The sequence below is a fragment of the Salvelinus alpinus genome, chromosome 8 (genome assembly GCF_045679555.1).
Source record: "Salvelinus alpinus chromosome 8, SLU_Salpinus.1, whole genome shotgun sequence".
In the NCBI taxonomy this organism is placed as follows: domain Eukaryota; kingdom Metazoa; phylum Chordata; class Actinopteri; order Salmoniformes; family Salmonidae; genus Salvelinus; species Salvelinus alpinus.
Window position 1 is genome coordinate 69,712,195 of NC_092093.1, and position 144,179 is coordinate 69,856,373.

Here is a 144,179-nt window from a genome sequence, read left to right on the forward strand (position 1 = left end):
CTTTAATTACTTGTTACTTTTATCTCTTATTCTTGTCCGTATTTTCTGAAACTGCACTGTTGGTTAGGGGCTCGTAAGTAAGCATTTTACTGTACGGTGTATTGTTGTATTCGGCGCATGTGACTAATACAATTTGATTTGATATCTGATCCAACAGAAGTTTCCACATGGTGGAACTCTTCTCAGACCATGTTAGAGCGTCTGCTAGAACAGAGATGGCCCCTAACCCCAATCCTCTCTGACCCCAACTACACTGGGAAAAATGATGCATCCTTGGCAGAGGATATTTCGAATGTGCTGAAGCCTATGGTCACCCGGATTGAGCTGCATGCCGAGGAGGACCACGCATCCTTATCTGCAACCATGCCCATGCTGGCCAACCTCAAACGCCGTCACTTGGCCTCAGTGGAGGATGACAGCCCCACCACTAAGTCTTAAAACAAAGCTGGTGGAGGAAACTGACAAAAGATGGCAGCTCACCGCCGACTATTTTAGAATAGTCTATATGTCCAAGCAGCAGACGGAGACCCCCGCTTTTATGCTGCTTTCGTTCTTTGACGATGCAAAACGGTAGAAGCCCACATCAATGTTGACGCTGGACTGCTTGATGGGGGGAAATTAGGACAGGTATCCGAAGCTGGCCAGAGCAGCAAGATACCTCCTCTCCATCCCGCCACCTCCACTCCATCAGAGCGGATCTTTTCCAAGGCAGCGTTTATAGTCAATAAAACGAGGAGCTGTCTTCTGCCGAAAATGTTGACAAGCTGATAATCCTGTCTCGTAACTTGAAAAGATTGGGGAAGTAGGTGGCAGCCCAGGTCTATGTGAGTAAGCAGGCCAGTCCGATACAGTTGGCAGATAGAGAGAACATTAAGCTATAATGCAGGCTGCTGCTAAATGTTTGGAATGGTGCAATATGCATCGTTTCTTTTTGCCGAGGCCTATACAATACATTTTATGTTCAGCATTAGATTTCATAAGCTTCTTTAAATAGCCTAGTCTACTGTTGTCATAGGCTAAATCAAATAAAATGTATTTATATAGCCCTTCTTACATCAGCTGATATCTCAAAGTGCTGTACAGAAACCCAGCCTAAAACCCCAAACAGCAAGCAATGCAGGTGTAGAAGCACGGTGGCTAGGAAAAACTCCCAAGAAAGGCCAAAACCTAGAGAGGAACCAGGCTATGAGGGGTGGCCAGTCCTCTTTTGGCTGTGCCAGGTGGAGATTATAACAGAACATGGCCAAGATGTTCAAATGTTCATAAATTACCAGCATGGTCAAATAATAATAATCACAATAGTTGTCGAGGGTGCAGCAAGTCAGCACCTCAGGAGTAAATGTCAGTTGGCTTTTCATAGCCGATCATTAAGAGTATATCTACCGCTCCTGCTGTCTCTAGAGAGTTGAAAACAGCAGGTCTGGGACAGGTAGCACATCCGGTGAACAGGTCAGGGTTCCATAGCCGTAGGCAGAACAGTTAACTGGAGCAGCAGCACGGCCAGGTGGACTGGGGACAGCAAGGAGTCATCATGCCAGGTAGTCCTGAGGCATGGTCCTAGGGCTCAGGTCCTCCGAGAGAGAGAAAGAAAGAGAGAATTAGAGAGCATACTTAAATTCACACAGGACACCAGATAAGACAGGAGAAGTACTCCAGATATAACAGACTGACCCTAGACCCCCGACACATAAACTACTGCAGCATAAATACTGGAGGCTGAGACAGGAGGGGTCAGGAGACACTGTGGCCCCATCCGATGATACCCCCGGACAAGGCCAAACAGGAAGGATATAACCCCACCCACTTTGCCAAAGCACAGCCCCCACACCACTAGAGGGATATCTTTAACCACCAACTTACCATCCTGAGACAAGGCCGAGTATAGCCCACAAAGATCTCAGCCACGGCACAACCCAAGGGGGGGCGCCAACCCAGACAGGAAGGTCACGTCAGTGACTCAACACACTCAAGTGACGCACCCCTCCTAGGGACGGCATGAAAGAGCACCAGTAAGCCAGTGACTCAGCACCTGTAATAGGGTTAGAGGCAGAGAATCCCAGTGGAGAGAGGGGAACCGGCCAGGCAGAGACAGCAAGGGCGGTTCGTTGCTCCAGAGCCTTTCCGTTCACCTTCACACTCCTGGGCCAGACTACACTCAATCATATGACCCACTGAAGAGATGAGTCTTCAGTAAAGACTTAAAAGTTGAGACCGAGTCTGCGTCTCTCACATAGGTAGGCAGACCATTCCATAAAAATGGAGCTCTATAGGAGAAAGCCCTGCCTCTAGCTGTTTGCTTAGAAATTCTAGGGACAATTAGGAGGCCTGCATCTTGTGACCGTAGCGTACGTGTAGGTATGTACGGCAGGACCAAATCGTAAAGATAGGTAGGAGCAAGCCCATGTAATGCTTTGTAGGTTAGCAGTAAAACCTTGAAATCAGCCCTTGCCTTACCAGGAAGGCAGTGTAGGGAGGCTAGCACTGGAGTAATATGATCACATTTTTTGGTTCTAGTCAGGATTCTAGCAGCTGTATTTAGCACTAACTGAAGTTTATTTAGTGCTTTATCCGGGTAGCCGGAAAGTAGAGCATTGCAGTAGTCTAACCTAGAAGTAACAAAAGCATGGATTAATTTTTCTGCATCATTTTTGGACAGAAAGTTTCTGATTTTTGCAATGTTACGTAGATGGAAAAAAACTGTCCTTGAAACAACTTATTTCTTTTGTTATTCATTTATCCATTATTAAACACAATATATTTACTGTAATACTGTTCAACTATGTTGATTGAATACAAGGCCTACTGGCTGTAAGCCTACTGGCTGTAAATGCTATGTTCTTAATAAAAAAAAAGTTTTTGTTGAAACTGCTCTTTATTTTTTAGCATATTGGATTTTTCCCATTCAGCAATATATCATATTTGAGAGACATTCGTGCTCGGGGTCAGTGATAAGCTTCGGCTGTTTTAGTTTAGGCTACTGTAGGTCTAATTCAGATTAACTACCACGATAAAGCGATTAGAAAGTTGTTACCTGGTTGTTGTCAAATACAAGTATAGGCCTGTGGTGTATAATCAGCAGACTAGAAGCAAGATTGTGATGACAAAGTTTCGGGTTTATTCCCTATACATTTCCAATTACAACGTTTTGTGGAAATGGGAAGGGAACAAATCAGATGGCATTCTCTTGTCCGTCAGCCATCTCCTGCCACGCCAAACATTTCTGTCTCTGTAGCACACAGTTCCCCACTCTGCCACAGGTGTGTAGAACTGGCTCATTATGAGCGCTGCTGTAGGTGCGGAGTGCTGCCGCTGCAGTGGCGCTCTCCAAGGTGCTAAACTGAATCTTGTGAGCACTTTCTCCCGCACTGGTTGCTGTCAGCGATTCTGAAACAATCTTCAGTGGTGCACTCTGCTGGTTTGCAGGTTAAACAACAATTCTTCATTTTTACTTAACCTTCTCAAATATAGTTACAAATATAATTACAACACTATTGTGAAGCCTATTACTGGCAACTTCAGGAGGTAATGGCAATCTGTGAAGGCCAGCCTGCAACGGGAGGAGGAGGGTCCGGTGGGGAAAAAAATGACTACAAAGTGTACATTGGATAATTATGGTTATAAAGTCAGTCACGCCCAAACTGAGTTTGTAAGTGAGTTGTTCACGACTTAGCCTACTGGGGGGTTGGGTATGGATTACTTACAGTACATGCCCACTTTTGGCAAAGATGCCCAATTACACAGAGACAACACATTGTGATCTGCCATGTGGACATTTGTTGTCAAGTCTGCATATCGGGCAATGCACATTTTGCTCGGCAAATGGAAGTGAAAATGGGCTTTCATAAAGTTGGTGCAAACTTCCAATGCATTTCAACAATTTTGCCAGGTGGCCAGGAATGTAACATCTGACCATAGAAATCCTAGAATTGACATGAACCTTCTTATGATGGTCGAAAGAACAGCCATATTGGTCAGGGAGTTGGTCAACCATGGTTTGCCAGTGCTGTAATAAATTCATTGTTTTACACAATGTCTAATCTGCACTGTGTGTTAGCTATATAGCCAGACAGTTTAGGAAAGAATGAGTCCATTAAATTGTCAGATTAACTGCCAATTCAAACAATGCCATCAATCCACATCCATGCACTGGCTGAAATCATTTGATGACAGGACAGACAAGTGTAAATGCAACAAATACTGATGTATTGTATCACATAATGGCACTCACAGCTTTCCAAGAAAACAAAATCTGAGACATTTATTGTCTGTTTCCATATATTTTAGAGACTATTTATACAGAACATTGGCATAAAACCCGTATAAACTGTATTTATAATTATATGACATTATTTTAGGTCGACTATAATTCGATGACAAAATTTGTTACATCACATGCCTTACTTTTATTTTCCTGCATAAGTAAAAGCAGGAAATCTATCACCTATGCCTCTACTACCATTCATTCCAAATAGACTAATTTTGAATTTCTCCCTGACCAAGATGGCAGCCATTTTCTTCCCATTATGGAACTGAGGGTTTATGACAAAGTCCCCTTTAGTAATTTCATAGGAGCTCTATGCATCTGACATGGTCACTCCTGCTGTATGTCAACCATCAAACCACTGGTGTTGGTGAGTATATTAGCTAAGTAGATAGCTGGTACTAGCTAGCTACTAGCTACTTTTGGTTATACAACATAATATCATAATGCTAGCTAGCCAGGCTAGTTATGATAACACAGATGAAAGGGAAATAATACTGTAGCTAGCTTAATCAGGGAGAGTTCAAGATTGATGTAGGGAAATGCCTTAAACCATCCATTGGGGCAACTGTGTGCATTATGTAGTGGAAATGTTTGTGTCCTCTGTGTCTCTGCAGATGCGTGACTACATGTAGCGTATTGTTTCTTGTAATTGTGTTCTGTGACTTTGCTCTTAAGAAGGGAACTGATAGAAAGAGAACAGAAAGAAGGGAACACATTTTTACTTTGGCCCAACGCCTAGAAACTGTGTGTGCAAGGTCATGATCAGCCTATTGCACAATGAGAGCAGAGATGCCTAGTTTGTGCATGAGTATAAAGAGTGCTAAAAATGAAGCACCCCTTCAGAGCTTCTGACAGACTTGTACTTTGAGTATTAAGTTTGTTGTAACCTCTCCGGCCGTGATAAAACAGATTTGTTAATTTAACTTTGACTTGAAGTCCTTAGTGGTAATTTCCACTACAATTTGGCGTCACAAAACAGGATGATTTATTCTACCTGTGAAGCTTGGCAGTGAGGGTCTGCAAGGGAACACCGGTGGCGCATTCCATGTGAAGGCGTGCAAGAGAAATTCCTGTCTGACCAAAGACGACGAGGACCCGCCCACACCAGACACTCACTGTGGGCTGCACGGGAGAAAACACATAATCTACGAAACCTGGAAGGACTGACTGAAATACAGTAAGTCAATATAAATGAATTTTTAACTGTTTTGAGAAGCTTAGAAAAGGATCCAGAGTCCCAAGAGGGGACTAGGCGGGGGTAGAGAGACAACGTTGTCTGTAAGTATTCAGGGAATATTTACGTAGTTCTGGGAATTCCATTTTCCAATTCCATTCCATTCACAGTGCCATCCGTTTTGTCACCAAAGCCCCATATACTACCCACCACTGCGACCTGTACGCTCTCGTTGGCTGGCCCTCACTTCATACTCGTCGCCAAACCCACTGGCTCCAGGTCATCTACAAGTCTTTGCTAGGTAAAGCCCCGCCTTATCTCAGTTCACTGGTCACCATAGCAGTACCCACCCGCAGCATGCGCTCCAGCAGGTATATTTCACTGGTCACCCCCAAAGCCAATTCTTCCTTTGGCCGCCTTTCCTTCCAGTTCTCTGCTGCCAATGACTGGAACGAACTGCAAAAATCACTGAAGCTGGAGACTCATATCTCCCTCACTAACTTCAAGCACCAGCTGTCAGAGCAGCTCACAGATCATTGCACCTGTACATAACCCATCTGTAAATAGCCCATCCAACTACCTCATCCCCATACTGTATTTATTTATTTTGCTCCTTTGCACCCCAGTATCTCAACTTGCACATTCATCTTCTGCACATCTATCACTCCAGTGTTTAATTGCTATATCGTAATTACCTCGCCACTATGGCCTATTTTATTGCCTTACCTCCCTTATCTTACCTCATTTGTACACACTGTATATATACTTTTTTCCCTACTGTATTATTGACTGTATGTTTGTTTATTCCATGTAACAACTGTGTTGTTATGTGTCGAACTGCTTTGCTTTATCTTGGCCAGGTCGCAGTTGTAAAGCTAGCCTACCTGGTTAATTAAATAACGGCGAAATAAAATACAAAATAAAAAAGTAGTTCTGGGAACTACATGGAAGTTTTTGGAACTCTATGTTAAGGAATTTAAGAATATTAAGTGAGTGCAACGATTTTTGTATGATTGACAAATTTACTGAAAAGGGGAAATTAGTTCCTAGAATGATTGTGGTATGAGTGTGATAATTGTTAGAGCAAAGTAGATTGACAGGGTATAATCAAAATTTAATCATGGGGAAAGGGAACAGTAAAAGTAGATATGAAGACCCATATTGGACAACAAAGGGACCCAGTAAAGTGATGAAAAAAAGGTTTGTAAGGGTGTACTGTGCTAGACAGAAGATTGGACAGCATGAACTGGTGGTGATTTCCCTGAGGATGGCACCCTGAGCTCTGACAAACTGGATGGACTGATGGTGGTTTCCCTGAGGATGGCACCCTGAGCTCTGACAAACTGGATGGACTGATGGTATCACGTTTCAGGTATGACCCAGATTTAGACAGTGTCGAAGAAACAAAAGTTTATTTCTAATACAGGGGCAGGCAAACGGCAGGTCAAAGGCAGGCAGGGATTAGTAATCAAGAGAGGGTGCAAAAGGTCCAGAAGGCAGGCAGTCTCAGAATCAGGGCAGGCAAGGGTCAATAATCCAGTAAGGTGGGGCAAGGTATAGAACGGCAGGCCGGTTCAGGGTCAGGGCAGGCAGAAGGGTCAAAACCGGGAAGGACTAGGAAACAGACAGGAGCAGGGGAACAAACGCTGGTAGGTTTCACAAACAAAATGAACTGGCAACAGACAGAGAACACAGGTATAAATACACAGGGGATAATGGTGAAGTTGTCTGTCGATGAGATGGGTGGGTCTGGAAACAGGAGACAAAGGGATGTGAGACATGGTTTTAACTCTGGACACATGAAAGGTGGGATGTATACGGAGGGTACGGGGCAACAGAAGACAAACAGCAGAGGAGCTAATGACTTCGTAGATGGGAAAAGGGCCGATAAACTGGGGGGAGAGTTTGCGGGACTCCACCCGGGTGGACAGCCATACCTTCTGCCCAAGACGATACCAGGGGAGCCGGGGTCCGGTGGCGATCCTCTTGTCCTCGATATGTGGAGGTGGTCTTGAGGAGGGCCAACCGGGCTCTCCAGGTACGAAGACAGCAGCGGACAAATATCTGGGCCGAAGGTATGCTGACCTCTTCTTGCTCAGGGAAGAGTGGGGGCTGATACCACAGGAAATACTCAAAGAGTGATAGGCCCGTGGCAGAGCAGGGAAGGGTAAAAAAATGTCTACTGGTAGTCCATGGATCTGGAAGACGTGCTGCACCCTGAGCTGGGCCGTCTCTTTGGCAGAGGGTAGCTTGGGGAGAGGAATGAAGTGGGCGGCTTTGGAAAACCGATACACCACGGTCAGGATGGCGGTGTTGCCATCAGACGGGGGGTGACCCATGACAAAGTCCAGGGAGATATGAGACCAGGGACGGTGAGTGACAGGCAAAGGTTGGAGGAGATCAGCCGGAGCTTGCCGAGGAGTCTTGTTCTGTGCACAGACCATGCAAGCGGCGACAAATTCGGAGATGTCAGGAACCATGGTAGGCCACCAAAAGCGTTGTCGCACAAAAGCCAGGGTCCAACGGGAGCCTGGCAAGCCTGCCACAGGCAAGCCTGCCACTCCAGGACCGAGGAGCGAACCGCGTCAGGAACAAATATCCAGTTATCTGGGCCCCCGCATCAGGAACAAATATACGGTTATCTTCCCCCACACCCCGGGGTTCGGCTGGGAACGCTGCGCCTCACGAACATGCTTCCCTATCCCAGCTGAGTGCCATCGCCAGGCACGAGGTGCGTAGGATGGTCTCAGGTTCCGGGGTAGTAGCCATGGGGCTTTAGTGGCATGACAGCGCATCCGGCTTGACATTCTTGGATCCCGGCCGGTATGAGAGGGAGAAGTTGAACCGGGTGAACAGTAGGGCCCACCTAGCTTGCCTGGAATTGAGGCGCTTGGCGGTGCAGAGATATTCCAGGTTCTTGTGGTCGGTCCACACAATGAAAGGATGTTCCGCTCCCTCCAGCCAGTGACTCCACTCCTCCAACGCTATCTTCACCGTGAGGAGCTCACGAATCCCCATATCGTAGTTCTCTCCGTGGCGTTGAGGCGGTGGGAGAAGAAGGCGCAGGGATGTAACTTGAGGTCGAGGGCAGACCGCTGGGACAGGACAGCCCCCACTCCGACATCCGAAGCGCCGGCCTCCACCACGAACTGGGGGGATGGGTCAGGATGAACCAAGATGAGAGCTGTGGTGAAGCGGTGTTTGAGATCCCAGAACGCCTGGTCAGCTGCTGGGGACCACGTAAACGGACCTTGGGAGAGGTGAGTGCTGACAGGGGGGAAGCCAGGGTGGTGTAGCCCCGGATAAAGCGGCAATAAAAGTTGGCGAATCCCAGGAAACGTTGCAGCTGTACTCTGGACGTAGGCTGGGGCCAATCCCACCACCGCTGTCACCTTCTCGGGATCAATCTGTACACTCCCTGCAGCGATGATGTAACCCAGAAGAGGGATGTGGAGAGATGGAATTCGCACTTCTCGGCTTTTACAAAAAGCTGGTTCTCCAGGAGGAGTTGGAGAACCTGTCGGACGTGGAGCACGTGTTCTTGGGTGGAGTGGGAGAAGACGAGGATGTCATTGAGGTAGACGAACCGGTTCAACAAGTCACGGAGAACATCATTAACCAGAGCCTGCCTGGAACACAGCTGGGGCATTGGTAAGGGGTCAGTAATCCAGAGAGGGTGCAAAAGGTCCAAAACGGCAGGCAGTTTCAGGGTCAGGGCAGGCAGGGGTCAATAATCCAGTGAGGTGAGGCAAGGTATAGAACGGTAGGCAGGCTCAGGGTCAGGGCAGGCAGAAGGGTCAAACCGGGAAGGACTAGGAAACAGGAGCAAGAAACAGACAGGAGCAGGGGAACAAACACTGGTAGGTGTCACTAACAAAACGAAATGGCAACAGACAAACAGAGAACACAGGTATCAATACACAGGGGATAATGGGGAAGATGGGTGACACCTGGAGGGGGGTGGAGACAAGCAAAGACAGGTGAAACAGATCAGGGTGTGACAGATGGTGGTTTCCCTGAGGATGGCACCCTGAGTTCTGACAAATTGGTGGAAATAATAAAGCAGCTGGAAAAGCAAGAGAAAAGTAATAAGAAGATTAAAGTGAAGTGGGATGATTTTATAAAGCGGGAGAGAGAAGATTCTCTGAAGGAGAAAACAGTAAAATGACTGATGGTAAAGCAAGTGGAAGACGAGAGAAGTAGAAGACTGACCTCTTGGTAATGATAACCATCAGTCCGCCCCCGCCATCACCCCCTCCGGTTAACTCTGGGAAGACCTCATGGTGGGGGTGACCAACATTCAGGCCAAGAGGACCTCTTGGTGGTGGTAACCAACAGCCAGGTCCCCGCCATCACCTCCTCTGGTTAACTCTGGGAAGACCTCTTGGAGGGGATGACCAACAGGCAGGCCAAAACCAACCCCTGGCTGCCGGACAAGTGAACCCCGGGTACGGGCCAGTTCCAGAACCATGGAACCTGCCGCACCGCAGCCACCCCCAGCCTATTATGGGCAGGGGGCGAGAGCCAAACTAGACCCAAGATAAGGCCAAAACCAAAGACTGACTTCGACCTTAGACAAAGATGAAGGGACAAAGCCGACATCCCTCCAGAATCCAGCTCTGATGATGATGATCAATACCGCAAAGGAGATGAGCGGACCCCACTCAAGAAGCTCTTCCTCCTGATATCATAACTAAACCCTCAGGGGGGAGCTACTATGACTGTGGATTGACCCTGGGACGTGGATGAGATGAAAGCCATTGTAAAGGACGTGACTGACCCGCGAAAGATGCTGTGAAGTTTGAAGAAGAGGTGAGAGCAATCATTGCCATGTATAACCCCATCACCTGTGAAATTTAGGAAATACTCGTCAGTGTTTAAAGTTCAAGTGGAACCAGTGTAAGGGAGTTTGGAACAGTGATGCAACCAGAGCCAACCGTGCTGACCAACTCACTGCTGTGTTTGATAATGTAAAGACAACGTACCCAAAACACACAGACCGGCAGAAAATACATTCCACCATGAAGGCCGATGAGAGCTTTGAGGTCTATCAGGAACGAATGGAGAAGATCTTCCTCCAGCACCCTGGTCTGACCCCTGACCAAGATCATATGGCAGCCTGCTGTGCCATGCTGTGGTTACTGGCCTGCGACAAGACCTGAAGACAGCTGTGACCACCACATGCATTGGGTGGGAGACAAAGACCCTTGCTGATGTCAAACCTCACATCACCCATGCAGAAAGACAGATCAGGTTGAAGAACTCCAAGACTGGTGCTAAACTACAAGGTGCACAGTTGATGTTTTTCGCTGGAGGAGGAGGATACCATGGAGGTGGAGGACGAGACCGAGGAGGAGGTAGAGGAAGAGGCAGAGGGCGAGGAGCGCAATGCACCTTTGGAGAAGGAGACTGTAGCCGCTACAACTGTGGCAAGCCAGGACATTTTGCAAGGGACTGTCCTGGTGATGGAGATGACAAGGGTGAATGGCCAGGGCCACCTGAAGATGTAAGGGTTGGAAATCCCTTTGGTGGGCAAAGACCATAGGATGAGGTGGAAACAGAAGAAGACTCTGAAGAGGAAGACTATTTTATTTAATCATATTTAATCATTTAATCAAAAGTAATCGTACTTTTTCATCATAATCGTACTGAAAGCCGTGGTATATTTAAGCAATAAGGCACCTAGGGGGTTTGTGATATATGGCCAATATACCACGGCTAAGGACTGTGTCCTAAGCACTCCGCGTTGTGTCATGCTTAAGAACAGCCCTTAGCTGTGGTATATTGGCCATATACCACACCCCCTCGGGCATTATTGCTTAAATATACCACGGCTTTCAGCCAATCAGCATTCAGGGCTCGAACCACCCAGTTTATAATCTCCCTAAACATGTGTTGCATGTATGTTCCTTTTCTTGTTTAAAAAATATATGTATCATGCAGTTCAGAGTTAATTTGTATTCTGCCATGTGAATTAATTAAATTAATTGAATTTGACAAAGCACTAGTCATGTCTAATAGATACAGTATGTCACTTTGTAATTTTAGACATGAATTTGCCACAAGACACAGCATCCCGATAAGTTTTCTAGATTGATTGTCATCCGCACGCGGCGGACAAGGCACCCTTGCTATCACATTATGATAGGGACAACAATGTTAGGAGAATGGTCTTTATCTTCTTCCAATGTATTTACAGCTATCGTACACACAGAAGGAAAGCCTCTTCCTTCCTTCTATCGAGTGTAAACAATCGTCTTGTGAAATCACCCAGTGTACAGGCTACTATCAGGCCATGTTGTGTAGTGTGCTAACAATTTGAAGTGGAGATCTAATTGCATAGTGTGAGATGCTGCCACCATTTCATGCTGGTGAAATTGTACTTTTGTATTTTTTATTTATGTATTAATTGTATTTATGAAAGAACAAATCTTTCTCTCCACGGTCCTCCTCTCCACGCGCATCCTCTCTCCTTGGCTCCTGAACTAGAACTAGAGAACATAGTTATCTCTCTATCAATCAATCAAATGTATTTATAAAGCCCTTTTTACATCAGCAGATGTCACAAAGTGCTTACATAGGAACTCAGCCTTAAACCCCAAACAGCAAGCAATGCAGATGTAGAAGAACATGTTATTAGATACATACACATAATTGATCAGATACATCATGCAACATATTTACAAATAAACATTTCAGGTTTTAATGCAGTTATTAATGCTAACACACACTGAGGAATCAGTCTTACCTTACGATGACGTTGCAAGTGCAGATATTGCCCTTCCCTTAAAGCAAAGGTAATTTATGACCTGCCCTGTGGGTGCTAAGTGGACATCATCCAACCCTGCCTATAATAAGTAGGCCTAGTCTACTTACCATAGCTGCTCTTAAACCTGTAGCTAGGTTTTAGAGTAATTATATAGCATGCCTACCTGCAACAGGACAGTAGACACTATTCAACAATGTGGAGTCAAGCCCAACACTTACAAACCCTCCAGTGTATTAGTCCTCATAGTGTTAGCTGGGACAGAAGCCTGCACACCCCGTGGCTCTCCAGGAACAGGGTTGGTGACCAATGCCCTACATGCCATGACAGGTCAGGAAATCCTGATCCCTACTAACCCTAGAATAGGTGTAACGGATGTGAAATGGCTAGCTAGTTAGTTAGCGGTGGTGCACGCTAATAGCCTTTCAATCGGTTACGTCACTTGCTCTGAGACCTTGAAGTAGGGTTTCCCCTTGCTCTGCAAGGACCGAGGCTTTTGTGGAGCGATGGGTAACGATGCTTCGTGGGTGACTGTTGTTGATGTGTGCAGAGGGTCCCTGGTTCGCGCCCGTGTCGGGGCGAGGGGACGGTCTAAAGTTATACTGTTACATAGGCAGACCTACTATACTATTGCTAAGTAGCTATATGCTGTATCTACCTATCTATCTACCCATTTCTAATATCTATTGATCTCTGGACGGCGGTGTCGGAAGCTACATGCAACAAAAAATTAACAAATCGTTAGGACCAATGAGAGTATTTCGCTACACTCGCATTAACATCTGCTAACCATGTGTATGTGACAAATAAAATTTGATTTGATTTGAGTAGAGCTACTGAGTTCGGACGTGACACATGTACATATATGGCATTGCGTTGGTAGCCATATTGGATGGCGCAGGATAGTTGCTTGGCTTTGGAACGTTCTCAGCACATTTAATTAAGGAACTTGACAACAACAACAAAAATTATATTTTAAAAGTTCAAACATGGTTACATTTTATTTAAATGTTGGTAATGTTCAAATCAACACACATGTATTTTATAGTAGGCTAAGACTAATGAAAATAACAGAATAAAATACAAAATAATATTTTCCCCAAACAACTTGCGTCAAGGCAACGTGTGGAACTACTGTCATAAAAAAATGATAGGCTTAATTTGAAACTTTTTTTGATCCACATTTCATCTCTTGTTAGGGAGCAGGGCCGGGGATTTTGGTAGTTTGAAGGCATGTATGGCAGAAAGAGTCCCTGGTTACCATGGAGATGACCTAATTCACTGACAAAGTGTCAAAGAGATCGCATTTATTTTGTTAGATCAAACTACAATTTCTACATTCAAGATAGGATAAACAAAAGGATTCAGAAGATAATAAACCACGTTTCTTTTAGTTACGTTTGTTCTCAACTTGTTTCTATTACTTTCTAGCACGTCATATTAACTTACAGAGTAGGTAGCTATCTAGACCGCTAGCTAGCTTTGTAGCCATGGATTGTGCAGCTATTTATACACTTAGCTAACTGGTTGATGTTTTCCTTTTGCAACCAGAGGAAAGCAACATTCAACTCCACAAATGCTGTTTACATTGATATCCATACTGAATGAAGCACTTAAGGGAACTCATGGGGACCCTTAACTTTAAAATGTTTTGTGCAACTGACTTAAAGTTAAGGAAACTTTAAGGGAAAGATGCGGGGAAAATTGACTTAATATGTTTTATGCAACCAGGCCCAGGCTATAGTAACCAGGCGCTGCCTAGCAACAATCAATAGCCTATCCTATATTTGTATAGGTCACATTTTGAATGCATTTGGATTTTGGATTGCATGTTACACAACTTGCAATTGTGGTCTGGGTAGGAGTGTTGAAATTTGTGAGCAAAATGTTGCTGTGACTTTTCCATTGTGTTTAGATTTGTTCTCCTTTTCTTCAAGGAACATTATTTTGACCCACGAACTGGAGATGGTTACTTGTCGTGGGAAATCAAAACCATCCAGAGGAATTCTGCTTCATCTGAGAAACAACCATCTAGCCAGTCATTCATTGGCGGTCCAACAACTGAGAGAGACTCCATCCAGTCCAGAGGTTACCCTGAGTAATGAACAGTGCAGGGAGGCCATTTTCCTAATGACGCCTTCTTTTGATCTGAGGTGGTAGGTGTTGTGAAGTTCTCGGAGCCAGAGACTTGCACCGAGGGTCAGGATAAAGATGGGTCTGTGACGGTAGGAGTGACATTTTGGGGAAATGTGGACTTTTGCCTTTTGGCTGATCCATTTGTGGTTTCAGGGTGGAAAAAAAGTTGAGTGCTGTGGAATCAGTGAAGGTAACCAGAAGTGGTCTGGTGATAATAGTTTGTGTTTCTGCTGGTTAGAGGGAGCAGGAGCTCCGCGTTAAATGAATGGGGACAGGAGAGGTGAATTGTTTTGCTCTCAAGAAAAGGGCTTCATTGAAAGGAATCATTACTGGGGTAGCAGTAAATGTGAAAGTTGACCAACTGAAGGGGAATATTTCTCGTGTTTGTGATGCTCGTCATTTGGTGCGATGCAGACAGGGTGGCATGAGTGCTGAAACAAAAGAGTTGTTCTGTTCTTTTGAGTCTTTGCCTGACAAAGTCATGTTAGGAGCTTTTGTGCCGTATACATTACGTTGTTACAGGTGTCAAGCTTATGGGCATGTGGCAGCAGTGTGTAGGAGGGAGATTCTTATGTCGGAGAAGTGTGCAGAAGGGCATGAGACAAAGGAATGTGTAGGATTGGGGAAAGTAGGGGTATAATGTTAATTGTAGGGGTGCCCATGGGGCTGGGGATTAGAAATGCCCGGTGCGAGAGAGACAGGTTGAGGTTTCCAGGGTTAGAGTAGTGCAGAAGTTGTCATATGCTGAGGCAGTGAAGAAAGTAGAGGACAATGGGTCAAGGGGGAGGGATCCTGAAAGGAGTGGTGTGAGTAGTAGATCTTTACTAGTGCAGAGGGATAGACCAACAAGTGATATATGCTTCAGTAAGATTGGATTTTTAGCAATGGTTATTAACTGTACTGCAGGGATGGAACATAAGTCGCAGAAAATTGAGGCTGTGGTGGCAGCTGCAGAGGTATTTGGGTGTACGAGACTTGATGTCAGAAGAGGTACAGGGTGTGTTGAGTGGTGGTGTTGAGTGGGATATCATATTCCAGAATCGATGTGTCTCTTGACATGACAGAATTCCTTATGTTTTGAAATCTCAGCACATATACAAAACAATCTAATTTGATGTTTGAAGCATAGCACTGAATAAATCATTTTTGGACATGATGCAACCGTTCTGTTTGAATTCATTGTAATTTTGTAATTCCAGGTGGCACTACATTTATACACCTGACAGAGTAACCAGAAATGTGAATGTTAAATGTTTTGTTTAACACTAGGAGTTAACTCTAGATGAACACTAGTGTTGAATAGAAATAATTGTTAATCATCCCATAGTGTTAAATTTGAGTAACTCTGGCAAGTGTAATGCAGTGTTAATATATATATTAATATACACTCAAAATGTAACACTATAATCAGAGTACTTCTTACACTCTAGAGTGGGACCATATGTTTTCTGAGGTAGTGCTAAAATGAACTCTAAGTATTTATTTAACACAAAATGTACTCTGTATCATGCCCTGAATATCTTGAAACAAAACTCTCACGCCCTAAATATCTAAACTCTCAAGTAGCCATAGGCAAGATAAAATGTGCCACACCTCAGCTCTCTGACCATCTGTCCCTCATGAAAAAGTACTACTGAATTACTACACAAAACCTATTTGTGCAGTAGTGACTATGTAGAGATGTGTAGGGGTTGTGTATTGAATGTGTAGTTTATGCACTACTCAAGATAAACAAGTAGAGTTTTGTAGTGTTCAGTAGGAAAACAGTGTTTCCAGTACTAATCAGGTAGAGCTTTTTACTACTTGATGTTGGTAGTAAATAAGTAGTCAAAACACTACAGCTTTACTGCACAGGCTTTTTGCAAGTGCAGAAGACAAAACAGGAAGTAGTTGGTTGTTGTTTGCTAGCTACTGTATTTGACAATACCGAATGTAATCATCTTCAATCCTTCGTCATCCTGTCTTTCATAGCCCTTATGCTGGCACCATCTGTAAGTTTAACTTGCCTTTATTGCTAGCCAAAAATTGTATTATGTTTAGCCTAACTGTTAAAATGTGGCAATGTAGCCTCTGTTTTTGTCATGCTAGCTAGCTAATGCTAGCTAATGTTTGTTTGTATGCAAATGTACAGTAGCCTATGTTCATATTGGTATACTTACCCATTCTACTTACCTATTTTGACCTGTTGCCAAAGAGGCCCTCGACATAAGAAAACTTGAGGCCACTGTTGGTAAGATTAACATTGTTTATCAAATGTTTTTGTCTTATGTGACCTCTGTTAGCAGATGATTGATAATGGCTTATAATTGGTTGTCACTTAAATGTTACATGGTGAAGAAATGTGGATCCAACAAAAAAAGAGGATCTGAAGATGGTTAAGTCAAAGCTGAATGAAGACCAGGCCTAAAAGAGATTTAAAAAATAATTTAAAAAAAGTATAAATATGTAATTTTATAGGAGCAGATAGTGTGCTATAGGCTATTATTTTATTTTCTCAAGCTCAGATGGCCAGAAAGTGTCATCCTGGACCTGGACTTTGTTCTATAGAATAGGCCTAGGTGGCCCTATCAAACTTCTACAACTTTGTCTGTGTTACTTCCTTCAATAAGCCAAAAATAAGAACAAAGCTGGGCAGTAGAGTCTTGCATGGGCTACAATGGCACTTTTGTAGGATTGGTGGTTGAACGCACTGTAGTGTCACTGTGCCAATAATATTATGCGTTTGCGTGTCCCCCACGCCCGAGCACACTTTCATCCTCCAATTTGGGACAGGAGAATCTTTGTGCGTGCCCAAGAGTCCAGCTAAGGTCACCCTGGAAACAAGCTTCATTGCTATAAAAAGGGGATACTTTCCGCAGTCAAATTATCTTTAGATAGGTTGTGACTAGAGGGAGTACAGATACGAGCTCAGTCAGAACCCTTTAGATAGGACTCGGTTCTCTTTTAGAAATGTGTCAGTAGCTCGCAGAGGTGGGACTAGTGGTCATGAACGGAGGTTGGACAGTGTGTGAATGAGTAATCTCCTGACAAATGTATGACCATATTAGAGACATAATTCCCTCAGATTACACAGACCCACAAAGAATTCAAAAATAAATACAATTTTGATTAACTCCCATATAGAGGTCGACCGATTATGATTTTAACAACGATACGATTATTGGAGGACCAAAAAAGCCGATACCGATTAATCAGCCGATGTATATATATATATATATATATATATGTTTCATTATTTATTTGAGACTAAATTGATTTTATTGATGTATTATATTAAGCTAAAATAAGTGTTCATTCAGTATTGTTGTAATTGTTATTATTACAAACATATATATTTGTAATAATAACAATTACAACAATACTGAATTAACACTTAATCTAGCTTAATATAATACATCAATAAAATCAATTTAGTCTCAAATAAATAATGAAACATGTTCAATTTGGTTTAAATAATGCAAAAACAAAGTGTTGGAGAAGAAAGTAAAAGTGCCATGTAAAAAAGCTAACGTTTAAGTTCCTTGCTCAGAACATGAGAATATATGAAAGCTGGTGGTTCCTTTTAACACGAGTCTTCAATATTCCCAGGTAAGAAGTTTTAGGTTGTAGTTATTATAGGACTATTTCTCTCTATACCATTTGTATTTCATATACCTTTGACTATTGGATGTTCTAATAGGTACTTTAGTATTGCCAGCCTAATCTCGGGAGTTGATAGGCTTGAAGTCATAAACAGCGCAATGCTTGAAGCACAGCGAAGAGCTGCTGGCAAATGCAGGAAAGTGCTGTTTGAATGAATGCTTACGAGCCTGCTGCTGCCTTCCACCGCTCAGTCAGACTGCTCTATCAAATCATAGACTTAATTATAATATAATAACACACAGAAATACGAGCCGTAGGTCATTAATATGGTCAAATCCGGAAACTATCATTTCGAAAACAAAACGTTTATTCTTTCAGGGAAATACGGAACCGTTCCGTATTTTATCTAACGGGTGGCATCCATAAGTCTAAATATTGCTGTTACATTGCACAACCTTCAATGTTAAGTCCTAATTACCTAGAATTCTGGCAAATTAGTTCGCAACGAGCCAGGCGGCCCAAACTATTGCATATACCCTGACTCTGCATGCAATGGACGCAAGAGAAGTGACACAATTTCCCTAGTTTAATATTGCCTGCTAACATGAATTTCTTTGAACTAAATATGCAGGTTTAAAAATATATACTTCTGTGTATTGATTTTAAGAAAGGCATTGATGTTTATGGTTAGGTACATTCGTGCAACATTTGTGCTTTTTTCGCAAATGTGCTTTTGTTAAATCATCACCCGTTTGGCGAAGTTGGCTTTCTTTGTTAGGAAGAAATAGTCTTCACACAGTTCGCAACGAGCCAGGCGGCCCAAACTGCTGCATATACCCTGACTCCGCTTGCACAGAACGCAAGAGAAGTGACACAATTTCCCTAGTTAAAAGAAATGCATGATAGCAGGCAATATTAACTAAATATGCAGGTTTAAAAATATATACTTGTGTATTGATTTTAAGAAAGGTGTTGATGTTTATGGTTAGGTACACATTGGTGCAACGACAGTGCTTTTTTCACGAATGTGCTTGTTAAATCGCCCGTTTGGCGAAGTAGACTGTGATTCAATGACAAATTAACAGGCACCGCATCGATTATATACAACGCAGGACAAGCTAGTTAACCTAGTAATATCATCAACCATGTGTAGTTAACTAGTGATTATGTTAAGATTGATTGTTTTTTATAAGATACGTTTAATGCTAGCTAGCACCTTACCTTAGCTCCTTGCTGCACTCGCATAACAGGTAGTCAGCCTGCCACGCAGTCTCCTCGTGGAGTGCAATGTAATCGGCCATGATCGGTGTCCAAAAATGCAGATTACCGATTGTTATGAAAACTTGAAAGTGGCCCTAATTAAATTGGCCATTCCGATTAATCAGTCAACCTCTACTCCCATATCTATTGGGTGAAATACCAGTGTGCCATCACAGCAGCAATATTTGTGACCTGTTGCCACAAGAAAAGGGCAACCAGTTTTGTACTTTAACTATTTGCACATCGTTACAACACTGTATATAGTCATAATATGACATCTGTAATGTCTCCATTCCTTTGGAACTTTTGTGAGTGTAATGTTTACTGTTCATTTATTGTTTAATTCACTTTTGTTTATATATTTTATTTGCTTTGCCAATGTAAACATGTTTCCATGCCAATAAAGCCCTTTGAACTGAATTGAGAGAGACCGAGAGCAGGAGTGTTCTTGATGAAGCAAGCAATAAACAAACTCACCATGAACAACATTCATTGGTGTAAAGTACTTAAGTAAACATACTTTAAAGTACTACTTAAGTCATTTCTAGGGGTATCTGTACCTTACATTGCTATTTATATTTTTGCGAACTTTTACTTCACTACATTCTATTATGTACTTTTTACTCCATACATTTTTCATGACACCCAAAAGTACTCGTTACATTTTGACAGAACAATGGTACAATTCACTCACTTATCAAGAGCACATCCCTGGTCATCCCTACTGCCTCTGAACTGGCGGACTCACTAAACACTTTGTTTGTAAATTATGTTGGAGAGTGCCCCTGGCTATCTATTTTATAAATTTGTGCCTTCTGGTTTGCTTAATATAAGGAATTTGAAATGATTTCTACTTTTGATACTTAAAAGCAAACACTTTTAGACTTTTACTCAAGTAGTATTTTACTGGTTGACGTTCACTTTTACTTGAGTCATTTTCTATTAAGGTATCTTTACTTTTACTCAAGTATGACAATTGAGAACTTTTCCCACCATTGCTTATAGTCCCGACCCCAGCCCAGACTAATAACGTGATGAAGACATTGCAAACATTACTGTAGGCTACATGGACTATGAAACAACATCGCCATCAAGCGGACACTGAACCACATTTCCATGCCAAGAATCGAAACTCCGGCGATATTCTGATTGGCTAATTTCTTTTTGCGTCATTTCCTGCATATGACTTCCAACGGGAAGGAGCTTTGGCGCGAAATCTTCTGTTGTGTTGAACTGTGAAGCTAGCTACCAAAAGAGAGCTGAAGGTTATCAATACATTTGGAATAAATAGCAATGTCTCCGGTTTCTAAACCAGAGAAGGACGTGGACAACCCGGACGGCGGTGAGTCTGACCGGAATATAACTGCAAACAAGCTAGCTAGATAAACTAACTATCGCGCGCTAACAAAGCAAGCAACTAACGTTAATAGAATGACTGAATGTAGCTAGCTACGTGCCATTAAATTAACACCGAATGTTCATAAATTGCATAATTACCCACAGTTAACTGGCCATTTAGCTACTGTGATGTTGACATTTCATACTTTAAGACATACTCCGCTGGTACTTTGGCGACTAAAAGTATTTTTTAAACCTCCCGCTTTGGGCTAAACGTGTCTCTGTAGTTCATACATGTATAATATATGCGCAGAACTACTGTTTTACCTCAATTAGCCACGAAATCCCTAGTTTGAGAGGAACTTTCCTTGGAGCTGTGTTGGACGCCATTTTCCCTTAATTCCCCACCCAGGTCAGCCCGTCCTCAGCAATTAAGAGTTCTAGCCAATGAGCTTCAGCCCCTCGCGTTTGACATCTAGCAAGAGGCCTACCCAGAGTAATCCAATGAGGTTGCAGAGCGGTCCCAACAGCTCAGTGGAAACAGCAGAGAGAGCGCAATGATGTGGTGTTCTTACTTTATCTGCAAATATGTGAAGTAGTACACCATTTTCAGCGACCACTCCTGAGTACTACTTTCTACTGGCAAAAAATATATACAACAGTACTAGAGAATCTCTTTAAAAGCTGTCAGTCGCTTGCCTGAAATGCCTGTAGGAGATCAAGGAGAACAACTGGGTTTTGAACTCTCTTCTTTCTCTTTTTCGGCTTTCTCTCTCCCCCTTTCTTCCCCCAACTTTTATGCTCCCTCCATGTCAATCTCTCCCCTCACTCCATCTCTCTCTCACCCCTCACTCTCTTCCTGTTTTCTCTTTCCAGAGAATGACTGCGGCCTGGCAGTGGGTCGCTCCAGGAGGGAGAAGAAGGAGAAGACAGGGAGGAAGTCAGCTCTGGAACAGCTCAAGAGAGCCAAGAAGGGAGAGAAAGTCAAATATGAGGTGAGAGTTGTGTGTGTGTGTTGTCCAAGTCCTGATCTTACAGAGGTGTGTTTGTGTCCGCCCCTTTTAATCTGTGTGTTAAGTGAACAAGTTGTATAGTGTACGTTATAGTGTGGATGTTATAGCCAAGCCTTGTTTTAACTTGTGTGTTGAATCTGTGTGTGCTGTGTGTAGGTGGAGGATTTGACCAGTGTTTATGAGGAAGTGGACGAAGAGCAGTACTCTCGGATGGTGAGAGAAAGGCAGGATGATGACTGGATCATTGATGATGGTGAGTTGGTCTGAAATACCTTCAGAACCTTTCTGCTTCTCAGTCGCAAGTTATAGCAAGTTCTCTCTCTCTCTCTCTCTCTCTCTCTCTCTCTCAGATGGCACAGGGTATGTGGAGGATGGGAGAGAAATCTTTGATGAGGATTTGGCGGATGATGTGTTAGAGAAAGGTGCCAAAGGTAGGAACCCTGTGTGTGTCTGTGTGAAGCCTGTGTGTGTCTGTGTGAAAACAAGCCTGTGTGTGTCTCCAGCCTAATTATTGTTTGTGTGTAGGTAAAGCGGGCGCTAAGGGAGCAGACTCTAAGAATAACATTAAGAAGGCAGCGGTGGCCAAACCCAACAGCATCAAAAATCTCTTCATGAACAGCAACGTCAAGAAACCTGCTGAGGTGAGTGTTTGTATTTGTGCACCTGTTTATCAAGAGTCGCTTCGCTAATCATGGTTGTGTGTTTCTCACCCTCTGTGACCCTATACATGCAATCCAAAACACTCAATAGTTAGTGTTCTAGTCCATTTGTTTTTATTTTGTAATTGAACCAGGATTGTGTGTTTTGTGTCTCTTACAGAAAGATGTGGACCTGTCCAAAGATGACATACTAGGGGACATTCTACAGGACCTGCACTCTGAGGTCAGTCTCTCCTGTCCTGTCAACCTTCTCACAGCGGTGAAAAAATAGTGCATGTCGGCTCACTCACACATGAAGTTTACTCCGCAAGTGGTTCAACAACGCTTCAGCCTTAATGTTTTTTTGTCAGGTTGCTGTGTATGGTTTAGTCCAGCTCCTGTAATTCCCCTCTCTTAAACCAAATTCAGCTAGATTATTTGGGAGATGCTTAGATTTCAGCTTGTTGTTTGATTCTTTTTCACAAAGACATGAACTCACTGGGGGAGAATACGCTATCAGTGTGTCTGAGTGTCTCCATCTGCCCCCTCTTTCAGAGGCCGTCTCCCCTGACTCCTCCGGTCGTCACTCTGAAGAAGAAGAAGGCCCTCAGAACTACCATGAACCCCTTCTCCATCAAAACCCAACCCCCTAAGGTACACTTCTTCTCTCTCTCCATTGATCCCTGCCCCCTCTTATATTCCATTAAGGCCAAAAGTTACTGAGTACACCCCTGGTCTTCTTCCTGTTGTAATGTGTCACTTCCCTCCATCGCAGGAGTCTCCCTCTGCCCAGGGTTCAAAGGTGAAACACCCTCCTCCTGGTGAGCTGACTCCCCGGGTGCCCTCCCGCCTCCCCACCTCCAGGCCCTCTGTCCTCGTGGAGAAGAAGAGAGTGAAGGTGGAAGAAATTGAGGAGGGTAAGAAATCAGACTAGGAGTTATTCTAGCACTCGCTGGGCTGGTTTCCTGGACCCAGATTAAGCTTAGTTCTAGACTAAAAATATAAATTGAAAGTGCTTTTTAATCTAGCATTAGGCTTAAAGTGGCAATCAAATTATATTTTATTTGTCACGTGCCGAATACAACAGGTGTAGACCTTTCCGTGAAATGCTTACTTACAAGCCCTTAACCAACAATGCAGTTTAAGAAATAAAGTTCAGAAAATATTTACTAAATAAAATAGGTGGTGGTTGTCAATGTAAATAGTCCGGGTGGCCATTTGATTAATTGTTCAGCAGTCTTATGACTTGGGTGTAGTAGCTGTTAAGAAGCCTTTTGGACCAAGACTTGGCGCTCCGGTACCGCTTTCCGTGCGGTAACAGAGAGAACAGTCTATGACTTGGGTGATTGGAGTCGGACAATTTTTTGGGCCTTCCTCTGACACCGCCTCGTATATAGATCCTTCGATTTTTGAAGCTTGGCCCCAGTGACGTACTAGGCTGTACGCAGTACCCTCTGTAGGGCCTTACGGTCGGTCGTATGCCGAGCAGTTGCCATACCAGGCGGTGATGCAACCGGTCAGGATGCTCTCGATGGTGCAGCTGTAGAACTGTTGAGGATCTGGGGACCCATGCCAAATCTTTTCAGTCTCCTGAGGGGTAATGATAGTTTGTTGGTGATGTGGACACCAAGGAACTTGCAACTCTCGACCCGCTCCACTACAGCCCGTCGATGTGAATGGGGTTGTGTTCGGCCCTCCTTTTCCTGATCTCCTCCTGTGTCTTGCTCACGTTGAGCGAGAGGTTGATGTCCTGGCACCACACTGCCAGGTCTGTGATCTCCTCCCTATAGGCTGTCTCATCGTTGTCGGTGATCAGGCCTACCACTGTTGTCATCAGCAAGCTTAATGATGGTGTTGGCATCGTGCTTGGCCGTGCAGTCGTGGGCGAATAGGGAGTACATGAGGGGACTAAGCACGCACCACTGAGGGGTCCCCGTGTTGAGGATCAGCATGGCAGATGTGTTGTTGCCTACCCTTATCACCTGGGGACGGCCCGTCAGGAAGTCCAGGATCCAGTTGCAGAGGGAGGTGTTTAGCCCCAGGGTCCTTAACTTAGTGATGAGCTTTGCGGGCACTATGGTGTTGAACGCTGAGCTGTAGTCAATGAACAGCATTCTCACGTAAGTGTTCCTTTTGTTCAGGTGGGAAAGGGTAGTGTGGAGTGTGATTTGAGATTGTGTCATCTGTGGATATGTTGGGGCGGTATTGGAGGGGGTCTAGGGTTTCTGGGATGATGGTGTTGTGAGCCATGACCAGCCTTTCAAAGCACTTCATGTTTAACGACGTGGGTGCTACGGGGCGGTAGTCATTTAGGCAGGTTACCTTCGCTTTCTTGGCACAGGGACTATGGAGGTCTGCTTGAAATATGTAGGTATTCCAGACTCGGTCAGGGAGAGGTTGAAATTGTCAGTGAAGTCACTTGCCAGTTGGTCCGCCCATGCTCTGAGTACACGTCCTGGTAATCTGTCTGGCCCTGCAGCCTTGTGAATGTTGACCTGTTTAAAGGTCTTGCTCACATCGGCTACGGAGAGCTTGATCACACAGTTGTCCGGAACAGCTGGTCCTCTCATGCATGCTTCAGTGTTGCTTGCCTCGAAGCGAGTATAAAAGGCATTTCGCTCGTCTGGTAGGGTCACGTCACTGGGCAGCTCGCAACTGGGTTTCCCTTTAGTCTAATAGTTTTTAAGCCCTGCTACATCTGACGAGCGTCGGAGCCGGTGTAGTAGGAGTCAATCTTAGTCCTGCATTGATGCTTTGCCTGTTTGATGGTTCGTCTGAGGGCATAGCGTGTTTAAAAAAAAAAAAAAAAAGTGTCCTGAATAGTGTCCCACTCCTTGAAAGCGGCAGCTCTAGCCTTTAGCTCGATGCGTATGTTGCCTGTAATCCATGGCTTCTGGTTGGGATATGTACGTACGGTCACTGTGGGGACAACGTCGGTGATGCACTTATTGATGAGGCCTGTGACTGAGGTGGTGTACTCCTCAATGCCATTGGATGAATCCCCGAACATATTCCAGTCTGTTAGCAAACAGTCCTGTGTAGCATCCGTGTCATCTGACCACTTCCGTATTGAGCAAGTCACTGGTACTTCCTGCTTTAGTTTTTGTTTGTAAGCAGGAATCAGGAGGATAGAATTATGTTCAGATTTTCCAAATGGGGGGCAAGGGAGCATTTTCTTGTTTGCTTATGGCCTTATAGAGTAAGTTGAGTGCGGTCTTAGTGCCAGCATCGGTCTGTGGTGGTAAATAGACGGCTACAAATAATGTAGATGAGAACTCTCTTGGTAGATAGTGTGGTCTACAGCTTATCATGAGGTACTCTCCCTCAGGCGAGCAATACCTAGAGACTTCCTTTATGTTAGGCATTGCACACCAGCTGTTATTGACAAATAGACACACACCCCCACCCCTCGTTTTACCAGACGTAGTTGATCTGTCCTGCCCATGCACGGAAAACCCAGCTAACTGTTTATTATCCGTGTCGTCGTTCAGCCACGACTCTGTGAAACATAAGATATTACATGTCTTGTTGGTAGGATACTCTCGAACGGAGATCATCCAGTTTATTCTCCAGTGATTGCATGTTGGCCAATAGAATGGATGGTAGAGGTGGATTGACCACTCGCCAACAAATTCTCACAAGGCACCCCGATCTCCGCCCCCTGTAGACAACATTTGGTGGATGCAGATGCTTCTGAAGCTTAGAGAAATTAGTTGGCGTGTGGGATGAGTCTGACTTTCAGGAAATGTCAGTTAAAGATAAGTACACTGAATTAACACTACCAAAAGCCTATTTAGACCCAATCACCGGCCCTTCAAAGGAAGTTACTAAATGTAGTCCAGTTTGTAACATTCTCTTTGAAATGGCCTTTGAAATTATGTAATTCAATGTAGTTAGCTTTGAAATGTTTGTATGTCCATTTTAAAGTGGTAAAAATTCATAATGTTGACAGTAGTATGGTAAACTAAAGTTTAAAATGAAATACTAATGTTAATGTACCAAAAATTGATAGGTAGATGCAACACATTTGGACTGTATTAAGACCGGGCACCCCAGGCTGAAATTGCATTTTTGCATGTCAGTGAAATTTTCAAGAAGCAAGGTGTCGCTTGCCACATCATGATGCATCTTTGACGTGGCATGTGACACATTTTTGCTTCTTGAAAGTCCAATATCTTGAACACTTCACTGCTGACATGCAAAACATTTGGGACTGTATTAACAGTTTTCTAAGCAAGTAACTACTAAAATATAGTTTGGGTTTTTCCTTCAATCTCTTTGGTAAACCAGCTCTCGGCTAACCCTTTCAGTGTTTCCGCTATATTCTGCTAAATCGTGGATGCTACTCCAAAAGATATGATGTAAAAACATTTTCGGTGTAAACTTAAACGACTAAAACCCAGATATAAAGTATGTAGAAAAGATAATGGAGCTATATATTTTTAAATAATATCACGTTTGAGAACTAACAACCATCAGAATAAAAACTTGACAGTCAGGAAAAATCGCAAATAAAAAAAATGGCATGGGGCCGCCATTGATTTTATGTTTGAAACACTTGGATAGCATAGGAAAACGGCATAAGCAATGGAAAAATGTGTAGATTTGTAGTAAATTAGTTTAAAGTAACTTTCCAGTGTTTCCAGGTTCCTATAAAATATGACCTATAATTACTTGCAATATGAGTGAAATAGTTTTCCTTCCAAAAAATTGTACACTGAACAAAAATATAAACGCAACGTGTAAATTGTTGGTCCCATGTTTCATGAGCTCAAATAAAAGATCCCAGAAATGTTCCATACCAGCCACCCTACCCTGACAGCTGATGAAACTGTGGGTTTGCACAACAGAAGAATTTCTGCACAAACTTTCAGAAACCGTATCAGGGAAGCTCATCGACGTGTTCGTCGTCCTCACCAGGGTCTTGACCTGACTGCAGTTCTGTGTCGAAATCGGCTTCAGTGGGCAAATGCTCACCTTCGATGGCCACTGGCACGTTGGAGAAGTGTGCTGTTCACGGATGAATCCGGTTTTCAACTGTACCGGGCAGATGGCAGACAACCTGTAAAGCGTTGTTGGTGAGCGGTTTGCTGATGTCAACGTTGTGAACAGAGTGCTTCGTGGTGGTGGGGTTATAGTGTGGGTAGGCAAAAGCTACGGACAACAAAGACAATTGCATTCAAATCTGTCAATTTTAAGGCACAGAGATAACGTGACGAGATCCTGAGGCCCATTGTCGTGCCATTCATCCGTCGCCATCCCCTCATGTTTCAGCATGATAATGCACGGCCCCATGTCGCAAGGATCTATACACAATTCTTGGACGCAGAAACTGTCCCAGTTCTTCCATGGCCTGCATACTCACCAGACATGTCACTCATTGAGCATGTTTGGGATGCTCTGGATTGACGTGTAAGACAGCGTGTTCCAGTTCCCGCCAATATTCAGCAACTTCGCACAGCCATTGAAGAGGAGTGGGACAACATTCCACGGGCAACAATCAACTGACTGATCAACTCTATACGAAGGAGATGTTGCGCTGCGTGAGGCAAATGGTGATCAATCAAATTTATTTATAAAGCCCTTTTTTACATCAGCCGATGTCACCAAAGTGCTGTACAGAAACCCAGCCTAAAACTCCAAACAGCAAGCAAATCCAGGGGGCTGGGAAAAACTCAGTAGAAAGGCAGGAACCTAGGAAGAAACCTAGAGGAACCAGGCTCTGAGGGGTGGCCAGTCCTATTCTGGCTGTGCCGGGTTGAGATTATAACAGTACATGGCCAAGATGTTCAAACGTTCATAGATGACCAGCAGGGTCAAATAATAATAATAATAATAATCACAATGGTTGTAGAGGGTGCAACAGCTCAGCACCTCAGTAGTAATTGTCAGTTGGCTTTTCATAGTCGAGCATTCAGAGTTAGAGATAGCAGGTGCAGTAGAGAGTGATCACACCAGATACTGACTTGTTTTCTGATCCACGCCCTACTTGAATTTTTTTAATTTTTATGTGACCAACCAATGCGTGTCTGTATTCCCAGTTGTGTGAAATCCATAGATTAGGGCCTGATTCATTTTTCTAAATTGAGGGATTTCCTTATAAAATCTTAAAAATTGTTGCATGTTGTGTTTATTTTTGTAAAGTATAATTATATTAAAAAGCAGCCTTTTTTGTTTGAATGGTGTGGGCGTACCCCTACAACAGAATATTGATATGAGTATACCGTTTATTGGCCAGCTCATCGTCTTCTAGACTGAAGATTTGCCAGCTCATCCTCCTCAGGAATTCTGTAAGGAAATAGCAAGTATTGAGATGGTCTGTTTTAAGATACAAGTTTGTGGGGTTTTTAAGTGCTTTTTATTTTTTTTCTCCCAATTTATGCATTGGCCACATACGAGTATAGGACAAAAACATTATTTGGGTTTGAGTTAACAGAATGTTAACTTTTAAAAGGGAAATTTTCACTGGACAGTTAATTTAAAACTTCACATTTTCTCTAAGCCCCATGGCCAAATGTGTAGAATTGTGGGAAATTAGCTTTAAAACAGCCAAATTGTTTCCACAGCCAAGAAGAGGGCCTCTCAAATGTTCAGTCGGAGAGTGCACCATTGGCCACACCAACGATCCAAGGGGAAACACTGCCTTTTCCCCAATGGCTGTCAGTCTGTCATCTCTCAATCAATCTCTCTCTCCCTTCCCCTCTCTCCCAGAGGACAACTCTTTGCAGTTTGACGGGGTGGACTTTGACGAACCCATGGAGGTGGGGCTTGATCGGGAAAAGGAGGGGCCTGTAAATGAAGATGAGGAGCCAGAGACCAAACCAGCTGTTAAAGTGGAACCCAAAGCAGAACCACAGGACCTGGTCCTACTGTGAGTGTGTGTCTGCTTGCTTTTCTTCTGTTAGTGGTTCTACCATAGACTTTGCTAGACATGGCATCATTGTATCTGTCCCAATATGGTGTCTGTGAGAGCACAGGCAGTGCCATTGAGGCCATATTCATATTGAAGTAGTCAATTTTCTTCTCATACTTTATGAGTTGGCAAACAAACTGAAAGGCTGCATACTGTTTGAACAGGTATAAAGTCATCGTTGGTGATTTACTGCCACCTGCATTTATGGAATGTTTGCTCACGTATAATTAATTGGCTGATCCCTCATGGTGAATTGAGTAGGAATTGTGGTCCTTCCTTAACCCATATGAAGTCCCACCAAGTTGACTACTTCAGAAATGGTGAAAGTCCACAGTGGTGCTGCCAATGCTGAAATAGGCTTTTGGGCACTAGTCTTCTATCTCTATGGGTTATACAATGAGTCAAGGCCAAATAACTTTGTGTGTTTACGTCAGTGGTGGAAAAAGTACTCGATTGTCATACTTGAGTCATTTTCTATTAAGGTATCTTTACTTTTACTCAAGTAAAAAGTCAACCAGTGAAATACTACTTGAGTAAAAGTATTTGGTTTTAAATATACTTAAGTATCAAAAGTAAATGTAATTTCTAAAATAAGTAAAAGTATAAATAATTTCAAAATACTTATATTAGGCAAACCAGACTTTCTTTTATATTATGGATAGTCAGGGGAACACTCCAACACTCAGACGTAATTGACCAATGAAGCATTTGTGTTTAGTGAGTCCGCTAGATCAGAGGCAGTAGGGATGACCATTTTCCTGTCCTGTTAAGCATTCAAAAATTAACGAGTACTTTTGGGTATCAGGGGAAATTAATGGAGTAAAAAGTACATTATTTTCTTTAGGAATGTAGTGGAGTAAAAGTTGTCAAATATAAATAGTAAAGTACAGATGCCCCAAAAAACTACTTAAGTAGTACTTTCAAGTATTTTTAGTACCACTGATTTACAGTAGGAACCATTGGATCATGAGAACCTTTTTAGCCCCTCTATCCTGTTCGTCCAGGAGGGGCAAGCTGGGGGGGTCTTGGGGTCAGGAGGAGGGGGACAGTGAGGCCCCCGTGGAGGTGCAAGTCGACCCCAGCCGTCTCCCATTGGCCGAGGGGCCAGAGGGAGAACTCATGTTCCGCTTCTATTGGCTGGATGCCTTCGAGGACCAATACAGCCAACCAGGTGAGTTCTTACCAAACCCATGGACTAGAACAGCCAACCGAGTTCATATTACCAATCAGATGTTCAGGAATCCTCACTAAAACAACCAAGAAAGTGAGCCCTTCCTAAACAAAATGTGGCTAAACATGTTAAGATGTGGTCATTTTATGGTTATATAATGTGTTTTCTAGGTGTGGTGTACCTATTTGGTAAGGTGTGGATCGAGTCAGCCAAGGCCCATGTCAGCTGCTGTGTGTCAGTGAAGAACATCGAGAGGACCATGCACTTCCTGCCCCGCGAACGCGTGAGTCCTGTTTCCTGTCACATGATCATCTACTCCAGAATATCCACGTTTTCACACCATGTTAGACTACTATTGGAATCAACTGTGACCCAAACTGTCTCTGAGCTTTATTATGGAAGGTTGACGTTTCCACTTAATACTGTCTTGTGTGTTTTGTGATTGCTCTTCTGGTAGGTTGTGTGTTTTATAATGGGTCTCCTTATTGGTTGTGTGTTATTGACAGAAGGTGAACCCAAAGACAGGCGAGGAGACAGACACTCCGGTGGGGATGATGGACGTCTACCAGGAGGTCAATGACCTCTCTGAGAAGTTTAAGATCATGAAGTTCAAGTCCAAGGTTTGTGCCGTCTCCCCTAGGACCAGATAGAGAAGGATTAGACTTACAGAATGATGTCAGAGGGGTTGGGTTAAATGCAGAAGACACATTTCAGTTGAAGGCATTCAGTTGTACAACTGACTAGGTATCCCCATTTCCCTTTCTTAGCAGAGACCAGGAATTAGCCTACACATGGGAACCAATGTTCATTTCATGACTTCCTGAGCATGTTTATTATAGACATGTTGTCTGATTTGGTTGAATGATTAGTTAATAGACTGTGCTCTCTGTTTCCTTCTGTAGAAAGTGGAGAAGAGCTACGCCTTTGAGATCGCTGACGTCCCTACAAAGTCAGAGTACCTGGAAGTCAGATACTCTGTGAGTATTCTCGCTCACGCTCTCTCACCTCTCTCTCGCTCTCTTATACATATATATATCTTATTGTTATTGTATTTTTTTTGTGCAGGCTGAGTATCCGTCTCTGCCCTCGGACCTCAAGGGGGCGACTTTCTCCAAGGTGTTTGGAACCAACACCTCCAGCATGGAACACTTCCTCCTCAGCAGGAAGATCAAAGGACCCTGCTGGCTGGACATCAAGACCCCACGTAAGACTACACATGTTCTGAGACACATAGAAGTTCACACGCACTCTCTCATAGTCACACACTCACACAAACAAGCAACACACACCTCTAACACTCTAACCCTCTCTCCTATCTCCCTGTAGAGTTGAGCAGCGTGCCTGTGAGCTGGTGTAAGGTGGAAGCAGTGGCGATGCGTAGTGACCTGGTCACCGTGGTCAAAGACCTGCCTCCTCCACCTCTCACTGTCATGTCCATCAGCCTGAAGACTGTACAGAACCCCAAGACACACCACAACGAGGTCTGTCTCTCTGTCATATGTTAAGATCAGGGGTTTTCAACCTTCTCTTGCCCAGGGACCCCCTCCCAGGCAAACCAGCGAGCCATAGACCCCCATCATACCTAAACGGGGGGGGTGTAACGTCTTATCAGGTGAATGATAATGGCAAGGAGAAGTAATCAACATTTTTTAAATGAATAGATTTGGTAGATAGTTTTTCATTATTTTGACCCCTCCCACATTATAATTGGAAGAGGAAGTGTACACTCTAACATAGTCTTTTAGCTAGATAGGTAACTCCAAACACATTTTTGCAAAGAGCAGCTGTTTAGCTGGTAAACAAAGGTCAGACGTGTTGAATTTTTTTTTCTTTCTGACAGTCCAAGTCAAGAAAGCTTACTTGCTGCACTGGTAGCCTATTCTCCTACTGTCGGTATGTCATTAAAAATGTATTTATTCTGTTCTTGTTGTATATATATTTTTGCGGACCCCCTGCAGTACCTCAGGGCCGCCAACCCCCGGTTGAACACCCCTGGTTTAGATAGGTTAATGGCTGCACATCAAATCAAATCAAGTTTATTTTATATAGCCCTTCGTACATCAGCTAATATCTCGAAGTGCTGTACAGAAACCCAGCCTAAAACCCCAAACAGCAAGCAATGCAGGTGTAGAAGCACGGTGGCTAGGAAAAACTCCCTAGAAAGGATAGTCAGGGGATACAGTCCCCACATACAGTCCCCAACCTCAGCACTCTGGATGTGGCATCACAGCAGTTTTTAGTCTAGGTGGAACTAGCAAGTGGAACAAGTACCCTTTAACTAACCCATAGAATTAGAATTCCGAGAACACATTCCCATTCAGACACTAGAACAGATATTCCCATTCTATGGCATTGACATGGTCTGAGGAGACAATGTTCCCATTCTATGAGTTATATTGCTACACTCTCACTGTGAGTAATCTAGTAAATGACTAATTCTGTCATTCACTTGAACAATGGGCCCATCTCTTATCAACTCAATCAGCCCATAGATAGATAATGCACATTCCAATCAAAATGGATAGTGGATGTTATTGCATGTAGTGTAACACTTGTCTTAACAAGGTCACCTTTTTACTTTCCTTTTTATTGTAGGTAGGTAAATATGAAAGGATATGGCTTCAAATACGATAAGATACATTTTTATTTTTCAGATAGCAAATAATCCCTTTATTAGGATGCGACAACCCTGATGGTCTCCATTGGAATCCTGTTACGGCTAGTGTAGGGATGGTTTGTTATGGTAGAAACCGTATGTTACTGTAATCTTTATATGTTTTCGGTGATCTGATGGCCTGTTAGGTTAGCTTTGGTTAGATCCTCTCCGTGGCACCACAGCCGTTACCTCTGTGTTTGCATGTTATTGTTCAAATTTTCCAGCCACTGAGCAGCAAAAGGGCTGAAAAGCCATGGTTACACATTAACCCTACATGTCTGGAGTTTTCTGAAACCATCCACCTTCTCTCTCTTTCCAGGGTTTGCACAAGGTGCTTAAAGTACTTCAATATGGCACTGTGAAATTCAAGTACTGGAATACCCTGAAAATCAGACATTTTCTCAAGTTGGTACTTCAAAAGTACTTGAATTAAATTGAGAGGAGAACAGATTATGAACAAATATGTTTATCAAAAATATTAGAAAAATGTATTGGTCTTGCAAATAAATTTCCAGGCAGACTACCGAGTTTTATTTCTTCATGTGTTTCGCGCTGTGGTTGCCAGGTGAGCTCGCTCATTCCACCCACACTCGCACTCAGCCAGGCAGGTACAGAACTGAATGATTCTCCGCCACCTAACGTCACATTGAGAGCTAAAATGCTTGACAAATGTAGATTCAATCCTTCCTTTTGTGCGTATGGAAAATGTTGGATATTAGAATATTCGTGTTTAAGTCCTTAAATTTAACATGCCACTGTCTGTACGAACCCTGTTTCTCGCTCTCTCTCTCTCACTCTCTCTGTGTGGTGTGATTGCGTGTGATACTGACTCTGACTAATTAGACTTATGCATAATAATAATTAGAATAATTAGTGATGCAACTGGCCTGAACCTTACCTATTATTTCCTGCTTCTTGTCCATCCCTAGATTGTGTCCCTGGCTGCCCTGGTCCACCACAGGTTCCACCTGGACAAGGCCCCCCCTCAACCCCCCTACCAGACACACTTCTGTGGTGAGTTGGCGTCACAACCTGCAAGGGAGGGAGGGATGGGAAGAGAGAGGAAGGATGTTGTGGCTTTTTTCACTGTCTCAAATGTTTGCTGACTCAGTGTTGTGTGTTTTAGTGGTCAGTAAACCCAACGACTGTATCTTCCCCTATGACTTCATGGATGCCGTAAAGAAGAAGGTGAGTTATGACAGAACAACACCACACTGGTTTCTCTGAAATCCTGTCCGTTAGCAGGTGAACAGTCAGAGCCCTGTTCAAATACTTAAAAATGCGTCCCTCTCCTCCTTTGACTTGATCACTGACCCCCCCCCCAACCCTCTCATTTCTCTCTCGCCCTCTCTGTCAGAATGGTAAGGTGGAGATAGCGGCCACTGAGAGAACTCTACTGGGATTCTTCCTGGCCAAGATGCACAAGCTTGACCCTGACATCGTGGTGGTGAGTAGGACGGGAAACTACATACCAGCTTCTTATGAGCTACATAGCAGAACCATAAAGATACAGACCAGCTTCATATGAGATACTTATGAGTGACGTAATAAGCTAATTGAGAATATGCGCTGCATAGGAGCTACTTTGATATGTCATTTTCATACATTGCATTCGGAAAGTATTCAGACCCCTTGACTTTTTCAAAATGTTACGTTACAGCCTTATTCTAAAATTGATTAAATCGTTTTTTCTCCCCCCTCATCAATCCACACACAATACCCCATAATGAGAAAGCAAAAACAAGTTTTGCAAAATTTATACAGAAATTTCACATAAGAATTCAGACCCTTGACTCAGTACTTTGTTTTTTTAATATATTTTTTATTATTTAAATTTTTAATTTTACCCCCTTTTCTCCCCAATTTCGTGGTATCCAATTGTTAGTAGTTACTATCTTGTCTCATCGCTACAACTCCCGTACGGGCTCGGGAGAAAGCCATGGAGGGTACTATGGTGTTAAATGCTGAGCTGTAGTTGATGAACAGCATTCTTACATAAGTATTCCTCTTGTCCAGATGGGTTAGGGCAGTGTGATTGCGATTGTGTTGTCTGTGGACCTATTGGAGTGGGTCTAGGGTGTCAGGTAGGGTGGAGGTGATATGATCCTTGACTAGTCTCTCAAAGCACTTCATGATGATGGCAGTGAGTGCTATGGGGTGATAGTCGTTTAGCTCAGTTACCTTAGCTTTCTTGGGAACAGGAACAATGGTGGCCCTCTTGAAGCATGTGGGAACAGCAGACTGGGATAGGGATTGATTATGTCCATAAACACACCAGCCAGCTGGTCTGCGCATGCTCTGAGGACAATGCTAGGGATGCCGTCTGGGCCGGCAGCCTTGCGAGGGATAACACATTTAAATGTTTTACTCACGTTGGCTGCGGTGAAAGAGAGCCCGCAGGTTTTGGTAGCGGGCCGTGTTGGTGGCACTGTATTGTTCTCAAAGCGAGCAAATAAGTTGTTTAGTTTGTCTGGGAGCAAGACATCGGGGTCCGCGACGGGGCTAGTTTTCTTTTTGTAGTCCGTGATTGACTGTAGACCCTGCCACATACCTCTCGTGTCTGAGCCGTTGAATTGCGACTCTACTTTGTCTCTATACTGACGCTTATCTTGTTTGATTGCCTTGCCGAGGGAATAGCTACACTGTTTGTTTGTATTCGGTCATGTTTCCGGTCGCCTTGCACTGATTAAAAGCAGGGGTTCGCGCTTTCAGTTTCGTGCGAATGCTGCCATCAATCCACGGTTTCTGTTTGTGGAAGGTTTTAATATTCGCCGTGGATACAACATCACCGATGCACTTGCTAATAAACTCGCTCACTGAATCAGCGTATGCATCAATGTTGTTGTTCGACGCTATCCGGAACATATCCCAGTCCACGTGATCGACGCATTCTTGAAGCGTAGAATCAGATTGGTCGGACCAGCGTTGAACAGACCTGACGGGCGTTTCCTGTTTTAGTTTCTGTCTATCGGCTGGGAGCCACAAAATGGAGTCGTGGTCAGATTTGCTAAAAGGAGGGCGAGGGAGGGTTTTGTATGCGTCGCGGAAGTTAGAGTAACAATGACCCTGGATTTTGCCAGCTCGGGGTCGCGCATTTGATGTGCTGATAAAATTTAGGGAGCCTTGTTTTCAGATTAGCCTTGTTAAAATCCCCAGCTACAATAAATGCAGCCTCAGGATATGTGGTTTCCAGTTTACATAGAGTCCAATGAAGTTCTTTCAGGGCTGTCGAGGTGTCTGCTTGGGGGGGGGGGGGTATACACGACTGTGATTCTAATTGAAGAGAATTCTCTTGGTAGATCATGTGGTCGGCATTTGATTGTAAGGAATTCTAGGTCAGGTGAACAAAAGGACTTGACTTCCTGTATGTTGTTATGATCACACCACGACTCGTTAATCATAAGGCACACACCCCCTTCTTCTTCTTACCCTTGGATTTAATAACTGGTTGACCCTCCTTTGGCAGCAATAACCTCAACCAAATGTTTTCCGTAGTTGCGGATCAGACCCGCACAGTCAGGAAGAATTTTGGACCTCTTTACAAAACTGTTTCAGTTCAGCAATATTCTTGGGATGTCTGGTGTGAACTGCTCTCTTGAGGTCATGCCACAGCATCTCAATCGGGTTGAGGTCAGGAGTCTGACTGGGCCTCTCCAGAAGGTGTATTTTCTTTTGTTGAAGCCATTCTGTTGTTGATTTACTTCTGTTTTGGGTCGTTGTCCTGTTGCATCACCCAACTTCTGTTGAGCTTCAATTGGGGGACAGATGGCCTAACATTCTCCTGCAAAATGTCTTGATAAACTTGGGAATTGATTTTTCCATCAATGATAGCAAGCTGTCCAGGCCCTGAGGCAGCAAAGCAGCCCCAAACCATGATGCTCCCTCCACCATACTTTACAGTTGGGATGAGGTTTTGATGTTGGTGTGCTGTGCCTTTTTTTTCTCCATACATAGTGTTGTGTGTTCCTTCCAAACAACTCAACTGTAGTTTCATCTGTCCACAGAATATTGTGTCAATAGCGCTGTGGAACATCCAGGTGCACTTTTGCAAACTTCAGATGTGCAGCAATGTTTTTTTTAGACAGCAGTGGCTTCTTCCGTGGAGTGCTCCCATGAACACCATTCTTGTTTAGTGTTTTACGTATCGTAGACTGGTCAACAGAGATGTTAGCATGTTCCAGAGATTTCAGTAAGTCTTTAGCTGACACTCAAGGATTCTTCTTAACCTCATTGAGCATTCTGCGCTGTACTCTTGCAGTCATCTTTGCAGGACGGCCACTCTTAGGGAGAATAGCAACAGTGTTGAACTTCTCTCTATTTTATAGACAATTGGTTTTAATGTGGACTGATGAACAGAGATACTTTTGTAACCCTTTCCAGCTTTATGCAAGTCAACCATTCTTAATCTTCGGTCTTCTGAGATCTCTTTTGTTCGAGGCATGGTTCACATCAGGCAATGCTTCTTGTGAATAGCAAACTCAAATTGTGTTAGTTTTTTTTATAGGGCAGGGCAGCTCTAACCAACATCTCTTATCTCGTCTCATTGATTGGACTCCAGGTGAGCTGACTCCTGACTCCAATTGGCTTTTGGAAAAGTCATAAGCCTTGGGGTTCACATACTTTTCCCAACCTACACTGTGAATGTTTAAATGATGTATTCAGTATAGACAAGAAAAATACAATAGTTTATGTGTTATTAGTTTAAGCACACTATATTGTCTATTGCTGTGACTTAGATGAAGATCAGATCAAATTTGATGACCAATTTATGCAGCAATCCAGGTAAGTCCAAACGGTTCACATACTGTTGACACTGTAGGGGTACAGAGGCCCATTATCAGCAACCATCACTTCTGTGTTCCAATGGCACATTGTTAGCTAATCCAAGTTTATCATTTTAAAAGGCTAATTGATCATTAGAAAACCCTTTTGCAATTGTTGGCACAGCTGAAAACTGTTGTACTGCTTAAAGAATTAATAAAACTGGCCTTTGGACTTGTTTCGTATCTGGCACATCAGCATTTGTGAGTTTGATTACAGGCTTAAAATGTCCAGAAACAAAGAACTTTCTTCTGAAACTCGTCAGCCTATTCTTGTTCTGAGAAATGAAGGCTATTCCATTCGAGAAATTGCCAAGAAGCTGAAGATCTGGTACAACGCTGTGTACTACTCCCTTCACAGAACAGCGCAAATTGGCTCTAACCAGAATAGAAAGAGGAGTGGGAGGCCCCGGTGCACAACTAAGCAAGAGGTCAAGTACATTGGAGTGTCTAGTTTGAGAAACAGATGCCTCACAAGTCCTCAACTGGCAGCTTCATTAAATAGTACCCGCAAAACACCAGTCTCAATGTCAACAGTGAAGAGGCGACTCCGGGATTCTGGCCTTCTAGGCAGAGTTGCAAAGAAAAGCCATATCTCAGACTGGTCAATAAAAAGAAAAGATTAAGATGGGAAAAAGAACACAGACCCTGGACAGAGGAAAATTGGAAAAGGGTGTTATGGACAGACGAATCTAATTTTGAGGTGTTCGGTTCACAAAGAACGTTTGTGAGACGCAGAAAAGTGAAAGGTGCTTGATGCCATCTGTCAAGCATGGTGGAGGCAATGTGATGGTCTGGGGGTGCTTTGGTGGTGTAAAGTGGGAGATTTGTAAAAGGGATCTTGAAGAAGGAAGGCCATCACTCCATTTTGCAACGCCATGCCATACCCTGTGGACGGCGCTTAATTTGAGCCAATTTCCTCCTTCAACAGGACAATGACCCAAAGCACAGCTCCAAACTATGCAATAACTATTTAGGGAAGAAGCAGTCAGCTGGTATTCTGTCTATAATTGAGTGGCCAGCACAGTCACTGGATCTCAACCCTATTGAGTTGTTGTGGGAGCAGCTTGACTGTATGGAACGTAAGTGCCCATCAAGCCAATCCAACTTGTGGAAGGTGCTTCAGGAAGCATGGAGTGAAATCTCTTCAGATTAGAATGCCAAAGGTCTGCAAGGCTGTAATTGCTGAAAATTCTTTGACGAAAGCAAAGTTTGAAGGACACAATTTCAATTAAAAATCATTATTTCTAACCTTGTCAGTGTCTTGACTATATTTCCTATTCATTTTGCAACTCATTTAATGTATGTGTTGGAAATGTCTAAGTGACCCCAAACTTTTGTATGTAAATAAGGTATTTTTATTTTATTTATTTAAAAAAAAAAAACGTCTTTTCACTTTGTTATTATTGGGTATTGTGTGTGTAGATTGAGTGAAAAATAATGTAATACATTTTTGAATAAGGCTGTAACTTAAGAAAATGTGGAAGGGAAGGGGTCTAAATACTTTCAGAATCCACTGTGTATTACAGCTGTCTATGTTTACACCCCAGCTGACCTCTCTTCTCATTAAATGTAAAATGTAAATGTAAATCTATTTCCTGTAGGGTCATGATATATTTGGCTTTGACCTGGAAGTGCTCCTTCAGAGAATCACTGTGTGTAAGGTCCCCCACTGGTCCAAGATCGGACGCCTCAAGAGGTCCAACATGCCCAAACTAGGGGTGAGTATCAGGGACTCGAACCTGGGTCCTCAGAGCAACTCAATATCATGTTAGCCCACTGAGCTAAAGTCTCCTTCATTATGCTTGCACATGTCACACTCCTTTGCAGTGGCTTTGGTCCATATCTAGGCCTTACAGCAAAGGATAGTGGAGGTTAGAGTGGGTGTTAATGGTCTTCCTCTCTGGTGCCTGTGCTGCGTAGGGTCGCAGTGGCTTTGCAGAGAAGAGCGCCACCTGTGGCCGTCTGGTGTGTGACGTTGAGATCTCAGCCAAGGAGCTGATTCGCTGTAAGAGTTACCACCTGACTGAGCTGGCTGCTCAGGTGCTGAAGACTGAGCGAGCCACTATACCTGCTGAGAACATCAAAAACCTCTACAGGTGTGTGTGCCTCTACATATGAGTGCTTGGTCCCACAATAAAAATCTAAAGTTCAGCTGTAAAGGTCCTGGTGTGTGTCTGTCCCTCTATCAGTGACTCCCCCCACCTGTTGTACCTGTTGGAGTTGACATGGACGGATGCCAAGCTGATCCTCCAGATCATGTGTGAGCTCAACGTGCTGCCTCTCGCCCTGCAGATCACAAACATAGCAGGCAACGTACTGGTGAGAGAGACACACACACGCACCGTTGAGTGAAATGCTGAGTAATTCTTAACACATGCACCCGCCCTCTCTTTTTCTCTCTCTCTCATCTCGTTCTCTCGCTCTAGTCTCGTACTCTGATGGGGGGTCGTTCTGAAAGGAATGAGTATCTACTGCTCCATGCCTTCCATGACAAGAACTACATCGTACCTGACAAACCCTCCTTCAAGAAGGCCCAACAAGAACTGGTATACACACTTGCATGAGGCCAATACTAGACACCTACTAGACACCTGATTGTATTTCCTTTGTGTCGTAGCCAGAGGTAGAGAACTGCACTAAACTAAAGTCTAAACACACACATGTTTTTAGGGATTTTGAGGTCTGGCTTATTTAGGTTTTGACACTGAAAGGAACAGGAAGCCCACCAATGTAATAAAACATTTTAGATTTGTCTCATCGCTCACTCACCGTATGGACCTACTGCAAGACGGACTTTCTTCCTTTCTCTCTTACGTTCACCTCTCCTTTTCTCACTTTCTCTGTTTCTCTCTACTTTTTTCTCGCTCCATCTCACTTTCTCCATTTTCCTCTCTCACGTTCCCTCACTCAGGGAGAGGAGGAGGGGGATTCTGGGAAAGGGAAGAGTAGAAGAAAGAAAGCAGCATATGCAGGTGGACTGGTACTGGACCCCAAAGTGGGTGAGTCGGGGTAGGGGGGGTCAATATGTGCATTATGAAGTCTCTGAAGTTTCTATTATGTTTTTGTAACATTCTGTGTGAAGTTCGCCCCAAAATGTCCATGCTGTAACAAAGTAATATGTGGAGACGTTCTCCTATCTTTACCTTAAGTGTTGTCTACACACCTCATCAATAGTACTGTAGGATGGATTGAATTGTTTTGAAGTGTTTTTAATCATTCCCGGAAATGTAATCCCCCTCCAAATAAAATGGTCTTTGTTTGAGGCTACTGTACTCGCTTCCTGCATACTGTCAGAAAAAGGTTTGTGTGTTCCATAAAACTGATAGTTCTGTTATGTTTCATATTGAACAAGGTGTGTGTAGTAACTATTGTTTTGTTACAGACTTATTAGTATGATTCATATAAAACAATGTAAAAAAACATATTTACGCCATCAAAATGACAGACGTGTGTTTCTATGAAGTGCCCTGCTAGTCAGAATGCACCCTAGAGTGTGACATTCACCGGAGCAAAGATTTCTGAGTGGCACCGAGATGTATTTTATTTTGATGAAATGGTCTGTGAGGTGTAACTCCTATTCACTCCCCATAGGTTTCTATGATAAGTTTGTGTTGCTGCTGGACTTCAACAGTCTGTACCCGTCCATCATTCAAGAGTTCAACATCTGCTTCACCACCGTACAGAGAGAGGCCCACAGCACACACAAGAAGACTGAGGTGTGTGTATGTGTGTCTTAGTCGGAGAGAGACTCACTGTGTGTGTGTGTGTTATTTGAACAGTGCCATTTCTGGTTTCTGTACCAAAAGGAGCATGACCCTGATGAGATTCCAGAGGTTCCGGACGCCGACCTGGAGATGGGAATTCTGCCCAAAGAGATTCGCAAGCTGGTGGAACGACGTAAACAAGTGAAACAGCTGATGAAAGCACAAGACATCAACCCTGACCTTTACCTGCAGGTACATGCATAATGACTTCTGCTGTCAGGTTTCTTTCTGTTGTGATTTTCAGTTTCAGAAACTGATTTGTTACTCATAACCCAGACCACACTTGCTTGAAGCTGAAATGCATAGGTGGTGGTTTTTCTTGAATAACACAGGACTATTTGAACTTATTTGCTTTTCTCTAAATCTCTCTGTCTCTTTGTGCAGTATGACATCCGTCAGAAGGCTCTGAAGCTGACGGCTAACAGTATGTACGGCTGTCTGGGCTTTAGTTTCAGCCGCTTCTACGCCAAGCCACTGGCCGCGCTCGTCACACACAAGGGCAGAGAGGTGAGTTACATCCTGCTGGGTATACTGTAGATGTGAACGACTGGTCAAGTATGAATGCTGGAGCAAATCCCACTAGAGGGCAGTCCAAGACCAGCCTCTCACACACCACTACTTTTACTTCTGTTGATATTGATAATCCCTTTTCATTTTTTGCATTGACAAATGTAATGTCTGATTCTGAATACATTTCGTCCATCTCGTTTCATCGTCTGTGGTTGGACTGTGAGGTAGCAACAGTGTGTACTTTTTCCTCTTAGCCTTAGGGACAGCAGGGGATGTTGAAGGGTGACATAAAGTTCTGATTTTAGTCAGGGGTTTACCTGTAGCTGGTCACCACACACACCACGCCTGTATTAATTTAATGAGCTCTAACAATACCCACACCTACCTCTGGTGTTCCAGTGATCCTCAGGGAGCTGTTTATTGGGATTCCCTTACAGCGCCATTGTGTTCCCTAATAGAGGTCAGGGCGTGTGCTTGTGTGTTTGGTTCAGCTCTGTGAGAGTGAGTGACTGATATCAACATTAACAGGTGTGCCATATCTGTATCTGTGTAGCCCTGAGCCTTGGGTTTGGTCTTAGCCCAGCTTAATTTCACACCTCATTCTGTGACAGTAGAATAGATAGGACCAGCATTAGCCCAGGGCTATCCTCCTGTATAGTTCTGCTTCAGAGCTGAACTGCGACTTAGTAAGTTATCAGTGATGTACACAGGATTCTCCCCTTCTATAAAATTAGAGGAAGTTCTAATTCTATGGTTAATTCCATCCCTACTCAACGGTATAAACTCTGGAATAGAACACCTAAAATAAGCAGTTCTAAGAAGTCACTTTGAAAAGGAAAGACCTTGACTCAGATTAGACTTCTGACAGTTGAAAGCCAAGTAGCTCCAAGTTAGTTTCCAGTGATTGGGAGCCAAAAAGGGCAGCTGGGTGTTTGTAGTGTTTTTTCTAGTGTATTTATACTTGTCTAAAACGGCATAGCTGTCCTGTATCACCATACACACTCACCGTACACGCACCTATCATCAATGGAATCTTCCCGTTTATGCTTTCCTTTTATGATCTGATTTTAGGGCTGTTATAAATTAACATTACACGACACCACCACTGACCCAGAATGCTTTGCTTATAAAGGCCTTTTTGCGACTCCCTTTGTGGTCCCCTCTTTGTTTGTGTGTGGGATCTCCTCTTTCTCTCACTCTTGTCTAAGCTGAGGCCTAACCCCTCTGGGAATAGCAGGTCAGGCCTGGGCCCACGGTGAGTTCTCAGTCCAGGGAGGGGTTAAGATGCCTGGACTTAGGAGGTGATGACAGCCCCCTGGCTCTGGATGTTCTTGTCTGATTTACCAGGTTGGAAGGGAAATCTCCCTCCTTTATCTCCAGCCTTCTGCCAAGTTGCACCTGCATTAGTGTACACGTTTGTGAAGCAGAGAGACAACTCTACTGTTTGAACTCTGGCCTTTGTAGGGAAATATTTGTTGTGCCCCTGTCTCCCCATCCCTGGTATGTGGGGGTATTAGGGGATCGGGAGCATTAAGTGGAGGGTTTAGGGTTACACGGCTCAGGGTTCGGCACACATGAACCCAATGTGTTATTTTTGGTTCCTTTGTGTGGGAGCCAGGGGTAGAGGGGAGGGCATACACAGATGTAATGTACAATCACATTTGACACAATGGTTATTTTGGATAGGTTAGTGTTAAGGGGGTAACAAGGTGTGGTAGTGAGGAGATAACAGGCGCATGGTGTTATGTGAGTGCGCGTGTGCACTAATCGAGTGATGTTAATCACTTTAGTCTATGGGAGCTGTTGATGGTTGTGGAACGCTACTTAGTTTGAACTCTGACCCGTGTGTGTCAGGGTTTCCGGTAGTAGCTGGCTTTTGACCGGGAGAAGATGAAAAAATTCCATTGCAAAATAATGTTTTTTAGCCTATTCATTGATGGAAATACATTTGACCGATCATGCTTATCGGTCTGTAGGATAATTTGCATAATTTAGTAGAATTAAATTGGCACGTGTATATTTTCCGTTAGTTATGTTTAGCACATGCATACAGATATAGAGCCTATGAGTGAAAATCGTTCAGACGGCACAAGAGCTGCTGCTACAACTTCTCAAACATCCGCTCATTCGTTGCTGCTGGAGTGAAACGTGCGTTTATAAGCCCAATCGTTGCCTAACAATTCTACATGCAATCCTGTGCTAACAGTTTTATGGCCACGATTTAAAAAGTGCTTCTATTTTTATTTCTCAACTGGTAGGCTAATTGAAGTGCTCTTCCCATTCGCCATTCAAGTGCATATGGGCAAAGGTCGGCAAGCTTCAGCGCGTCACACACCACTTTGCAATGAGCTGGAGGCAGTATGCATTTTGAAAACATATACTTAATTGTTTGAAACTTGTTGCATTTATATTTTTGTTCAATGTAAAATGTTCATGTAAAGTGTTGGTCCCATGTTTCATGAGCTGAAATAAAAGATCCCAGAAATGTATCATATACAGTGAGGGAAAAAAGTATTTGATCCCCTGCTGATTTTGTACGTTTGCCCACTGACAAAGAAATGATCAGTCTATAATTTTAATGGTAGGTTTATTTGAACAGTGAGAGACAGAATATCAACAAAAAAATCCAGAAAAACGCATGTCAAAAATGTTATGAATTGATTTGCATTTTAATGAGGGAAATAAGTATTTGACCCCTCTGCAAAACATGACTTAGTACTTGGTGGCAAAACCCTTGTTGGCAATCACAGAGGTCAGACGTTTCTTGTAGTTGGCCACCAGGTTTGCACACATCTCAGGAGGGATTTTGTCCCACTCCTCTTTGCAGATCTTCTTCAAGTCATTAAGGTTTTGAGGCTGACGTTTGGCAACTCGAACCTTCAGCTCCCTCCACAGATTTTCTATGGGATTAAGGTCTGGAGACTGGCTAGGCCACTCCAGGACCTTAATGTGCTTCTTCTTGAGCCACTCCTTTGTTGCCTTGGCCGTGTGTTTTGGGTCATTGTCATGCTGGAATACCCATCCACGACCCGTTTTCAATACCCTGGCTGAGGGAAGGAGGTTTTCACCCAAGATTTGACGGTACATGGGCCCGTCCATCGTCCCTTTGATGCGGTGAAGTTGTCCTGTCCCTTTAGCAGAAAAACACCCCCAAAGCATAATGTTTCCACCTCCATGTTTGACGGTGGGGATGGTTTCTTGGGGTCATAGGCAGCATTCCTCCTCCTCCAAACACGGCAAGTTGGGTTGATGCCAAAGAACTCCATTTTGGTCTCATCTGACCACAACACGTTCACCCAGTTGTCCTCTGAATCATTCAGATGTTCATTGGCAAACTTCAGACGGGCATGTATATGTGCTTTCTTGAGCAGGGGGACCTTGCGGGCGCTGCAGGATTTCAGTCCTTCACGGCATAGTGTGTTACCAATTGTTTTCTTGATGACTATGGTCCCAGCTGCCTTGAGATCATTGACAAGATCCTCCTGTGTAGTTCTGGGCTGATTCCTCACCGTTCTCATGATCATTGCAACTCCACGAGGTGAGATCTTGCATGGAGCCCCAGGCTGAGGGAGATTGACAGTTCTTTTGTGTTTCTTCCATTTGCGAATAATCACAGAAAATGTTGTCACCTTCTCACCAAGCTGCTTGGCGATGGTCTTGTAGCCCATTCCAGCCTTGTGTAGGTCTACAATCTTGTCCCTGACATCCTTGGAGAGCTCTTTGGTCTTGGCCATGGTGGAGAGTTTGGAATCTGATTGATTGATTGCTTCTGTGGACAGGTATCTTTTATACAGGTAAGAAACTGAGATTAGGAGCACTCCCTTTAAGAGTGTGCTCCTAATCTCCGTTCGTTACCTGTATGAAAGACACCTGGGAGCCAGAAATCTTTTTGATTGAGAAGGGGTCAAATACTTATTTCCCTCATTAAAATGCAAATCAATTTATAACATTTTTGACATGCATTTTTCTGGATATTTTTGTTGTTATTCTGTCTCTCACTGTTCAAATAAACCTACCATTAAAATTATAGACTGATCATTTCTTTGTCAGTGGGCAAACGTACAAAATCAGCAGGGGATCAAATACTTTTTTCCCTCACTGTACACAAAAAGCTTCTTTATCTTATTACATCCCTGTTACACGGAACCCAAACCGGCTGCGCGCGTGCGCTATCGTGCATACAATTATTTTGACCCCCTACACCAAACGCGATCACGGCACGCAGGTTAAAATATCAAAAAAAACTCTGAACCAATGACATTAATTTGGGGACAGGTCGAAAAGCATTAAACATGTATGGCAATTTAGCTAGTTAGATTGCACTTGCTAGCTAACGTTAATTTGTCCTATTTAGCTAGCATTGAGTTGTTATTTTACCTGAAATGCACAAGGACCTTTACTCCGACAATTAATCCACACATAAAACGGCGGCCAACCGAATCGTTTCTAGTCATCTCTGCTCCTTCCAGGCCTTTTCATCGTTTAACTTATATGGTGATCGCATCTAAACTTTCATTGTATTACCACGACTACCGGCAAAACAGTTAGTCTTTCAATCACCCACGTTGGTATAACCAATGAGGAGATGGCACGTGGGTACCTGCTTCTATAAAACAATGAGGAGATGGGAGAGGCAGGACTTGCAGTGTGATCTGCGTCAGAAATAGGAATGAGTTCTATTTTAGCCCTTGGAGTCACAGACACTTTTTCGCCCGCACGAGCTGTGTGGGTGCAAAATTGAATAACATGGACTCCTAAATGTATTTTGCGACGCTCGTGCACGCGACGTGTCTGGTCTGGTCAGCATGTTAGTGAGCATTTCTCCTTTGCCAAGATATAATCCATCCTGCTGACAGGTGTAGCATATCAAGAAACTGGGGACAATAAAAGGCCACTCTAAAATGTGCAGTTTTGTCACAACACGATGCCACAGATGTCAAGTTTTGAGGGAGTGTGCAGTTGGCATGCAGACTGCAGGAATGTCCTCTAGAGCTGTTGCCTGATAATTTAATGTTAATTTCTCTACCATAAGCCGCCTCCCAAGGTTGTTTTAGAGAATTTAGCAGTACGTCCAACCGGCCTCACAACCGCAGACCACTTGTGTGGGTGAGCGGTTTGTTGATGTCAACGTTGTAAACAGAATGCCCCATGGTGACGGTATGGTATGGCTAAGCATAAGCTACGGACAACGAACACAGTTTCATTTTATCGATGTTAATTTAAATGCACCGAGATACCCATTGTTGTTCCAATCATCATGGTTCAGCATGATAATGCACGACCCCATGTCGCAAGGATCTGTACACAATTCCTGGAAGCTGAAAATGTCCCAATTCTTCCATGGTCTGCATTCTTATCGACGTGTACGACTGCGTGTTCCAGTTCCCGACAATATCCAGTTCCCGCCAATACCCACACAGCAGACATTGTGGGCTAGGATGGGAATGCTATGTTGCACGTGTAGCGCAAAATTTTATGTGGCGTCATTACGTAATTTACCTATGTTATATTGGTATGCACGTCAGCTTTGACATCGGTTTATCACATCGGCATTAAACTAGACATCGGGCCAATACCAACGTTGGCATTTTTAGCTAATATCGGCCGATTCCGATATGTTCACCGATTTATATCGTCCATCCCTAGTTAGAACTCAACCCTGCACCCACACTGGTCCTCTGGATAAGAAGCAATGTAACGATGACCATAACACACACACAACTTTTAATGAATTATCTGAAATGTAATTTACATTTGCTGTACTGCTATTCTTGTTAATCTACTTGTCTCCCTAAAGCCGATCTGTAGACAGTTTTTAATCTCTATGTATTAAAAAGATACCGGTAGTGGACCAAAAAAACAGAATCACCTGGATGAATGAAAGACAACAATAAGCCCCCACCCAAAAAGTGCATGAGTAGTCGCCCAATAGTCATCTTCTTGTCCCTCCATTTTGTTTGCATTTTTATCCACCACTTTATAGGTCTTTTGTCCCTGATATCCCTCAACCCTGATCTAATTCTTCTCTCTCTGCATCAACGACTACTTGTTCACTCCAAACGTCTTGGAGAGGGTACAAATGTTTAATTGATTCTAATCTTGGTAAAGGCACCATAGCTAGATGCACAATATGCATGACTAGTTTGTGTGTGTGTTTTAATCAGTTTAAATCTGAAAAAATATATATATATTTTTGCTCATGTTCATTGATTATTAGGCATATCAACACACCTATCCCCATGTGTTTCAATGCCAACCGGGCTTAATAGGATCATACTGGCCTTAATTGTAACAAAAGTGATTTATGGTGAGAAAGATGGAATAGCAAAGTCTACTCATAACATATTGAAAAACCAATGGTTTGGGGTATAAATATACTTTATAAACTACAATATTGTGATAAGTTAGTATTGAGGATATTGAACAATAATGCTTCATTGTCATTTACATTATGTACAGAGGGAGTGCTTTTTGTGCTACTGTACCCTTTAAGCCCACCTGAGATGAATGTCAAATTTACGAAAATGGAATCTACACTACATTACCAAAAGAATGTGGACACCTGCTCCTCAAACATCTCTGGTCTGAATACTTAGGTAAATAAGATATTTCTGTTTTTCATTTTTAATACATTTGCGAACATTTCTAAACCGGTTTTCGCTTTGTCATTATGGGGTATTGTGTGTACATTGATGAAAAAAATAATTGAATCAATTTTAGAATAAGGCTGGAACGTATCAAAATGTGAAAAGGGAAGGGGTCTAAGCATTTTCCGAATGCACTGTAAAACAATGCACGGTTCATTTAACTGCAAAATAAGACAAAATGCATTGAACAATGTAAGCTGTGAATACTTGGAAGTCTACCTTGTAGTTAGTTAATCAAGTTATGTTGCTACAGTGAGACTGACATACAGGCACAACTGCTAGCATGAAAAACCCATATATTCAATTGGTAAGAAATGGCAATGAATGCTCATGAAATAGGCTATCATGTGCATATATCAGCACATTAGTCTCAATTTTAGATAAAGTATGATCACTTTTCTGAAAACGTACTAAAAACATATATTTTAAGTGTTTATCTGAGGGTAGCCTCAAAGCCAATGTTTTTTTTTTTTTTCACCTTTGAGACTGGCCACGATTAGGAACTTACACATTGTCAATAACTTAATAATAAAACATGTGAATTGGTTTATATTAAAATAATGAATATAACAACCAGATGAATTAGTTGAAACATTAAATAACAAAACATTTTTGATTTCAATCCACAGATGCAAGTTGGCTTAACGAGTATGCTTACCCTAAACTTTTTTACTATGGGGGATTTTAGATTGACATAGGCTAGTGATTTTGCTGTTTGTTACTCGTCTTCTTGGCTTCTTCTGAAGATGTGCTTTGGAATTTGGTTAGAAGGACGCACGCAGTTGCATGTTCTGTTAAGACAAAGAACCATAATATAAATGTGTTTCCTGTCGTTCTGAGCACCGTGGGTGGACACCCCAATCATGCACCCAATGCATATGGGTCCATTAAATTAAAATGCTGCTGGTCAAATGTCCGGTGCTGCGTGTGTGTGCGTGGTGAGGGTAGGGCCATATTTCAGGACTGCGCAGGACACCTAAAACACTTTGTTGTTATTGAGTCTCTGACTGTCCTTGTGTTTAAAAACCGACAGACGCCTGTAACTAGATGATAGGCTATAAAGGCCTGGGTGAAGTTGTGCAATTTTAAATAAAACCTGAGAAAAATGTGAACTTTAGGCTACTTTCGTGAATTTGCGAGTCAAGACATTGAGAGATTCAGATGACCGAGACACGTGCGCATCATGTTTTTTTGTTGTTGCCTGCCCCCTCGCTCTGGCTCGCCTGGGGGCATATTCATATGTGACCGACCGGCTCGATTCGGTCTTATGTAGCAAAATTTCAAATTGTGTTTTTTACTTTTGATAAAAGTCGAGACTTAGACATAGAAAATGGTACAGTGCTTTTTGGAAAGTATTCAGACCCCTTAACTTTTACGACATTTAGTTACGTTGCAGCCTTATTCTGAAATTATTATTCTGATTTTTTTCCCCTCAGCTATCTACACACAATACCCCATCATGACAAATCGAAAACAGGTTTTAAAGAACATTTTTCAAATGTATTAAAAATAAAAAACACACCTTATTTATAAGTATTCAGACCCTTTGCTATGAGACTTGAAATTGAGGTCAGGTGCATCCTGTTTCCATTGATCATCATTAAAATGTTATTACAACTAGATTGGAGTCCACCTGTGGTAAATTCAATTGATTGGACATGATTTGGGAAGGCACACACCTGTCTATATAAAATCCGACAGTTGACAGTGCATGTCAGAGCAAAAACCAAGCCGTGAGGTTGGAGGAATTCCCCGTAGAACTCCGAGACAGGATTATGTCGAGGCACAGATCTGGGGAAGGGTACCAAAACATTTCTGCAGCATTGAAGGTCCCCAAGAACACAGTGGCTTCTATCGTTTTTAAATGGATGAAGTTTGGAACCACCAAGACTCTTCCGAGATCGAGAGAAAGATGAACGGCGCAAATTACAGAGATCCTTGAAGGATCCTTGATGAAAACCTGCTTCGGAAAGTATTCAGACCCCTTGACTTTTTCCACATTTTGTTAAGTTACAGCCTTATTCTAAAACTGATTAAATGTTTTTTTCCCTCATCAATCTACTCTCAATACCCCATAATGACAGAGCGCAAAAAAAAGAAGGAAAATCACATTTACGTAAGTATTCAGACCCTTTACGCAGTACTTTGTTGAAGCACCTTTGGAAGCGATTACAGCGTCGAGTCTTCTTGGTATGATGCTACAAGCTTGGCACACCTGTATTTGGAGTTTCTCCCATTATTCTCTGCAGATCCTCTCAAGCTCTGTCAGGTTGAATGGGGAGCGTCACTGCACAGCTACTTTCAGGTCTCTCCAGAGATGTTAGATCGGGTTCAAGTCCGGGCTCTGGCTGGGCCACTCAAGGACATTCAGAGACTTGTCTCGAAGCTACTTCTGCTTTGTCTTGGCTGTGGGCTTAGGGTCGTTGTCCTGTTGGAAGGTGAGCCTTCGCCCCAGCCTAAGGTCCTAAGCACTCTGGAGCAGGTTTTCATCAAGGATCTCTCTAATTTGTTCCGTTCATCTTTTCCTCCATCCTGACTAGTCTCCCAGTCCCTGCCTATGAAAAACATTCCCACAGCATGATGCTGCCACCATCATGCTACACTGTAGGGATGGTGCCAGATTTTCCTCAAAACGTGATGCTTAGCATTCACACCCGCTAATAACGTGGGTGTGCGTTCAGTCTTCAGTCTGTTGCATGTTGAAGGGCCCTGCTTTACTGAAGTTGCTAGACATTGTATGCCAAGAAATTGCCAGATACAGCATTCCATTGCGAGATACAGCTTTGATTGCCGATAGATTAATTTATGTAGCCAGGCATAAAATTAACAGCTGAACCTAGATCCTTTACGAGAATGAAAGAAAAAAAACTGTTGGAGGTTGTCTTCTGCAGTGTTCAACCAATCCAGTAAAATTTGAGGAGTTAAGATGGAGTGTCTCCTTCGTAACCCTTTAGACCCCAATAGAATTCTATAGGTTACTGAGAATTTTCAAGATAAAGTACATTTTCTCACACATTTTCAAACAGACACAGCTCAAAACAATGAATAAATGACTATTACAAGGTAACTTAAATTTAAAGAGCACAACCTCTTCTTTAACCCCCTAGAGTCGATGTCTGCTCCCCTGCGGAAATCAAATTAGCATAATAAAAAAATCCCCATTAAAAAAATCTCAGTTTAAGCCAGATGCATCTGTTTTTTTTGTGTTGGATGCGTCACAATGCACCGCATCCGCCGATGTCGCACTTCCGCATCTGCGGTGAAAGGTGGCAGAGCTAGAGCGGTGTTTGTCAGACCATGAGACATCCAGAAAATCGTTCTTCTCATACAATCATCTGTAGTGTTCGAACGGTTTGGCCTGCAAACTAGTATGACCCCTCTATGGAAAGAGACTCTCACGAACACGATGGTGTTATCTGGTTTGCTCTACGACCCCCACAAGCGTCTTGGGACTCGGCACAGCCAATCTGCCAACTTCTGACTGTAGCATCCAAACAGTTTGGGCTACACACTAATATGACCCCTCTGTGGAAAGGTGAAAACGTACAGTACCAGTCAAAAGTTTGGACACACCTGCTCATTCAAAGGTTTTTCTTTATTTTTACTTTTTTATACATTGTAGAATAATAGTGAAGACATCAAAACTATGAAATAACACATATGGAATCATGAAGTAACCAAAGAAAGTGTTAAACAAATCAAAATATATTTTGTGTTTGAGATTCTTCAAAGTAGCCACCCTTTGCCTTGACTAGAGGTCGACCGATTATGATTTTTCAATGCCGATACCGATTATTGGGGGACCAAAAATGCCGATACTGATTTAATCGGCCGGTTTTTATTTTTTATGACAATTACAACAATACTGAATGAACACTTATTTTAACTTAATATAATACATCAATAAAATCAATTTAGCCTCAAATAAATAATGAAACATGTTCAATTTGGTTTAAATAATGCAAAAACAAAGTGTTGGAGAAGAAAGTAAAAGTGCAATATGTGCCATGTAAGAAAGCTAACGTTTAAGTTCCTTGCTCAGAACATGAGAACATATGAAAGAAGATGGTGGTTCCTTTTAACATGAGTCTTCAATAGTCCCAGGTAAGAAGTTTTAGGTTGTAGTTATTATAGGAATTATAGGACTATTTCTCTCTATACCATTTGTATTTCATTAACCTTTGACTATTGGATGTTCTTATAGGCACTTTAGTATTGCCAGTGTCACAGTATAGCTTCAGTCCCTCTCCTCGCGCCTATCTGGGCTCGAACCAGGAACACAACGACAACAGCCACCCTCGAAGCAGCGTTACCCATCGCTCCACAAAAGCCGCGGCCCTTGCAGAGCAAGTGGAACAACTACTCCAAGTCTCAGAGCGAGTGACGTTTGAAACGCTATTAGCGCGCACCCCGCTAACTAACTAGCCATTTTCACATCGGTTACACCAGCCTAATCTCGGGAGTTGATAGGCTTGAATTCATAATCAGCAGAGCTGCTGGCAAAACGCACAAAAGTGCTGTTTGAATGAATGCTTACGAGCTTGCTGCTGCCTACCATCGCTCAGTCAGACTGCTCTATCAAATCATAGACTTAATTATAACATAATAACACACAGAAATAGGAGCCTTAGGTCATTAATATGGTCGAATCCGGAAACTATCATCTCGAAAACAAGACGTTTATTCTTTCAGTGAAATACGGAAACGTTACGTATTTTATCTAACGAGTGGCATCCCTAAGTCTAAATATTCCTGTTACATTGCACAACCTTCAATGTTATGTCATAATTACGTAAATTTCTGGCATATTAGGCGGCCCAAACTGTTGCATATACACTGACTCTGCGTGCAATGAACGCAAGAGAAGTGACACAATTTCACCTGGTTAATATTGCCTGCTAACCTGGATTTCCTTTAGCTAAATATGCAGGTTTAAAAATATATACTTCTGTGCATTGATGTTTATGGTTAGGTACACATTGGAGCAACGATACGCACTGCATCGATTATATGCAACGCAGGACACGCTAGATAAACTAGTAATATCATCAACCATGTGTAGTTAACTAGTGATTATGATTGATTGTTTTTTATAAGATAAGTTTAATGCTAGCTAGCAACTTACCGTGGCTTACTGCATTCGCGTAACAGGCAGGCTCCTCTTGGAGTGCAATGTAATCAGGTGGTTAGAGCTTTGGACTAGTTAACTGTAAGGTTGCAAGATTGAATCCCCCGAGCTGACAAGGTAAAAATCTGTCGTTCTGCCCCTGAAAGAGGAAGTTAACCCACCGTTCCTAGGCCGTCATTGAAAATAAGAATGTGTTCTTAACTGACTTGCCTAGTTAAATAAAGATTAAATAAAGGTGTAAAAAAGTGTTTAAAAATACAGATTGTTATGAAAACCTGAAATCGGCCCTAATAATCGGCCATTCCGATTAATCGGTCGACCTCTAGCCTTGACAGCTTTGCACATGCTTGGAACTATAGACTCCCCTCTGGTGTGCTCTCCCTCTCAATGTGCCTCTTCCTTTCCATGTTCCTTTCCCTCCACTCCTCCCTCTTCCTACTCACTCCACATCTCTATCCCTCCAATCATCTTAACTCTTCCTCCCTGCCTTCTGCTGCTGAGCCCTGACTCTCCACATCTCTTCCCTTGCTTTCACTGAACTAGAGGAACAGTAACAGAGGGGGGAACAGAGGAACAAATAGTGTTCCATTGTGGTAGGGTTGGGTGATATCCAGATTTTCATATCGTCATACTGTCCTCTCACCCCTGGAATTACGTTATTACCGGCTTAGTACACAAGGGAGCGCCAGAAAACGCAAGAAAGCCCATTGGGCGTCTAGTACCAGAATGCTAACACAATTTGCACAAGTAATTGCGAATTTCCATGTAGGCTACTAATTAAATATGCTAACGAGCCAAACGGAAATAAACAAATTACAAAGACGGGCAATCGTGCCCATAAAGTTATACATACAGTGGGGAGAAGAAGTATTTGATACACTGCCGATTTTGCAATAAAATGCAAATTAATTACTTAAAAATCATACAATGTGATTTTCAGGATTTTTGTTTTAGATTCCGTCTCTCAGTTGAAGTGTACCTATGATAAAAAATTACAGACCTCTACATGCTTTGTAAGTAGGAAAACCTGCAAAATTGGCAGTGTATCAAATACTTGTTCTCCCCACTGTATATAGGTAGGAGCTACCGAATGTCATTTTTGGTGAGTTTCGACATTTACAAGCAGATGTGAACGAGAGACATTGTGCAAATGAACAGTTTTGAGGCATGCTTGTCTGAAAAAAGAACGGTACTGGCTCTCTAGCTGCTTATCTACAGCTATGTCTGTGTGGAGTCCTGAAGTCGCTAGGGCAACAGGCCTGCCTACTCTGCTCAGAGAATAGGGGGAGGAGCAGACAGGCCTTAGAACTGAGAGGAGAAAAAATGCAAGGAAATCAAAATAGCAGCTGTACAAATAACTAATCCAAGGGGGCTTTGATTTCTCAAACACAGCAGAAAGCTAACACAATATGATGCCCCGTCACCTTATCAATTCAGCCGCTTACTTAGATTACACAAACCCCTCAGTTTAACTTGCTAACGCAGAATTCTGCATTTTTCATGCAGGGAAAAACATAAAACGCATAAGAAATATCTTGCTGCGTTTTGTAAACGCAGATCTAAAATTCTTATTGTAATTTCTGCTCTGCATCAGAATAATTTTGTGCTTCAGTTGCCCTTCTAAACTCGGATGAGATTTCAAAAATGGCATTCTATCATCACCATCAGGCATTCTATCAGCAGACAGCACTCTGACTGATGTGTAGCTACTTTTCCCCGGTACTTTTCTAAGTGTAGCCAGCCTATTTTTCTCTGGTAAAATGCAAGATCAACTTTAAGCAAAACATTAGGAAAGGTAGCTGACTACATTCTTTCTATGATAGGCCTAAACATTAAAATATGGTGGCCATGCATCGTTTTTGAAAAAGATACTTGGCTTTTTCATTGTGTGGCTCCCAGCCAAGTAGTGTTGGACTTCTGTCATCTGATGAAAATGAAGCTATTTACTGCCAAATGTGTTGCACTAATGTATTTCCTGTGAAGGAAAACTATAGTTGCATCTCCCTGATCACTTGATTGAACCAAAAAAAAACACGGACTTTCAATATAAAACGCGACCCCCGTCAATACACAGCTGGACTCACCTGCTCCCGCGTTTACAAACAAACACGTGACTGGCTCAACTGTTCTGGGGAACTACTTGAGCTTCATAATGTAAAATAGTGTGACCTGTGAAATGAAGAACGCGATCTGCTTCATCTCCTAACGCATTGCACAAGTTGACTGCAGATATTTACCAAAAAAAATAGATACAAATATGAAAATGTTTTGAAAAACTTCAAAGAAATTGTTTCGAAGGTATTGAAACACCCTCCTTTGGCTATTTCCAAATACCCCGGTATATACGGAATACCGCCCAAGCCTAAATTGTGGTCAGGGTGATAATATCTCTCTTTCACTAACACACACACACTCTCCCTTCCTCACTTTTCCTCAGCAATACACATACTATTCTAACAATCACCTCAGGGGTTTCCATAATAAATTGTCATAGTTACAACACGCCTCCCATTTTACACACACACACACACACACAGTATAATCATGTGGTACCCCAGGAAGAGTAGCAGCTGCATGAGAAACATTTAATGAGAATTCTAATAAACTAAATCATGATGCTATACAGCACTTTCAATCAATCACATTACACACACACACACACATACAGTATCGTCATAAAGCTTAATAGCACTTGTATTCAATCAGTCATCAATCAAAATTATTTTATAAAGCACTTAGTGGCCAGATTGTTTTTGTTCGTTTGTGTGCATATACAGAGTGCACAAAAGATTAAGGACACCTGCTCTTTCCATGACATAGCTTTCACCTGGTCAGTCTATGATCCCTTATTGATGTCACTTGTTAAATCCACTTTAATCAGTGTAGATTATTGGGAGGATGTTTAAGCCTTGAGACAATTGAGACCTAACTAGATTGTTTGTGTGCCATTCAGAGGGTGAATGGGCAAGACAAAATATTGCCTTTGAATGTGGTATGGTAGTAGGTGCCAGCCGCACCAGTTTGTCAAGAACTGCAACGCTGCTAGGTTTTTCACACTCAACAATTTCCTATGTGTATCAAGAATGGTCCACCATCCAAAGGACATCCAGCCATCTTGACACAACTGTGGGAAGCATTCGAGTCAACATGGGCCGGCATCCCTGTGGAATGCTTTCGACACCTTGTGGAGTCCATGTCCTGACGAATTGAGGCTGTTCTGAGGGCAAAAGGGTGGGTGCGCAACTCAACATTAAGGACACCTTCCTAATATTTTGTATGTTTGTCAGACTGATGGCTAATCAAACAGGATAGATCTATGGCTCGGTGCTATAGACAAATTTAATCACTTTTTGATGGTATGGCGTTGATGGTATTTTATGTTTTTATATGAAAGTTCAAAATATGCTTTGAGTAGTTCATGACACTAGGGTGGCAACACAAATAAGTGATTTCAATGGGGCATTCTCCGTTCATACTGTTTAATCCTACTCCAAACAATAAATATTTTCTGCATTTTGATAAATTTCTAAATTTACTGCACGCTTACTGTATTGTCATTTCCACACTGCCACGCAGTATGATATGGGCAACAAAATATAGGCCTAGTTAATTGGTGAACTGTTGGAATCATGGAAATATAATGATTATTCTAAATCTGTAGTTGCAATATAGTGGCCAGCACCTTGAATATATTCTTTGACATGACAACGAATGGATAAACCAGGGAGAAATTGACAGGGTAGGAACCAAAGTGTTGGTCAGTGTTCCCAACCTAATTAGATGTTAGAGCTTACTTCATCTAGCTAGCCAACATTATTCATGCTTTGCCTATTCCTCTCTGATAAAATCTCGTCGTATAAACTCATCTAGGCCTAAATCAGCACTCGTACCAGGTAATAATAGCTAGCTAGCTACGTTTGCTCTGACTCAAGCTAGCTACGAGCAATTATCATTAGCGGCTAACACTAAGTATTTTAGCAACACCTTGCTAAGACAAAACAAACTAGCAGACACTAGTTTGCAGACAGTAAGAGTCACAAACTAATAGTATATAGAATGCTTGCTTAAAGCAGCATGTCACAAACATTGTTGCATCCATCTGACAATGCAGAGTGAATGGCAAGACGGTACTCGTGACTCCATGGTCGAGCAACTGCTCTCTCCTTGAGTGACGGGCAGGGCTTGGTGTGGTTAGAGACATGCAGCAGCAGGGGAGGGCGAGAGCGAGAGAACTCAAGTAGCAAACTGAGTGAACTATAAGAATGTACGTACGCGCTGGAGTTGTGGATCACATTTAACAAACCAAACATTGAAATATTGATATAGAAGGTAAAGTAAAAACTCAAACCGGTCTGTGCATCAATACCAGTATATAGTCAAATACGGTATACCGTCCAGCCCTAGATAGAGCACACAAAAATACCTTCATAAAAATGTTCATAGATGGGTTAGATTATAAGCTTAACGGCTATATATGGTACACACACTTCAAGACCCAGGTTCATATGACTTAGTTAGCTGGTTGTCTTTGTAGGGTGGGAGTGAGACGATCAAGTGGCAGCGTCCAGAGCAAAGCACAATGTTCCCACTCAACTCTTGATTTCTTGCCTAACAGACAACTATAGTTAGATAATGTAAGCTGATTAGTTACAAAGCTGGGACTATCTATAGCAAACAACTTGGGTCGTTTCCACATGAATTACTTAGGTAGAAACAAAACAATCAACTATATAGTTATGACTATACAGGACCTATAGCTAAACAGGGCTTCACCGATGATGTGCTCGCCTATATCAACTCGGTGATCATGACAGGACTGGCTTATCTGAGAGCTATTCCCCAAGTTTCCTCAAAGCCACACAAATAAGACAACAGGTTGTTAGCAAGTTAATTTTACGATATAAAGGCCGCTATGGTAATTTAAAGAACGGCCGTTGACGTCCGCTATTGTTTCTAAAGGGTTAACGTCCAAAAGTGGAAGCTGCGTCACAGGCTCTCTATCATTTCCCCTGAAAACCGTAACTTCCGGTTGTTGGCTACTCTGCTAATGCCACTGATAGATAGTTCTAGTGCACGGTTCTGTCTGTCTGCCTGGTGGCCGATCTGCCAATACTGTGCCCCTCCCCTCTCTCTGTCCCTCACTAGTTCACTATGAAAGATGCGAGTATTCTTTGAGAGGTGGAATTGAGGTACAGAAATTAGAGGTCGACCAATTAATCGGCATGGCCGATTTAATTAGGGCCGATTTCAAGTTTTCATAACAATCGGTAATCGGCCTTTATGGAAGCCGATTACATTGCAATCCACGAGGAGACTGCGTGGCAGGCTAACCACCTGTTACGCGATTGCAGCATCAAAAGGACCTTGTGGCTGCAAGGTCAAAGGTGAGTTGCTAGCTAGCATTAAACTTATCTTATAAAAAACAATCAATCTTCACATAATCACTAGTTAACTACACATGGTTGATGGTATTACTAGTTTAACTAGCTTGTTCTGCGTTGCATATAATCAATCCGGTGCCTGTTAATTTATCATCGAATCACAGCCTACTTCAACTTGATGATTTAACAAAAGCGCATTCGCGAAAAAAGCACAATCGTTGCAATAATGTACCTAACCATAAACATCAATGCCTTTCTTAAAATCAATACACAAGTATTAAACCTGGATATGTAGTTAAAAGAAATTCATGTTAGCAGGCAATATTAACTAGGGAAATTGTGTCACTTCTCTTGCGTTCAGTGCAAGCAGAGTCAGGGTATATGCAGCAGTTTGGGCTGCCTGGCTCGTTGCGAACTGTTGAAAGGCCATTTATCCCTATCAAAGACCGTCATTAATTTGTCAGAATTTTACATTTACATTTAAGTCATTTAGCAGACGCTCTTATCCAGAGCGACTTACAAATTGGTGCATTCACCTTATGACATCCAGTGGAACAGCCACTTTACAACAGTGCATCTAAATCTTTTAAGGGGTGACAACATTGATGACAACATTGAAGGTTGTGCAATGTAACAACGCACTAGATGACCAGTTTTGATGGCCTTTAGCCGTACCCTCATCCTACTCCTCCTCTGTTCCTCGGGTGATTTGGAGGTTAACCCAGGCCCTGCGTGTCCCCAGGCACTCTCATTTGTTGACTTCTGTAACCGAAAAAGCCTTGGTTTCATGCATGTTAACATCAGAAGCCTCCTCCCTAAGTTTGTTTTACTCACTGCTTTAGCACACTCCGCCAACCCTGATGTCCTTGCCGTGTCCCCAACTACAACATTTTCCGTCAAGATAGAACTGCCAAAGGGGGAGGAGTTGCAATCTACTGCAGAGATAGCCTGCAAAGTTCTGTCATACTTTCCAGGTCTATGCCCAAAATAGTTTGAGCTTCTAATTTTAAAATTAATCTCTCCAGTCTCACTGTTGCCGCCTGTTATAGACCCCCTTCAGCTCCCAGCTGTGCCCTGGACACCATATGTGAATTGATTGCCCCCCATCTATCTTCAGAGTCCGTTCTGTTAGGTGACCTAAACTGGGATATGCTTAACACCCCGGCAGTCCTAAAATCTAAGCTAGATGCCCTCAATCTCACAATTATCAACGAACCTACCAGGTACATCACCAAGTCTGTAAACATTGGCACCCTCATAGATATTATCCTGACCAACTTGCCCTCCAAATACACCTCTGCTGTTTTCAATCAGGATCACTGACTCATAGCCTGCATCCGCTATGGGTCCGAGGTCAAATGACCACCCCTCATCACTGTCAAACGCTCCCTAAAACACTTCTGCGAGCAGGCCTTTCTAATTGACCTGGCCCGGGTATCCTGGAAGGATATTGACATCATCCCGTCAGTCGAGGATGCCTGGTCGTTCTTTAAAAGTAATTTCCTCACCATCTTAAATAAGCATGCCCTTTTTAAAAAATGTAGAACTAAGAACAGATATAGCCCTTGGTTCACTCTAGACCTGACTGCTCTCGGCCAGCACAAAAACAACCTGTGGAGGACTGCACTAGCATCGAATAGTCCCCGCGATATGCAACTTTTCAGGGAAGTCAGGAACCAATACACGCAGTCAGTCAGGAAAGCAAAGGATAGCTTTTTCAAACAGAAATGTGCATCCTGTAGCTCCAACTCCAAAAAGTGTTGGGACACTGTGTAAAGCCCATGGAGAATAAGAGCACCTCCTCCCAACTGCCCACTGCACTGAGGCTAGGTAACACTGATTAACACCGATAAATCCACGTTAATCAAGAATTTCAATAAGCATTTCTCTACGGCTGGCCATGCTTTCCTTCTGGCTACCCCAACCCCGGCCAACAGCTCCGCACCCCCTGCAGCTACTTGCCCAAGCCTCCCCAGCTTCTCCTTCACCCAAATCCAGATAGCAGATGTTCTGAAAGAGCTGCAAAACCTGGACCTGTACAAATCAGCTGGGCTAGACAACCTGGACCCTCTCTTTCTAAAATTATCCACCGCCCTTGTTGCAACCCCTATTACCAGTCTGTTCAACCTCTCTTTCGTATAGTCCGAGATCCCTAAAGATTGGAAAGCTGCCGCTGGCATCCCCCTCTTCAAAAGGGGTGACACTCTAGACCCAAACTGTTATAGACCTATATCCATCCTGCCCTGCCTTTCTAAAGTCTTCAAAAGCCAAGTTAATAAGCAGATCACTGACCATTTAGAATCCCACCGTATCTTCTCCGCTGTGCAATCCGGTTTCCGAGCTGGTCACGGGTGCACCTCAGCCACGCTCAAGGTACTAAACGATATCATAACCGCGATTGATAAAAGACAGTAACGTAAACTCGTACATCGCCTTGGTCTGTACAATTGCCCTTATTTTAGCGCACCAAAAACGTAATACTTCCAGATCAACTGTAATGTCAATACCATTGTAAAGCACAATTTCTCCCCTTTCCAACAGAATCAATTACATGACCTAAACGCGGCCCGTTTCTGCATAATTCAAGCAGGCAATGAGCCCCGTTGGGTCTTTTCAAAAATGGCGGGTGGGGAAACGAAATTAATGCGTGATAGTGAGAAGGAGAGATGTTGTGTGCGAAATTTGCTTTTTTCACCACTTGATCTGTCCAACTTATCACCTTATCGCCTCTAAAATGTAAATAAAACACTAAAGAGTTTATATAATGTGTCATTACATACCTATTTGAAGGTTTGTGTCGAATTTGAATCAGGTTGTTAGGGTGGTGCTAAAGTGATCTTAGATGTAAACAACGGCTTTGAGAATGATGATCGCATGCAATGATGACGCAAAAAATGGCTAGGTATCCCCCCCCTTACCCCCGCCACTGTCCATTTCTTGTTTTTAAACGATGAGAGAAGTGCTACACCTGGTGGAGAGAGATTGTAAGACAGAAATAGTTGCTTTATGCATGCTGTACGTTTTTTTCCAACTTTTCTTCAATACTATAGAGCCATTACCATGTCGATCAACGCTTGAATAGAAACCTAGTTCACACCCCCGATTTTGAAGTCAACACAGTCGCTACAGTCCCATTAGTTTTCTTTGTAGCCTCGTTTGATTGTTGCGGTTGCGCACATTTGTACGGAATGGGGTGAGTTTACGTTACTGTGCAGCCGTCTTCATCGACCTGGCCAAGGCTTTGTCTTCTTATCGGCAGACTCACCAGCCCTGGTTTCTCAAATGACAGCCTCGCCTGGTTCACCAACTACTTCTATGATAGAGTTCAGTGTGTCAAATCGGCGGGCCTGTTGTCAGGACCTCTGGCAGTCTCTATGGGGGTGCCACAGGGTTCAATTCTCAGGCCGACTCTTTTCTCTGTATATATCAACGATGTCGCTCTTGCTGCGGGTGATTCCCTGATCCACCTCTACGCAGACGACACCATTCTATATACATCTGACCCTTCTTTGGACACTGTGTTAATAAACCTCCAAATGAGCTTCAATGCCATACAACACTCCTTTCGTGGCCTCCAACTGATTTTAAACTCTAGTAAAACTAAATTCATACTATTCAACTGTTCGCTGCCTGCACCCGCACGCCCGACTAGTATCACTACTCTGGACGGTTCTGACTTAGAATATGTGGACAACTACAAATACCTAGGTGTCTGGCTAGACTGTAAACTTCCAGACTCATATTAAACATCTCCAATCCAGAATAAAATCTAGAATCGGCGTCCTATTTCGCAACAAAACCTCCTTCACTCACGCCGCCAAACATACCCTCGTAAAACTGACTATCCTACCGATCCTCGACTTCGGCGATGTTATTTAGAAACTAGCCTCTAACACTCTACTCAGACTGCATCCAGTTTGCTATCACAGTGCCATCCATTTTGTCACCAAAGCCCCATATACCACCCACCACTGAGACCTGTATGCTCTAGTCGGCTGGCCCTCGCTACCTATTCGTCGCCAGACCCACTGGCCCCAGGTCATCTATAAGTCTATGCTAGGTAAAGCTTTATTTCAGCTCACTGGTCCCGATAACAACACCCACCCGTAGCACGCATTCCAGCAGGTATATCTCACTGGTCATCCCCAAAGCCAACATCTCCTTTGGCCGCCTTTCCTTCCAGTTCTCTGCTGCCAATGACTGGAATGAATTGCAAAAATCGCTGAAGCTGGAGACTTATATTTCCCTCACTAACTTCAAGCATCAGCTTTCTGAGCAGCTAACCGATCGCTGCAGCTGTACATAGCCCATCTGTAAATAGCCCATCCAATCTACCTACCTCATCCCCATATTGTTTTTATTTACTTTTCTGCTCTTTTGCACACCAGTATTTCTACTTGCACATCTATCACTCCAGTGTTAATTTGCTATATTGTAATTACTTTGCTACTATGGCCTATTTATTGCCTTACCTCCTCACACCAATTGCACACAATGTATATAGACTTTCTTTTTTTCTATTGTGTTATTGACTGTACGCTTGTTTGTACGCTTGTTGTGTAACTCTGTTGTTGTTTGTGTTGCACTGCTTTGCTTTATCTTGGCCAGGTCGCAGTTGTAAATGAGAACTTGTTCTCAACTAGCCTACCTGGTTAAATAAAGGTGAAATAAAAAATAATAAATTAGACTTGGGGTTGCCACCCGTTCGATAAAGTACGGAACGGTTCCGTATTTCACTGAAAGATGAAACGTTTCGTTTTCGAAATAAGAGTTTCTGGATTTGACCATGTTAATGACCAAAGGCTCGTATTTCTGTGTGTTTATTATATTATAATTAAGTATGTGATTTGGTAGAGCAGTCTGACTGAGCGGTGGAAGGCAGCAGCAGGCTCGTAAGCATTCATTCAAACAGCAGCTCTTAGCAATGCTGGGATGCACAACGCTGTTTATGACTTCAAGCCTATCAACTCCCGAGATTAGGCTGGCAATACTAAAGTGCCTATAAGAACATCCAATAGTCAAAGGTATGTGAAATACAAATGGTATAGAGAGAAATAGTCCTATAATAACTACAACCTAAAACTTCTTACCTGGGAATAATGAAGACTCATGTCAAAAGGAACCACCAGCTTTCATATGTTCTCATGTCCTGAGCAAGGAACTTAAACGTTAGCTTTCTTACATGGCACATATTGCACTTTTACTTTCTTCTCCAACACTTTGTTTTTGCATTATTTAAACCAAATTGAACGTGTTTCATTATTTATTTGAGACTAAATTGATTTTATTTATGTATTATATTAAGTTAAAATAAGTGTTCTTTGTTCATTCAGCATTGTTGTAATTGTAATTTATTACAAATAAATGAAAATCGTCTGATTTAATCGGTATCAGCTTATTTTGTTCCTCCAATCATCGGTATTGACGTTGAAAAATCATAATCAGTTGACCTCTAACAGAAATGGTAGTACAGGTGCAATGCTTAACCATCTGGAAGGGATGCATCGTGATACCCAAACCGTTGCTGGCAGCAGCATTATGAATTCGAATGGATTAAAAAATATATATATTGTTTTAATGGAAAACCGATAAATGGCTGTTTAAACCTTAAGATTTGTTATGTATTTGTCACATCCCTAGTCGTTATGGGTACCAGGGTAGGCTGGGCAGGATTAATCCTGTGTGTGTGATGAGATCTGGGTAAATACTATTACCTGTGCTCATAGGTATCTCCCTTTCCACTGTACTCTCATTTGTTACAATCAATTAAGCCACTTTCAAGAATAAAAAATGGACATGTGTATCTTAGTACACCATACACTAGTTGAACCCATCTCTCTCCCTCAGGGTGTGTGTTATAGTCTGTATTGTTGCACACTGCCCCATCTTCCTAAATAGTGGGATTGGCTGCTAATATGCCTGGACTTAACAAATAGTCACGTTGGGAGAGGTATAATATGGCCAAAAGTATGTGGACACCCCTTCAAATGAGTGGTTTCTGCTATTTCAGCCACACCTGTTACTGACAGTTATGTAAAATCCAGCACACAGCCATGCAACCTCCATAGAGAAAAATTGGCAGTAGAATGGCCCCGTACTGAGGGGCTTAGTGACTTTCAAACTGGCACCGTCATAGGTTGCCACCTTTCCAAAAAGTCAGTTGGTCAAATTTCTGCCCTGCTAATGCTGCCTCAGTCAACTGTAAGTGCTTTTATTGTGAAGTGGAAACATCTAGGAGGAAACAACGGCTCAGCCGCAAAGTGGTAGGTCACACAAGCTCACAAAATGGGACCGCCAAGTGCTGAAGCATAGAGTCCTCGGTTGCAACACTCACTAACGAGTTCCAAACTGCCTCTGGAAGCAACATCGGCACAATAACTGTTTGTCGGGAGCTTCATGAAATGGGTTTCCATAGCTGAGCAGCCCCACACAAGCCTAAGATGATCATGCGCAATGCCAAGCGTCGGCTGGAGTGGTTTAAAGCTCGCCGCCATTGGACTGGAGCAGTGGAAACGCGTTCTCTGGAGTGATGAATCACACTTGACCATCTGGTAGTCCAATAGACTAATCGGTGTTTGGCGGATGCCAGGAGAATGCTGCCTGTCCCAATGCATATTTCAAACTGTAAAGTTTGGTGGAGGAGGAATAATGATCTGGGGCTGTATTTCATGGTTTAGGCTCCTTAGTTTCTATGATATGTTCCAACATAGAGTGGAAAGCCTTCCCAGAAGAATGGAGGCTGTTATAACAGCAAAGGGGGGACCAACTCCAAATTAAGGCCCATGATTTTGGAGTAAGATGGTCGACAAGCAGGTGTTTACATACTTTTGGACATGTAGTGTATATTTCGATGGGTGTGAGTATCTACTAATCTCGTTGTCCAGACTGAAAATAATATACTAAACTTATTTTCATAACATAAATATTTCCAAGGTTATTACTGTATAACAAACAGGTGGGAGGAATTTGTAAGTGTAATTTATGAAAATGGTAATGACTGTCTAACAGAGTTAGGTAAATCATATTTTTCTTAGTAGAGAGATTTAAGTTCACAGTATCTGATTGTAAAGTTATCGTTGTAGGTAATAATTGGGATCATTGTTGTTATGACAGTATATGTAATACTATAGAGCTGTGTGTGTAGAGAAAAGAACAACATTGTTGGGTAAGCTCATGTTTGTCACTTTGTTAAACAGCTGGTGCGCTATCTCTAATATTAAGTCTCGAGGTTCTGCTCTCCTGAGTTAGATTACCTCAAGCTGTAGACCATACTATTTACCAAGATTTGTTTGCATCTGTCTATTTACCACGACAAACCGACGCTGGCACTAAGATCGCACTTAACGAGCTGTATAAGACCGTAAGCAAACAAGATAATGCTCATCCAGAAGCGGCACTCCTAGTGGCCAGTGATTTGAATGCAGGAAAACTGAAATCCGTTTTACCTACACTACCGGTCAAAAGTTTTAGAACACCTACTCATTCAAGGATGATTTCTTTATTTTTACTATTTTCTACATTGTAGAATAGTAATGAAGACATCAAAACTATGAAATGAGTCATGTAGTAACCAAAAAAGTGAGCCAATCAGTTGTGTTGTGACAAGGTAAGGGGGGTATATAGAAGATAGCCCTATTTGTCCATGTTATGGCAAGAACAGCTCATGTAAGCAAAGAGGAAGGACAGTCCCTTACTTTAAGACATGAAGGTCAGTCAATACAGAACATTTCAAGAAGTTTGAAGTGCAGTTGCAAAAACCATCAAGCGCTATGATGAAACTGGCTCTCATGATGACCGTCACAGGAAAGGAAGACCCAGAGTTACCTCTGCTGCAGAGGACAAGTTCATTAGTTACCAGTTTCAGAAAGTGCAGCCCAAATAAATGCTTCCGAGTTCAAGTAACAGACACATCTCAACATCAACTGTTAAGAGGAGACTGCGTGAATCAGGCCTTCATGGTTGAATTGCTGCAGAGAAGCCACTACTAAAGGACACCAATAATAAGAAGAGACTTGCTTGAGCCTAGGAACACAAGCAATAGACGACAGACTGGTGGAAATGTGTCCTTTGGTCTGGCAGCGTCATTAAATAGTACCCGCAAAACACCAGTCTCAACATCAACAGTGAAGAGGCGACTCCGGGATGTCTGTGTTCTGTCTGTGTTCTTTTGCCCTTCTTAATCTTTTCTTTTTATTGGCCAGTCTGAGATATGGCTTTTTCTTTGCAACCTTACCTAGAAGGCCAGAATCCCGGAGTCACCTCTGCACTGTTGACGTGGAGACTGGTGTTTTGCTGGTATTATGTAATGATGCTGCCAGTTGAGGACTTGTGAGGTGTCTGTTTCTCAAACTAGACACTTTACATTTACATTTACATTTAAGTCATTTAGCAGACGCTCTTATCCAGAGCGACTTACTTTAATGTACTTATCCTCATGCTTAGTTTTGCACCACTCTTTCTATTCTGGTTAGAGCCAATTTGCGCTGTTCTGTGAAGGGAGTAGTACACAGCGTTGTACGAGATCTACAGTTTCTTGGCAATTTCTCGCATGGAATAGCCTTAATTTCTCAGAACAAGAATAGACTGACGAGTTTCAGAAGAAAGTTCTTTGTTTCTGGACATTTTGAACCTGTAATCGAACCCACAAATGCTGATGCTCCAGATACTCAACTAGTCTAAAGAAGGACAGTTTTATTGCTTCTTTAATCAGATCAGACCAACAGTTTTTTCAGTGCTATCATAATTGCAAAAGGGTTTTCTAATGATCAATTAGCCTTTTTTATAATGATAAACTTGGATTAGCTAACACAGCATGCCATTGGAACACAGGAGGGATGGTTGTTGATAATGGGCCTCTGTACGCCTATGTAGATATTCCATAAAAAATCTGCCGTTTCCAGCTACGATAGTCATTTACAACATTAACAATGTCTACACTGTATTTCTGATCAATTTGATGTTATTTTAATTGACAATGTGTTTTTCTTTCAAAAACAAGGACATTCCTAAGTGACCCCAAACTTTTGAATGGTAGTGTACATATCCAACCAAAACCCGTGGATTACAGGCAACATCCGCTAAAGTCTAGAGCTGCAGTTTTCAAGGAGTTTGACACTAATCCGGTCGCTTATAGGAAATTTGTCTACATCCTCCGACTAACCATCAAACAGGCAAGGCGTCAATACAGGACTAAGATCAAATCCTACTACACCGTCTCTGACGCTTGTCAGATGTGTCCGGGCTTGTACGCCGTGTTAGTTTGAAAAGTGAAACCCAGCCGCAAGCTGACCAGTTACGTAAGCCTACCAGACGAGCTAAATGCTTTCTATGCTTGCTTCGAGGCAGGCAACACTGAACCACGCAGAGGAGCACCAGCTGTTCCGGACGGCTGTGTGATCACATTCTCTGTAGCTGATATGAGTAAGACCTTTAAACAGTTTAATATTGCAGACGACACAACGGTGGTAGGCCTGCTCACCGATGACGATGAGAAAGCCTATAGGGAGGGGATCAGACACCTGGCATTGTTGTGCCGGTACCACAACCTCCCTCAACATCAGCAAGACAAGGAGCTGATTGTGGAACACAGGAGAAGGAGTGCAGAGCACACACCCCTTCATATCGAAGGGGCTGTAGTGGAGTGGGTCGAGAGCTTCAAGTTCTTCGGTGTCCACATCACTAAGGACCTTTAATGTTCCACACACAACAACACAGCCGTGAAGAGGGCACGACAACGCATCCACCCTCAGAAGGCTGAAAAGATTTGCCATGGGCCCACGGATCCTCAAAGTTCTACAGATACACCATTGAGAGCATCTTGACTGGCTACATCACTGCATGGTGTATGGCAATTGCTTGGCATCCGACCACAAGGTGCTACAGATGGTAGTGCGCACGGCCCAGTACATCACTGGGGCTGAGCTCCCTGCCGTCCAGGACCTCTATACTAGGCGGTGTCAGAGAAAGGACCTACAATTTTTCCAGACTCCAGCCACCCAAATCATAAACTGTTCTTTCTGCTGCAGCACGGCAAGCAGTACCGGTGCACCAAGTCTGGAACCAACAGGACCCTGAACAGCTTCTACCCCCAATCCATAAGACTCCTAAATAGTTAGTCCGGGTAGCTATTTGGTTAACTATTTAAACTCTCTGCATTGATTGTACAAAATTACACTTTTTTGACTCATCACATATGCTGCTGATACTGTTTGTTATGCCACTTTATTCCTAGTTATATGTACATATCTGCATCAATTACCTCAAACCCCTGCACATCGACTCAATACTGGTACTCTGTGTATATAGCCAAGTTATCATTATTCATTGTGTATTTATTATTATGTGTTTTACTTTTCTATTTCTCTTTTTTCTTTCTGACTACGTTGTTGGAAAGGGCTCGTAAGTAAGCATTTCACTGTTAGTCTACAACCTGTTGTTTACGAAGCATGTGACAAATAACATTTGAGGTGAGGTGGTTGTATTAAATCGGACCTAGTTTTACAACAGATGTACCCTCCTGAGGTTACACATGACTGCACTGCCAAGGAATCCAGTAGGACAGGTGTGTGTCACTCATGTAGAGTATGAAAGTCAGTGTGTGTCCGCTCTTTGACAGGAGTGTGGGTGTCCGCTCTTTGACAGGGCTTAACATACCACCTCTGATCTGGGCGGGCTGTGTGTGTGTTGGGGTAGAGGGTGCAGAATTCCCTTTCACTGAGCAAATATCTTTTTGGTGTCTTGAGTGAGGAAATGTGTTAAGGGGACATGCATATTTTGACTGCCAGTGCCTTGACTGTTGATCAATTAGGGCGTAGGCTTTATCCATCTGTTACTTCCTATCCTACCTTCCATACATTTTCTCCTCCTTTCATTGCATTCCTTTCTTCCCTCCCTTTGCATCTATTTGTCTTTCCTTCTTTTTGCCACTTCTTCTCTCTCCTTCCCCTGCCACCTCCTCCATCTCTACCTTACCACATTCTCCCCATCTGTTTAGGACATAGACCTTTTTCACAGTCTGAACATCTCAAGTCTTTCCCTGGGTGTATCTGTATCATCTTGTGTGACAGTTTGAACTCTGACCTCCCGTTCAGTGATGGCCTGTAAAACCCAGCTTGACCCCTGTGGACGTCATTCTGTTACCCAGAGGTCTCAAGTCTGTGATCCTGCCCCTGGCACCGCAGGAGGGCCCGTCAGCCAGCCGCTAATTTACTGACCAGACTAATTATACACTGACAGGAGGGGAGGTGGAACGGATGGGGATAGGTAGAGTGAAGTGGAGAAGGGAGGTGAGAGAGGGAGTCTAGAGGGTTAGAGAGCAATGGATACTGCAGTTTAGGGGAAGACGCAATGAAAATAGATATATAAAAGAGAGAAATGGTGAGGAAAACAAGGGAAAGAGAAGATTGAGTGTATGTAACTGGCTATAGTCGATCTTCACAAAACTACACTCATAATTCATCTGTCCCTGTGGCACCACACCTAGTTGTTTATCTGTAACATGAGTGGCGTTGTTCAGTTGTGTGTGTGTGTGTGTGTGTGGACTACAGTGCCTTCAGAAAGTATTCATACCCCTTATTTCACATTTTGTTACACCCTGAATTAAAAATGGATGAAATATATACAAAATCTCACCCATCTACTCTACGGCTGACCCTATTTAGTCGACTGGTCGATAGGCTGTTGGTCGACCGAGATTTCTTTAGTCGAGCAGTCGCATTATATATATATATTTTTCTTTCATGGTGCACAAGACACCTGTCTGATTCGATCCTGTCTCAGTGGGTTAATCCGTTTGCGGAGGCCACAGGGATGGCACAGTCCGTCATTCTAAGACATGTGATACTGAAATTGTATATGGTGCAACACTAATAAATCTAATATTATTTTATAATAAATGCGCTTTCTCCTGCGTTTGATATGGTCACTGTCTGCAGTTCTGAAACAAAATTCAGTGCGTCGTAGAATTGCGCCTTTCCCTATGTTGCTATGTGCTTAAGAGCAAAGTTAACCAGCGTATTGGGTTTAAGAAAAATGCGGCGGAGGCAGCAGAGACGAGTAAACACCCAGCCTTTGCCTTGATGACAGCTTTGCACACTCTTGGCATTCTCACAACCAGCTTCATGAGGTAATTTCCTGGAATGCATTTCAATTAACAGGTGTGCCTTGTTAAAAGTTAATTTGTGAAATTTCTTTCCTTAATACGTTTGAGTCAATCAGTTGTGTTGTGACAAGGTAGGGGTGGTATACAGAAGATAGTCCATGTTATGACAAGAACAACTCAAATAATCAAAGAGAAACGACAGTCCGTTACTTTAAGACATGAAGGTCAGTCAATCTGGAAAATTTCAATAACTTGGAAAGTTTCTTCAAGTGCAGTTGCAAAAACCATCAAGTGCTATGATTTTAAACTGGCTCTCATGAGGACCGCCACAGGAAAGGAAGACCCAGAGTTACCTCTGCTGCAGAGGATAAATTCATTAGAGTTACCAGCCTTAGAAATAAGCAATTAACTGCACCTCAGAAATTGCAGCCCATTTAAATGCTTCACAGAGTTCAAGTAACAGATACATCTCAACATCAACTGTTCAGAGGAGACTGCATGAATCAGGCCTTCATGGTTGAATTGCTGCAAAGAAGCCACTACTAAAGGACACCAATAAGAAGAAGATACTTGCTTGGGCCAAGAAACGTGAGCAATGGACATTAGACCGGTGGAAATATGTCCTTTGGTCTAATGAATCCAAATTTGAGATTTTTGTCTCTAACCGCCGTGTCTTTGTGAGACGCAGAGTAGGTGAACGGATGTTCTCTGCATGTGTGGTTCCCACCGTGAAGCATGGAGGAGGTGGTGTGGGGGTGCTTTGCTGTTGACACTGTCGGTGATTTATTTAGAATTAATGGTGCACTTAACCAGCATGGCTACCACAGCATTCTGCGGAGATACGCCATCCCATCTGGTTTGTGCTTAGTGGGACAATATATTTTTTTCCAATAGGACAATGACCCAACACACCTCCGGGCTATTTTACCAAGAAGGAGAGTGATGGAGTGCTGCATCAGATGACCAGGCCTCCACAATCCCCCAACCTCAACCAAATTGAGATGGTTTGAAATTAGTTGGACAGCGGAGTGAAGGAAAAGCAGCCAACAAGTGCTCAGCATATGTGGGTACTCCTTCAAGACTGTTGGAAAGGCATTCCAGGTTAAGCTGGTTGAGAGAATGCCATTAGTGTGCAAAACTCATCAAGGCAGAGGCTGGCTACTTTTGAATAATCTCAAATATATTTTGATTTGTTTAACACTTTTTTTTGGTTACTACATGATTCCATATTTGTTATTTCATAGTTTTGATGTCTTCACTATTATTCTATAATGTAGATTGGTACTGGTACTGTATATATCTACAGAAATTAGACCTCTTGCTTCTGTTGCCTGTTTGAGTGTTTGTTTAATGCCTAATGATTCCGTGAGCACCAAGCCTCATGCAATGGCAGAATGTCGGATAAAGCCATTTCAGCTGTTTTTAATCTTTGCTATGCTGTAATAAAGGCTTTAAAAATATATATTTCATTAGAACAAACTGGTGTTACTTATAATTTATTTAGTGTATACACTGTTCCAAACAGGCAGAAAAATAATATTGTAATCTAGCATCTGTTTGTCACACATAATATGCACACCGCTTTCACTCTTTTATCCTCCATTTTCTTGATCTTCTTATTAGAGGTCCACCGATTTTAATCGGAATGGCCGATTTAATTATGGCCGATTTTCAAGTTTTCATAACAATCGGTAATTTTGGACGCCGATTCTTTTTTTTCTTTTTTCTTTTTACACCTTTATTTAACTAGGCAAGTCAGTTAAGAACACATTCTTATTATCAATGACGGCCTAGGAACGGTGGGTTAAACTGCCTTGTTCAGGGGCAGAACGACAGATTTTTACCTTGCCAGCTCAGCGATTCAATCTTGCAACCTTTCAGTTACTAATCCAACGCTCTAACCACTAGGCTACCTGCCGCCTCAATACCTCATAATGAGAAAGTCTAACCATGTTTTTTGCCAATGTATTAAAAACGAGATGCAGACATATCTAATTTACATAAGTATTCACACCCCTGAGTCAATACATGTTCGTATCACCTTTGGCACGGATTACAGGTGTAAGTCTTTCTGGATAAGTCTAAGAGCTTTGCACACCTAGATTTTATAATATTTGCAATTTTTTTTTTAATTCAATCTCTTTCAAGATTATTGGTAGACAGCCATTTTAAAGTATAGCTAGAGATTTTCAAGCTGATTTTAAGTGAAAACTGTAACTAGACCACTCGGGAACATTCATTATTTTGGTAAGCAACTGCAGTGTATATTTGGACTTGTGTTTTAGGGTATTGTCCTGCTGAAAGGTGACTTTGTCTCCCAGTGTCTGTTTTTCCTCTAGGATTTTGCCTATGCTTAGCTCTATTCCGTTTCTTTTTATCCTATAAAACTTCCTTGTCGTTGCCGATGACGAGCATACCCATAACATGATGCAGCCACCACCATGCTTGAAAATATGAAGAGTTTTACTCAGTGTTGTGTTGGATTTGCCCCGAACATAACACTTTGTATTCAGGACATAAAGCAAATTTCTTAGCTGCATTTTTTGCAGATTTACTTTAGTGCCTTATTCTAAATAGGAGACCTGTTCTGTTAATAGTTTTATTCTGTACAGGCATCCTTCTTTTCACGCTGTCATTTAGGTTAGTATTGTGGAGTAACTACAATGTTGTTGATTGTGTAATTAATAGTATCACCATGCTCAGTTATATTCAAAGCCTGCTTTTTACATTTTTACCCATCTACCAATAGGTGCCCTTCGCGAGGCTATGGAAAACCTCCCTGGTTTTTGTGGTTGAATCCGTGTTTGAATTTCACTGCTCGACTGAGGGACCTTACAGATAATTGTATGTGTGGGGTACAGAGATCAGGCAGTCATTCAAAATCATGTTAAACACTTATTGCACACAGTCCATGCAACTTATGTGACTTCTTAAGCAGATTTTTATTCCTGATCTTATTTAGGCTTGCCATAACAAAGGGATTGAATACTTATTGACTCGAGGCATTTCAGCTTTTCATTTTTAATGAATTGTTAAACATTTGTAAAAACATAATTCCACTTTGACATTGGGGTGTGTGTGTAGGCCAATGACACAATCTAAAGGTTATATATTTTAAGTTCAGACTGTAACACCACAAAATTAAGAAAGTCGCCAGGTGTGAATATTTTCTGAAGGCACTGTATGTGTGATATGTGCGGTGGTTAGTACAGTGCAGTGGTCGGCTGGATACCACTCACAAATTCCGGAGTCATGGTCAGATGACTAGTCTTTCAGTGGGGTGGCTCCTTGAGTGGTCCACCCTGTGGTCACTGACAGCAGATGGAAAACTGGCTAAATACGACCAGACCACGCATCAATTATATGAACACTACCTCACCTCCTCTCCCTCGCTCCACCTCTCTTTAATCTCAGCTGCTTTCTTTCCTAACGCTACTTTCTTTCCTTCCATCTCTTTCTTCCCTGTTTTGACATTTTTAGGCACAATATTACATTCTTAGGCATGTGTGTCTGCGTGTCCATGTGCCTGCGCGTGCATGTGATGTAGGATGACCTTGGTGGTAGTCTCTAATGGACGAGGCTGTGCTGTAATTACTCAAACTTCCCCTCCTCCCTCCCTTCTCCTCACATCTCCCTCCATCCTGTATCGGAGGTATGTAGCAGCCCATAAAGCTTAAGTCCCACTCTAATTTCAGGGAGAGGAAACCACTCGTAACCTCTCCTCTCCCCGCACTGTCGGTCTCAAATAGCCCTGTCCTTGTCTCTGCGGAGGGTTGTGTGTGTGTGTCTGGGTTTCAGATAAGACAATGTGGCACCTGACATTTGACCTGCAGCATTTTAATTTACTGGACATTTGAGAAATTTACCAGACCCATATGCATTGGGTGCCTGATTTAGGGCGTCCACTCACAGTGCTCAGAATGACATATTATGATAATTCATCTTAACAGAACATGCATCTTGAGGAAGCATACTGCATACATGCTCATTACTGAAATCCGATGCGAATTTGAATTTTAGAATAACTGTCCATTTACTTTTCCTCGAGTAAGACGAGTAACGAACAGCAAAATAACTACTCTGTCAATCTTTTATTCCCCGTAATAGAAAAGTTGACCTATTCTTTTGGTCAGCTTGTCATTCTTTGCGAGAAAGAAATAGCCTATTCCAAACAAATTGAGGACAGTTGTGGGACGATAGATCCCAAATTCATACAACCAGTAAGTGTAGGCTACATAAAAAATAAAAAAAACAGCAGAGAGGCTGATGCAACATATATGAATGTTTAGCTTAAAATGCTGATAAACAATTTATTAACATTATAAGTGCAGCTATATGCACAAGGTAGTAGGCTACTCGTGAATGTGCATTCCATAATGCTATTAGGAGAATAACACCATTGTCAAAAGCGCTCCTCACCTGAGCTGTTTCATGAGACTGAGATGAAAATATTTGTTAGAAATGTAGAAAGAGGGGAGATCTAAAGATGCAACAAGTAGCATGGGTTGCTAATATGACTAGGATTGTGCATTTGGCTACAGGACAATGAAAGTTAATTTGAAAACAAATGGAACATAAGAGAAAAGCTACTGGTGTCATTAGCATATGGAAGTCTTTATAAAATAATTGCCTCCACGTTTGGTCGTATTTTGGCTGGGCTACTTTGAAGCAAGGTAAACATGCCTCATAATGTACTAAAACATTAATGTTTCAAGCCATTAAGTATGTTTTCAAAATGCGTACTGCCTCCAGCTCATTGCAAAGTGGTATGTGACGCTCTGAAGCCTGCCTACCATTTATATGCACATGAATGGGAAGTGCGCTTCGATTACCAGTTGAGAAGGAAAAAAATGTTCGCTTTTTTTTTAAAATCGTGGCTATCAAACTGTTTTTAACACGATTTAATTCATAATTGTTCCTCAATGATTGGGCATATAGAACTCATTTCACTCCAGCAGCAAGCTGTAGCTGCAACTCATGCGCTGTCTGACAGATTTTAAGCTGAAACTAGGCTGTATGCGCATGCGCCATTTTAATTCCACTAATTCATGCAAATTAACCCATAGATCGATAAGCATGTATATACATTGACTGGTATTTTCATAAATGAATAGCATTATTTTGTGATGCGATTTTTTTTATTATAATTTTTTTTTATATATATATATAATTTTTCGGGCAATTGCCCAGCGAAGATTTTATTTATCTCCTTTCGGGATTTTTTGTCGGCTACTACCGGCTAACAAACCCTGGGGGGTGTGTGTGAAGGGACAGATTGCTGATGTCAGGTCACACTGCACCCAGTCACTCTTACCCCACCCTCAGATTAGCATCCCTGATCCTTGCACTGTACACACACACTCAACCCCTACCTGTTAGGATCCCTCTGCTACAGAGGACACAGGCACTAGTGCCTTAGTGTCTGTCCATCTATCCCTCAAGCTCTCTCTCTCTTCCTTATTCTGTCCATTTTTCTCTTACACCTTTCCTTGATGCATTTGAACAGACAATTCACTCCTGGTTTCACTGTTTTTTCTCTTTGCCCGTCCCCATTTGAGCACAGCTCCATTCGTTCTCTCGCTCGCTTCATCTGTTTTCTCATTCCCACTCTCTGGTCCGTCACTCACTCTGTTGGCTATTGAGGCCATTAGGAGTCATTAGGCTCGCTGTGTGTGTGGGGGGGTTTGAAGGCCCGTTGCAGCGAGACTAATGGCCCTATTAGCCAATTATCCTCCATTTAATAGCAAATCACCAAGGCTTTACGCGTGCGTGCGCACACGCACACACATACACAAAGATGCAAAAACAGCAGATTTTTCTGACATTGAAATCATTAGATGGGCCACAGTCCAAACAGTGGGGGGGGGAAATAATAAAGAATATTAGTATATTTACACACACACACACACACACACACACACACACACACACACACACACACACAGTGTATACAATACAAATTCACTATAATGGTAGACTAACTCTGTAAGCCACTCTACACAATCACTGAACCAACAGCATCGCCGAGGCCCTATGCGTTCTCTCCCAGACTCGTGCATAGAAAGTTTGGAGCGTAGCATAAGGTCCATCCAGTATGCATAATAATACAGTCCACACTCAAGGGAGATTACTATAATTGTTTTATTTTAGAGTATAGACTGGACATATGCGGTAGGATATTAGGCTAGGTATTGTATAACAGCACAATCATTATTTTAATATATTTTTATTATAATTCTTTTTAATGCTTGAGCTCAAATAGGCATGTGCATAAGCTCTAATGTGCGTATGGGTGTTCTACATGCAACGTCTTAAATGCTTTGAATGAATCACCTTAAAGTGCTGTCCATTAGTGTTGTTTGCCTTTGAAACAACATCCACAACAACCATGTTTTCTACTGAGTTTCAACCTATTGTTGAACTTTTTTCTTCAAATTTATCATCACAGTGAGGTAAAAAAAAATAATTGTAACGGTCAGTTTTAAGAGCATGAGACTATCTTGATAAATGTTTGTGATTTTCCATTGCATTTGCATTGATGTCAGAGTGGGTAGAGGGACAATAGATCCCTGAGTACCAGGCCATTAGGACCTGATGGAGGGACAGTAGATCCCTGAGTACCAGGCCATTAGGACCTGATGGAGGGACAGTAGAGCCCTGAGTACCAGACCATTAGGACCTGGTGGTCGTTAGTGAGTTGAGTACTACCAACGCATGTACAATGTACATAAGAGGAGGTTACCGTGACTCAACGGTCACGTGGAATTTGACAGCAGTCATGACTCATGAGTGCCAGTTTGACAGTAATACAGTCACCGCAACAGCCCTACTTGACAGTTCATTATGCTATTTGAGTGCTTTTGTATTCATGATGTTCTGTACTGTGTTTCCCTTAGATCCTGATGCACACCAAAGACATGGTTCAGAAGGTGAGTACTTGTTGTACTCTAAACCTAACTGATCAATGGAATACCTCACCAGTAGTCACTACATGGTCATGTTAGAAAGAACAATGCAACAATATCCTTACTGATGACCAAGAGCTAGGTGGTGCGCACAAAATGTCACCCTATTTTCTATATAGTGCACTTCTTTTAGCCAGGGCCCAGGGCTCTGGTTAAAAGAAGTGCACTAAATAGGGAATTTCCGTACCATTTCGAACGCAGTCCTACTTTAGACCCCACTCCTCACCTCTGACTTCCTGTGTGTGTCAGATGAACCTGGAAGTGATCTACGGCGACACAGACTCCATCATGATCAACACCAACAGCTCCAGTCTGGAGGAGGTCTACAAACTAGGAAACAAGGTAAGGAAAGGGAGGAGAGAGGGAGAAATAGAGGGGTCTAGAGCAAGAGACTCCATCGTAATCAAACTCCAACAGTTATATAGTGTGGGTTGGTGGTGAAATAAAGGCATGGAAAGTGGAATAGAGAGAACAGAATGCCAGATGGATAAAGAGAGATTGACCTTGCCTGTGTCTTCCCCCAGGTGAAAGCTGAGGTGAACAAGCTCTACAAGCTCCTGGAGATTGACATCGACGGGGTGTTCAAGTCTCTGCTGCTGCTGAAGAAGAAGAAGTACGCCGCCCTGGTGGTTGAGCCGCTGGGGGATGGCCGCTACAGCACCAAGCAGGAACTCAAGGGGCTGGACATCGTAAGAAGGGACTGGTGTGACCTCGCCAAGGAGTGTGGCAAGTAGGTGGACTCGTCAATTGGAGAACGCTATATACTGTACTTCCACTCGTCCCCTTCCTCTTGTATAATGCCAAGATGTCTCAACCATTTTGGCACAGAAGGTAGTGTGTTTGCTGTTGCTGCAGGGTTGGCTGGTTCAAACCTTGCTCTGGCTGATTCCCCTGAGTCGTGGCAATGTTAATCAATGACCTGATTCTACCCATCTTCCTCCTCCACCTCTTTCTCAGCTATGTGATTGGTCAAATCCTGTCGGACCAGAACCGTGATATCATCGTCGAGAACATCCAGCGTCACCTTGTGGAGTTGGGAGAGAAGGTTGCTAACGGAACCATCCCGCTCAACCAGTATGAGATACACAAGGTGTGTGTTTTTTCAACGTTCTTTGCGTTGGTATGCGTGTCTACAGTGTGAGTCTGTATCAATGCCCACTCTCCTCCCTTGCGCTCTCCCTCTTTTTCTCTCCCTCATCTCCCCTCCCTTCTCCCAGGCCCTGACTAAGGACCCCCAGGACTACCCAGACAAGAAGTCTCTTCCTCATGTTCACGTGGCTCTGTGGATCAACTCTCAGAGCGGACGAAGGGTTAAAGCTGGAGACACAGTCTCCTACATCATCTGCCAGGTAGGGATGGGAGAGTGTGTGTGTGTGTGATGGCAAGTGTATTATGAGTTTACAGGTGTGTCTTTTTGGAGAGGGACTTTCAGTCAGTGTATCTGTGGATGAAAGTGTGTGTGTGTCTGTGTTGTATAACAGAAGTGTTTTTGACCCTCTCTCCCTTCTCCCTCTCTCCTCTCCCCCAGGATGGCTCTACATTGGCAGCCAGTCAGAGGGCCTACGCGTTGGAGCAGCTCCAGAAGCAGGCCGGGCTGAGCCTGGACACCCAGTACTACCTTGCCCAGCAGGTGCACCCCGTGGTGGGCAGGATCTGTGAGCCCATCGAGGGTATCGACGGGGTCCTCATCGCTACATGGCTGGGTGGGTCTCAGTTCTCAGCACTGTTTCACTGTTATTAGAGTAGATATGAATTGTAGAGGCTTTCCTGGCCTGGTGCCTGAAGTTTTCCCTGATACGGTCACATGGTCTGGAAAAAAATCCTGGTCTTAGAGATGAGAGCCAGTAGATATATAGTTCTTAACAGAAACCTGTGTCCTTGGTCTTCACATTCTGTCTGTAGATGGCACTGTGTATGTTGCTATGGGGGGGAAGGGGAGGTGGGGGGTTTTGTGGCCTAGTCCTCAACACTGATTTACTAACACATTATTCACTTAGCCACGGAAAGTGTGTGTTTTCTCTGTGTGTCAGTGTTTGGGTTCACCTGGGAATACCAAATGGGTGTTCAGCTGCTCAGCTTCTAATGATATGATTATCTCAGCTGCTTGCACACACACAGTGATTTGATTGTTTTGGCATCCTTACAAAAATCTGATATTTCCGGTTTGTTTTTATCACACCTCCCTCACGATCTGCGCTCTCTCTGTCCTTCCTCTCTGCCTTTTCCTCTACAGTCTCCACCATACCATATGTTCGGGTTCTGTCCACCCATTCTCCCCAGAGTGATTTGGTGATAAAATAGCACTTCCTTATGTTTTAAAATACATTTTACCAAGACAAATATGATTTATTAATGCTCTGAGTCGTTCAGTAGGGTTTTTCTAACTTTTGATTAACAGTATATCAACAGAGTCGGATTTCGTAACCTAATACATCCGATATCACCGAGCTCTGACAGCCGTGCCGCTTTCTCGCAGCAACTTTGAGGATTTTACATATTGTGGTGGTCAAGTTTTTTCCACGGGTCGCTAAAAGCTAAATTGGCATGACACAAGCTGAATTAAATGTAATAAGCTTTGAAAATAGAAACAAAATTAATTGCACTCCCCTTACCACTCTTTTGAATCAAAAATACTCTTTCAATATAAAATGCAGATTAAATCTTTTTCATCACAGATTTTTTGTATGTCTGCGTTTTGAAAATGCAGATTTCTGAAAGCTAATGTTTTGTGAAATCTTCAAAAAATAACAGGAATTTTTCATTATTATGAACAGCATATGGTAAAATATAAAAATACTACATGTCATGTCTCAACATCTATATCTTACCTCCATATTGTTTTATGTCCTGTGGATTGAGAAGAAAGATGAGTTAGGCAGCCTTCATTCTGTCACAGCATCCAGCCTAGTTGACGTGATGCTGTGCAATATTCCTTACTTTTGAGCACTTTTTTTTGCTGGCCTTGATTTAGTCAGCCTAATTTTGGACATCCTACAAGGTAAGAACTCCAATAACTTTTGAACGTATTATGATAGAAACATGATGTTTGGACCATTTGGTTTTCTTAGAAGATTATCTACACAATAATATCATTGGACAAAATATGCATTTTTAATTTGACATTTTAATTGCATTCGGAAAGTATTCAGACCCCTTATAACACATTTTGTTACTTTACAGCCTTATTCTAAAATTGATTAACAAAAAAATGCCCCTCATCAATCTACAGACAATATCCCATAATGACAAAGCGAAAACAGGTTTTTAGACATTTTTGCAAATGTATTAAAAATAATAAACCGAAATGCCTTAATGTAAGTATTCAGACTCTTTGCTATGAGACAGTTAATTGAGCTCAGATGCATCCTGTTTCCATTGATCATCCTTGAGATGTTTCTACAACTTGATTGTTGTCCACCTGTGTTAAATTCAATTGATTGGAAATTATTTGAAAAGGCACACACCTGTCTATGTAAGGTCCCACAGTTGACAGTGAGTGTCAAGAGCAAAAACCAAGCCATGAGGTCAAAGGAATGGTCCGTAGAGCTCTGAGACAGGATTGTGTCGAGGCACAGATCTAGGGAAGAGTACCAACAAATTTCTGCAGCATTGAAGGTCCCCAAGAACACAGTGGCCTCCATCATCAATGGAAGAAGTTTGGTCCCACCAAGACTCTTCCTAGAGCTGGCTGGCCGGCCAAACTGAGGAATTGTGGGAGAAGGGCCTTGGTCAGGGAGGTGACCAAGAACCTGATGGTCACTCTGACAGAGCTCTAGAGTTCCTCTGTGGAGATGGGAGAACCTTCCAGAAGGACAACCATTTCTGCAGCACTCCGCCAATCATGCCTTTATGATAGAGTGGCCAGACGGAAGCCACTCCTCAGTAAAAGGCACATGACAGCACGCTTGGAGTTTGCTAGAAGGCACCTAAAAGAATCTCAGGCCAAAAGGGGCCTAAAGGATTCAGACAATGAAAAACAAGATTCTCTGGTTTGATGAAACCATGATTGAACTATTTGGCCTGAATGCCAAGCGTCATGTCTGATGGAAACCTGGCACCATCCCTACAGTGAAGCATGGTGGTGGCAGAATCATGCTGTGGGTATGTTTTTCAGAGGCAGATACTGGGAGACTGCGCCCTTCATCTTTCCCTCAATCCTGACTAAAGTGCAGAGAGATTCTTGATGAAAATCTGCTCCAGAACGTTCAGGGCCTGAGACTGGGGCGAAGGTTCGCCTTCCAACAGGGCAACAGGGCTTAGGGACAAGTCTCTGAATGTCCTTGAGTGGCCCAGCCAGAGCCCGGACTTGAAGCCGATCGAACATCTCTGGAGAGACCTTAAAATAGCTGTGCAGCGACTATCGCCATCCTACCTGGCGGAGCTTAAGAGGATCTGCAGAGAAGAATGGAAGAAACTCCCCAAATTCAGATAAGCTTGTAGCATCATACCCAAGAAGACTCAAGGCTGTAATCGCTGCCAAAGGTGCTTCAACAAAGTACTGAGTACAGGGTCTGAATACCTATGTAAATGTGATATTTCATTTTTTTTTTTTGTAATACATTTGCAAAATCTTTTTTTAAAAATCTTTTTTTTCTCTGTCATTGTGGGGTATTTTGTGTAGATTTAGGGAAAAAAATATTTAATACATTTTAGAATAAGGCTTTAACGTAACAAAATGTGGAAAAAGTAAAGGGGTCTGAATACTTTCCAAATGCACTGTATGTCAACTTCACCCTTGTGCATTGCCACACACATTCAGACAAAGTAGTCTTGATTGGTTCTGCCTCAGACTGGTTTTGTGTGTTTGTTCAGTAGCAGTGTGTTTATAACTGGTGCCAATAGCATCTGTGTAGATATTGTGATTGATTGTGTGTGTGTTCCCCAGGTCTGGACCCCAGTCAGTTCCGGGCCCAGCAGCAGGCGCAGAGAGAGGAGGAGGGAGATGGGTTCCTAGGAGCTCCGGTCCAACTCACTGATGAGGAGAAATATAAAGACTGTGAACGCTTCACATTCACCTGCCCTCTCTGTACCACTGATAACGTCTACGACAATGTGTTTGAGGGAGCGGTACGTACACGCACGTGCACGCACACACACACACGTTTGATACTTCCTGTGAAGTGTGCTATAGTCTTTCAGTGTTGTACCTCATGTCTTATTTTTAGACAGGACTGACTCATACACACAGTCTGTGTTCATTGACATAGTTTACACTCCTGTACTTAAAGGCTCCTAAACCCCTATACACACACTCTCCATCTCGATCTCTCTTTGTCTTTTGTGCTTTTTCTCTCACTCACTCACTCTCACACATCACACTCCTACCCACCTACTACAGCCATTCCTAGAACCGAGGTCACTGGAAAAGGGAGGTGTGTGTTTTCTTATCACTCAGTAATGAGTTAGACGGACACAGCTTTCTCTTGTCGCAGAGAAACTCTTGAAGCTGACACTTTCCCCTCCGTTTGTCCTCCCATGGTTCTGACATCACACACACTGATAAGGTGGTACGTTAATTAGTGGTAACATGGTCTAACAACTCAGGCGGGCCTTGACTTGAGATACAGGGGGAGTGAAGGAAAGAGGCCAGGGAGATTGAAAGGGGATGGCAAGAGAGGAGAAGAGCTGGAGGGAATGGGAAAGACAGACGGGGGAGAGGAAGAGAACATCAAATAGAGCGAGGTAGACGGCTGTTATCAAAACCAGAGAAGAAACAGAGAGCGAGGGAGGGAGGGAAAAAAGGAAAATCAATTGATGTTCTCTAGTCATCTCCTGGGGATGAAAACCCAACTTCAAACTTTTTGCTGTATGTGTACGCCCGGCTGTCCTGCCATCCATCTGTCAGTCCAGCTCCCCATCCACCATTTCTGTAAAAGCAGGGAAACCCTGTAGGAATACCACTACTATTATGTGGAAATGTGTGTATCAGTGCAATAAATGCATAGCCCTGTTGAGACACTCCCCAGTCCTGTCACTGACTAATTGAGAACATTGTTTAGGCCTCAGCAGATAGGAAGTAGTTAGCTACTAGTTGTGGAATTTCTGTTGTGTTAGCAGTCCAGGTAAGTGCCTATGAAAGCCTGTTCTGACAGGTGAATGAGTGGGGAGATTGGCTGGAGCTTGGGAGTCTGCAGGCTGGGGAGATTGGCTGGGGGTCTACTTGATCTGCCTATATGTGGTGCTGCATGTGTGTGTGTGTGTGCGCGCCAGCGCTGTGCTGACGAAGTCCCATCCTGTTTGTGTGTAGGGTACGATGGTGGAGGCGGCTCTGCTGCGATGCTGCAACCCGACCTGTGGGGGGCGTCCTCTGGACTACCCCACACACATCAGCAACAAGCTGCTACTGGACATCCGCAAGCACATCAGGAAATACTACAGCGTGAGTACCAACGGGGGGAGGGGGGAGAGAGGTGTGTGTGGTTTATTGCAGGCAGTTTTGTCCTGCTCAGATTGACTATTTATTGCTACTCTACTGAATGCCGAACACTGGCCTTTCCCTCTGCTACACACACATAAATACACACACCCCTCGCCCTTCTGCATTACTGCAAATGGACTTAATTTAGTTCTTTCAGGCTTTAGTGCTTTCCTGGAATACACTACACTGTAGTAGTCAGGCTCTGACTGGAGCTTGTATTTGGATATCTTTAGTTGGAGAAATAGTGTGGAGGGTTTTAGAACTGTTCTGGAACTCTCTGTATTGGTTTTAGAACTGTTCTGGAACTCTCTGTATTGGTTTTAGAACTGTTCTGGAACTCTGTATTGGTTTTAGAACTGTTCTGGAACTCTGTATTGGTTTTAGAACTGTTCTGGAACTCTCTGTATTGGTTTTAGAACTTTTTGCTTAGTAGAACTTGTATGTTTTCTAGAACTAGCACTGATGCTGTCTTCAGGGTTGTGGAAGATTGGAGTGGCGTTGCCTGCTAGTCTTTTAGATTGAGCATTGTGTGGAGGTAGGGGAGGGGGTGTTACTCTCCCACAGTGCTGAGCAGAAATCAATTAGTGGGGCGAATGTGCCCCCAAAAACACGCACATACACTCTCTCAGGGAACAAGCCTCTCGCCCCCTTTGTAATGTGTGAAACAGCTGCTGCCACTGAATACTAACACCACACACACACTCTAGGAACACACGTGTGTATAAACACACAGAGGGGGCGATGAAGAGTGGTAATTAAGGATTTCTTTCAGACGAAGGGAGAGCTCAAATGGAGCTGTTTGTCTGGCCAGATAGACTGAAAGCCCTGGCCTGCACCTCTGTGCGCGTGTGTTCCTACAGAGACGTTAACCCCCCCGCTATTATCAATAAACCTGCTCTGCTAGACTGGCCAAACACTGATCCCTCTCTCTTCTGCCTCTTCCTCTCCATCAATCTTCCTCTCCATCTATCTTCCTCTCCATCTATCTTTCTCACCCCCCCCCCCCCCCTCCCGAGTGTCGTTGGTTCATTTTGTCATTCCGACCCCCCTCTTATTTACCCCTTTCAAACACCCGTTGCCATGGCGTTTAACAAATTATTGCAATTACTCTCGTCATGTGGGTCACCCCTGGAAACTGGCTGAGGGAGGGAATAAATAGAGAAGAAGGTGATAATCCTATTTTGAACAAAAGGTCAAATTGCTGAATGGAGCCGCTTTGATTAAGCGGAGGATGTACAAAGTGGACTGGTTTCAGCTCTATTCAGAGAGTGAGAGGTGAGTGCGTGTTTGTGTGCGTGCGTGTCCCTGCCTGCGTGGTTGCGTGCTTTGTCTACAAAAGTGGACTGGTTTCAGACCTATTCAACTCTGGAGCTGGCAGGATTGATTACCTTACAAGCTAGAACCTCTGTCTCTTCTCTCTCTCTAGTCCTTTTATCCTGAGATCCACCAGTCAAAATAGTGTGTATGTGCGCGATTCCTGTGTGTTGAGTTCCACTGGTCTGAGATCACTGTGTGAAACAGTAACCCCCCACAAAGTCAACTATCTGCCTCATTATCAAACCCTGGATGGAGGGAGAAAAGGCGGGAGAGAGTTGGACAGAGGAAGAAAGGGGAGCGTGTTAGAAAAGAGGGAGAGGAGAGAGAAAAATGGGATGAGGTGCAAATGAGAGAAAAGAAGAGAGGGTGAAAGGAGGAGAGAGGAATATGGATGGAGAGGGAGGGAGTGTAGGCTAGTTTCTGTGTCTTGTCTCACTGCAGTTTAATCTGTTTAGTTAAATGGTGTGGAAGTCATCTGACGGCTGGATTCAGTGTGTCAGGTAGTGACTGCTGTAATTATGTCATTATCAGCCCCCCCCATCTCCTTCTTGCTCTCTCTGGCTTAATGTTTTTCTCTCTTTCTCTCCTCTTGCTCAGTTTCACTCAAAGACCCACAGGACTTTATCAGTTAATATACCCTTTCTCGTGTGTGTGTTCGCATGCATCTCCAGCCCATGGGAACAGTGCTGTGTGTTTAGGCTTGTGTCCTCAGGAGACTCTGGGATCAGACAGTCAGGCAATAACATCCCTAATGAACACACACACACACAGCATCCCGCCAATCGCCTATAAACGAAAACCAAACACACACATATGTCCCAATTCAATTACAATCTCCCAGAGTTCACAGCATTACCCACAACCCCCTGGGCCAGAGACGTTATCTAAACATTGCCAACCGCCACAGACACGAGGATCATGGGACATTAAACTGCTCTGTTGGCTCTGATATAATATTCACCACAATGTTGTGTGTGTGGTTACAGCCAGGTTAATGAGATTGATAACAGTACAATAGACCCTTCAGTTTATCTGTCTACTCTATGATTGTAATTGATACAGGGGAAAAGAGACCTCCATATTTCCTCCTTTTCTCTGTGGCCTAGTATATCTGGGAGAATTATGGGGTGAAGGGTGCATAGGGGTGTGTGGCTCACCCTTAGTGCTCAACTGGGTCGTTGTGTGTGTGTGTGTGGGATGATTTGGTATGTGAGGTGGTAGGACAGGTGTAGTATGTAGTAAGGGGTTGGATGTCTTGGGAACTGTTATTAGTTGGGTAATAACCCCAACACGAAAGGGCAGGCCAGGGAGATATAGGGTATTAGATTAGGGATGAGGAGGAGGGGAACAGAGGGAGTAGGGTCTGCACCTGTCCAAGGCCACTGACTCACCCCAGGGGTCCTAACCACCTGCTGCCCTCTGCTCTGCCTGTCTGAAAAGGGAAGGACCCCCAGGCTCAAGCAGATGTGCCTTATTCACACAGAGGGGATGTCTTGGAAAATTCGAGAATATACAATTTAGGGAGGAGGCAGAGAGAAGGCGGGAGAAAGTTGATTTATGTGTATTTAGGCAGATCATTATGCAATTGTTTCCAGCAAGTTAGCCTCGTATTTTAAATTTTCCTTGATATGAATACAATGTTGTATAATTATTGTATTTCCTCTGCTTCTCTCTCTCTGTCCTTTTCTGTCTGTCTGTCCCCCTCTCATGCCATCTCTCTTCACCCCCCAATCCCTCTTCACTCCCATCCCTCTCTCCTCTCTGTCTCTGTCTCCCTCTCTCTCCATGTCAGGGTTGGTTGGTGTGTGAGGACCAGGCCTGTCAGAACCGAACTAGGAGGCTGCCTATCTCCTTCTCCAGATCTGGACCCATCTGTCCTGCCTGCACCCGCTCTACACTCAAACCAGAGGTAACAGACACACACTAACACACCGCACACACATACACCCACAAGCATGAACACACCACACACATATAATCCACTTGCATAAACACACTGGATGTGTACACACACACACCCACACACTCACTGTATCGATGTTGGATGGTTTGTCCAGGTGATGGTGCTGTAGAGCCATTTTTAAAGCTACTGAGCTCTCATCCTCTTCTCTCATCCTCTTCTCTCATCCTCTTCTCTCGTCCCCTTCTCTTCTCGTCCCCTTCTCTTCTTGTCCCCTCCTCGTCTCAGCTCTCCTCCTCTTCACATCTCACGTCCTCTCCTCGCGTCCTCTCCTCTCGTCCTCTTCTCTCATACTCTCCTCCATTCACATGGTCTAAATTCTCTCTTCTCACGCCCCTCTCATGCTCCCTTGTTTTTGCTCTCCTTTTTATTTACCTCCCCTCCATATTTCTCCTCTTTCACTCTCCCTCCCCCCTTCCCACCCTGTCCTTGCCTCAACTGTTGTGTTCATACTTTAATGAGATTCTTACACAGGCCATCCCAACACACACACACACTTGTAATTCATGTTGAAGTACAACATACACACACTGATAAGGGTATCCTCTGTTCTCTACACAGGCCTCTTACGGCCTTGAGTGTGTGTCTGTAGGAGGGTACTGGTAGTTTTAAACTGTCTCCTTTATGAAGACCAGGGTACTGGTAGTTTTAAACTGTCTCCTTTATGAAGACCAGGGTACTGGTAGTTTTAAACTGTCTCCTTTATGAAGACCAGGGTACTGGTAGTTTTAAACTGTCTCCTTTATGAAGACCAGGGTACTGGTAGTTTTAAACTGTCTCCTTTATGAAGACCAGGGTACTGGTAGTTTTAAACTGTCTCCTTTATGAAGACCAGGGTACTGGTAGTTTTAAACTGTCTCCTTTATGAAGACCAGGGTACTGGTAGTTTTAAACTGTCTCCTTTATGAAGACCAGGGTACTGGTAGTTTTAAACTGTCTCCTTTATGAAGACCAGGGTACTGGTAGTTTTAAACTGTCTCCTTTATGAAGACCAGGGTACTGGTAGTTTTAAACTGTCTCCTTTATGAAGACCAGGGTACTGGTAGTTTTAAACTGTCTCCTTTATGAAGACCAGGGTACTGGTAGTTTTAAACTGTCTCCTTTATGAAGACCAGGGTACTGGTAGTTTTAAACTGTCTCCTTTATGAAGACCAGGGTACTGGTAGTTTTAAACTGTCTCCTTTATGAAGACCAGGGTACTGGTAGTTTTAAACTGTCTCCTTTATGAAGACCAGGGTACTGGTAGTTTTAAACGGTCTCCTTTATGAAGACCAGCCTGAAGGGTAGATGTTTTTCTGCCTTCACTTGATCTGACGTCTCTTTCCCTCTCATTTTATCCCTGACGTTTCAATGTATTTTTCTCCTGTAGTTCTCTCCCTTTTTCCGCTCTTTTTCACTGCCTCTCCACTTTCTTCCTCCTTCCCTACAAGCTTTCTCTTTCTCTCTCTCGATCCTCCCCCTCTTTCTCTCCCCAAGCTCCCTTTCCCCTCTTCCTCCCTCCTCTCTCTCCCCCTTCTTCCCCCTCTTTCTCCCCCCTCATCCTCTCTCCCTCCCCTTCTATCTCTCCCTCTATCTCTCTCTAGCAGTGTGTAGGGTTGTGTGGCGACAGGTTGAAACCCAAAAGGCCAATTTGTCTTGTCACCACGGCCACTTAGGCGTCCTTCTCTGTGCCTGAGGGCCCTGCCACTTTAAACTGCTGGCTGAATAAAACATTTAACTCACCCCTCTACCCTTAACCCACCTCTTCTCTCCTCCGCTCCCTCCATCTCTCCTGTTCTCCCCTGCTCCCTCCATTCCTCCTTCAGCCTTCCTCCTTTTCGCTCCTCGCCCACTCGCTCCCACCTTTCTGTTCTCTCTCCCTCTTTCTCCCCTCTTGTATTTTCATTCCTCCATCCTTTTCTCGTTCTCTATCTCATTATACATCATCCCCTCTTTCTCCCCTTTGCCTCTATCCTTCTTCTCCTTTATCATCTTATCCCTCTATCCTCTTCTTACTCTTCATTCCACAGCCTCGTTCCTGTCTCTGTCAGTGATGTGTTTTCTGCTTGCTCTCTCTCCCCCTCCTGCTACCTCCCTCTCTCCCCTTCTCATATTCCCTCCCTTGCCCCCCCCCCCCCTTATATGTTTCTCTCTCACCCTACTCTCTTCCTCACTCTCTGATCTCCATGTAATAGAGGAGTAATAGCCACTCTTGTTGATTGGTTAGTAATTTGAGGGAGTTATGCACAGGTGCAATTTGTAATATTTTCAGTAAATTAAATTTCTCTTTCTCTCTCCCTCTTTAACAATCTCCCCCTCCCTTGCTTTCGTTTTGTATCTGATGCACTTTCTCTCTCTCATTTTCTGTTTCTCTATCGCTTCTTTTTTCCCTTTCGTTTTCAGTTTAGCCAATGCGCTCAGTCCCCTCCCACTCTTTTTCTCTCTCCCTGTCCCTCTCTCCCTCTCCTCCTCCCTCTTTCTTCCTCTCTCTCACTCCCTCCCTCTTTCTCCCTCCCTGTCTTTCTCCCTATCTATCTTTCTCTCCCTGCTTCCCTCTCTCTGTCTCCCTCAGTTTTATTGATGTACGTTCAGGCGCCCATTAAAGCTCTTTTTTCCTCTCTAGTGGAAATTGCAGCATGTTAATTTTCACACAAATTACGGCAATAGCAGGTATCTCTATTTGATACATTATAGCTGGAGCAATCAGAGATAATTGAGTGCCTTTCAGAGGGAGACGGCTGCATTCACTCCCGGCTCAAAGCCGCCCCATTATCGCCTAATCGCTCTTTAAACACTGAAATTCACCGAACAAAAATTCTTGTCATAATTTCGCTTAAGTGTATTTGGAAATCACAGGGCCTTTGAGCGAGGATAATTGAAATCAAATCCCTTTCACTGAAGCTGACATTTCTACATTTCCCCCCAATTGAAATTAATTTCAAAAATTGAGCATGAATATCTTCAAATAGCAGGCAATTATACCTTGTGAATGGGGAGAAATTACCCATTGGTGCAGGGCTGCGCTAGCGAGCGGGAGCACCAGTTAAATGTCTTTGTTTCCTGCAGTGTTTGGCTAGTAAAGATTTACATATATTGACTCATTATGGAGGCTTGTGAAGCCGATCGCTGGGAGGACTCAACCCAACGCTACAACGTCTGAGTTAAACCCTATCAGATTTCATAACGCCCAGCTACACAGTGATTTCTCTCTCCTCTCTCTCGCAGCTACAGTGGTGTGTGTGGTGTGTTTAAGGGGTCAACTGGATCTGCAGGTTAGCAGTGTCTAGGTGGAATATACACTGAGTGTACAAAACATTAGCAACACCTTCCTAATATTGAGTTGCACCCCCTTTTGCCCTCAAGGGCATGGACTCTACAAGGTGTCGAAAGCGTTCCACAGGGATGCTGGCCCATGTTGACTCCAATGTTTCCCACAGTTGTGTCAAGTTGGCTGGATGTCCTTTGGGTGGTGGACCATTCTTGATACACATGGGAAACTGTTGAGCATGAAAATCCCAGCCGATGCACCTGGCACCCACTACCATCTACCAGTCTGTTGTCTTGCCAATTCACCCTCTGGAGGGCACACAAACACAATGCCTCAAGGCTTAAAAATCATTCTTTAACCTGACACTGACTGAAGTGGATTTAACAAGTGATATCAATTAGGGATCATTTCTTTCACCTGGTCAGTCTATGTCATGGAAAGAGCAGGTGTGCTTAATGTTTGTACACTCAGTGTATGCCATGGAACCTTTAGATGTAGCTCCAGTGTTTATGGATTAGTACTAGTGATGGCTGACTGTGCTGTATTTACTGTATGAATCTCATACTGAGCAGGAGACTGTCACAGTTACACACTTATTTTGTCATGTAGCATGTAGTTATCCATGTAGTCATTGACCTCTCAGTACCTGTCTGAATAGAATACTAATTGTAGTTTTGGGGGGGTCATTTTACCGTGTTCAGTTTATTGTGTGGGCTTTTGTGGTCTGTTTTAGACTGTTGGCTGTGGTTTAGCTATTTAGACCCATTTTGTATGCTATCTCCCCCTTTTTCTCTCCCTTTCACTCTTCACTCCCCCTCTTTGCTCTCCCACAATTGTTTCCTCCCCCTGTTCTCTCTCTCCCCTTGTTTCTCTCCCTCTCAGCCCATACTTTACAGGTTCACTTGCATGAGAAAGGGAAGTGCACCTACTATATGGGTGTGTGTGCAGATTGAGTGAGGGGGGTAGTTAGCGAGGTTGTGTGTGGAGGGGAGGGGGGGTTGTTCGCTCCCTAGAGAGGCAATTTCACAGCTGGTTTGCTCTTTGGGCAGCCAGGCTGAAAATGCAGCAGATTTGTGGTGCAAATTGAAATGGTGTCAGTACAAGAACAAAGCACTGAGCCGAATGACGAGGCGTTTGTGCGTGTGTGGTTGTGTGTGCTCTAAATTCAATAACGACCTGTAACACCTTTAGCCACGCCTCTTCGACACCTGTCAGTCAAGTCCAGTGCGACTTTGTGTGTAGGGCTAGTTTGTGTGAGAGGGGAAGTGTGTGTACTCAGCTCTGCGTTGGCAACGGTAACCAAGGATCCATTATGGAATTCATGGTTAGTTATTGACCAGGCAGTGCATCGTGGGTCAACAGCTGTGTGTCTCGCATGGCCATAGATGACCATTACATACATACATACATACATACATACATACATACATACATACATACATACATACATACATACATACATACATACATACATACATACATACATACATACATACATACATACATACATACATACAGTGGGGAGAACAAGTATTTGATACACTGCTGATTTTGCAGGTTTTCCTACTTACAAAGCATGTAGAGGTCTGTAATTTTTATCATAGGTACACTTCAACTATGAGAGACGGAATCTAAAACAAAAATCCAGAAAATCACATTGTATGATTTTTAAGTAATTAATTTGCATTGCATTAGAAATGTCCTTGTTTTTGAAACAAAAGCTAAACATTTTCTCTGTTAAAATAGCATCAAATTGATCAGAAATACAGTGTAGACATTGTTAATGTTGTAAATGACTAATGTAGCTGGAAACGGCAGATTTTTTTATGGAATATCTACATAGGCGTACAGAGGCCCATTATCAGCAACCATCACTCCTGTGTTCCAATGGCACGTTGTGTTAGCTAATCCAAGTTTATCATTTTAAAAAGGCTAATTGATCACGAGAAAACCCTTTTGCAATTATGTTAGCACAGCTGAAAACTGTAGTTCTGATTAAAGAAGCAATAAAACTGGCCTTTAGACTAGTTGAGTATCTGGAGCATCAGCTTTTGTGGGTTCGATTACAGGCTCAAAATGTCCAGAAACAAAGAACTTTCTTCTGAAACTCGTCAGTCTATTCTTGTTCTGAGAAATTAAGTCTATTCCATGTGACAAAGTGCCAGGAAACTGAAGATCTCGTACAACGCTGTGTGTGACTCCCTTCACAGAACAGCGCAAACTGCCTCTAACCAGAATAGAAAGAGGAGTGGGAGAACCCGGTGCACATCTGAGCAAGAGGACAAGTACATTAGTGTGTTTAGTTTGAGAAACAGACGACTCACAAGTCCTCAACTGGCAAATTCATTAAATAGTACCCGCAAAACACCAGTCTCAGTGAAGAGGCGACTCCTGGGATTCTGGCCTTCTAGGCAGAGTTCCTCTGTCCAGTGTCTTTGTTCTTTTGCCCATCTTAATCTTTTATTTTATTTGGCAGTCTGAGATATGGCTTTTTCCTTGCAACTCTGCCTAGAAGGCCAGCATCCCGGAGTCGCCTCTTCACTGTTGACGTTGAGACTGGTGTTTTGTGGGTACTATTTAATGAAAGTGCCAGATGAGGACTTGTGAGGCGTCTCTTTTAGAGGTCGACCGATTAATCGATTAATTAGGGCCGATTTCAAGTTTTCATAACAATCGGTAATCGGTATTTTTGGACACCGATTGTGGTTGATTACATTGCACTCCACGAGGAGACTGCGTGGCAGGCTGACTACCTGTTACGCGAGTGCAGCAAGAAGCCAAGATAAGTTGCTTTTTTTTTTCTTTTTTTTTTTTACAAGGGAATGTCTAAGTGACCCCAAACTTTTGAACGGTAGTGTACATACATACACACACACACTTGTTAAACACTACACACACTCATTCATAGACATTGAAACACAATCCATACGCGGACACAGGCATTACGGATGCTAACTCTGTCATACACGCATCATAATAATGATGCTAGTTGTGGGGGTGTTGTGGGGGTGTCCTGTAGTTGAATGTAACAGTCAGTGTAATTAGCGTTGTGATAATGGCCTCATGCAGAAAAATGTCTAATCACATTGACGGAGGCTGTTGTTCAGCTGCCTCTCCTCTCTCTCAAAAACCTTATCACAACAAACTATCAGCCAGGTGATTTACACATGATCAGATCTCTTTCCTTTTCTCTTCCCTCTCCTCCCCTTCATTTCCCTCTCTACCTCCCTCTCTCTCTCTCTCCCACTACCTCATTATCTCAGCCTCTCTCTCTCAGGCGTGTGACTAGAGTTAATTGTTGCTGAAATTAACAAACCAAACTACGGCTTTATTGGTCATGCTCCCTGAGAGGAGGATGGCGAGATGTAAATAGATGAGAGATGGAAATAGGAGGATCAGGGATGTGAGAGCATGGTCTGAGAATGTGGGAGGAAAGTGAAAGAGGTGGAGGGGGAGACAGTATATTTTATGACATCTCATTAAATACAGGAAAAACGCGAACCTAAAGTGTCTTCTTACGGCTGAAATCCCGCTAACGGGATCAATACGACAACAGCCAGTGGAAGTGCAGGGCGCCAAATTCAAACAGAAATCTCATTATTAAAATTCCTCAAACATACAAGTATTTTACACCATTTTGAAGATAAACTTGTTGTTAATCCCACCACAGTGTCCGATTTCAAAAAGGCTTTACGACGAAAGCACACCAAACGATTATGTTAGGTCAGCAACTAGTCACAGAAAAACACAGCCAGTTTTCCAGCCAAAGAGAGGAGTCACAAAAAGCAGAAATAGAGATCAAATGAATTACTAACCTTTGATCTTCATCAGATGACACTCATAGGACTTCATGTTACGCAATACATGTATGTTTTGTTCGATAAAGTTCATATTTATATCAAAAAATCTTAGTTTACATTGGTGCGTTATGTTCAGTAATGTTTTGCCTCCAAAACATCCAGTGATTTTGCAGAGAGCCACATCAATTTACAAAAATACTCATCATAAATGTTGATGAAAATACAAATGTTATACATGGAATTATAGATCCACTTCTCCTTAATGCAACCGCTGTGTCAGATTTCAAAAAAACTTTACGGAAAAAGCACACCATGCAATAATCTGAGTACGGCGCTCAGACACAAAAACAAGCCATACAGATACCCGCCATTTTGTGGAGTGAACAGAAGTCAGAAATAGCATTATAATTATTCACTTACCTTTGATCTTCATCAGAATGCACTCCCAGGAATCCCAGTTCCACAATAAATGTTTGTTTTGTTTGATAATGTCCATTTATGTCCAAATACTTCCTTTTTTGTTCGCGCGTTTAGGTCACAAATCCAAATTCATGAGGTGCGACCACTAGGTCCAGTCAAAACGATGTATAGAATCAATCTTTAGGATGTTTTTAACATAAATCTTCAATAATGTTTCAACCGGAGAATTCCTTTGTCTTTAGAAATGCAATGGAACGCAGCTAACTCTCACGGGAGCGCGTGAGACTGAGCTCATGGCACTCTGCCAGACCTCTGGTTGAAACAGCTCTCATTCTCTCCTCCTTCACAGTAGAAGCCTCAAACAAGGTTCTAAAGACTGTTGACATCTAGTGGAAGCCGTAGGAAGTGCAATCGGACCAAATTTCCACTATCTTGGATAGGCAAAGAGTTGAAAAACTACAAACCTCAGATTTCCCACTTCCTGGCTGGATTTTTTCTCAGGTTTTTGCCTGCCATATGAGTTCTGTTATACTCACAGACATCATTCAAACAGTTTTAGAAACTTCAGTGTGTTTTCTATCCAAATCTACTAATAATATGCATATCTTAGCTTCTGGGCCTGAGGAGCAGGCAGTTTACTCTGGGCACTTTATTCATCCAAGCTACTCAATACTGCCGCCCCCCTATTAAGAAGTTAATAGGGCGTTGGGTCACCACGAGCCAGAACATCTTCAATGCACTTTGGCATCAATTCTACAAGTGTCTGGAACTCTATTGGAGGGATGCAACACCATTCTTCCACGAGAAATACCATCATTTGGTGTTTTGTTGATGGTGGTGGAAAACGCTGTTTCAGGCACTGCTCCAGAATATCCCATACAGTAAGTGTTCAATTGGGTTGAGTTCTGGTGACTGAGATGGCCATGGCATATGGTTTACATCGTTTTCATGCTCATCAAACCATTCAGTGACCACTCGTGCCCTGCGAATGGGGGTATTGTCATCCTATGGGGGCATAGCTATGGTAGCCAAAATAATTACCTGCCCAGCACTTTTATACATGACCCTAAGCATGATGGGATATTAATAGCTTAACTCAGGAACCACACCTGTGTGAAAGCACCTGCTTTCAAAACACTTCATATCCCTAATTTACTAGCATTTCCATTATTTTGGCAGTTGCCTGTATATTATCAGAGCACCTTGGGTGTAAGTAACACTGGGGTTGGATTAAGGGGCTTGGAACAGTCTTTTTTTCTCTCTCTCTCATTTGACAAACTACAAGTTTGACTGCTACAGTACCTGTTGATAAGTGTGTAGTAATGTGTGTTTTTCTCTCCACAGTACTCTGAGAAAGCCCTGTACACCCAGCTGTGCTACTACAGGTTCATCTTCGACTGGGAGTACGCTTTCACCAAAGTACTACAGAGCGACGAGAGAAGTAAAACTACACACACACTAGCATTCAATCAATATTACAATTGACACCCACTTATTGTACATACATCTTACAGAGGCCTATGTATTAAGACGCACATACAGTTTATTGTAGTGACTGTCACACTCACGTGTAGACACTAGTGATATGCGGGTTGACTCATAACCCACAGTTCCCGCGGTTAAATCCGCCTGGCGGGCAGGCTTAGGGACATTAAATATTGGGTGGGTGGATGAAAGGTGGGTTGAATAGAGAAAACAATGCATTAAAAATCCATATATATAATTCTTATCTATAGGCTACATTAAAAATGTTTATTATTGTTATTTGACATTAGTGCGTAGCCTAAGCCTACGCTTTAGGGCCTAACTGTACACTCGCCAAATACACACCAATTGCCAAATGCTTTGGGAACAGAAAAAGTTCATGTTGATCCACTGAGGCAGAAAAGACTATCGGAGTTTCATTTAATAAGAGGAAGGCTGCAAAATGGACAGATGAAAATAAATAGGAGGGCCAGAACAGTAGTTTAATGTTTGGGAAAGATTTGGTGAAGTGGTAAGAGGATAATAGCGGTGCCGGCTATGTTATATGTGATGATTGTGATGCGCTATACAAATTCAAGTCACACGACGGGGACTTTAACATGGCATGTCGAGGGAACTGTAGGCTGATGTTCAGATAGTTAAATGGAACAGTCGTCTGAAATCTGGACACTGACTAGGTCTATAACCTCTCACATAGCCTAATATAACATTTACTCCTGCAGAATGATTTCTTTCTTTCAGCATCTTGAGAGAATGAATGCGTGGTTATGGACTGTGTAAAGGTGCTATCTTTATCAGTATCATAAAATATGCATCCAAGCCAAAACATGTTATGTAGTTTTCACAGCTTTTAATTTCCTTAAACCGGTCAAACTGATGTAATTTGGAAATTTTGCACATAAAATCATTTCCGTTTTATTTATTTTTATTGCATTTTCGCCTCGGTCCCTAGACGTCTTTGCTGTCCGAGTGAAGCAGTGAAGAAAGAACTTTACCTATGTCAACTAGATTGAAGCATTCATTCTATCGATTTATGGCATTATTCTGGTGAGCAAGGGTTTATTTAGTACTCGAAGGCAACAAGTAATGACTGAAGATAAGCTGCATGTATCTAATTATAGACAATTTGACTAACAAATAGACAACCAAAATGTTGAAATTTTTTGCAGAAACACAGGCCTATCTAAAAGGCCTGTCAAAAAATTGCTCCGCCTCTGACTATACATCACATTTTCTATATTTGCGTGTTAGGTTCGGATGTGGGCCTCAGATTAGAACTATCACATAGTCAGTCGGGTGTGGATGAACAAACAGCTGACCAATGCATCACTAGTAGACACACACCCATGCGTTGGTGGATGGGCGTGGGCTATGAGGGGGTTGGGTTAAGGACGCTCAGCTCCTCGAGTCGACAGCCCTAATTTCGTAGACGGATTCAATCACACACACACACACACACACACACACAGAGAATCTTACACAATCGTACACACACAGAATGCAAAACGCTCCAATCACGGAGAGAAAGAGGGAAAGAGCTCTCCATCTCTCTCTCTTTCCCGCTCTCTTCCTTTTCTCCGACAGCCACTCTATTGCCAGTGTTGATTGAAAACAGGTTTTAGATTTGGGGAAATGATAGGGGGAGTAATAGGCAAGCGGATGAAAGGATAGCCCTTCTGCCTTAATAGGACATGGAGCGTATATTTCCTCCCGGACCCATTTAGCCGCGACACACCACGCTCTGGGCTCGCTCTGTAGGCCCCTTACCCACAGTCCTCTGATTGATGTCACTTGATTAGAAAGGGTCGCTCTGCGAATAGATTTATTTATTTGATTAAATATTTATGTATGCATGTGTAAGTGCGTGTGTCTGGACGTGTGTGTGTGTGTGTGTAGACGCATGTGTGAAAGCGAGGGCTGGAGAGAGGGAGCGAAAGAGCAAGGCAGCGGAGGTAAATATAAGTTGTAATCAATAGATGACCACTCTGGAGACGGATGGCGCAGGAATGGCAGGATGGGGATGGAGGAGAGGTGGAGGCGGCGAGGAGGGCTAACATGATTATAGCCTCTTTTCTTTTGTGTTTTTCCCCCTCTTTCTTTGATGTGAAAAATCAACGCCAATCCTTTCTTTCCCTCCCCTTTTCTGCCTTGCTTTCTTTACTTGCTTTTCATTATTTCCTTCTTTTGCGTCTGGCCTTGTCAGGTTCTTTGTTTGGTCAACTTTAGAAATAACCGTTTAACCCTTTACGATCGTGGGAATTGGCCTATATGGATAGGGCTACATTGAAATGTTTCTTACAGAAGAAATATGGAATGCATAACCATGGTTGCAATTAAAAGGAACTGGGAGATTATGGGGAAATTATTAGACTAAAGGTGAGGTACACAACAGTTCACATGACTGAATCTAACCATTACACTGTTTTGATTTTATGTGCATTTTACATTTACTGTACTTTCACTGAATTTGTTAACGAAATCTGAAAATATTCTGGATACATTCAGTAACATGATAAGAATGTTGGGTAGGTGCAATATAATACAAAATAATTACAAGGGCTTGAGTGAGAGGTCTAACTGGTGTTTCCAAGTAGCCACAAACCTCTCCAAAGTGTGCACAGTGTTTACGTAATTTCAATGCACTTTTATGACTAAAAGAAGTGTCTTCAACTATACCGTGCTTTTTTGAGCTCTCCTAGCTGTGCCGTTGAGGAGCTAGAGCAAGCACACTTTTAGTTGTTTTGTTTGGAACACAGCACTGCTTCCCCGCCATCACACAATTACTGTTTGCGCAATCCAAAAAGTTCCCATTATAAATCGCAATCTGGGTCAGGTGGGCATAATTTGAATGCTTGTTCTATTGCCAACATGACTAGCTAAATTATAAGATACGATCTTACAGTGTTAGGCTTTCACAAGGCAATTCAGAGAAGCCGATCATAATTCTGGTGCACATAGAAAGGAGTCATGAGTGCATTCTGATGTGTGGTCCGTGGCAAACTTTCTTCACAATACAACCAACAGGCTCATTGTGTTCAGGACGACCCAGGATATGAAGCCATGTCATCTTGTAACTGTACATCAAACATAGTGATCAGAAATGTTGACACTGTATATTACATGCGTCTTATGATCTGGAAATGTGAAGTGCACATTTGGACTCATGGGTATTTGGCTTGCTTGTATGACATCAAAGCGGTATTTATTATATAATCCTCAATGTCTCATCTTTCAAAATAAATTGAGTCCTCATGGTTTACAGAATTTCCCTCACTCAGACAACAAAATAGTTGCAAAAGTTACCCAATTACCAGGAGGGATGGGGGGCAACTTCTAGTCGGGCGCGGTACTCAAGTTCAGAACGGCTGTCAGTCAAAACCCATACAGCGCTGTGAAGCACAGAGCCTGAGCTCTGACGTCATGTATAGCATGTTTCTGTACAGCCACTACGTTACAGTTTAGGCACTTACCAGTGTCCAAGTCTGCTTTTTTCAACCCTTATACGGGTACAAGTGTAAAGGGCTACACCTTTATTGTATAGTTTTCAACAACACACCGTGTTGAAACTATTCAGAAATGTATATTTCATCTCCCAGGCCTAAACACACGACTGTATGTGACTATCTCACTCACCCTCACAACACACACCCTGGCTTTGCTCAGACTGGGATAACTCTAGGTGTGACTGGATTAGTGGACTGACTGGGACGACACGCACACCCACACACACAGACCCGTGCAGCTGTAAAGTACATGTTGTGTGTGTTATCCTCTGGTCCCGGGGCAGTAATACCACATATTACTGTATTACACTCTCTGGGGAAGCTTTGCTAGGATTACAGGGCCAGACAACAGTGGCCCTACACACTCCTTACCTGCTGGGTTACCACACCTTTAACCTAGTTTAGTTTCCTTAACCTTTTGCTTTCACAGGCACACTTTATTTGGTAGTATGAACATCTGCTGAGAATCTGTTGATAAGCAAATGCTTGCTGAACTTGTGATTAGGGTAAGGGTTACGGTTAGTAGGTAATTAGTTGAAATGTTACTGATAGTCTGTAGAGCGTCTACAAATGGACTATCCAAATAGTGTTTCCGCTTTCACTGATATTTCTTCAATCTTTACCTTGATAGGCCTATATGGCTTGTGTTTGCTGCAGCAACTACTCTTCTGTTACCCGAGAGGAGACAGAAGGTGTCTGTCTGTCTGTCTGATCTACATATACCCTACATTATTGTGCCCGATTGCTGTGACTGAGTTAAACATGGAGGTAATTTCCTCCCCGGCAGGAGATCTCTAATAGAATACACAGACGTTCACACACCTAGCTACCAGCAGTATTCCCTCATGATAAAACAATCTCATTCTTGGCAATAATTAAACATCTCATATCAATGACTTCCACAGCATTTACTTGCACGCTTCAGCTTTCTCTCCTCCCTCCTTCACTCCCTCTCTCTTTCCTCCTCTGTCTCGCTGTCTGTCTGTGGTGTACAGAATATGATTGTGTGTGTGAACCATAATTTAATTTCTCTGCATTGATCAGATATAAATTCTCCTCTCCTGATGCCTCAATCACACACAGAGCTCCTCTGCCCCTCTTCACAGCACTGTACCTTTCCCCCCTCCTTTCACTCTCTTTTCCTCCCTCCTCCCTCTCCTGCCCCCCCCCCCCCTCTCCTCTCTTCCTCTGCCACTGTCTTCTCTCCTGATCTCTCTCCCTCCTCCCTTAACCCTCCCTCCCTACCAGTCCATATAAGGACGGTAAATCCGTGGGTGCGATTGTCAAATCAATTATTCTTTCTGTGCAATTACCCTCACACAAAGAAGTTTCCCCGTCCTAACCGTGCTCCACCATGCTCCGACGGGTGATTAAATTAACTCCTGTCCCAGTTGCCCGCTACGCTAGCTGCTAACAGCCATGCGCTAATAGAATATTCATGTTAGCGTTAGCAAACACTATGGCCCGGCTCCATTATTTTTCATCACGTTAGTGTTGGTGCCAGGATCGCTTTGGCCCATCTCCATTAACTTCATCATGCACACTTAATTATACCCTTGTTATTGTATATCTAGATAGAGTGGAGCACCGCACAGCCCTGATACACTGCAGACAGGCCTTGTGTGCGTGGTGTCTCCTTCTCTCCGTCGTGCCTTTTTCTCTAGTCTTTTCTCCTGTTCCTTTTCTTTCATCCTGTTTCTCCTTTTGCTTTGTCTCTCTTCCTCTCATTCCTCCCTTTCTCTCCCTCCTATCTTTTTTATTTTTCTCCTTTCACTCGCTCTTTTAAAGGGAGGCCATTTATTTGAACTGCAACCCCTACTGAGAACTGGGCTCTATCTTTCCCTCCCTCCCTCCTTCCCTCTCTTTCTCACTCTGACTCTTAAATCATTCTTTTATCCATTCCACACACAGTGATTGAGGGGGAAAAGAGAAAGAATGAAGAAAAGCAGGAGGAAGACTAGAGGAAAAAAGAATTATTTTCTCCTACCTTTCAGAAATTATGACATGATTGCGTTCGCTTGATCATGCATCATCTTTCTTCTCCCCCCTCTCGCTCTATTCCTCAGATAAATAGTCCTCCCCCTCCTCTCGCTCTATGACTCAGATAAATAGTCTCCCCCCTCTCGCTCTATGACTCAGATAAATAGTCTCCTCTCGCTCTATTCCTCAGATAAATAGTCTCCCCCCTCTCGCTCTATTCCTCAGATAAATAGTCTCCCCCCTCTCGCTCTATTCCTCAGATAAATAGTCTCCCCCCTCCTCTCGCTCTATTCCTCAGATAAATAGTCCTCCCCCTCCTCTCGCTCTATTCCTCAGATAAATAGTCTCCCCCCTCTCACTCTGATTCAGATAAATAGTCCTCCCCCCTCTCGCTCTGACTCAGATAAATAGTCTCCCCCTCCTCTCGCTCTATGACTCAGATAAATAGTCTCCCCCCTCTCGCTCTATTCCTCAGATAAATAGTCCCCCCTCTCGCTCTATTCCTCAGATAAATAGTCTCCCCCTCTCGCTCTATGACTCAGATAAATAGTCTCCTCTCGCTCTATTCCTCAGATAAATAGTCCCCCCTCTCGCTCTATTCCTCAGATAAATAGTCTCCCCGCTCTCGCTCTATTCCTCAGATAAATAGTCCCCCCCCTCCTCTCGTTCTATTCCTCAGATAAATAGTCCCCCCCCTCTCGCTCTATTCCTCAGATAAATAGTCCCTCTCGCTCTATTCCTCAGATAAATAGTCCCCCCTCTCGCTCTATTCCTCAGATAAATAGTCTCCCCGCTCTCGCTCTATTCCTCAGATAAATAGTCCCCCCCCTCCTCTCGTTCTATTCCTCAGATAAATAGTCCCCCCCCTCTCGCTCTATTCCTCAGATAAATAGTCCCTCTCGCTCTATTCCTCAGATAAATAGTCTCCCCCCCTCTCGCTCTATTTCTCAGATAAATAGTCTCCCCCCCTCTCGCTCTATTCCTCAGATAAATAGTCTCCCCCCTCTCGCTCTATTCCTCAGATAAAGAGTCTCCAAACCTCTCGCTCGATTCCTCAGATAAATAGTCCTCCCTCTTCTCTCCCCCTTCCTGCCATTTTTCCTTCCTCCCTCCCTTTGTCTCACTTTCTCCTTCCGCTGAGGTGAGGATTATCTAGTAATGGTTGCTTGTGGTGGCTGGGTCAGCCTCACCAACCTGTGTGTGTGGAAGCGAGCACATCATTCTTTTTCCATCTGTTCCCTTCTCAGTTCCTGCACATGCCATCTTCTGTCGTGTGTGTGTGTTTAACCTTTGTTCCCTCTGGGCAGCCTGTCCCTGTGTATTTATACAACACCCACTAATGCACCACACAGAGAAGAAAACGAGAGAGAGAAAGAAGGGATGACAGAGAGAGGAGGATGGGTAATAGGAGTGTAGTAGAGGAGAGTGGAATCGAATAGAGGGATTAATATGTGCGAATTTAGAATATATACTGTATATGTTTTGTATGAAAGTGGTAGAAAGGCAGGCTTAATTGGAGATTATAAACTGGATTGTATACCTCGGGTATGACAAAACATTTATTTTTACTGTTCTAATTATGTTTTTAACCAGTTCATAATAGCAATAAGGCACCTCGGGTTTGTGGTGTCGGGCATACGAACAGCCCTTAGCCATGTTATATTGACCGTATACCACACCCCCCCAGGCCTTAATGCTGAATGTTGAACTGGGTGGTTCGAGCCCTGAATGCTGATTGGCTGAAAACGGTGGTATATCAGACCCTATACCATAGGTATGAAAAATAAAAATACTGTTCTAATTACATTGGCATCCAGTTTATGATAGCAATCAGGCACCTCTGGGGTGTGTGTGGTATATGGCCAATGTACCGCGGCTAAGGGCTGTATACAGGCACCATATACCACACCCCCTCGGGCCTTTCTCAACATATCAACCAATATCGGAATGACACTTTAGCGCATCTGTGTTTGCGAGCATCACCTCTGTGTGTGAGACTAGTGGGCCCGTTGCTCAAAGAGCGATGAGAGACAGTCGGGCAGGTAGGCCTGGCCCAAAGCTACAGGAAGTAGGGATGCTGATAAATCGGGGGGGATATACATACATACATACATACATACATACATACATACATACATACATACATACATACATACATACATACATGCGGTCAGTACCAGTCAATAGTTGACACACCTACTCATTCAAGGGTTTTTCTTTATTTTCTACATAGTAGAATAATAGTGAAGACATCAAAACTATGAAATAACACATATGGAATCATGTAGTAACCAAAAAAGTGTTAAACAAATCAAAATATATTTTATATTTAAGATTCTTTAAAGTAGCAACCCTTTGCCTTGATGACAGCTTTGCACACCCTTGGCATTCTCTCAACCAGCTTCATGAGTTAGTTCACAATTCCAGTGGGTCAGAAGTTTACATACACTAAGTTGACTGTGCCTTTAAACTGCTTGGAAAGTTCCAGAAAATGTCATGGATTTAGAAGCTTCTGATAGGCTAATTGACATAATTTGAGTCAATTGGAGGTGTGAAGGTGGATGTATTTCATGGCCTACCATCAAACTCAGTGCCTCTTTGCTTGACATCATGGGACAATCTAAAGAAATCAGCCAAGACTTCAGAACAAAAAATTGTAGACCTCCACAAGTCTGGTTCATCCTTGGGAGCAATTTCCAAACGCCTGAAGGTATCACGTTCATCTGTTCAAACAATAGTACGCAAGTATAAACACCATGGGACCACACAGCCGTCATACCGCTCAGGAAGGAGACGAGTTCTGTCTCCTAGAGATGAACGTACTTTGGTGCTAAAAGAGCAAATCACAGAACAACAGCAAAGGACATGGTGAAGACGCTGGAGGAAACGGGTACAAAAGTATCTATATCCACAGTAAAACGAGTCCTATATCGAGATAACCTGAAAGGCCACTCAGCAAGGAAGAAGCCACTGCTCCAAAACCTCCATAAAAAGCCAGACTACGGTTTGCAACTGCACGTAGGGACAACGATCATGCTTTTTGGAGAAATGTCCTGTTCTGATGAAACAAAAATAGAACTGTTTGGCCATAATGACCATCTTTACGTTTTGGAGGAAAAGGGGGGGAGGCTTGCAAGCCGAAGAACACCATCCCAACCGTGAAGCACGGGGGTGGCAGCATCTTGTTGTGGGGGTGCTTTGCTGCAGGAGGGACTGGTGCACTTCACAAAATAGATGGCATCATGAGGGAGGAAAATGATGTGGATATATTGAAGCAACATCTCAAGACATCAGTCAGGAAGTTAAAGCTTGGTCGCAAATGGGTCTTCCAAATGCACAATGACCCCAAGCATACTTCCAAAGTTGTGGCAAAATGGCTTAAGGACAACAAAGTCAAGGTATTGGAGTGGCCATCACAAAGCCCTGACCTCAATCCCATAGAAAATGTGTGGGCAGAACTGAAAAAGCATGCTTTTTCACCAGCTCTGTCAGGAGGAATGGGCCAAAATTCACCCAACTTATTGTGGGAAGCTTGTGGAAGGCTACCCGAAACGTTTGACCCAAGTTAAACCATTCAAAGGCAATGCTACCAAATACCAATTAAGTGTATGTAAACTTCTGGGAATGTGATGAAAGAAATAAAAGCTGAAATAAATCATTCTCTCAACTATTATTCTGACATTTCACATTCTTAAAATAATGTGGTGATCCTAACTGACCTAAGGCAGGGAATTTTTAGTAGGATTAAATGTCATGAATTGTGAAAAACTGAGTTTAAATGTATTTGGCTAAGGTGTATGTAAACTTCCGACTTCAACTGTACATACATACAGTGCATTCAGAAAATATTCAGACCCCTTGACTTGGCTACCCTTGGCTATTTTCAGGTCTGTCGAGAGATGTTCGATCGTGTCGTCCAGGCTCTGGTTGGGCCACTCAAGGAAATTGAGAGACTTGTCCCGAAGCCACTCCTGCGTTGTCTTGGCTGTGTGCTTAGGGTCATTGTCCTGTTGGAATATGAACCATTTATTTATTTGACCCCCCCCCCCCCCCCCCAATTTTGTGGTATCCAATTGGTAGTTAGTTTTGTATCATCGCTGCAACTCCCATACGGTCTCGAGAGGCGAAGGTCGAGAGCCGTGCGTCTTCCGAAACACAACCCAACCAAGCCACACTGCTTCTTGACACAATGCCCACTTAACCCGGAAGCCAGCCGCACCAATGTATCAGAGGAAACACTGTGCATCTGGCAACCGTGTCAGCGTGCACTGCGCCCGGCCCGCCGCAGGAGTCGCTAGTGTGCGATGGTACAAGGACTTCCCTGCTGGCCAAACCCTCTCCTAACCCGGACGACGCTGGGCCAATTGGCTGCGACAAAGCCTGGACTCTAACCCAGAATCTCTAGTGGCACAGCTGGCACGGCAAAGCCGTGCCTTAGACCTCTACGCAACTCGGGAGGCCCCGAGGAAGGTGAACCTTCGCCCCAGTCTGAGGTCCTGAGCAGGTTTTCATCAAGGTTCTCTCCGTACTTTGCTCCGTTCATGTTTCCCTCAATCCTGACTAGTCTCCCAGTCCCTGACGCTTATAAACATCCCCACAGCATGATGCTGCCACCACCATGCTTCACCGTAGTGATGGTGCCAGGTTTCCTCCAGACGTGACGCTTGGCATTCAGGACAAACAGTTCAATCATGGTTTCATCAGACATGATAATCTTTCTCGTGGTCTGTCCTTTTTGGTTCCTTTTGGCAAACTCCAAGCGTGCTGTCATGTGACTTTTACTGAGAAGTGACTTCCGTCTGGCCACTCTACTGTAAAGGCCTGATTGGTGGCGTGCTGCAGAGATGAGTGTCCTGGACGGTTCTCCCATCTCCACAGAGGAACTCTGGAGCTTTGTCAGAGTGGCCATCGGGTTTTTGGTCACCACCCTGACCAAGGCCCTTCTCCCCCACGATTGCTCAGTTTGGCCGGGCGGCCAGCTCTAGGAAGAGTCTTGGTGGTTCCGAACTTTTTCCATTTTTAAGAATGATGTTGGCCAATGTGTTCTTGGGAACCTTCAATGCTGCAAAGATGTTTTGGTTCCCTTCCCCAGATCTGTGCCTCGACACAATCCTGTCTCGGAGCTTTATGGACAATTCCTTCGACCTCATGGCTTGGTTTTTGCCCTGACATTCACTGTCAACTGTAGGACCTTTACATTGACAGCTTGTGTGCCTTTCCAAATCATGTCCAATCAATTGAATTTACCATAAGTGGACTCCAAGTTGTAGAAACATCTCAAGGATGATAAATGGAAACAGGATGCACCTGAACTCAGTTTCGAGTCTCATAGCAAAGGGTTTGAGTACTTATGTAAATAAGGTGTTTCTGTTTTATTTTTAATTTTTTATAAATTTGCAAAAAAATCTAAAAACCTGTTTTCGCTTTGCCAATATGGAGTATTGTGTGTAGATTGATGAAAATGTATTTAATTAATTTTAGAATAAGACTGATGTAACAAAATGTGGAAAAAGTGACTGTATATATATATTTTAAGAAGCTGAGAAAAATACTTGTCAGCAGAGCGGAGAGAAGTAATACTCATCCCTCTGTGAATCGCAAACAGTAATTTTAGGAACAATTATTTGATATAGCATTTCTTTTGGATTATGTTGCTTCAAAACTTTTTTAGGTACTTCCAGTTGATTTGAGCATCCACATGTATGGGACTTTGCAACTCAATAGATGCTAGTCAGCCTGCAGAGTAAACATTTCTATTGTAGCTTCGATAAATAGAGCTAAACTAGAAGAGGTACATTTGTGGGCTTGCTTCAGCGGAATACAAGGATCTGTAGCCTACCATAACCATTTGATCTTTTGAGATATTATTTTTTTGAATATTAAAACATACAATCTACCTGCATAGAAGCCGCTCAACGTTTACATTACATTCAGTCATCTTACAGACTCCCATCCAGAGTTGCTTCTGTCCCACAGAAGCAACGAGGGTCAACACCCTGCCCAAGAGCACATCCACAGGTCTCCCACCAAGTCAAAACTGGGACCCAAACCAGCAACCTATCGGCCACCAGCCCAAGCTCCCAACCGCTAGGCCACCAACCCTCCAAGATCCCCCCACAATTCCCCGAGAGCTGCCCCTCAACCATCCAAGAAAATACATAATAATAAAATACCTCTCCCAAACAGGCATTGGATGTAACAGCGTTGCCCCTCAGTGTCATTCCAACACAAATTTTTGCTTTGTTTATTTTGACTTATCTTTGACCGTCATTCTATCCCCTGCCCAGCAACTCCACTCCCAATTGTCTCCAATTCCACATCCCAACCCTCTGCTTCCATCAGCCCATCCCACCCATCTCTGCTGGCCACCCTCTTTGGATTTCTACATGCAAGATTTAGTTCAACTATGCTGTGATGTTTAACATACAATTTGAATCTATCGAATCAAATAGAATCCACAGATTGCGAGTTGAAGATAAATACTTTTACTTTGAATATTAGTATGTTATTAACTGACTCACCAGGTCTCTCCAGATCTCCCAACAATGCTATTTCTAGGGTCAATTTTAGATTATGCTTTTTCAGCTATTCCTGAACCTGAGACCAGAAACAGGATACCTAATGTAAAACCAGAACAAATAGTCTATTGATTCAGTGTCCTCAGAACAAAATCTGCATAGCTGCGACGATTGTATGCCACCAAATATTCAACATTTTGTTGGTAGCAAGAATTCTATACGATCATTTTAACTGATTAGCACCAAGTCTTGAATCTTGCTTTGTTTTATATATCAACTCATACACACTGTACCATGGAATCAGTACATCAAAAATCTCTTCCCAGCTATTTTGCAGTCTGTATGGCACAGCTGTCAACATCCTGGTCCTCAAGTTAAACTGCCGTACTTTCCTATTTATGCTATTCTTATTCCTCCGCCAGTTTTGATCATTTATATTGGGCAGATAGACCAGTTCCCTACCACCTCCCGTTGCCACCTGTCTCCATTTTTTGTGGCTATCTTTTGATGTATTGAATAAGTAAATTATTTACAAAGACAAATGTATTTGGTTGCAATGTTATACATCAAGGGTGGTCAACCATTCTCCAGGAGAGCTAATACCTTTGTGCAGGCTTTTATTCCAGTCCCCCTCTAACAAACCACGTTTTAGAAATTAGCTGCTCAACCAGACCTTGATAAACTGGCTCTGATGTGTTTGATCAGGGCTTGATCAAGAGCCTGCACACCCAATAGCTCTATAGACTGAGAGTTGACCGTATGTGTTTTATACAGTTGCCTAACAGGTATTCCACGTTGTCAGGGGTTAAGTGCCTTGCACAACGACAGGAGATGGTACATGGGATCAGAGAGCAGCCTCAGTGTCGACACCACATTATGCTTACTTTTTTTATATGTACATAGACGCCGCCAATTGTTGGTCATGGAAATGTAGTTAAGTCATGGAAAAGTCATGAAATTCCATCTGACACAAAATGTGTGTCGACCCCATAGCCCAACTTGAAGTGATAGTATCACTGCTCCACTATAGATCCCTCAACTTTCCAGTTAAGAGTGATATAAATTCCAAAGCCTGTATTTCTACCAGAGAGAATATTGTCATACAGTGCAACATTTGACACTGTTGTGCTTCTGAACACTGTCTTAGACTGACCAAGTTCTTTGATTATTTATCTCTTCTCCCCCTCTTTCCCTGTTCTCCCTTTCCCTCTCTCCACCTCTCTTCTCTCTTTCTCATCCTCCTCTCCAGCAAGGGTTAAGAAATTATGGAAGACAGAGATGGAGGTCTACAGGAAGTTAAAAGATGTTCCAGACCGCTCCCTCCTTGCCAGCGGTTACTCTGAGGTCAACCTCTCCAAACTCTTCCAAGCCTTCACTTCCCTCAAGTAAATCCTGCGTCAACTCCTTCACAGTTATTGGCCAGTGGGTATTTAATGACTTACAGCTGTGGAGTCCTATAAGCATGCACGTTTGGGCAGTGAAGGCCCCCACCTCCTCTGGATGTGACTGTATCATTATGGATGTGACTTGGTTTACCGAAAAGAAATTGGTTTTCTTAGACAACATATTTCTTGGTGACTGTCATCCCTCATGTTGCATGGGTGTTAAGGCATAGAATGATTCTGGTAATGCTTGTTGTACATGTTGCTTGTGTGTTTGAAGAAGTTGCGTTGACCCTTGGCTCTTGATGCCTTTTCTTTGTATGTATGATAATTTTACTACATTTGAGTGAGATTAGGAGGACGGAGTGTATAGGGTCTTTGTATGAAATTAGGCCTTGATTTACATAGTGAGGTGTGTGTGAAAGATTACAGCCAGTCGGTGTGACCCTTTTTCTCATATCAGCACATCTGTCTCTTATCAACCCATTATGATTGGCTGCTGAGATGGGGCTAAAGACCCTCTACTCCCCCCACACACTGTCGAACACACACTCTGTGACCTAGTCACACTTTTGGGGGGTGGTGGGTGACAATCAGCTAAACGAGACACCAGAGGATGGCTGGGTGAGGGGGGCAGATGACTTCTCACCACACACACAGTCTCACACACACGGAATTAGCCAATGATACAAGCCCTGGCCAGTGAGTATACTGGACTCCTGCCGTGATTGGACACTTGTTAAAATTACCCCCATTCATTTTTTTGTGTGTGTGTGTGAGAGCGAGCGAGCGGGATGGACTGAGTGAGAGAGGATGGGTGGTGAAATAGATGGGGTGAGGGAGGGCAGGAGTTGTGTTCTTTAATGTCCGTATTGAACAGGTGTTGTCGCTCTCCAACCTTCCTCTGTTTAAGTGATGTCATTGGAATGGCCTCCTTCACACGTTCCTTTTCTGTTGCTATGAAAATTGGCTTTTTAATGTGTGTAATTGTCCACTTTCTCATTCTGAATGTTGTATTTTTTTTAGATTCATAATCTTCTGTTTAGATACGGAAAGTGTTTTGTACAACATTTGATACTGAAGCTTAAATAAAAGTGAAATAACTAAATGAAAATCTCCTTGGTACTGTATGTTGATACATGTTTGTATGAACTGGCCTTTTCAATTAGCTGTTTGGTGGCTTAGGGATGTGTGTGTGTGACAGTAGGAATGTGTGTGTGTGTTCTAGTGTGTCTAAGGGCCTCTTAAATTAGTATATTAGGGAATATCCGCTGTGTGTTCTCCATCCTTCACTGTAGTTGTGTATGTATAATGACAGACTGATCATTTTTACTAGGTCTCATCATCATTGCAGGAACCATTTCCATAAACGCCGCTTCAGAAATCACTACACGCCAGCCTCAGACTCCTAGAACAGACCTTAAGTAGGCTCAACACTTAAACCACCATTCCCTATTGTGTGTGTGTGTGTGTGCATATAGTGGCATTACATTTTTATATATATATATATATATATATATATATATATATATATACTGAACAAAAATATAAGCACAACATTTAAAGTGTTGGTCTCATGTTTCATGAGCTGAAATAAAAGATCCCAGAAATGTTTCATGCTCACAAAAAGCTTAATTCTCAATTTTATGCACAAATATTACATCCCTGTGAGCATTTCTCCTTTGCCAGGATACTATATCCACCTGAAGGTGTGGCATAACAAGAAGCTGATTTAAACAGCATGATCATTACACAGGTGCGCCTTGTGCTGTGGGAAAATAAAAGGCCACTCTAAAATGTGCTGTTTTGTCACACAACGCAATGACACAGATGTCTCAAGTTTTGATGGAGTGTGCAATTGGCATGCTGACTGCAGGAATGTCCAACAGAGCTGTTGCCAGATAACTGAATGTTAATTTCTCTATCAATGTAATTTTTGAGAATTTGGCCATACATCCACCTGGCCTCACAACCGCAGACCAGACCATGTGTAACCATGCCAGCCCAGGACCTCCACATCTGTCTGACTGGGTTCTCAATAGTATTTATGTCTAATAAAGCCCTTTTGTGTGGAAAAACTCATTCTGATTGGCTGGGCCTGGCTCCCCAATGGGTGGCCCACCCATGGCTGTGGCACTGACCAGTCATGTCAAATCCATAGATTAGGGCCTAATTAATTCATTTTAATTGAATGATTTCCTTCTATGAACTGTAAATCAGTATCTTTGAAATTGTTGCATGTTGCGTATTGTTTTTGTTGAGTATATTTATTAAATCACATCATGAAGGTGGGTTTAATACTTAATGGCAGTTTTTATTCTACTTTTACCAGATTAAATCATCAGTGGCGCGGCTTTTGTATTTATGCGTTCCTTTCCTCGAGCTCTGCGGAAGGAAAAAGCATCATATTCACATCAGCAACAGCAGCGATGTGCACGTCAATCCACGTGCGTTCCTGCATGGGCGAATAACTGGGTTTTTCAATAAGGCTGTGATTCCCGAATCACCTCCCAAACAAGACATCGCATTAATTCGACGTTGTCCTAGACTAATAAAGAGCGAACGAGTCGTATTGTGTGCGTGATGTTAAGCTTTATTGCCTGTCCTATTTGACCAGAATGGCGGCGTTGAGCAAAGCGTCGGACAAGGCCTTCTTTGATGAGGTAATTAGCGGCCTATTCTATCCCTATTATTCATAGCGCGGTGGAACATGTAAGTACCAGGAAGGGTGTCAAAGGGAGAGCCGGTCCTATTGCTGTGTGCCTCTTGTTCGTCCTGAAAGGACAGCTATGAGACGATAAACCGCTTAATACAGCCAGCTAATTGGATGAGAGCGAAGGGGAGCGTAGGGAATTAAGGGAGAGAAGGAAAAAGGGACTAGAGTGCCAGAGGCCTACCTATTCACTCCTTTTATTCACCTCCATCTCCTCTCTCTCCCCAACTCCTCTCATCAGTCTGCGTCACTAGTCCGAGGGGAGGCGAGATGGCTCCTCATCAAAACAGCTTTTAGAGCGCCTCACGGGAACGGGGAGAGGAGTGATTGGGGGCTATTCTGTTGGAAGGGTTCGGTGGGAGAGAGGGTCCTGGAGAGTCGGAAATCAGCGGTCAAATCAGTCTCGCGCAGACCAGGGATGTAAGCTATATGATGAAATGGGTGCGTCATTGTGGAGAGCAATTTTAGACATCTCTAATAGGCAACCTTTATAAGAAGATTGTGGTCGTGTTGGCCATAGGTCTATATATTCTCATTTTTACTCAAAATGTTCCCTATTTGAAAATGTTATATTATTATATTCAGAACCTATTCATAGATATATCTTAAAAGGGAACTTTCATTATTTGATGTATAGACCTACATTATGGCGTTTTCAAAGTCGTTTGAAACCGAGAGCCTATCCAATCTACAGGCCATTCTCTGTCAAAGAATGTTCAATATTCTCTAATGTGCGCGCACCTAACAAGTGAGAATTAGTAGAACCATGAACAAGGGCCCCCGTGGCCACGACAACTCATTTCAATCTTCTCGTCTTTTTCTCACTCTGGAAAGAAAGTTTAAGCCTCGAGCGCAGCGGGTCACCTGCCTCCTGCGAAGCTCCAGGCATTCCCCAGATATTAGGGGCAAATGGGTTTGCCATTCATTAGTAATGTTCACAATAAGACCTCATATACAATCCTATACATAAAAACACGCTCTAATGGTCTTTTTTCCCCATAGAATGAGAATTTTGAAAACACTCAGAGTTCACATAGAAGGGGAGGGTTTGGGTACAAGAGAATTATTAGTTTTTTTTTGTGTCTTTATTTTGCGTAATAGTCCTTTGAGCGCAGAGAGCGAGTGTGCAGTTGTGTGTGCATAGCCAACACAGTCTCACATTCAATTCGCGCATATATGTACAAAATGTATTTCAGCAGATTTCGTGCGTTTTTGTGCATTTTTGGGGTGGTTCAATTCGTTTGAAAATACACGAATTTCTGTGCTACTTAATTCGTGCGAAAATACACGAATTTCTGTGCTACTTAATTCGTGCGAAAAGACACGAATTTAACCAGTAGGCGACACAAGCCTTTGCAACAGCCATATAGACGGATAATTTGTATTTCAACGTCATGAATATACAGAAATGTTGTCTTTGTTTAACCATGTTTTAAAATGTGTCGTTGTATGCCTATATGTACTGTTTTAGACTTGCTGAACAGAATTTTTGAGAAAAGACGCACATTTAAGTGCGACTTAATTCGTGGGAAATATTGTTTTATTAATGCCAATGCTGTTTTCTGTGCTTGATTTCGCTTAATACTTTGGATACTGGTGCACTTGTAATCAGAACGCCTTTTTGTCATGTAGGCAACCATACACGATTTTCTTCATAACCCATTTCATATTTCGTGAAGCCTAAATTACACAATTTTCTTCATAATGCATGTATTACATGTTCATGTAAAATAATGAATTGTGTTGGCTTACACTTATGGCCTTTCCAAGGCCTTTCCATACCTTAAGGGAACATTTTAGCACTCACCATATGGTGAGTGAGAAACGCCACATTGCAAATGTAAGGTCCCTTACTAGACGTCCTGCAACGTTTCTAAAATTCGTGGACGGCGTCGGGCCGTGCGCGGGGGAGAGATCTTTCAGGAAGTCATCAAACTAAATCTCTCGGACGTTCGGTTTCCGTTTTATAAAAATAACAAATTTTGGTCATTTTTCCGCAGTCTCGGAAATTCCCACCAGAGGGAAAATAAATAATATTGCAAATGCACAAGCACATTGCAAATGCATGTGGCCTTTTCTCCTAAACTGAAAATATTTCGAAGACGTAATGGACAGTTGGCCCCGAACAAGATGGCGTCGAGGCCTCAACGCTTTTTGAGTTATGGCCATTTTTCTGGGATTAAAGGTCAAAAACGTAAAGTAGGGTGCTAATTTGACCGCTTCACGTCAAAGTACATTTACATTTTACATTTAAGTCATTTAGCAGACGCTCTTATCCAGAGCGACTTACAAATTGGTGCATTCACCTTATGATATCCAGTGGAACAACCACTTTACAATAGTGCATCTAACTCTTTTAAGGGGGGGGGGGGGGGGGGTTAGAAGGATTACTTTATCCTATCCTAGGTATTCCTTAAAGAGGTGGGGTTTCAGGTGTCTCCGGAAGGTGGTGATTGACTCCGCTGACCTGGCGTCGTGAGGGAGTTTGTTCCACCATTGGGGTGCCAGAGCAGCGAACAGTTTTGACTGGGCTGAGCGGGAACTGTACTTCCTCAGAGGTAGGGAGGCGAGCAGGCCAGAGGTGGATGAACGCAGTGCCCTTGTTTGGGTGTAGGGCCTGATCAGAGCCTGAAGGTACGGAGGTGCCGTTCCCCTCACAGCTCCGTAGGCAAGCACCATGGTCTTGTAGCGGATGCGAGCTTCAACTGGAAGCCAGTGGAGAGAGCGGAGGAGCGGGGTGACGTGAGAGAACTTGGGAAAGTTGAACACCAGACGGGCTGCGGCGTTCTGGATGAGTTGTAGGGGTTTAATGGCACAGGCAGGGAGCCCAGCCAACAGCGACTTGCAGTAATCCAGACGGGAGATGACAAGTGCCTGGATTAGGACCTGCGCCGCTTCCTGCGTGAGGCAGGGTCGTACTCTGCGAATGTTGTAGAGCATGAACCTACAGGAACGGGTCACCGCCTTGATGTTAGTTGAGAACGACAGGGTGTTGTCCAGGATCACGCCAAGGTTCTTAGCACTCTGGGAGGAGGACACAATGGAGTTGTCAACCGTGATGGCGAGATCATGGAACGGGCAGTCCTTCCCCGGGAGGAAGAGCAGCTCCGTCTTGCCGAGGTTCAGCTTGAGGTGGTGATCCGTCATCCACACTGATATGTCTGCCAGACATGCAGAGATGCGATTCACCACCTGGTTATCAGAGGGGGGAAAGGAGAAGATTAATTGTGTGTCGTCTGCATAGCAATGATAGGAGAGACCATGTGAGGATATGACAGAGCCAAGTGACTTGGTGTATAGCGAGAATAGGAGAGGGCCTAGAACAGAACCCTGGGGGACACCAGTGGTGAGAGCACGTGGTGCGGAGACAGATTCTCGCCACGCCACCTGGTAGGAGCGACCTGTCAGGTAGGACGCAATCCAAGCGTGGACCTTGCCGGAGATGCCCAGCTCGGAGAGGGTGGAGAGGAGGATCTGATGGTTCACAGTATCAAAGGCAGCCGATAGGTCTAGAAGGATGAGAGCACATAAGTACATAAGCATACGGTGTCAGGAAAAAAAGAACCAGCCATTTATCTATCGTAATTTAAGAGAAATCGTACATTGACAAATTGGTCATGTTCACAAAAAGGAGTAAAACAAAAAAAAGTTACAGATCCAGTTGCAGTGTGTTCAGACGAAAATTTTTTAAGTGGGTCTCGAAGCTCTGCCAGAATTCTGTGATTTTATGTGATTTTATGAAATAACACACACTCATTTAACCCTCTGTAAATAAGTCAGTTCTTAACATAAAGACTTAAAACTCAATATTATATAAGAGCCTACCCCAAGGAGGATATGTGTTCGCTTTCAGCTTCCTATGTCAACCGGAAGTACCTTCAAATGGTGCCATAGGGTCAGTTTCGAAGGGTTAAAAAGGTCAGATCTGCCTCCCGGGTGGCGCAGTGGTCTAGGGCACTGCATCGCAGTGCTAGCTGCGCCACCAGAGTCTCTGGGTTCGTGCCCAGGCTCTGCCGCAGCCGGCCGCGACCGGGAGGTCCGTTGGCCTAGCGTCGTCCGGGTTAGGGAGGGTTTGGCCGGTAGGGATATCCTTGTCTCATCGCGCTCCAGCGACTCCTGTGGCGGGCCGGGGGCAGTGCGCGCTAGCCAAGGGGGCCATGTGCACGGTGTTTCCTCCGACACATTTGTGCGGCTGGCTTCCGGGTTGGAGGCGCGCTGTGTTAAGAAGCAGTGCGGCTTGGTTGGGTTGTGCTTCGGAGGACACGTGGCTTTCGACCTTCGTCTCTCCTGAGCCCATACGGGAGTTGTAGCGATGAGACAAGATAGTAATTACTAGCGATTGGATACCACGAAGAAAAGGGGATAAAAGGATGGAGTGAAAAAGTACGGTGCTTAAAGACACACAAAGCCTGCAATGGCATTGCCATTATCTCCAGGCCGTGCCGAGTTCAACGAGATGCCCCGCTTGACCGTAGCTAGCTCGGTCTGAGTGCAGCGACAGGGACAAGAAGAAGGACCCAAATGACCCTTTGACCTCAATTTCATATTTTTTTGCTTTTGGGAGACAGAGAGAGAACCGTTAAGGTTAGAAGCACAATTTGACCTCAGGAACGTTCCTAAGGTCCTCCCGATCTGTACAAGCCTAACATTGACCGTGTGGCATTAACCCTTAATAGTTAAAAGAAGGTGTTTACATCAAACAGTTTACAATGACATGTCTCCCCACAGGAAGTAATTGCCTGCTCCCCTAAATTCAACCTGAAGCCTATGTGGGTTAATAATGCCTTATGAACCTGTCTTCGATGACAGTCCATCCGGCCACTATGAGGTCTACCTGTGTCGATTCTAAGCTTCTTGGAGCAACCGGAAGTGGTTAAATCACCCTAAAAGTGTTTGCCATACCCAACCTGCAGTTTGAGAGAAATAGTGCATTCAACCCTATGTAAATCAGTGAGTTCTTAACGTATAGACTTAAAACTCAGGATTCTGTAAAAAGCCCACTCCAATGAGGATATGTGTTTACTTTCAGCTTCCTGTGCCAACCGGAAGTGCCATAATTGGTGTCAAAAGGGCTGTTTCGAAGGGTTAAAAAAGTCAAATCTTTCCAAAACTTAATATATGTGAATAGGCAACCCTCATGAACTGTAAATCAGTCATTCATCCCATCAGATTTCAAGGAAAAATTTACACACCCACACAGAAAGGATGGAGTGACACACTGAGGGGCTTAGAGGCAGACAGTGCCTGCAATAGTTACTTTTGTTTGAACTTTTAAAGAACCGTCAGACCTAGAGTTCTGAAACATTACAAACCTGTTCTAGAGCTCAGGTCGATTAAGCACGGTGAGTTATGTGGCTCTAGAAGGTTCTCGGACCGTTAAAAAGCCTTGGTGCATTTGCATTGACTTCAATTCATTTTGAGCATTACAAAATGGTGACATTTAGAAAAGTCCCAGAGTTGCAAGACTAGGTGCATTGAAACCGGCTCGGCCCATAGAGACGGACCCCGACATTTCTGTCCGATAGCTCATTCAAGGACCCCGTAGCAAGGCATGGAAAAAAGTGTAATTTCAGCACCAATTAAGGTTTTGCTCGGGCACCGAATGACCTATCGAGCCGAAACTTGGGATTCGAGGTCGCCTCACATAGGGCTAAACATAATGTGAAAACTGGACCCGCAGCTAGAACATAACTACGTATTATTTGTTTTATTATGGTTTAAATGGAAGGCGCTGTGAATTTTGGGCCTGCTCTGAAATATGTGATAGTTAGCTTCTAAACGAGTTGGAAAAAGTGAGTTTGGAGTCAGATGGTATCAGTTTGGTGTCTGAAAATATCTAATTGGCTGATGGACACTGACTTGCTAGTTGACTTTTGTGCATTTGCAATATGTTTCAACAGTGAAAAACCACCAAAATAGCATTCTGAAATCACCACTAAAAATGACATCAACATAGCCATGCCGAGTTCAACGAGATGCCCCGCTTGACCGTAGCTTGCTCGGTCTGAGCGCAGCGACAGTGACAAGAAGATGACCCTTGACCTACATTTCAAGTATTTTGCTTTTGGGAGACAGAGAGAGAACTGTTAAGGTTTAGAAGCACAATTTGACCTCAGGAACGTTCCTAAGGTCTCTGTGCAAACCTTGACCGTGTGGCATTAACCCTTAACAGTTAAAAGAAGGTGTTTACATCAAACAGTTTACAATGACATCTCACCCCATAGGAACACATTGCCTGCACCCCTAAATTCAACCTGAAGCCTATGTGGGTTATGAATGTCTTATGAACCTGTCTTCAATGACAATCCATCAAGCCACTATGAGGTCTACCTGTGTTGATTCTAAGCTTCCTGGAGCAACCGGAAGTGATAAAATCACCCTAAAAGTGTTTTGCCATACCCAACCAGCAGTTTGTGATATATAGTGCATTCAACCCTGTGTAAATCAGTCATTTCTTAACGTATAGACTTAAAACTCAGGATTCTGTAAAAGCATACCCCGATCAGGATATGTATTTACTTATAGCTTCCTGTGCCAACCAGAAGTGCCTTAAAATGGGGTCATAGGTGCTGTTTCGAAGGTTTAAAAAAGTCAGATCTTTCCAAAACTTTAAATGTGTGAATCGGTCAACCCTCATGAACTGTAAATCAGTAATTTCGCTAAACAGATGTCAAAGAAAAGCTCTCTCACACACACACACACACACACACACACACACACACACACACACACACACACACACACACACACACACACACACACACACACACACACACACACACAGCAAGGACGGAGTGAAAAAGTATGGTGCTTAAAGACACACAGAGCCTTAAATGCTTTTAGGGGGGATCCAGACTTCCATACCCGCTCTGGGAGCACTATACTACCGCCCCAAATCAATGGGTGCTGGCCTGAGTGATTTATGGAGGTTTTCAAAAAATATTCTGTTTTTTCTTCTGGAAAATATTTTATGTTTTTTCTTCTCGAGTCAATGGCCTGCGTGATTTATGGAGGTTTTCAAAAAATATTCTAAGTCCAAACTTTTCATGCATCTGGTATTTTTTTGGGGTTACCAGGCGTCATTTTTCAAAACGGTTGAAATTGCTTTTAGGGGGCATCCAGAGTGTCACATGACCGGATGAGGTAACTATTCTTGTTCTTCTTGTAACTTTCCGGTAGGCTAGAAGCTTTCCGGTGTTTTGCTGCTCGACACAGGTCGACGCAGGTATTGCACTTGATTTATCGTTATCGTAACCGTAGGTGCAGCCAAGTGGAAATACGAAAGCTTTCTAGCTATTTCGCACTGACGGTAATTTGAACACAAGAACGTTTCTAGTGAAAAGGTGCTTACACTCAGAGCCATGTATTTACACTCAGCCATCCTAGCCTTATTACGGGTTAATGTTTTGGTAATTTTGGTTGGCCAACAAAATGTAAGACTACAATGACTGCATACGTTTCCCCAAATGTTATACGAAAAAAAAATGTTTTGTTATTGATGGACAATGGCAAGGCTGCCATTGTATTTTCAGTTACATTCTGGTCAATAAAAATGGTTTACACGTTTGTTTTTTAAGAAATACATGGAACTACAACCGAATAAAACACCATTAGCCATCATGCATTGCATGATTCATTCTATACTGAAGTCTGTTCAGAAAAATCGAAAACAGTACATATAGGCATAAAACCACAATGTTTTAATAGGGATTAAATAAAGACAATATATATATAACCTTTAATGGTTATATGGTTAAAAAAAAGACAAAATATCTATATATTCATAACGTAAAATAAATAAATACAGGCGATCGCGTCTATGGTTGTTGCAACGGCTTGTGTGTCGCCAACTGGTTTTAAATTCGTGTCTTTTCGCACGAATTAAGTAGCACAGAAATTCGTGTATTTTCGCACGAATTAAGTAGCACAGAAATTCGTGTATTTTCAAACGAATTGAACCACCCCAAAAATGCACAAAAACGCACGAAATCTGCTGAAATACATTTTGTACATATATGCGCGAATTGAATGTGAGGCTGGGCTGGCATAGCAGGTCAGATTGTCGCGTAATGCAGGCTCGAGGTGGGTGGCAAGGGGGGTCTTTAGTACGCGGTTTTTATGGAAATATTAAGTGTCAAATTAGGACTGATCCAGCCGGAGAAAAGTTGAGTTTGCCACCCCCACCTTTCCCTCTCTCTCTCTCTTTCTCTCTCTATCTGTCTCTCTCTCCGACACGCACATAATTTCCATCTTTGATTGCGTTATCATTACATCCATCTGATGTCATTCTGTCTTGGATTAGCAGGTGTATAAAACAAGGCCGATGAAAGAAACGGGTTTCCACCAGAGCGAGACTATAAAAACGGACTAAATTAATCCGAAAGGTAATTTCACGCGGTTTTGTCCGAGACCATGGACGGGTCAAACGGGCGAGAATGACTTAGGTGAAAGGAAGCGCATTGATGGCGCGTAATAGAACCGCTTCTTAGGGATTTGGGGAATTAAGTCGTGGGTAGAGGGATGGATGAAAGCAGGAAGGGTAGAAGAGGGGGACTCGAGAGAAAGACGTTTTGATAAAGTGGTTTGTTACTTCATTAATGACAAAGGGACTCGCTTCCATCGACATGGCATTACCGATGTTAACACCAATTTAGCGCCTTTAAAAGTTTTTAAAGCGCGTTTTGTAGAGGGCCCCAAATAAAGTGGGCGATCTAATTGAAAACCCCTCGCCTTTGTCGCCCGTTTCACATGTGGGGATTTAGCTCATGAATATATGGGTCTGTATTTTGTCAACTCGGCTGGAGAGACCAGACGCACACAGCGGCCTAGAATTATATCTGTCATTGCTGAACTAATCTATTTTCTCTTTCAGTTAGCCTATCCAAGGTGACCAGCCACCATAGTGCCTATGAAAATAGGACTCTACTCCCGTTCTCAGCTCCTCACACTCACAACTGAATTATTTTCATTTCTGGTGAGCCTCTCCTTTTAAATTAAACTTGAAAACAATTTAGATCCGTTTTGGACCTATTTCCAAACGACTTTTCAATTGTTACATTAATGTTAAAGAATATTACCATAATTTAAGTCCTGCAATTTAATAAGCAATTACTTATAATAAAGGTTATTTTGATATAGACCTATATTATATGAAATTATTTGATAGTGGGTCTGAATATTTCGCATAATTAAAGGAAATGTGATTAATGTAATTCCACATTTAATCATTAAAACAACCTCATTGGAACTAACTCTTTATGCTATAATTTTACTATTCCTTTTCAAACATAGAACGGATTCACAAAATAATTTTGTTTTGAGGCATTCATTATAATATTATTTATAAATATGCAAGACAACATCAGTTTATTCATAACAATTTTATTAATAGTTCTATAATTCTATTTCACTATTTTTTAATTCCTGGGCATTTGTCAGTTCTATAAGGGGTTTAAATAATAATCTAAAGCATATTTCATTTCACCACTTTCATTTATTCATTTCTCTTTTTTCCATCTATTATTAAACCAGGAAATGTAGACAATCACTTTAAACAATTAAAAATAAATCCTGCCCTGCACTCAATCTGTTGTGGAACAGTTTTGACATAAATAATCATCTAAAAACCTATGATATTCCATAAACACAGGGGAATTTTACACAGGGACACATTCATACTCATAAAACACTACACCAAGTGCAACTTCTCAAAACATTGTCTTTTTCAAATATACAAGGCTCTGTTTTGAAAATCATCCTTTTTTGTTTTGTTTTTCATTTTTACAATAATATTTACAGCAGTTTACTTTCTTTCTCACACAGTTCAGATATAAGAGACACTGGATAGAATCTAAACTTCACTTCATTTGTCCTTTAGTCAAACTCAATTAGCTGAACATTTGTAGATTTTCTTCCAATAACTCTTCCAGATGATAATGTAAGTATCAATGAAGACAAAAGAACAAACTCGATGCAGGTTATTGAGCCAGCAACAGGTTGGGTTGCAGAGGAGGACAGAAAGGTCTATGGACAGGTTGGTTGCTTTGGCTTGGATGGAGACCTCCTCAGACTGCTATGGCACTGGGTTCATGTGGTCCAGACAAATGCCACAGTCTCCACTGTTCCTTTCCTAGTTCTGGTTCATTCTTTCTCTCTCCCCAGAGTCGAGTGAGCGAGCACGTGTGTGTGTGTGTGTGTGTGTGTGTGTGTGTGTGTGTGTGTGTGTGTGTGTGTGTGTGTGTGTGTGTGTGTGTGTGTGTGTGTGTGTGTGTGTGTGTGTGTGTGTGTGTGTGTGTCCAACCAGCAGGTAGTCATGGGAGTTTACCCCACTGAGATCGTAGTTTATATCTGTCACAGAAAAGAAAGTGGACTTTGTGAACCAGGAAGCATGAGCTAGAGATGGGTTAACACAATATGGAGGTGTTTGTGTGTCAGATTCTGGACGAAAGGGCTCTACAGCTAAAGGTTACGCTCATCCAGGAGACCTGGAAGAGTGGGGGGGAGGGGGGATGATGCTCTCACACACACACACACACACACAGCGCTTCGGTTTGCCAGTGCTATTTGAATTTGGTCGTGCTTTTTGTTTGAGGGTAAGAGGTATGGGTAAGATGGGGGGGGGGGGCTGTTGGGAAAGGAGTCTTCAGCCCAGAGAGGATCAGGGTTTAGGAGACAGAGATCAGGGGTCAGGGTTGGATCCATCCACCACTCCTTTCCCAGATCTGCAGGGATATGAGAGGTGGAGAGGGGGAACAGGTGATGGACAGAAGCCTAGGAAAGAGAGTGCTGGGTGGGGTAACAGCTGTTCAGCACACCTCCTTCCCTGGAGCTCCGCTTGGCAGGATGTTGAGCTGGGTGATCTGAGCAGAGTGCTCTTTAGCCTTCAGCCTCAGAGCTGCAATACTGGAGGCCCTGCGATCCGCTGCAGCTAAGGAGGAGGGAGAGGAGGAGGAAGGTTCGGAGAGGACTGGCGGAGGGATGGAGGGAGTCTCGACGGGCGGGGCAGGCTGGCGGAGGAGTGCGGCGGCGGTGGAAGCACTGGTCAGAGGGCCCATACTGGAGAAGAGCCTGAAAGAGAAGCAGGGATGACCGATGAAGGGATGGGAGAAAGAAGAGAGTGTTAGACCAGAATGTGAATGGCTTTTCCAGGTATTTGCAATCACCAGCATTTTTACACCAGTGCAGAAAAAAAAAGGATATAAGAAGAGGAAGCCACTTTAGATTATTGAGATACATGCCATGTGTTTGGAGTGTGTGTGTCTGTTTTGGCACCTCCGCTAACAGCTTGGTTGTCAGCATCACACTGTCAGCTAATTACTATCAACACTGACATGAATGCACACCAACATAGTCTCATGAGCAAAACACCCCAAGCAACATTCAGGGCTGAAAACTAACATCCTACGACCAACAAAGGTAGAGGTCAGGGGGGCCTGCTCTGTCTACGTAATAGTACTGAGGATGATGGATGCTGTTGGTCACCAGTGTGAGGTGGTGTTATAGGGTACAGTGCAGGTGTGAGGTGGTGTTATAGGGTACAGTGCAGGTGTGAGGTGGTGTTATAGGGTACAGTACGGGTGTGAGGTGGTGTTATAGGGTACAGTACAGGTGTGAGGTGGTCTTATAGGGTACAGTACGGGTGTGAGGTGGTGTTATAGGGTACAGTACAGGTGTGAGGTGGTGTTATAGGGTACAGTACAGGTGTGAGGTGGTGTTATAGGGTACAGTACAGGTGTGAGGTGGTGTTATAGGGTACAGTACGGGTGTGAGGTGGTGTTATAGGGTACAGTACAGGTGTGAGGTGGTGTTATAGGGTACAGTGCAGGTGTGAGGTGGTGTTATAGGGTACAGTACGGGTGTGAGGTGGTGTTATAGGGTACAGTACAGGTGTGAGGTGGTGTTATAGGGTACAGTACAGGTGTGAGGTGGTGTTATAGGGTACAGTGCAGGTGTGAGGTGGTGTTATAGGGTACAGTGCAGGTGTGAGGTGGTGTTATAGGGTACAGTACGGGTGTGAGGTGGTGTTATAGGGTACAGTACAGGTGTGAGGTGGTGTTATAGGGTACAGTGCAGGTGTGAGGTGGTGTTATAGGGTACAGTACAGGTGAGAGGTGGTGTTATAGGGTACAGTACAGGTGAGAGGTGGTGTTATAGGGTACAGTACAGGTGAGAGGTGGTGTTATAGGGTACAGTACAGGTGTGAGGTGGTGTTATAGGGTACAGTACAGGTGTGAGGTGGTGTTATAGGGTACAGTACAGGTGTGAGATGGTGTTATGTATTATAGGGTACAGTATAGGTGAGAGGTGGTGTTATATGGTACAGTATATGTGTGAGATGGTGTTATAGGGTACAGTACAGGTGTGAGGTGGTGTTATAGGGTACAGTATAGGTGTGAGGTGGTGTTATAGGGTACAGTACAGGTGTGAGGTGGTGTTATAGGGTACAGTACGGGTGTGAGGTGGTGTTATAGGGTACAGTACAGGTGTGAGGTAGTGTTATAGGGTACAGTGCAGGTGTGAGGTGGTGTTATAGGGTACAGTGCAGGTGTGAGGTGGTGTTATAGGGTACAGTACAGGTGTGAGGTGGTGTTATAGGGTACAGTACAGGTGTGAGGTGCTGTAATAGGGTACAGTACAGGTGTGAGGTGGTGTTATAGGGTACAGTACAGGTGTGAGGTAGTGTTATAGGGTACAGTACGGGTGTGAGGTGGTGTTATAGGGTACAGTACGGGTGTGAGGTGGTGTTATAGGGTACAGTGCAGGTGTGAGGTGGTGTTATAGGGTACAGTACAGGTGTGAGGTGGTGTTATAGGGTACAGTACAGGTGTGAGGTGGTGTTATAGGGTACAGTACAGGTGTGAGGTAGTGTTATAGGGTACAGTACGGGTGTGAGGTGGTGTTATAGGGTACAGTACAGGTGTGAGGTGGTGTTATAGGGTACAGTGCAGGTGTGAGGTGGTGTTATAGGGTACAGTACAGGTGTGAGGTGGTGTTATAGGGTACAGTACAGGTGTGAGGTGCTGTAATAGGGTACAGTACAGGTGTGAGGTGGTGTTATAGGGTACAGTATAGGTGTGAGATGGTGTTATAGGGTACAGTATAGGTGTGAGATGGTGTTATAGGGTACAGTACAGGTGTGAGGTGGTGTTATAGGGTACAGTACAGGTGTGAGGTGGTGTTATAGGGTACAGTACAGGTGTGAGGTGGTGTTATAGGGTACAGTACAGGTGTTAAATATACAAGTTTATGAAAGTAGAGGTACCTATTGTCTCACCTGCCGAAGGTGGGTCCCATGAAGGCGGGGTGACGGAACATAGCGGCTGTACCCAGGAATGTTCCGAGGCCCATCGGTGTCCCTAGGTGCTGGCCTGAGTGGTTGCTATGGGGATGAGCCAGACCAGGAAATGCAGCGGCTGCGGCAGCAGCAGCTGTCCAGGCAGACTCTAGAACAGGGTGAGGGTGTGGGGGAAAGGGACCCCCATCCAGGTAGTGGCTGAGGGGGTGGGCGGCTGACAGGGGGCCAGGGAAAGGGAGTCCAGAGGGGTGTGTCTGGACACCTGCCTTTTCACGCTTACGCCACTTAGCACGACGATTCTGAAACCATACCTATAGAGAGAGAGTGGGAGAGAGGTCAGAGGTTAGCTAACATAGATATAGGTAGGCTACATTTCATTTTGTATAGGTTTATTAGATTGCGTGAATAGATACAATTTAGCATAATAAAACAAAGTTGTCTGCCCATGCTGGCTTCCTACAAATTGATATTGAGAAACATGAACAACTTTGGAGCAATATAAGGTGACATAAGGTTATTTAGGCAGCGGCCTATATTTGGAAGACCGGGAAACCCTTGCTGTGCCACATCGAACCTGCTCGAGCACAAGCTCCTGTGTAAACGGAAGATCCCATCGCTCTGGTTCATGAGGTGACAAACAGGCGGAAAGTCAGCGGTAATTACACAAGCACTAAAACCCGCGCTCCCTCATGGTCCGTTAGTCTAAAGTTAGCTAATTAAAATCAGTTCCCCCTGCAGTCTGACTGATAGACTGAGATCGGTGTGGCGCGCCGTAATTAAGAACCGTGTTAACAAAAGATGGGGAGAATAGCAGCTGAACAGAGTCCAATAACAATTAATGCGCTTTAAATTAAATTCTTCAAAATGTTGAACAAGTCATTTCCAAAGGGTATTTAACTTTCCCACGCCCCCCCCCCCCCCCCCCCCTTGCCTATTGCGCTACTGAAACAGGGGCTCTAACAATGGAAGAAAATGTCAACAGTAAGAGAAAGTGAGCGATATTAGCCCTGCACACACACACACACACTATTCCGTCGTTGGAAGCTGTTAAGCATTACACGGCCCTTCGGGAATGTATGAGTTTTATCACCTCCCGATGGAGCCCGTTAAGTGATTTGTTCACCTACGGTCCGGCGAAGGGACATCTGTTGTTTTATACCGGCCGTAACCCCGGATGGAGCATCGCTGTGTTTGAACTGTCTCTTTGGTTATGAGCCCTGGGCTAATACATGCAAGCCACGCTCTCTATGGAGAGATAGGAGAGGAGAGGAGAGTAGATGGGGGGGGGGAGCAAACACCTTTAATGGTCCCTCATTCGCTCCAAGTGCAAAGCATCGGATCAATGCGGCTCTATTGCAATCACAAAATGAGAAATCAAATAGCATTATTCTGCAGCCACCCCTTTCTCCCCCTCCCCTCTCCTCTCTTTCTCTCCAACTCCATCTCCCCCCTCTCTCTCTCTTCCTCACTCTCCACCTCATACACCTTCTCTCTCTCTCTCTCTCTCCCTTTCTCGTTCCGGCGATGGTAATTCAAACACCATTTTCTCCCTGAGAATAGCTCGTGTTTGCTCTTGGACTAAGTGCGCTTTTATGAATCGTCCGCGTCCGCTTAATTACCGTTAAAACGTCCCTCGGTGCATGTAATAACTTCCAATAACAGGATGGAGCTTCGCTACGCAGCGATTGGGGTCATTTAACACATTTCAGGGTAGTAAATCACTCAGACCCGCATAAAGACTTTTATCCATAGGCTATTGCTCAAGGCCTGATTTTGTGCCAACTTTATTGTATGCGTCATGTCAACACAAAAAAACAGCAAACAACGTAGGCATATTGGGAAATACAAATAATTATAGACTTAGTAAAATTATGATTCTATGAAGGTGTAAATCTGAAGATGCTTGGAAATTATGTTAGGCCTACATTGTATAAATATGCATTTGACGTTTTTGATTATTATAACAAGACAAAGGCCTAATAATAATAAAATAGGAATTGTTTCATTACATACTCTAAGCCTAAGTGGTACTGGCCTTTATATTCGTTTCTAATTTGGTAGCCTATTTATTTCAATAACCTATTTGAAATGTTTAAGTGTCATTATATAACCATTTTAGTTGAAAGCGACAGTCAGCCGTAATTGCAGCAATAAAACGTTAAAAAGCCACTTACTTGGACGCGCGCCTCGGTCAGATCCAGCCGCATCGCAAGCTCTTCTCTGAAAAGGTAAGAAAAGAGGTTACCGTTTTTGACCGAGAACTCGAATGTTTTATATCTCTCCCGCACCCGTAACAATACAAGAAAATAGTTATTTTTCAGACACCGAAAACCCACAGAGAAACGACAGTCCTTTATGCTATTTTCCTTACCATGGTTTGAGGGAAATTGTCAGGGTGATTGTATTGTAATCTGTCTTTTTCCCCCCCATAATAGCTGCCTTATACAATGGCTTTCTTTCGAGTCAGTGGAACAACATAATGGTGGAATTTGGAAATAATGACATCCAAACTATTACAAAGACATCGTGCGCTTGGCTGAAATAGAAGTCTATACATGCACAAATTGATTACCACAATTTCGCCTTAGAAATAATAAAAGCACAAAAACATCGATCAACAATAGCATATTTATTATTTGGCTCATGTTGCCATTGTTAAATAATATTTTCCAAATCCCCGTTTAAAACATTATATTTTCTATTCCTTATCTTGAACGTGTCCTATAGATGATTTACCTTACTGAAAATGATAGGCTAGCCCGTCTGGCTGCTGCATGCATGAAAAATAATGACATTCTGAAGCCTGTTGTACATTTCATTATGCATAGTAATATTCCATTCTGTAATAGTACAATTATAATAAGATAATAGGCTAATGAGAAAAATCTCAAATCTAAATATTCAACTCTACATGCGGGGTCCTGAAAACACATAGGCCTAGCTAGAATACATTTGCTTTTAGAATAATATTAGGTTTTCTTTCATGGTTGAAAAAAAGACTTACATTTGAAATTCCCTTAAAGGCCTACATTTTGTAGTCTATTGCATCAAAAAAAGAAGTAGGACCTACTCGTGTATAATTATTTTTTTTTTTTAAATAAATTAAATTTAAAAAAAACTCTTATCTAGAGGCAGGTAGCCTAGTGGTTAGAGCGTTGGGTCAGTAACCGAAAGGTTGCTGAATCGAATCCCCGATCTGACAAGATAAATATCTGTCGTTCTTCCCCTGAACAAGGCAGTTAACCCACTGTTCCCCGGTAGGCCGTCATTGTAAATAAGAATGTATTCTTAACTGACTTGCCTAGTTAAATAAAGGTTACATTTAAACATTTATTTTTATTTAGAGCAGCCTTAGCAGTGACTTACTCTCAATTCATCAGTAAGAAGAAAAACTATTGCATTCCATGACGTGATTGAGGAGCAAAACATAATGAGTCTGAAATAGAATTATATGCCAGTAGCCTATGTGTAGCCTTAACAAAAATGAAAAAATAGACACGATTTAATATGATTGAATTAATTTGACACTGCCAAAAACATTATTTGCCTTTAATTGTCAGGAACAGATGATTTGTGTGAAATGCTGTTTTCACGTTCTCTGTTCTCTCGAGATGCGTAGCCTAGACCTTCAGCTAATGAATGAATAAAGAAAGAGTTGACGTGCGCGTCATCGTGTGTGTGCATGTGTGTGGGTGTATGTGTGTGTGCGCGTTTTATACTCTTGAGCTTGGGCAGGCCCAGAAACCTACATTTCGTTGAATAGATCAGCAGTGCGCACGGACGAGCTGCCACCAGCTAATTTTCCAAATGAGAATAATATCCATATCGCCGATAACAATGAGATGAGGTAAATGTGTCAAAACGGATTGGTTCTCCCACTTTAAGCTATTGTTCTGCCTTATGTAAGGCACTGGTTCGGCTACATGGTAGGTGTCAACTCACCAGTCTCGAATTATAGCTGGGTTGAATTACCTAAGTGGATAAAAAGTGGACTGTTTTCTAGGCCTACTATTTTTTACATAAATAAATAGTGATGATAAAGGGTTTTAATGTTGTTACCGCATACATCACAATTAAAATATAGGCATCATAAATGACAAGGCTTATGCATGTTTGACCTCATGTTATAAAAGTTGATACACCATTGTATGAAATAGCAGATTTGTGACATTCTTTCACATTATTCTGAGTTATATGTTTGCCTCTGGTAGTTGTATCTCAGGCTCTGTAAAGATAAAATAATGTTATATTTTCCAACTTCAACTATTCCATTATTACTATTATGATTATTATTACTAAAGTAGGCACACTGCTACTTATTGTTCGTTATGTAGCATACAACTAATGTAGCTTAGACGAAAAAAGTGTAACGTGAAATAGAAACGTCTATCCAAAACGTGCATTTAACGAAATGTTGTCAACGAAATGTTGTCATGGTTGGGTGACATTGTTGTAGGTGTTGCAACAATGATGGCGTTAATGTTAGGGATGTTGCATATGAATGAATACCTGAGTCTGTGCTGTAACTGTAGCCTATACTGTACCTGGTGAAAACATCGGGGTAGTGTGTCTTCTGGAAAGCCCTCTCCAGCTCCTCCAGCTGATAGCTGGTGAATGTAGTCCTGTATCTTCTTTGCTTGCGTTTTAGCATTCCTTCCTCCGAATCACTGCCTGCGGACAGACACACGCTGTCCTCGCCGTCCCTCACGTCTCCATCCCCGGCGTGGAGGCTCTCCCTCTCGTCGTCCTTCGGGGAGAGACCCATCGCCTCCCCGCAGCTCTCCTCCTCTTTTCCCGCGTCCTCGTCAAACTTCATCGACCCTAACTCGCCCAGCCTTAGTCCAGGCCCATCTTCCGGCCCTTCAGTGGGACTCTGGCCTCCCTCTCCCCGGATCAGGGACGCGTTCTCCCGGTACGATTTGCTCCGGCTGATGCTCACCTGTGGAGCCTGGATGATTTTGAGGCTCTCGCAGGCTTGGTCCACCAGGAGCCTCTCCTTGTCCAATTTCTCCCCTAGGTCGTGAACTAAACCCCGGCCGTGGTCCAGGTACTTCCCCCCTGGTCCGTAGAGCCGGCGCATCTTTGATGGAAGGTGCATGTCTGTGTCTAGTGATAGGGGATCTTTAGTTGAGCCTATAGTGAGGGTGTCAAAGGTATGGAGAGGATGACGAGACATGTGTAAGTGCAGGAAAAGCAAATGGAGTCCGGAGCGCAACAAGGCGCAAAGTTATGCACAATGCATTAAAGTGATAATGTTTGAATAAACTTGAAAATGTATTGTTTCTGTCTACAATTGCATGCACATTTGAGTAGCCTATGTATCGTATCGACGATAAGTTGACAAATATCTTATTTTCCACTATCGCACAACCTCAGACACTTTTAAATCTGATGGACCATTATTAGCAAATGTTTACTTCCATTCTGCAGTCAGCTGTAGCCAATGCTTTATGTTGATGGTTTATTATCATGTTATAAACACACACCGTTTTATTGCCTATATTCAACAACCAAAACATGTCATTGGAGCATGCAGCAACCCTTTCCCAAGTTGGAGAGCCATGTCTTCATGAGCGGGGTTGTCTTACCTTCGGTCTGCTTGTCGTGCTCCTGTCTCCCGGGTAGAGCTGTCAAACTTTGCGCCCCTATCAGCCTGACTTTACAGGGGCTCCGTCGGCCCAGAATACTGTCTATACAATAGGAGGAGAGCAGAGTGGGCGATTTACTCTTACATTCTCCCCGGTCGTGGATATCTTCTTTGAACTGACTAGTCATTTTGATCTGTTTAGTGAAGCGCTTATTTGACAGGAGAGCGGCAGTAGCCTAAATATGATCCTCACTCACCCTCCCTCACTCTCTTTCTTTCTCTCTCTTTCCCTCACTCTCTCTCTTTCCCCCTCTCTCTCTCTCTCTCTCTCTCCCTCTCTCTCTCTGACGTTCCGAGATTGTTCCTCTCACTATCCCTCCCTACCCACGGTTAATGACAGACACTGTTGGCTGGCTCAAGCTCCGCTCTCCGCGTGCTCGCATTGACGTGTGTTATATCCCCTGATTGGCTCGCGTCGGGGAAAGAGAAGCTTTATATATTTTAGATGTTAAAGTTAATTTTGGAGAAACGGAAAAAAACAAAGCTTGCGGTGGAACCCGGTTCCGATGGATTGAACTCAGTATTCGATTTTCCTTTTGGATTTCAAAAGGATATTGTAGGCCTACAAATAATATGCTGCTAATAATAATTATAATAGCCCAACAATAGTAATTATAATAATAATAACAACAACAATAATAAAGACATTATATTGGCCTATCCAAATATGGATTATTTTGTTGAGTTAAATAATCATGCATCATAGTTCAGCCCTTCAGTTAAAGGAAAATTCCACCCAAAAACTATCTTTTGGTATTTGTTTCATTAGTTCATTGTTGATATAGTCCCAAATGTTTTGCATGTCAGCAATCAAGTTTTCAATATATACTGTATATAACTTTCAAAATACAAAAATACAGCAGGTATGATGCAAAACGCATATTTCTGTATTTTGAAGGTTATATACTGTATCTGATTACAGTCTTGTCCCATTGCTGCAACTCCCGTACGGACTCGGGAAAGGCGAAGGTCGAGAGCCATGTGTCCTCAGAAATACGACCCCTCCAAGCCGCACTGCTTATTGACACACTGCCCGCTTAACCTGGAAGCCAGTCGCACCAAATGTGTCGGAGGAAACACCGTACAGCTGGCAACCGAAGTCAGCATGCATACGCCCGGCCGCCACAAGGAGTCGCTAGAGTGCGATGGGACAAGGCCGGCTCATGAGGTTAGATCGAACCCGGATCTGTACAGACACCTCTAGCACTGCGATGCAGTGCCTTAGACCGCTGTACCACTCGGGAGGCCCCTGTGGAATGTAGCACATGGCAATGTGTGAAACTTTCTCAGCCTGAAGTGTCCCTCTTGTGTTGCCTCATTAGTTAACTTTTGAGGTGGTACGATCGGGTAAAACGGTTGAGGGAAGACGGTCATGTGTGCTAGCAAGACAGAGGTCTCGAGTTTGTGTATGGGCCGAATTGGGAGGTGCTGGTTCTCGCTAAACAAGCAGCGTGACATTTTTCACACTAACATGCAAAACATTTTGGGAGTATATCAACAATGGACTAAACAAATATCAAAAGATAGTTTTGAGATGGAGTTTTCCTTTAACGGAAGGGCTGAACTGATGCATGATTGCTGGGCTGCACCCATGATACAAGTCAGTATTTGATGTGCATCCATGTCTGAGGAAGTTAGATGTGGAAACTGGCCACTAGGAGCAACAAATGAGCTCTTTTGCTAGGGTGTTGTGCCAACAGTTGCATATTCAAATCCAATGATTGAAAGTAGTTTTTTATATTTTTGTTTTAAGCAGTTGCATGCCGAAACTTAACCATCTGGTGCCAAAAGTTGTTTTTGATTAAATTTTTACCCCCTTTTTCGTGGTATCCAATTGTTAGTAGCTCGGGAGAGACAAAGGCCATGCGTCCTCCGAAACACAACCCAACCCAACCAAGCCGCACTGCTTCTTAACACAGCACGCATCCAACCCGGAAGCCAGCCGCACCAATGTGTTGGAGGAAACACCGTACACCTAGTGACCTGGTCAGCATGCACTGCGCCCAGCCCGCTACAGGAGTCGCTAGTGCGCGATGAGACAAGGATATCCCTACCGGCCAAACCCTCCCTAACCCGGACGACGCTAGGCCAATTGTGCGTCGCCCTCCCAGTCACGGCCGGCTGCGACAGAGCCTTGCGCTCAAACCCAGAGTCTCTGGTGGCACAGCTAGCACTGCCTTAGACCACAGCTCCAACCGGGAGGCCCGATATTTTTATTTTAAAGCTATCGCAGATCTTAACACTTACCTTAACCATTCAGAGTTAATGCCTAACCCAGGGTTTCCCAAACTCGGTCCTCGGGACCCCAAGGGGTGCACGTTTTCGTTTTTGGCCTAGCACTACACAGCAGATTCAAATAATCAACTAATCATCAAGCTTTGACAATTTGAATCAGCTGTGTAGTGTTAGGGCAAAAAATTAAATGGGCACCCCTTGAGGTCCCGAGGACTGAGTTTGGGAAACGCTGGACTTTAAGATTTCGGCGTTAATGGCTAAACTTAACCCTAACCTTAAAAATTCGGAGTTAATGCCTAAACATCACCTTAAACACTTCGAAATTTGACGTTTGGAACAACAACAAAAAATTGACATTTGACAAACATGGATGAATGTCTAATTCTGATGTGAGATTGGGAGAGCTTCACGGTTGACCTGGCTGGATTATTTAACTCAACTAAATAATCCATATTTCGATAGGCCGTTTGGCAAGGTCAGAACTTGTCCAAAGTTTACTGTAAGCCTTGTCACCCTCGTTGTATAGCCTACTTTAATTCCATCAAGTCCCTCGGATCAATAGCCTATCTAATAAGAGAGAAAATAAAAAATACCAAACTGTCGGCCTATGTAATCTTAGAAATATTCCGAATAATAGTGACATACTTTATCCTGTAGGCCTAAGGCCTAATGTAAACTAGGACTTTAATATTGTGTATTCCCAGGACAAATGAGAAAAACACGGGACAAATGTAAGATTACAGGCTAGATGTTTTATAATAGAATAAGGATTTTTACAGTAGAGCACTTTCATACACTCCTTTTCAACGAACAATTGCATTATATTAGCTGTAAATATAATCAAACAATCACTGCAATAACTACCAAATTATCATGACAATTTGATAAATTGATTGCTATTGATTACACAGAACACTCTCAAAAGCCACAGAAACGTTCTCAAAAGCCCTGTCACCTTCCATCTCTCACTCCACGCACACGCACACACACACACACACACACACACACACACACACACACACACACACACACACACACACACACACACACACACACACACACACACACACACACACACACACACACACACACACACACACACACACACACACACACACACACACACACACTGTTACAGGCGAACACGAAACACTAATTGCGTAGCCTCTCTCCGGCAATTGCAGAGGCGATCAGATGGTCCGCTTGCCGGATGATTGACTTAAAAAGTGAAGGTGCATGGCGATGATGAGAAGGCGCGTGGGGAGCCGGGACGCCTTGCAGGCTAGCGCCAGAGAGGGGGAGGTGGATCGAGAATGTAATTTTAAATGAAAGTCTTTTTAACCCGCTGAAAATGGCGTGACCCTATCCTTCGCCTCGCAAGCCCATCACTTTTAAAAGGATCATTTTCAGAATTCAATCCCAAAACTTCAACAAGCTACAATTGACTCTTTCTTTCTTTATTCTGCTTCTCTCCCTTTATGTGGCTGCCCAGTTACTAAGATTCAGAAGAACATGAAAAATAACAATAAAACATATCTTCAGAAAATTGTAAAACTTTAAAAAAGTGATATAACCTTCTGATTGTTTGAGCTCTCGTTCATGGATTTCCAAGAACGGCATTGTTATTTTGTGAAAATAAATGAATTAGGTTTTCTGGTTAGAGCGCACGGTAGATCCATGGCCAAGAGATGCCCAATATTCAGTTCTGTCATAGACAATATTCAATAGGATATTGAATTCATTGAATTGAATGCATTTTAAGGATGACACATTATTTGTATGCCAGATCTTATTTCAAAACGATTCTCTCATCTTGGTGCAAATTGCAGGCAGGATTTCATTCATTCATTCTAATCAGGCCTCTAACGCGTGACCATAACAAAATGTTCCTCGTTACTGACAATTACAAACAATTCACCGCGTTTATTGAGTCAGAAACTTCAGGCCTCGTTTTCTGCTCTCAGATCAGCAAAGTAATGAGATTTAATAACAATATAAAATGTTCAGTTTTTTCTCCTCTGCGGTCACAAACAGATGCATGTAATACAGACGGGTATTTAGCGTCGCTATGTAATTTGGGGGCCACGATTTGATTCATTTATCCGCGCTCTGTTATTAACCCGTGTAAAGAGAGATGTCAGCCGCGGTTTGAGCCAGCAGGACATCCGCGCTTTGTTTAAACGCACTAATTATGCCAGCACACATTAGCGAGGGACGAAATAAGCGCAATTTTCACATTTTAAATTTTCGCTCTATTTAGCGCGCCGCATGCGGGTGGCAGAAGTTGGGGGAGGAGGGGAGGCAGAGCCCGACTGTGGCTCGAGCTCTTTCCGTTCCCCCTCTCTTTTACCCTTTGCCAAAGTGTGTTTTGTATTTTCATAACACCCTAACTTGATAATTTTTTACACCCGATGCACTTATGTAGTGTATTGTGTTGCTTTGCTGTTAAAGTCACAATTGGAATTCGTGCAAGTGTAGCCTAATGTGCAACAGAATAGGCACTAGAAACCATTTTCACCACAGGGTCAATTTCAAGAACATTTCTCGGTGTGTTGGCATATGCATACTAGGCTAAGTATTGGGGGTCATTTTCAGCAGACTACTGATTTAGGGTCAGTTCTTCCACACCCCATCTCTAGTATGAGTTAAACAGCAACAGGTCCCGGGGCAGTGGTTAAGGACATGGCCTAACCACAGGTGTGTCGTTCAAAATGCTTAGATCTAGGAACGTTTCCAGCTAGTGTTCCATGGATCACCGCTTTGCAATGTGATATTTTGTGTGTGTGTGTGTGCATGCCTCTGTCTCTTTTCGTGTCCATAGCCTACTCTGCATGTGTCCACACAGATGCGTAAAACGCTGGACCAACGATCTCCATATTATTTCCATCCATTCCACGCGCGCCATCTTCTGGACTAATCAACCTGTCTGTCATTGCATCTGGAGAGAGATCTGCTTAATAACCCATTAATAGCCTAATAATCAGAGACTTGTGAACTGGAGTAACATTAACTGACAGCAAGTGCTCATTACAAAATGTAAGGGTTTACGTCTTGATTTTAATTAATTAACATATTTTATTCCGTTGGTTAAGGCTGATTTTCGACAATTACGCATAATTGCATAATTAATCAACAAGCCGATCTCGGGATTGTTTTCCTTGAGAGTAAATGTGGTTTATCTTCTGACATCACATCACGTGGTGATTTACATGATGCGATTATTCATATAGCCTTCTATGCATATTATGTTGGGGAAGCAGGGTTGTAGAATGTCTCCGATGCAAGTCTCATGTTCATTATATGCACTGTGAATATCTGGCATATGCTACTAGGCCTAAGTTTTACATATATATTTGGTGGTCAACACAGGTTCCAGGTCTATCAGGTCAGGCACCATTGTAACCAACCAACATCTCTCTCGCTCTCTCGTTCTCTCTCTGCGTTGACTGACCTAACCATAACCCTTTCCTAATCCTGGAGCGGCAGGTAGCCTAGCCTAGTGGTTAGAGCGTTGGACTAGTAACCGGAAGGTTGCTAGATCGAATTCCCGAGCTGACAAGGTAAAAATCTGTTGTTCTGCACCTGAACAAAGCAGTTAACCTAGGCCATCATTGTAAATAAAAATGTGTTCTTAACTGACTTGCCTAGTTAAATAAAAAATAAAAAACGTACTCTTAGTTTATCCCTATTAAATGTCACCTTCAATGGTGGGTATGGACGTCCCAAGGATACTGTATATCAAAGACCCTGGGTTTACACAGGCAGCCTATTTCTGATATCTGTTCTACTAATCTGTCTTTTGACCAATCACATCAGATATCTTTCAGAGCTGATCTGATTGGTCAAAAGACAGATTAGTAGAACAGACATCAGAAATAGGCTGCCTGTGTAAACGCAGTCATAGTGACACGTTGTTAAAGCCTGTGTTCAGACAGAATCTGACAGAATATGCAACACGAATATGAGCCAGTGAGGTTATCCACGCGCATGAGGTTCCAGTGTCGTGGCCCCACTGCCGGTGTCTTGTCTTCATTCTTTCGCTGTTAAGTAATTGGATGCTGCTCTGCCTGGGAAGGCTAGCAGGAGGAGAGAAAGAGAGAGAGAGAGATACGGATGGGGCTTGGGGCTTTTAAAGGCGCATGTAAGCAACGTTAATTAGCGGTTATTAACAGCCCCGCATAATGAAAGCGCGAGGGAGTCAATTTAATGACTTTGTTAGCGAGAGGTTCAGAATGACAAGCGATGATCGGAACAACAAAGTCGTCGGCACATGCAGTCATCATCGGTAATTTCCAACCATAATGTGGTCTGATAAAAAAACAAAGGGCTCTAATTTCACTCAACTGACTGGATAATTAGTCCCTTATGTAAGGAAAATAATTAATGACTTAAATATTTCAACCCCAAGATTAGGCTTCATTCTCCTCAATGATTAAGTAAAAATAAACTCAGGGCCCATCACTCTGCTTAAGAAAAGCCTGTTAGCAGAAGTGCCCATGCATGCTGGCCTTTATGTTACAAATGTGTTTTGGCCCATGCATATACAACGTTAAGCTCATGAAATATGTTGCAACCAACCATTTTCCAATATCACAGAATATGATGACAATTAAAAATACACTTTGTGGTCATCAAGCGTATCTACAGCGATATGTGTGGTCGCCTATTTATGGGGTACTGTTTTGAGAAGCCCAAGGAGCACATGTAGACCTCGTTGTGTGCATGGTTTCGTTCTATGTTCTATAGGGCGTTCTAAGCCTACATTCTACAGATGACCAGGAAAGATGTCTGCGGGGTCTACCCAGGGCCCTTCGCGATTCCAAGGAATTATAAATGAACACGAGATAGGTCAGGCACGTTCACTGCAGCAATCTGACGGCCCCATTTTCTCCGCTCAGCTTTGATCGCAGGGATCAAGGCACTCGAGCCACTTGCTGTTATAAGTCCATCGACGGTGTTTGCTGATACGGTTGTGTCTCCACTACTAGGCAAGCTCGAAACGGGTGGCGCGAAGGTGACAGAACTCATGAACTTGTGTGCATTTGCCCTTTTATTGATTGCAGCCGTTCAGTTAATAGAGTTCCATTTTTTTTGCAGAAGTATCACCTCTCCCCCTTTATGAGATAATCAAAGTAATGTATGCAAATTAATTATCTTGTGAGCTTATCAAAATGTACCTGTCCCACTCAAGTCTGAAGAAGTCCATTTATTCAGTTAGCAGCAATAATGTGGTGGATGGCATGATGCAAATGATGGTTGATTAGGAAAAATTAAGGACCTCAATGGTATCTGACCTTGTCTCAGTTTTATGTAAATTATAGAAACAATCGGTGTGATACGATAAACTGCATTATAATGTGATAAAAATGCATTTATAAGTAAATGGCTAATCAGTTGATAGGCTATTTTGGAGATGTGTTAATAGGCCTAGACCCTTGGAGATTTATCCCAGTATTCAGCTGCTTTGATTCAAGTTAAACGGTCTCTCAGAGTTGGCACTGCAGATGCCAAAAGATAAAACATTTGAGGTTCTTTTGGATCTGGATTGAGCAGAGTGTGTGGTGTAAACAAGGTGGTCAGACTCGGTAATAATGGGCCATTTCCACTGCTGCGATTTCCACTGATACTTGACCTAAAGCCTCAGACTTTTGTGCGCTTTCCATGGATGAGGCCAGGGCCAAACAAAACCTCTACTTTAACTCATTGAGACCAGATTGAAGATGTTTGGAGGGCTTTGGAGGTGGGACAGATTTGTAGCTGGAGCTGCATGGGCACAAGGGCCCCGGGTATTTTGATGTGTTCCTGTGCGGTCATGGGTTCAAGGCCCTCAGAACCTGATTGAATTGGGTGATTTTAGCACCTTGTGGCCGAGGTTGGTAGCATATCAGGCAGATGAGTGAACTTGATGTTGAAGAGACTTGATTTCCAACCGTACGAGGCCTAGTAGCAGCATGAGTCAAATCATCGCCTATAGTTCTAGGATGTCTTTGAAGCTGCCATTATGATAAACGAGATAAAGTTGGAAACATTTAAGTGGATCACTCTTACATGTCTGTATTTACTTCAGTAACCTCAGGCATCTTATTACCCTCCAGAGGGAAACTGGGTAGCAGACACTCTGCGGTTGGTACAAAATGGCCGCCACAGTGAGCCTTGTGAGCCTTGTGAGCTGGTAATGAAGCATGTAGAGCCGCAATGTCCTCCTGAGGGGCATTCAGTGTTGCTGGATTTGGATCCTGATCACGGCAGCTACCCAGTGGCTTGTCAGACACTTCATCTCAGATGGAATTAGCTCCCCGGGCCGCCACAAAATGGCCGGAGTGGGTGGGACACGTAAAGACACAGTCTGGGCTGTGTGTGTGTGGAGGGTGGTCAGACACTGTGCCCAGCGATGTGGCATGATGCCAGTCATTCTATTACTCTTCTCCTCTCTTTCTCTCTTCACCCGTTCCCCATCTTCCTTTTCAGCATTCGACAGTTATCATATTGTTACATTTTGATGGAAAATAGAGTGGTCAGGGGTGCATGGCTGTCAGAGGGGTGTGTGTGTTTGTGTGTGTGCAAAACTTTTTGTGTTTGTGTGTGTGTGTGTGTGTGTGTGTGAGAGAGAGTGCAGTGCATTGTATTGGTATCGTTTGTGTCAGAGGTTTTGAGTGGCATGAAGTGGGATGAAGACTTGAGGAGAGTCTGTCATTTTCTGTGGGTTTGGGTGTGCTTGTGTGTTGTGTGTGAGTATATCTGTGTGTGTATCAAAGTGTGTGTGTGTGTGTGTGTGTGTCTGTAGCATCATCATTAGGTCGTAGGCAGCCCCAGTGTGTGGGGTGGTGGTTCGGTCGGCTCTGCAGCCCCTCTGAACCATTTAGTGGGAGAACAGCTCTTGGATCCCGGCCTGCAGGTCTGGTGGTGCCCAGTGGGAGGCAGCGTAGCCCTGCAATCTCTATTGGGATTTATTCCTCTCCCATCGCCTGGCCCCATACACACCCCGCGGTTAGGAAGTAAGAAATGCACACACACACACACACACACACACACACACACACACACACACACACACACACACACACACACACACACACACACACACACACACACACACACACACACACACACACACACACACACACACACACACACAGTCCCCCCCACAGTAAGGAAGTCATAACTGCACACTCTCTGTCCCTGTGGGAGTCACCCAGGGGTCAAGAAAGGTGGGATTTAACAGACTCACTGATAGACAGAGTGAGAGATAGAGACAGGACTGAACATTCAATTCAAGTGTCCTCTGTTAATCCCTGTTCCGCTGTTCTACTTCTCTCTGTATGTCGTTTGTTGTGGCTTTTCTTCCTCCCTAACTGTCCTTTATCATAGTTCATTCGTAGGAGACTTAGTGCCAAAACCATTATCAGGGAAATAATTTATCTCTTTACATCTCTATCTCCATCCCGCTCCATAACAGTTGATGATACCCTTTACCTTCTCTTTCAGTTCCTTTCCTCCATCTCATCTTCTACCTTCCTCTTCTCCAGTTCCTCTGCTTGACTCGTCAAGACTAAGGCGACACCAGGCTCCTTCCTCTACTGTTTTCATCACTCAGGAAGAGCTTTGACCTTTGACCTTTAACCTAGTGTGACCCCTGATTGACCTTTGCCCTCATGAGGGGACCATCAGCTGAAGCCTTCCAGACAGTCCTCTAAGCAGCGATGATTGCATTTCTGCTTAGCTTGGCGAGATGGATAAGTAATGTATTCATGAGTAATTCAACATTTCCTCTTTTCTCTTGCTCTCTCGTTCACACACACACACACACACACACACACACACACACACACACACACACACACACACACACACACACACACACACACACACACACACACACACACACACACACACACACACACACACACAAGAACAACAACAACAACAACAACAACAACACATACACACTCCACAAATATCTTCTGATATTTAATTGGTAAATCCACTGATTAACCAGCAGTACGAATTGTCCACAGAGCGCTAAAGTAATTATGTTTGTATGCTGTGTTTTTTTTGTATTACTTATCTTTTTTCTCTACCTCTTAAAGCACATCTTTATAACCAAGCAATTCCAAAGCAATTTTCTCTGTGGGTGGAGAGTGTAATTTTCTATTCTGTGACACTGTGATGTGTTAGAAACTGGGAGCGGGTGCTAAAAGGCATGTGTAGAGAGTGTGTATATGTGTTTGTGTGTGTGTCAGAGAGGGCACCGTTTAATGTCTCCCGAATATTGCTCTTGTGTTAGAACTATCGTCGTGGAAACCTGAGGGCATGAACCAGGAGAGCGTAACGCATGGCAACAGTCTTTATCTTTATATTAAAACATTTGCATAGCATTAGTGGTGTAGAATGCAGGAGAGACTCAACTCAGAGAGGTTGAGAGAGAGAAGTGGAGAGGAGAAAAGGAGGGATAGGAGATATTCAGTCTTTGGTATAGCCTATGGCAAGGCCTTCTCTCAAGACGATTGTTTTGTTGTGTTCAAGTTTTGTATTTTTTAGGCCATATAACAGACAAGTGACAGACAACAAGAAATATTTGTCATTAAATATTTGTCTATGTTTCAACCGTGTCAAAATGCAGACTGGTCCAGATAATCTGACGCACTGTGTGAAGGCCTCGTGCTGGGTGGGTGGATTGGGTTTGTATCAGGTGAGCTAAAATATGGATGCCTTTTCCCATCAAGACATTGAATCCAGCAGGCCTCTAATAACAAACCATTTACTACCCACTCACTCATGCATAGATACAACCATCTGGATGGAATAGGCTACTTTCCTCCATTCTTCACTCCTTCAGCCCCTCTTAAAACACACAGGCCTACCTGGAGAGGTGACAAATACTCTAGAATTCTATCATCAAACTCGGAGGCGAAATTAAAATCACTTTTTTTCCATCCAAGGAGGAGATCAATTTCCGCAGACTGGGTCGCGATATTTTCCGCAATTGGGCTTTCTCGTATGAGACGCGGCACCCTAACTGCTTCGCAGCGGGGCGCCCGCGGCAACTGCACGCCTCGCTGGAGAACAGTTACTTCTGCCGCACAGAGTTTATTTGCGCCTCGCTATGAGAATTGCCATCATTTACCCTAGTCCGACATCTCCCAAAAAGAAAAGAAATAGACAGGAGAGTGGATTGGGAGTAAGAATGAGAAAGGGAAAATGATTCTTTTTGATACTGCTGGGAGATTAGGTGCGCCCAGTTTGGTCCTCTCCTTTCGAAAAAATTAACTGAATACATTTAGAATAATGTAGATATTTTTCGTATTTTGTTATGTATATTGTATGTTGTTCAAATGACAATTCGATTGCATTTTTACATGTAATATCCAATGTACTCTGAATAAACAAATAGGCCTAGACTAGGCCTACCCACTGGGCACAGACGTCATTTCAATGTCTAGTTTTGATTTACATTTGGTTGAGTTGTTAACTAAAGTGAATTCAACGTGAAATCAACACAACATGTCACCATGTCATTGGATTTACTGTAGGTTCAAAAGGTTAAAAAAAGTACAAGTTCCCGATGTTGATGACTTTTTGCAAATCCAATCCGTTTTCTACGTTGATTCAACGTCATCACATTTCATTTAGTTTAAATGACATGGAAACAACGTTGATTCATCCAGTTTTGCCCAGTGTGTATAGGCTATCAAGCAGATCAAAAATAATAAATCATTTCCAAATCTCTATCCCACAGATTGCTTGTCCATTTCGATTTGATCCACAATTATATAGGCCTATATGCCTGATTATTAGGCTATACCAAGTTCAATGATTCATAGGCCTATACCCAGGCTGATATACCACATGCTCAACAGGCCAGACGATATTGCCACTATTGTCCTTTCCAACCTCGCCAGCTAGTAAAGTAGGCCTACCGGGGTCATCATCTCGTTGGTTTCAGTGCGCATCTCCATAGATATGGATTCTATTTCTATGTTCATCACCATCCGCGAGGTGCATCCATAACCGTCAATGTGGTTGGAACACAG

The 144,179-nt window shown here is 43.2% G+C and overlaps 2 protein-coding genes across 4 annotated transcripts; one reads left to right on the forward strand and one right to left on the reverse strand.

Moving 5' to 3' along the window:
* Positions 1 to 20,361: 20,361 nt before the first annotated feature.
* Positions 20,362 to 111,373, forward strand: pola1 (polymerase (DNA directed), alpha 1). Of its 2 annotated transcripts, none has more exons than XM_071414869.1 (37): positions 20,362 to 20,524; positions 21,397 to 21,515; positions 21,690 to 21,786; positions 21,884 to 21,964; positions 22,059 to 22,174; positions 22,353 to 22,415; positions 22,727 to 22,825; positions 22,947 to 23,088; positions 28,883 to 29,042; positions 30,089 to 30,255; positions 30,426 to 30,538; positions 30,765 to 30,875; positions 31,158 to 31,232; positions 31,321 to 31,459; positions 31,582 to 31,736; positions 33,841 to 33,925; positions 34,038 to 34,099; positions 34,269 to 34,358; positions 39,336 to 39,452; positions 39,655 to 39,830; positions 39,924 to 40,053; positions 40,161 to 40,280; positions 40,646 to 40,733; positions 41,326 to 41,450; positions 41,541 to 41,690; positions 41,883 to 42,005; positions 78,161 to 78,193; positions 78,479 to 78,571; positions 78,754 to 78,959; positions 79,187 to 79,319; positions 79,447 to 79,578; positions 79,758 to 79,932; positions 83,115 to 83,296; positions 84,477 to 84,608; positions 87,757 to 87,873; positions 96,736 to 96,832; positions 110,127 to 111,373. In XM_071414869.1, the coding sequence occupies exons 1-37, from the start codon at positions 20,476 to 20,478 to the stop codon at positions 110,264 to 110,266; spliced, it is 4,392 nt and encodes a 1,463-aa protein (XP_071270970.1). In that variant the 5' UTR covers positions 20,362 to 20,475; the 3' UTR covers positions 110,267 to 111,373. The 2 variants fall into 2 exon arrangements, with proteins under 2 accessions (XP_071270970.1, XP_071270969.1); XM_071414868.1 differs by having other exon boundaries at positions 20,363 to 20,524; positions 30,762 to 30,875.
* Positions 111,374 to 122,328: 10,955 nt separating this feature from the next.
* On the reverse strand, positions 122,329 to 132,297 carry arxa (aristaless related homeobox a). Of its 2 annotated transcripts, none has more exons than XM_071414872.1 (5): positions 131,855 to 132,297; positions 130,811 to 131,399; positions 128,441 to 128,486; positions 126,246 to 126,577; positions 122,329 to 124,039 (listed from the first exon to the last, which is right to left on the reverse strand). In XM_071414872.1, the coding sequence occupies exons 1-5, from the start codon at positions 132,039 to 132,041 to the stop codon at positions 123,778 to 123,780; spliced, it is 1,416 nt and encodes a 471-aa protein (XP_071270973.1). In that variant the 5' UTR covers positions 132,042 to 132,297; the 3' UTR covers positions 122,329 to 123,777. The 2 variants fall into 2 exon arrangements, with proteins under 2 accessions (XP_071270973.1, XP_071270974.1); XM_071414873.1 differs by having other exon boundaries at positions 123,911 to 124,039; positions 126,234 to 126,577.
* Positions 132,298 to 144,179: the final 11,882 nt, after the last annotated feature.

Bases quoted from the DNA above. Each gene is read 5' to 3' on its own strand.
- arxa (XM_071414872.1), bottom strand. From the start codon at position 132,041: ATGACTAGTCAGTTCAAAGAAGATATCCACGACCGGGGAGAATGTAAG. The intron at 131,400-131,854 runs GTAAGACAACCC...CCCTCACTATAG, and splicing joins GCACGACAAGCAGACCGAAG to GCTCAACTAAAGATCCCCTA. The intron at 124,040-126,245 runs GTGAGACAATAG...CTTCTCTTTCAG, and splicing joins ATGGGACCCACCTTCGGCAG to GCTCTTCTCCAGTATGGGCC.
- pola1 (XM_071414868.1), top strand. From the start codon at position 20,476: ATGTCTCCGGTTTCTAAACCAGAGAAGGACGTGGACAACCCGGACGGC. The intron at 21,516-21,689 runs GTGAGAGTTGTG...TGCTGTGTGTAG, and splicing joins GAGAGAAAGTCAAATATGAG to GTGGAGGATTTGACCAGTGT. The intron at 30,876-31,157 runs GTTTGTGCCGTC...TTCCTTCTGTAG, and splicing joins TCATGAAGTTCAAGTCCAAG to AAAGTGGAGAAGAGCTACGC.